The sequence below is a fragment of the Leucoraja erinacea genome, unplaced genomic scaffold (assembly GCF_028641065.1).
Source record: "Leucoraja erinacea ecotype New England unplaced genomic scaffold, Leri_hhj_1 Leri_161S, whole genome shotgun sequence".
Classification (NCBI taxonomy): domain Eukaryota; kingdom Metazoa; phylum Chordata; class Chondrichthyes; order Rajiformes; family Rajidae; genus Leucoraja; species Leucoraja erinaceus.
The window spans coordinates 47,490-191,668 of NW_026575913.1; the positions used below are offsets into that span (position 1 = coordinate 47,490).

The 144,179-nt window shown below is 43.8% G+C and overlaps 2 protein-coding genes across 7 annotated transcripts in view; one reads left to right on the top strand and one right to left on the bottom strand.

Annotated features, from left to right (window-relative positions):
* Window positions 1–2,218, top strand: part of LOC129716035 (probable G-protein coupled receptor 139) — an 11,353-nt gene extending 9,135 nt beyond the window's left edge. Inside the window, exon 3 of the mRNA XM_055665913.1 lies at window positions 458–2,218. Within this exon, the coding sequence (XP_055521888.1) occupies window positions 466–1,347 (882 nt within the window). The 5' untranslated portion in view covers window positions 458–465 and the 3' untranslated portion in view covers window positions 1,348–2,218. The remainder of the gene's footprint in view (window positions 1–457) is intronic.
* Window positions 2,219–14,046: 11,828 nt separating this feature from the next.
* LOC129716032 (class I histocompatibility antigen, F10 alpha chain-like) lies at window positions 14,047–116,160 on the bottom strand. 6 transcript variants are annotated; one of them, XM_055665906.1, is made up of 7 exons: window positions 103,708–104,623; window positions 93,194–93,454; window positions 74,560–74,835; window positions 65,745–66,011; window positions 56,137–56,244; window positions 22,520–22,642; window positions 16,267–17,690 (listed from the first exon to the last, which is right to left on the bottom strand). In XM_055665906.1, exons 1-7 carry the CDS (start codon window positions 103,760–103,762, stop codon window positions 16,807–16,809), a joined length of 1,974 nt encoding a protein of 657 aa, XP_055521881.1. In that variant the 5' UTR covers window positions 103,763–104,623; the 3' UTR covers window positions 16,267–16,806. The 6 variants fall into 6 exon arrangements, with proteins under 6 accessions (XP_055521883.1, XP_055521882.1, XP_055521881.1 ...); XM_055665905.1 differs by lacking the exon at window positions 103,708–104,623 and adding an exon at window positions 115,341–116,153 and having other exon boundaries at window positions 16,271–17,690; XM_055665909.1 differs by lacking the exons at window positions 16,267–17,690; window positions 103,708–104,623 and adding exons at window positions 17,932–18,063; window positions 115,341–116,142.
* Between the last annotated feature and the right edge of the window lie 28,019 nt (window positions 116,161–144,179).

The window sequence follows — 144,179 nt, forward strand, 5'->3', positions numbered from 1 at the left end:
ACAGGGCAGCGTCATTATTGGGTATGTTGTAGTTTACAGGTGAAGACTATTTTCACCCTGACATAATTTCTGCCTTGGATGCAGGTCACTCAAGACACATTATTCTGCAAATTGTTTTGTACACCTGTGAATCTTTGAGTTCCACTGGCTTAGGAATCGAAAAATACATCTAAGAGGGAGGAAGTAAAGGAGAATTGAAATGACAGTTAATAGGTATAACCGGTCACTTTTCGGTTCTAAATAGCTGCTTACTATCTACAAATGCCGACTTTCTACACTGTGAATTGCAGCGTAATAATATGATTGACAACGTAAAACCCAGTGAATAAAAACACCGCCGTCGGCTATCCACTCTTGCCATGTAATATAGTGAAAGGTAAATCATAAGATTGGAGATATCTCTGTCGACTGACCCTTGAAGAACCTGTGTAATTATACTTTTGTTGTCTTTTCGCAGCTAATCTGATGGCGATAGTGATTCTCTGCCGCAGAAATTGCGGTCTATCGAAATGCATCACGCGTTACTTGGTCTACATGGCAACTGCCGATCTAATGGTTCTGATATTTGAAGTGGTTTTGTATGAGATAAAAGATGTCTATTGGCCAAATTCATTTCTCAATTATACTCCTATTTGCAGCGTTAATCTGGCGCTGTTGTTCTTTTCTATTGATTGTTCGGTCTGGTTAACTGTGGCGTTCACCTTTGACCGACTTATAGCTATTATTTGCCAGTCGCTGCGAACAAAATACTGCACCGAGAAGATGGCGTCAATGGTCATTGCAATTGTATGTTTTGTGAGCGTGCTGGAAAACATTCCCATCTTCTTTATTTATGATCCTCGGGAAATACTTGATGGCCAGCCATGGTCCTGTTATGTAAAGTCAAGCTTCTACACCGCCCCAATGTGGATCGCATTCTTATGGTTGGAAACCATTTTATGCCCATTTGCACCTTTCGTTTTGATCATGCTCCTTAATTCTCTGACTATCAGGCATATCGTACGGGCTAATAGAGTGAGGAGCGCTCTCCGAGGAACCAATCACACAGATACAGAAATTGATAACCGGAGGAAGTCAATCATATTATTGTTGGCAATTTCAGGCAATTTTATACTCTTATGGATGGTGCTTTTCATTTGTTACCTGTTTGTACATTTTACCGACACTCAGTTTCTAGAAGCAAATTACAATGATCCTTTCACCATTGCGGAACAATCCGGATATATGCTGAGGTGCTTAAGTGCATGCACAAATACTTTTATTTATGCAGTGTCTCAGGGTAAATTCAGAGAGGAATTGAAGCATATAGTTAAGCGTCCACTAAGTATATTCATCGGTTTAAAATAAATCATTTATTTTAATCACCTGGAGTGAACTTGTTGTTCACGCAGCACATCAACATGAGCCCCCAAAGGAAAGTCGGACAGACAACGTCCCTCACATATCATTCGGCACCTCCAACACTAGACCATTTCACCTTGAATGAGAATGTTTGCGATGGTATTCCTACTTTCCTACATTCTACCGACATTTTGTCCAATTATGTGAAACATTATCGATTTTCAGGTCAAAATAAAATAAATTCGACAAGATTAATCGCAGTTTTGTATTGTTCTAATCGCTGTACCTCTAACAAATCCCTTCAATTCAATTTCTGTAAGTAACGTACTTTGAAAAGTTCTGAATAAAATATTTCTATCAATGGACCATTTGGGAGAATTGTTACACACGCGTTCAATACTTCAAAAGCTGAGATCATATATGATTTGAAGTGAATCGAGAATCACAACTTAATTGACAGAAGTACACGGTGACTCACAAATGCCATTTGATTCCATCGGGTGTTGTGGGATGTACAAATAAGGAACTGCAAATGCTGGTTTACACAAACTGACAAAAGAATGCTAGAGTAACTCAACGGGTCAGACAATATTTCTGGAGAACATGGATAGATGACGTTTCAGATCGAGACCCTGCTTCAACTGGTGTTGTGGGATGTTGAAATGCATGAATGTGCGGACAGTGGCGTATGTTTCTCATTAACGATTGTATATGGGATGTATAAAATATAATCTGTGTCCGAAACATATGACATTTTAATGTTGGAATCAACCTATCAATGACTACGGGCGAGATATGCTTGGATATCAACAAGGTAGGTGGGCTTTGGAGGCAACTGTGTGGATGATGGTGTATGAATTCATCGTGTACTGCCAACAATATCAGTGGACGGGCGAAACTGAGGGGACCTGTCTTCACGAAGATGCAGTACAGAACGCCACAGGAGATCTCTTCTCCCTGTGGCTGTCAAACTACAAACCCTCCCAAAGCAAAAACAAAAACAGATAGTCGATTTTATTTGTGAAAATTTAAAAAATACCATTAGTTTGAACAAGAATGAATAGAAATTTTGGAGGGAATGTATCTGGGTCTCCAGGTAGAATGTTAACACAGGGCATAATATAGATGAGACAATTAATGCGCATGTCAGAAAGATAGTCATGGCAATTTGACCAAAATAATTATTTCGCAAACTAAATTGATTCTTAAATATGATATTCGTGTGATGTAAATTAGTAGGTTTCTAGATGTGGAATTTGATCGCGAAAATTGTAATTAATGTTCTAACGGTAAGGATATTTTAACGGCTGCTTGTTCCACACACTTACCGCACTTTGTGTGAAAATGACATCCCTCAGGTTCATATTACACCTCCATCCCTCCCCCCCCCCCCCCTTCCCCCTCACATTAAATCGTTTTCCTCTGGTTCCCTATTCCCCTAACCTGGGCAGGAGATTAATTGCGTCTACCCGATCTATTCCTCTCATTATTTTGTACACCTCGAAAAAATCACAGCTCATCGTCCTCCAATCAAAGGAATAGAGTCGTAGCCTGCTCATCTTCTCCCTATACGTCAGGTCCTCGGGTCATAGTCTTATCCTCGTAAATCTTCTCTGCACCCTTTACAGCTTGACAACATATTTCCTGTAACTTGTGCTCAAAACGGAACACAATACTCTAAATGCTGCTCCACCAACGTCTCATACAACTGCAACATAACCTCACACTTCTATATTGAATTGTCAGACTGATGAAGGTCATGGTGCCAACAGCTAAAATCCTTTTTGACCACCTTATCTCGCTATGAATTATGTATAGTTACTTCTAGATCCCTCTGCTCACCCACGCTGCCCAGAGCTCTGCCGTTCAGTGTGCAGGTTCTGCCCACGTTAGTGCTCCCAAAACATCACAGCTCGCATCTCTCTCTATTAAATTCCACCAACCATTCCACAGTCCACCTTTCCAACCGATCAAGACCCTACTGCAATTTTTGACAATTATCTTTGCTATCTACAATACCATCTGCAAACATCTCATGCCATGTACGTTCTCATACAAATTATTGATATAGATGACAAACAGCAAAGGGCCCAGCACCACAGCACTAGTTCAGGTCTCCAGTCACGAAAAGCAACCTTCCGCCATCACCATCTGTCTCCGCCCATGGTTTACTTTCTATCCATGCTGCTATCTCTCATTGAATCCGATGGGATCTAACCTTCAAACAATATGGAACGTTTCACAAATATGCGCAGGGCCTTGCGAGACAACGTTTCGTGTCTAAACCTTTCTTCAGACTGAAACATGGAGAAAGACAGAACCCATTTAGCCTATCTTCAGCTGTTGAAGGGTTCCGACCCGAAACGTCACCCATTGCTTTTTATCCCGATGTTCTACCTGACCCGCAAAGTTACTCCTGAATAGTGTTCCTGTTCTCTGCTATTTTCATAATTCGTGTTCTGAATCTGTTTGGGCCTTAAACATTGCTATTTGAGTTTCCGCTGATTTTGCTTGCTCCAGCTTTCGAAGACAGAGATTAGCATAGAAATATTAATGGCGTGTCAGTCTTTCATTCAAAACATAACTCTCTTCCGACTGCACTCATGCCCCTCGGAGGATGTAGTTTTCCGTCGGTGCAAAACAGGAGAATATTCAGGTAAAGCTGTCTGGTTCACGTATTAACCAGCGCCTTCATCAGCTTATCAAAATGTTCAAATCACTGGCGGTTCCAAATCATTCTTAATGAGCCGAAGCTGCTGGTTACGCGTCCCATTCCAGTTAAAATGTTTCTAACAATATGGTACGAGGTTGATTGATATCCAGAAAGATGTCAGGATGAAGAATCCCGTAATTTCCATTCCACCTGGAATCATTTTAATACAGTTACATTAAATGTAACACAATTTAAAAAAAAATCAACTGCGAAGCGCCGACGAGGTGAATGGCATGCTCGTAAAAGCAAGTTCCGAAAACGATTTAATCTGCTTGCATCAGCCGTGTGGCGCAATGGGGAAGGTGATTGATTTTTGTAGCAAGAGTTGCGGCGATAGCTGCACGGCCAGTTGCAATTCCGTGTACTTGATATTATTGTAGATTGTGTTTTTCACAGTGAATTGTAGAACCATTATGAATGTTGTCGAGCAATGGTATATCGGAGTACAGGTACATAGTTCCCCAAAATTGGCGTCAGAGTTAGATAGGTTGGTCAAAGAGACCTTCGGTACTTTGGCCTTCGTCAGACAAGGTGTTGAATGTACCGTAATCCTTAACCCCATGAGCTTCCCTCTACTAACACTTCCGTCCGGTGGGACATATGCTCATCCTCCAATTCTTCTCTTTCGACTCCTCTCACTTTCTTCAATTGAAAGGTGTAGCCATGGGCACTCGCTTGGGTTCCAGCTATGCCAAGGTTTTTTCTTGGTTACGACAAGCAGTTGGTTACGACCTACGTTTTCATGAGGATCTCGCCCCTGTTCTTTGCCAATATTATGTTGCACGGGGTCTTCTGCATTCATAGATTTAACCTCCATTTTAACGAAAATTGAAGCATCAACACAGGATCGAATTAACCACTTTATAAACTACAAAACAAAGAGGCTCCGATCTCAAAAGCAGGTGAACGGCATCGCCAAAGCAACTGTCCGAGCAGAAGTGAACAGATGTCATGGAAACGCCATTTGCGAACATGACCAGTAGGTGACTTTGGCGTACAGGTATAGACTATGAAACAAATGCAAAAAACTCAAATGGACGAAACGGACGAAGGCGTCACATTCTGGAGTATCCGAATCCCATACAATTAGATAAAGTGAAAATGATTATGCTGTTCTCCAATAACTGAAGGTACCCATCCGAGGATGAGAGAGATAAGGAAATGATAAGAATGGTAGGGAATTGAAGAATACAGTTGAACAGAGGGATCTGGGAATAACCGTGCATAGTTCCTTGAAGGTGGAATCTCATATAGATAAGGTGCCGAACAACTTTTTTTCCCTTAGTCCCACCTGCCTGCACTCATACCATAACCCTCCATTCCCTTCTCATCCATATGCCTATCCAATTTATTTTTAAATGATACCAACGAACCTGCCTCCACCACTTCCACTGGAAGCTCATTCCACACCGCTACCACTCTCTGAGTAAAGAAGTTCCCCCTCATGTTACCCCTAAACGTCTGTCCCTTAATTCTGAAGTCATGTCCTCTTGTTTGAATCTCCCCTATTCTCAAAGGGAAAAGCTTGTCCACATCAACTCTGTCTATCCCTCTCATCATTTTAAAGTCCTCTATCAAGTCCCCCTTAACCTTCTGTGTTCCAGAGAATAAAGACCTAACTTATTCAACCTATCTCTGTAACTTAGTTGTTGAAACTTATACACAACAGACACCCATGACTGTACACCAATACACAGCACAAACCGGATCATTAAGTTTGCGGATGACACAACTGTGGTGGGGCTGATAAATAAAAACGACGAGTCTGCCTAACGAGATGAAGTCCAAAAACTGACTGTCTGGTGCACTAAAAATAACCTGGTACTCAACCCAACAAAAACAAAAGAACTGGTTATTGACTTCAGGAGGAGGAGAGAGGAACCTGCTCCTCTCTACATCAAAGGAGACATGGAAACATAGAAACATAGAAATTAGGTGCAGGAGTAGGCCATTCGGCCCTTCGAGCCTGCACCGTCATTCAATATGATCATGGCTGATCATCCAACTCAGTATCCCGTACCTGCCTTCTCTCCATACCCTCTGATCCCCTTAGCCACAAGGGCCACATCTAACTCCCTCTTAAATATAGCCAATGAACTGGCCTCGACTACCCTCTGTGGCAGAGAGTTCCAGAGATTCACCACTCTCTGTGTGAAAAAAGTTCTTCTCATCTCGGTTTTAAAGGATTTCCCCCTTATCCTTAAGCTGTGACCCCTTGTCCTGGACTTCCCCAACATCGGGAGCAATCTTCCTGCATCTAGCCTGTCCAACCCCTTAAGAATTTTGTAAGTTTCTATAAGATCCCCTCTCAATCTCCTAAATTCTAGAGAGTATAAACCAAGTCTATCCAGTCTTTCTTCATAAGACAGTCCTGACATCCCAGGAATCAGTCTGGTGAACCTTCTCTGCACTCCCTCTATGGCAATAATGTCCTTCCTCAGATTTGGAGACCAAAACTGTACTAAATACTCCAGGTGTGGTCTCACCAAGACCCTGTACAACTGCAGTAGAACCTCCCTGCTCCTATACTCAAATCCTTTTGCTATGAAAACTAACATACCATTCGCTTTCTTCACTGCCTGCTGCACCTGCATGCCTACTTTCAATGACTGGTGTACCATGACACACAGGTCTCGCTGCATCTCGCCTTTTCCTAGTCGGCCACCATTTAGATAATAGTCTGCTTTCCTGCTTTTGCCACCAAAATGGATAACCTCACATTTATCCACATTATACTGCATCTGCCAAACATTTGCCCACTCACCCAGCCTATCCAAGTCACCTTGCAGTCTCCTAGCATCCTCCTCACAGCTAACACTGCCCCCCAGCTTAGTGTCATCCGCAAACTTATTGCCTTCAATTCCCTCATCCAGATCATTAATATATATTGTAAATAGCTGGGGTCCCAGCACTGAGCCTTGCGGTACCCCACTAGTCACTGCCTGCCATTGTGAAAAGGACCCGTTTACTCCTACTCTTTGCTTCCTGTTTGCCAGCCAGTTCTCTATCCACATCAATACTGAACCCGCAATGCCATGTGCTTTAAGTTTGTGTACTAATCTCTTATGTGGGACCTTGTCGAAAGCCTTCTGGAAGTCCAGATACACCACATCCACTGGTTCTCCCCTATCCACGCTACTAGTTACATCCTCGAAATATTCTATAAGATTCGTCAGACATGATTTACCTTTCGTAAATCCATGCTGACCTTGTCCAATGATTTCACCACTTTCCAAATGTGCTGCTATCCCATCTTTAATTACTGACTCTAGCAGTTTCCCCACTACCAATGTTAGACTAACTGGTCTGTAATTCCCCGTTTTCTCTCTCTCTCCCTTCTTAAAAAGTGGGGTAATGTTTGCTACCCGCCAATCCTCAGGAACTACTCCAGAATCTAAAGAGTTTTGAAAGATTATTACTAATGCATCCACTATTTCTGGAGCTACGTCCTTAAGTACTCTGGGATGCAGCCTATCTGGCCCTGGGGATTTATCGGCCTTTAATCCATTCAATTTACCCAACACCACTTCCCGGCTAACCTGGATTTCACTCAATTCCTCCAACACCTTTGACCCGCCGTCTCCTGCTATTTCAGGCAAATTATTTATGTCTTCCTTATGGCGGAGAGAGTCACTGACTTTAAGTTCCTGGGAATATACATCTCCAAGGACCTCAAATTGCAAATGAACACCGTCACTCTCGTGAAGAATTCACAGCAGCGGCTGTATTTGCTGAGGTCTCTGCGGAGACACATCAAGCAGGCCACATCCCACCCTGCCAATCACCTTTTCACTCTGCTACCCTCTGGGAGGCGATACAGGTCTCTGAATGCTCGCACCGGTAGACTAAAAAATAGTTTCTACCCATGTGCGACAAAATAACGTAATTCTAACAGGGAACACTGGGGAAGCACAATATAATTCGGGGTGCAAGATAATGCGCAATACCCTTTTAAAATATTTTTAATACCTATTTATTATGTGGATTTTGTGTCAATGGCTGTTGTGTTTTGTTCTTTTCAAACGAAAGAGATGCAATGGAATTTCGTTGCCTCCTTTTGGGAATGGAGGAGGCCCTGGTCGGAAAAGTCAGCATGGGCACGGGAAGGTTAATGAAAATGATTAACAACCGGAAGATCCAGCAGGTCTTACAGACCGTGTGCAACAAAACGGACGCCTGGTCTAGGTTTACACTTGGCGATGTAAACCAGGCCACAGCCAGCGGGAGCACAGAATGCAGTACCATGAAATTAGAATAGGTGCACGTGAACCTCTGTCTCACAGAGAAGGGATGCTCGGGTCCATGAATAGATCGGTGATATAGTCAAGTCAAGTCACATTTATTTATATAGCACATTTAAAAACAACTCTCGTTGGCCAAAGTGCTATATTACTAATAGTCTGATCTTGACAGCTTTTGGCTTGCTGTGGTGTGATTTCCGAGAGAACGCCACCACCTACGGCCGTCATTCTTGGCCACCTCGCTCAGAGCTCCCCTCCGCCTTCCGGGACTAGAGGATTTTTCCCATCGATGAAAAATCAGAGAGATATTAATGTTTTTTTTTAAATTGCCAATCTCTCTGCTGCCCCTGCTGGTGGGATGGACTATAAAACCAGGAAGTGGTGTGCCTCACTCAGTCTCTGCAAGGTGGAGGTAGCCAGAGGGTCATGACTCTCTGAGCTCTGAATTAACACATGTCTACTCAACTGTGAGTCCCCTTAATGTGGTTTGAAAATGAAAATATGGTTGGTTTGAAGTAAAAAGGCACTGCCTGCGAATGGTTGTTTGAGTGCTTTGGGTTGAAGTTAAAAGGCACTACTGCAAATGGTTTTGGTGCTTGGGCTTGAAGTTAAAAGGGTACCAGCCCTCCCGTGTGAACATGGTACCCAACGGATCCCACTTAGTCTAGTTTGTTATAAAAAATAGTATAGACAAACAAACGACATACATATATACATATAACCCTCGCTCAGTGGACGGCAGGAAAGGCTTGGGAGTATAGATAGGGGAATGTACCTGAAAAGAGGGCAGATTGGGTAGGAAATTGTAAGGCGGAAAGTGGTAGGGAAGTAAATACGTGACTCGTGTTGGGATAGAATACGTTTATTGTCATGGTACTGCATTCTGTGCTCCCGCTGGATGTGGCCTGGTTTACAGCGCCAAGTGTAAACCTAGACCAGGCGTCCGTTGCCAGGGCTTGAGTGCTTATCAAGAGATAGGGCAGGAGAGGTAGTTATTCGGAGCGCAAGATATTGAAGGGTGATCATACAGAGCTATATAAAGTCACGAGGGGAATAGATAGGGTGAATGCACTAATTATTTCACCCAGACTAAATGAATGAATAACCAGAGTATTCCGATTTAATAGCGGGAAAGATTTAATTGGAGCCCGAGAGGCAACCGTATCACGTCGGCGGCGGTGAATATATTTTGCAACCTGCCAGAGGAGGTAGTTCACAGGAATAATTAAAATTAAAATATTTAAATAAAACATTTGGAGAGGTACATGGATAGGGGGCGTTGGGAGGGATATGGACAAAAGGCGGCCATGTGAGACAAGTGTAGTTAGGGTAATCTTGGACGTTAGATCGAATGGCCTGTTCCCTGCTGTATGTTTCCATGTCTCCATGTTCATAGCGGGTGTTTGCTGAATGGCGACAATGTGACGCAGGGCTAGTTTTCAAGGCAGTAGATAACGGAGCGCAGTGGCAACATTCTGGCCACCAACAGAGCGAGAGAGAGGGGAGGGGGGGGGGGGGGGGGGGGGGGGACGGACGGTGTGTGGGGGGGAGTTGTTTTTTGTTCTAGCTCTGACGTTAGCCCAACAAAGGTCGACCTAATCCTTGCTTTGCAGGCGGATTTGAATCTTCTAATTCAATAGTTCTCTACCTGAGGTAAATGTCCCCCGGGGGTAAATGTCGTCTACCCGGGTGTAAATCTGTCGATTCTGGATTTGTACATATTGTTTCTCACTGACTGACTGTGTTTGGTTCTGGTATACCGGTTTATGTTCTTCATTAGTTGTTCATTAATATGTGTATAAATAATGTATATAAATAAGACAGAGTTGATGTGGATCAGCTTTGAGAATAGGGAAGATTCAAACAAGAGGACATGACTTCAGAATTAAGGGACAGAAGTTTAGGGGTAACATGAGGTGGAACTTCTTTACGCAGAGAATGGTAGCGGTGTGGAATGAGCTTCCAGTGGAAGTGGTGGAGGCAGGTTCGTTGGTATCATTTAAAAATAAATTGGATAGGCATATGGATGAGAAGGGAATGGAGGGTTATGGTATGAGTGCAGGCAGGTGGGACTAAGGGAAAAAAAGTTGTTCGGCACGGACTTGTAGGGTCGAAGGTACACAAAATTGCTGGAGAAACTCAGCGGGTGCAGCAGCAACTATGGAGCGAAGGAAATAGGCGACGTTTCGGGCCGAAACCCTTCTTCAGACCGAGATGGCCTGTTTCCGTGCTGTGATTGTTATATGGTTATATGGTTGTTATATGGTTATGTGAAATAACATTGTTATGTGATGTTACAGTTGCCAGGGATAAACGGGTCGAACAAGGTTACGATCCCTTGGTAGTTTAACCCGTGAAACTGTTGAAAAACAATATTCTAATGATTACGCAACATTAAAGTGTCACCAGAAATTTCGCTGGGATATAAATACGATCCTATTCTGAAAGACATTGCCAAACACAACCGTAGCAACATCACGTTAATTCTCGGATCCGCAATGAATCAGCCGTTAATAACGCAGATTAAACACGTGTATTATGCCAGTTGGAAGAGTGGGCTGAAAGATGGCAGATGGAGTTTAATGCTGATAAGTGTGAGGTGCTACATCTTGGCAGGACAAATCAAAATAGGACGTACATGGTAAATGATAGGGAATTGAAGAATGTAGGTGAACAGAGGGGTCTGGGAATAACTGTGCACAGTTCCCTGAAAGTGGAATCTCATGTAGATAGGGTGGTAAAGAAAGCTTTTGGTGTGCTGGCCTTTATAAATCAGAGCATTGAGTATAGAAGTTGGGATGTAATGTTAAAATTGTACAAGGCATTGGTGAGGCCAATTCTGGAGTATGGTGTACAATTTTGGTCGCCTAATTATAGGAAGGATGTCAACAAAATAGAGAGAGTACAGAGGAGATTTACTAGAATGTTGCCTGGGTTTCAGCAACTAAGTTACAGAGAAAGGTTGAACAAGTTAGGGCTTTATTCTTTGGAGCGCAGAAGGTTAAGGGGGGACTTGATAGAGGTTTTTTTAAATGATGAGAGGGATAGACAGAGTTGACGTGGAAAAGCTTTTCCCACTGAGAGTAGGGAAGATTCAAACAAGGGGACATGACATAAGAATTAAGGGACTGAAGTTTAAGGGTAACATGAGGGGGAACTTCTTTACTCAGAGTGGTAGCTGTGTGGAATGAGCTTCCAGTGAAGGTGGTGGAGGCAGGTTCGTTTTTATCATTTAAAAATAAATTGGATAGTTATATGGATGGGAAGGGAATGGAGGGTTATGGTCTGAGCGCAGGTATATGGGACTAGGGGAGATTATGTGTTCGGCACGGACTAGAAGGGTCGAGATGGCCTGTTTCCGTGCTGTAATTGTTATATGGTTATATGGTTATATGGTTATTATTCGATCCTTGCAATAATCGGTGTACCTGGTAAGTGATTTCCCTGCTTTATTGAAGTTTTGTTACTGTTGACATTGTCATTGCTGTGGGTATATCCCTCTCTCTTTCTCTCCCCCACACTCTCTCTCTTACACGCAGACACACACTATATATCTCTCTCTCTCACACACACGCACACACACACACACTCTCTCTCTCTCTCTCTCACACACACACACACACACTCTCTCTCTCTCTCTCTCTCTCTCACACTCCCTCTCTCTCTCTCTCTCTCTCTCTCTCTCTCTCTCTCTCTCACTCACACACACACACACACACACACACACACACACCTTATCTCTCTCTCTCTCTCTATCCCCTCTCTCCCTCTCTCGCTCTCTTTCAATATAACCATATAACAATTACAGCACGGAAACAGGCCATCTCGGCCCTACAAGTCCGTGCCGAACAACATTTTTCCCTTAGTCCCACCTGCCTGCATTCATACCATAACCCTCCATTCCCTTCTCATCCATATGCCTATCCAATTTATTTTTAAATGATACCAACGAACCTGCCTCCACCATTTCCACTGGAAGCTCATTCCACACCGCTACCACTCTCTGAGTAAAGAAGTTCCCCCTCATATTACCCCTAAACTTCTGTCCCTTAATTCTGAAGTCATGTCCTCTTGTTTGAATCTTCCCTATTCTCAAAGGGAAAAGCTTGTCCACATCAACTCTGTCTATCCCTCTCATCATTTTAAAGATCTCTATCAAGTTCCCCCTTAACCTTCTGCGCTCCAGAGAATAAAGACCAAACTTATTCAACCTTTCTCTGTAACTTAGTTGTTGAAACCCAGGCAACATTCTAGTAAATCTCCTCTGTACTCTCTCTATTTTGTTGACATCCTTCCTATAATTGGGTGATCAAAATTGTACACCATACTCCAGATTTGGTCTCACCAATGCTTTGTATAATTTTAACATTACATCCCAGCTTCTATACTCAATGCTCTGATTTATAAAGGCTAGCATACCGAAAGCTTTCTTTACCACCTTATCTATATGAGATTCCACCTTCAAGGAACTATGCACGGTTATTCCCAGATCCCTCTGTTCAACTGTATTCTTCAATTCCCTACCATTCTTATCATTTCCTTATCTCTCTCATCCTCGGATGGCTATCTTCAGTTATTGGAGAACAGCATAATCATTTTCACTTTATCTAATTGTATGGGATTCGGATACTCCAGAATGTGACGCCTTCGTCCGTTTCGTCCATTTGAGTTTTTTGCATTTGCTTCATAGTCTATACCTGTACGCCAAAGTCACCTACTGGTCATGTTCGCAAATGGCGTTTCCATGACATCTGTTCACTTCTGCTCGGACAGTTGCTTTGGCGATGACGTTCACCTGCTTTTGAGATCGGAGCCTCTTTGTTTTGTAGTTTATAAAGTGGTTAATTCGATCCTGTGTTGATGCTTCAATTTTCGTTAAAATGGAGGTTAAATCTATGAATGCAGAAGACCCCGTGCAACATAATATTGGCAAAGAACAGGGGCGAGATCCTCATGAAAACGTAGGTCGTAACCAACTGCTTGTCGTAACCAAGAAAAAACCTTGGCATAGCTGGAACCCAAGCGAGTGCCCATGGCTACACCTTTCAATTGAAGAAAGTGAGAGGAGTCGAAAGAGAAGAATTGGAGGATGAGCATATGTCCCACCGGACGGAAGTGTTAGTAGAGGGAAGCTCATGGGGTTAAGGATTACGGTACATTCAACACCTTGTCTGACGAAGGCCAAAGAGATGCGAGCTGTGATGTTTTGGGAGCACTAACGTGGGCAGAACCTGCACACTGAACGGCAGAGCTCTGGGCAGTGTGGGAGAGCAGAGGGATCTAGAAGTAACTATACATAATTCATAGCGAGATAAGGTGGCCAAAAGGGCTTTTAGCTGTTGGCACCTTGACCTTCATCAGTCTGACAATTCAATATAGAAGTGTGAGGTTATGTTGCAGTTGTATGAGACGTTGGTGGAGCAGCATTTAGAGTATTGTGTTCCGTTTTAAGCACAAATTACAGGAAATATGTTGTCAAGCTGGAAAGGGTGCTGAGAAGATTTACGAGGATAAGACTATGACCCGAGGACCTGACGTATAGGGAGAAGATGAGCAGGCTACGACTCTATTCCTTTGATTGGAGGACGATGAGCTGTGATTTTTTCGAGGTGTACAAAATAATGAGAGGAATAGATCGGGTAGACGCAATTAATCTCCTGCCCAGATTAGGGGAATAGGGAACCAGATGAAAACGATTTAAAGTGAGGGGGGGGGGGGGGGGGGGGGGGGGGTAACATGAACCTGAGGGATGTCATTTTCACACAAAGTGCGGTAAGTGTGTGGAACAAGCAGCCGTTAAAATATCCTTACCGTTAGAACATTAATTACAATTTTCGCGATCAAATTCCACATCTAGAAACCTACTAATTTACATCACACGAATATCATATTTAAGGATCAATTTAGTTTGCGAAATAATTATTTTGGTCAAATTGCCATGACTATCTTTCTGACATGCGCATTAATTGTCTCATCTATATTATGCCCTGTGTTAACATTCTACCTGGAGACCCAGATACATTCCCTCCAAAATTTCTATTCATTCTTGTTCAAACTAATGGTATTTTTTAAATTTTCACAAATAAAATCGACTATCTGTTTTTGTTTTTGCTTTTCCCTTTATGATCAACCACACTTCCTCCATTTTCAGTTGCCCGTTCTTCTATATATTTAGTTTCAATAACTTGTCAAAGAACTCTTACTCAGTATCTTGTGAGATATCCGAGTGTCCCTTTGCTTTTGCACTTGTACTCTAGCTCTCCATACACATTCGGCCTGTATCCGTGCTGTATCTCTAAACGTAACTAAACTAAGCTAAACTCCATCCGCAGTTCCTTCCGACACATCGGATATTGTAATACAGGCCGAGGACAATAAAACTGATCATAAGATTATATCTCATGTCTACCCATGTGTCACACGGGTGGGAGAATGGATTTGCAAGCTACTGAGAATATAAAGTTGGAAGTAACTCTAAGAAAAGGAAGCAACGATGAAATACTGCAAATACACTTTAATAACTGATCAATTAGTTTAAACATGCACGTGAATCAGTGAATCGCAGACTGGCTGCCAAGGCTGTGAAATAGTGAAAGGACATTGGGTCCTCGTAGAATGTTTCCCAGCATTCTCAGGCTTTGAATAAAGCAAGTGTTTGAGAAATACACATCTGCTCTATGAGATTTTGTTATGTGCTCCCCCGATCTGAGCAGTAATTAAGTGGGAGACTGGGTCCCACGTGAAAGAAAGCTTCAGGGTACCGGTCCAACACCCAAGTCCCTTCCACACTATCCTCTCTCGCCATTGTTCCATTAATTCCTCCAAACATGTGTGGGCCTTCGTGACAAGGTGCCATGAATAATTCGCTCATCCTGTTATCTTGCAAACCACGATACGATAGAACTTTATTTATCCCAGGAGGGAAATTGGTCTGCCAACTGTCATAAACTAGAGATTTACTAGAAGGTTGCCTGGGTTTCAACAACTAAGTTACAGAGATAGGTTGAATAAGTTAGGTCTTTATTCTCCGGAGCGCAGAAGGTTAAGGGGGGACTTGATAGAGGTCTTTAAAATGATGAGAGGGATAGACAGAGTTGACGTGGATAAGCTTTTCCCTTTGAGAATAGGGAAGATTCAAACAAGAGGACATGACTTCAGAATTAAGGGACAGAAGTTTAGGGGTAACATGAGGGGGAACTTCTTTACTCAGAGAGTGGTAGCGTTGTGGAATGAGCTTCCAGTGGAAGTGGTGGAGGCAGGTTCATTGGTATCATTTAAAAATAAATTGGATAGGCATATGGATGAGAAGGGAATGGAGGGTTATGGTATGAATGCAGGCAGGTGGGACTAAGGGAAACAAAGTTGTTCGGCACGGACTTGTATGGCCGAGATGGCCTGTTTCCGTGCTGTAATTGTTATATGGTTATATGGTTAAAACACGAGATACATCAAACATGAAATTTAAGTGACGAGTGGAAAGGATTGTAGATGTGCAAAGATTACGGAGGGGGTGTCATTCTACCCCGCGACAGAAGGGGAGGGTTTGTAGTTTGACAGCCGTAGGGAGAAGAGATCTCCTGTGGCGTTCTGTACTGCATCTTCGTGAAGACAGGTCCCCTCAGTTTCGCCCGTCCACTGATATTGTTGGCAGTACACGATGAATTTATACACCATCATCCACACAGTTACCTCCAAAGCCCACCTACCTTGTTGATATCCAAGCATATCTCACCCGTAGTCATTGATAGGTTGATTCCAACATTAAAATGTCATATGTTTCGGACACAGATTATATTTTATACATCCCATATACAATCGTTAATGAGAAACATACGCCACTGTCCGCACATTCATGCATTTCAACATCCCATAACACCAGTTGAAGCAGGGTCTCGATCTGAAACGTCATCTATCCATGTTCTCCAGAAATATTGTCTGACCCGTTGAGTTACTCTAGCATTCTTTTGTCAGTTTGTGTAAACCAGCATTTGCAGTTCCTTATTTGTACATCCCACAACACCCGATGGAATCAAATGGCATTTGTGAGTCACCGTGTACTTCTGTCAATTAAGTTGTGATTCTCGATTCACTTCAAATCATATATGATCTCAGCTTTTGAAGTATTGAACGCGTGTGTAACAATTCTCCCAAATGGTCCATTGATAGAAATATTTTATTCAGAACTTTTCAAAGTACGTTACTTACAGAAATTGAATTGAAGGGATTTGTTAGAGGTATAGCGATTAGAACAATACAAAACTGCGATTAATCTTGTCGAATTTATTTTATTTTGACCTGAAAATCGATAATGTTTCACATAATTGGACAAAATGTCGGTAGAATGTAGGAAAGTAGGAATACCATCGCAAACATTCTCATTCAAGGTGAAATGGTCTAGTGTTGGAGGTGCCGAATGATATGTGAGGGACGTTGTCTGTCCGACTTTCCTTTGGGGGCTCATGTTGATGTGCTGCGTGAACAAGTTCACTCCAGGTGATTAAAATAAATGATTTATTTTAAACCGATGAATATACTTAGTGGACGCTTAACTATATGCTTCAATTCCTCTCTGAATTTACCCTGAGACACTGCATAAATAAAAGTATTTGTGCATGCACTTAAGCACCTCAGCATATATCCGGATTGTTCCGCAATGGTGAAAGGGTCATTGTAATTTGCTTCTAGAAACTGAGTGTCGGTAAAATGTACAAACAGGTAACAAATGAAAAGCACCATCCATAAGAGTATAAAATTGCCTGAAATTGCCAACAATAATATGATTGACTTCCTCCGGTTATCAATTTCTGTATCTGTGTGATTGGTTCCTCGGAGAGCGCTCCTCACTCTATTAGCCCGTACGATATGCCTGATAGTCAGAGAATTAAGGAGCATGATCAAAACGAAAGGTGCAAATGGGCATAAAATGGTTTCCAACCATAAGAATGCGATCCACATTGGGGCGGTGTAGAAGCTTGACTTTACATAACAGGACCATGGCTGGCCATCAAGTATTTCCCGAGGATCATAAATAAAGAAGATGGGAATGTTTTCCAGCACGCTCACAAAACATACAATTGCAATGACCATTGACGCCATCTTCTCGGTGCAGTATTTTGTTCGCAGCGACTGGCAACTAATAGCTATAAGTCGGTCAAAGGTGAACGCCACAGTTAACCAGACCGAACAATCAATAGAAAAGAACAACAGCGCCAGATTAACGCTGCAAATAGGAGTATAATTGAGAAATGAATTTGGCCAATCTTTTATCTCATACAAAACCACTTCAAATATCAGAACCATTAGATCGGCAGTTGCCATGTAGACCAAGTAACGCGTGATGCATTTCGATAGACCGCAATTTCTGCGGCAGAGAATCACTATCGCCATCAGATTAGCTGCGAAAAGACAACAAAAGTATAATTACACAGGTTCTTCAAGGGTCAGTCGACAGAGATATCTCCAATCTTATGATTTACCTTTCACTATATTACATGGCAAGAGTGGATAGCCGACGGCGGTGTTTTTATTCACTGGGTTTTACGTTGTCAATCATATTATTACGCTGCAATTCACAGTGTAGAAAGTCGGCATTTGTAGATAGTAAGCAGCTATTTAGAACCGAAAAGTGACCGGTTATACCTGTTAACTGTCATTTCAATTCCCCTTTACTTCCACCCTCTTAGATGTATTTTTCGATTCCTAAGCCAGTGGAACTCAAAGATTCACAGGTGTACAAAACAATTTGCAGAATAATGTGTCTTGAGTGACCTGCATCCAAGGCAGAAATTATGTCAGGGTGAAAATAGTCTTCACCTGTAAACTACAACATACCCAATAATGACGCTGCCCTGTACCTTGTCCACCAATGGATGTGCAATATATCTGGACATTCAGAAGGCTTTCGACAAGGTTCCACATAAGAGATTAGAATGCAAACTTAAACCACACGGTATTGGGGTTCAGTATTGATGTGGATAGAGAACTGGCTGGCAGACAGGAAGCAAAGAGTAGGAGTAAACGGGTCATTTTCAGAATGGCAGCCAGTGACTAGTGGGGTACCGCAAGGCTCAGTGATGGGATCCCAGCTATTTACAATATATATTAATGATTGAGACGAGGGAATTTAATGCAACATCTCCAAGTTTGCGGATGACACAAAGCTGGAGGAAGTGTAAGCTGTGAGGAGGATGGTAGGAGGCTGCAAGGTGACTTGGATAGGCTGGGTGAGTGGGAAAATGCATGGCAGATGCAGTATAATGTGGATAAATGTGAGTTTATCCACTTTGGTGGCAAGAACAGGAAAGTAGACTATTATCTGAATGATGGCCGATTAGGAAAAGGGGAGATGCAACGAGACCTGGGTGTCATGGTACACCAGTCATTGAAATTAGGCATGCAGGTGCAGCAGGCAGTGAAGAAAGCGAATGGTATGTTAGCATTCATAGCAAAATGATTTGAGTATAGGAGCAGGGAGGATCTACTGCAGTTGTACAGGGCCTTGGTGAGACCACACCTGGCGTATTGCGTACAGTTTTGGTCTCCTAATCTGAGGAAAGACATTCTTGCCATAGAGGAAGTATTGTACTTCCGGTGGCGCTGGTGCCAGCAGCCTCCACCTTCAGCCGGGTATCTTTTTTTTATATTTTATTTATTTATGTTGATGTGTGTTTTTTATGATTTTTTTAATGTCTTTATGTGGGGGAAGAGGGCACGGTGCGGGGGATACTGTCCTTCAGCCGCTTCCTGGTGAGGACGCGACTATTATCCGAGTCGCGTCCCCCCCCCCCCCCCCCCCCCCCCCCCCCCCCCCCACACAGCGGCCTACCTACCTGGATTGGCGCGGCCTTTCCTGCCGGGATCAACCAGAGCTCCAGCAGCGGCGGGACAGTGCTGAAACATCGCGGGGCTGGCGATGCCTTACCGGGGGTCGCCGTCTGGAGCCCGGAGTGCTGGACCTGATGGACAGCGCGGGGTCCTGCGACTCTGCCCGGCTCGGCCTGTGGACTCAGGAGCTGCAGACTCCGGCTGCGGGAGGCGGCTGATCTGGGGGTCCGGGCCGCTGAGGAGGAGGATGTTCATCGTCGGGGATCGGCACCGGCGTTCCACCAGCCCGGCGTGAGGGCCTGAACATCGGGCCACCCGGGGCGGCGACTGCGGGTGCTCGGAAGGCCCCGGCCACGGATGAACATCTGGGAAGATCGGAGGGGAGGCTGGCTGGACAATGGTGCCTTCCTCACCTTGGTGAAACTGTGTTATGTTGTGTCGGGGACTTTCTGTGTTTGTGCTTTTTTAAATTCTATTTTATTTTTTTAATATGTTTTAATATTTATTATTTATTTATTTTTATGATACTGACTGTAAAGGGAAATTCATTTCGTTGTCTCTAATTGAGACAATGACAATAAATTTGAATACAATACAATACAATACAAAGTACAGAGAAGGTTCACCAGACTGATTCTTGGGATGTCAGGACTTTCATATGAAGAAAGATTGGATAGACTCGGCTTGTACTCGCTAGAATTTAGAAGTTTGAGGGGTGATCAAATAGAAACATACAAAACTCTTAAGGGGTTGGACAGACTAGATGCAGGAAGATTGTTCCCAAGGAAGTCCAGAACAAGGGGTCGCAGTTTAAGGATAAGGGGGAAGTGTTTTAGGACCGAGATGAGAAAAAAAAATTCACACAGAGAGTGGAGAATCTGTGGAATTATCTGCCACAAAAGGTAGTTGAGGCCAGCTCATTGGCTATATTTAAGAGGGAGTTAGATGTGGCTCTTGTGGTAAAGGGGTCAGGGGGTATGGAGAGAAGGCAGGTACAGGATACTGAGTTGGATGATCGGCCATGATCATATGGAATGGCGGTGCAGACTCGAAGGGCCGAATGTCCTACTCCTGCACCTATTTTCTATGTTTCTATGTTTGTCCTATTCTGTTGATCTCAGACTTAACTTAGGGACATTTTATTTCTCAAAACGTGTGATACAATGTAAAACGAACGGCTAGTTAGCTCAACATATTGCCGGCCTCACCTCCTACAGCTACTTTCAGGCTTGTTCGCGTGCTACTAGCCAGCAGAGTTACAAAGTGGAAGCAGTAAACAGCGTCGTTTTGACAAGGGAAAGCAATCAGACCACTTCAACTTCAACTTCGAAATAAGAAATATTGAACTTAAATTACTATTAAAGCACAAAGCTATAACACCAGGATAAGCGTTTAAGCGATATGAAATCCAAGCCCAATTCCATAGTAATATTTAAACTGTTTGTAAGCACTTATATTGAAGGACACAAACTAACTCCATATTAAGTAATAAGCAATGTCTACATATTAACACGCACACAACATCTAAGCTTGTAGATTCTAGTATATAATCGGGATATCAAATGGGCACGTCACTTCACTGGTGTTTCGCTGAGTTCAGACCCCGACATGTCGGGAATGTTGAACAGTTAGTTCTAGCGTGCCAGTACGCCCCAGTCATAACATGCGCTCGCCGCCTATGCTACAAGTATGCACTACTAAGCAGCTAACTATGTTAAACCTACATAGTAACGGAAACTACAGAATATTATTTCAGCACTCAAACAGTTGCTAAGCACTCGCATCCTTTCAAACACTTATCCTAACCCTCCGGCAAATAATCGTCGGGGTGGAAGATTGCAACCTTCACGTGGTCCGCCCTCTGTCGCCGAATGCAATCAACCTGGTGTGCACAATCAAATAAGATCAAATAGAACAAGTTGTCCCACAACTTTAGGCTGTGTACACCATACGCAAGAAGAAGAAACAATCGTCGCGCCACAAATATCAAGCCTAAATATAAAACCGGGATACACCTGCACGGAATGCACTTGTAAAGAAATACGATTACCGCGTGTTATACATATCATTTCTGCCTCAAATGCCATTGTTTCTTCTCCACCAAATCCGCCTCCTGCCTTGTTCTGCTGCCTCTGACATTCCGTTTACGGCCTGAAATATACTCTGTCCGCGAATTCCCAGCTCTCCAAATGGCGACAGGATCGACCGGGCTATGAAATCCCTACAACCCGCCCCCGACCAGATATACTCTTGCTTTCCATCCTCGCTGTTCAACTTCTGCCACCAAATCTACATCTCTAAGCTTTTTCCTTTCATAAGTCTCATTAACTTTATCCCGAGTACTACCAGTTCTATAAAAACACTATCCGCTAACTAATGGAACACAATATAAACACATTACAGTCATAACAAGCGGACTAATCTGATCATAGAGGGAGAGGTTTTGATTAGTTACCTTGTGGTCGGAAAATACCGCGTAATCCCAAGTAGAAGAGGCCGAAAACCGTGGTCACCAGGTGCACGAACCGCTTCTTCCCAACAAACATCAAGTCCCTGAACAGACTATACAACATTAACCACTACCTCGGCAAGAAAGATCTTCTCTTGACTTCGATTTTGTTTGCACTTTTGAAACATAGAAACATAGAAAACAGGTGCAATGGGAGGCCATTCGGCCCTTCGAGCCAGCACCGCAATTCATTGATCGTCCCCAATCAATAACCCGTGCCTGTCTTCTCCCCATATCCCTTGATTCCACAAGTCATTAGAGCTCCATCTAACTCTCTCTGAAATCCATCCAGTGATTTGGTCTCCACTGCCCTCTGGAGCAGGGAATTCCATAAATTCACAACTCTTTGGGTGAACAAGTTTTTCTCACCTCAGTCCTCCAATTTATTCTAAAACTTTGAATTATTTGAATTCGACTTTGCACTATTGCGGCTATCTTGTACGACTGGTAATTAATTCCTTGTACTAGTTATTATTGTATGTTTATTTTTTGTGGTATTTTTGTTAATGGTCCTGTTTGACCGCTAGAATGTTCGTGTTACAGACATGTTTTCCTGCTGCAATTAAGAATTTCACTGGTCCGCTCCCGGTGCATATGATACACACGCACTTCGCTCTTGAATAGTTGCCTTTTTGACCAGCTTCGAAAAAATCTCATGCTGATCGTTGGCCAAGTCCCCATAAGGTTTTACGATACATCAAAACCATAAATTTAATGTGATAAATAGACAATCAATATTGCTGCATCCCAGACTTCTCGGCAATGTGTACTTCTGTAATTTTACTTCCTTTATGACCACTAATTATATCGACATGTACTGCAATTACTCCGACTGCAGAAATAAGTAAACAGGTAAACATTTTTAAATGATTGACTTTTTCACAGACTTACCAGGAACTCCAATTATTGCGAGAATGGGGTAGTAGATATTCTCTATCTGTATGATGACCGGCTGCCCCATAATCTGCATCAGTAAACTGTTCTTGGCGTGGGTGTGAACATCGAACTCTCCGGCTAGGGTCGTATTTAAACAGAAAAACAGACACAGATCAGTACGTTTTGTTTAATGATCCGAATTAGTCACACCAAGTTAAACAAACACATTCAGCAGCGTCAAAGAATCAAAATATGACGTACATGGTAAATGGTAGGGAATTGAAGAGTGCATGTGAACAGAGGGATCTGGGAATAACTGTGCACAGTTCCCTGAAAGTGGAATCTCATGTAGATAGGGTGGTAAAGAAAGCTTTTGATGTGCTGGCCTTTATAAATCAGAGCATTGAGTGTAGAAGTTGGGATGTAATGTTAAAATTGTACAAGGCATTGGTGAGGCCAATTCTGGAGTATGGGGTACAATTTTGGTCGCCTAATTATAGGAAGGATGGCACCAAAATAGAGAGAGTACAGAGGAGATTTACTAGAATGTTGCCTGGGTTTCAGCAACTAAGTTACAGAGAAAGGTTGAACAAGTTAGGGCTTTATTCTTTGGAGCGCAGAAGGTTAAGGGGGGACTTGATAGAGGTCTTTAAAATGATGAGAGGGATAGACAGAGTTGACGTGGATAAGCTTTTCCCACTGAGAGGAGGGAAGATGCAAACAAGGGGACATGACTTGAGATTTAAGGGACAGAAGTTTAGGGGTAACATGAGGGGGAACTTCTTTACTCAGAGAGTGGTGGCTGTGTGGAATGAGCTTCCAGTGAAGGTGGTGGAGGCAGGTTCGTTTTTATCATTTAAAAATAAATTGGTTAGTTATATGTTGAGAAAGGAATGGAGGGTTATGGTCTGAGCGCAGGTATATGGGACTAGGGGAGAACACGTGTTCGGCACGGACTAGAAGCGTCGATATGGCCTGTTTCCGTGCTGTAATTGTTATATGGTTATATGGTTGCAGCAAGAATAACCAGGGCATAAGGCTCTCCAACAAGAACTTTATCTAACCAACTTCCATTGATATTCGGTGATGTTATGCTTGCTTATCTATCTGGACTCACTATTAACCAACAACTCAAATGGTCCGATGGCATTAAGTACTGCACCGAAAAGGTCGGGAACTAGACATCCCGCGTGAATCTTGACTCTCCACATTCTTTACCACATGTGCAGGACACAATATTTAGATTCATATTAATTAATTTGTATTCACCAGGACTCAATGAAAATCTGATAATCTATGTATTTCCGTTTATACGTTTATGTACATTTAAAACCAACTGGAAACTTTAAAAAGCGGGCACATGACGTCACATCGGTTTCTGACCACAATGTTCACTCACGCATTCCAGTGTATTCCACAATTTTTTTGAATATATATTTTTATTAGAAGCAAGCACATATCACAATAAAAACTTTTCATGTATATCAATCGGACATTAATAATATTATCAGTTTTGTATTGATTCTGCTTCTAGTTTTTTTATATAGGAGAGTAAGAGAGAAAGAAAAAAAAAGGCATGAAAAAGAAGAGTGGAATAATTTACTAATAATATATAATTGGAGATAAGTTCGTAAATTATAAAGTATAACTTTTCATCTAATCCTGAGTTCAAACTACAGTTAGGTCCCCGTGCTGAACCAATCTACCCCTTCAAATAGTCAACGAATGGAGACCATATTCTGACAAAAAGTTCTTGTTTGTCCATTGACAAGTCTAATTTTTTCCAGGTGTAGGGTCTCCGACATTTCCATAATCCACTATCCAAAATGTTAATATTAATTTTTCCCCAGTTAGTTATTATACTATAATCGAGAGCGTATATTTGGCTAGTTGTCAGTGTTAGGCATTGTTCTGATATTTCTAGTATTATTAGTGTTGAGTCGGGATCCAATTGAGTATTGCCAAGTTCAGAAATTATTCAAAAAATACCAATCCTGATTTTTTTTGATTTTTATACAATTTACAAAAGTATGCATTAAGTTAACCTCTAGATTCTGACATTTATCATAAATAGGAGCGACATGTGGGAAGATTCTATTTAGTTTTGTTTTAGAATAATGTAATCTATGTAGTACTTTAAATTGTATTGAGGCATGTCTGGTATTTAACGAACATTGATGAATATATTGTAGACTTTATTGTGATGTATATATTGTATTCCACAAATTGATGAAGGTACTGGTACAATGAAAATCTTGCGTGCAGCAGGATCGCAGGTAAATAGACAGAGACAAACAGACAAACGCATAATACATACATGTGGTGCATATTAATAATAATAATAATAATAATAATAATAATAATAATAATAATAATAAATAATAATATAATAATAATAATAATAATAATAATATTATTATTATAATAATAATAATAATAATAATAATAATACATTTTATTTCTTGGGCGCCTTTCAGAATAAGACACCTTACATAAATAATAAACATATAATCAATAAAATAAATAATAATCACAGACACAAACTAAATAATAATAATAACAGAAAATCAAAAACACAATAAGAATCAAGCGCGCGCCAGCGTTTTTATTTCTTGGGCGCCTTACAGACATCTCTGTGGGGGAAGGCACAATGAGTCCCCATCCCCAAGTTTCAGGCCTATTGAGGCCAAATTGCCTCTACGGAGGCCCATGTTCCTGGCCGTTCTCATTATGACCCGGCGTCGGCTGGGCCACCTGGAATAAATTCTGGTTGGAGACCGCGGCTTCCGAAGCCGGTTTGGAGCTCCCAGACACCAATGATGAAGTCACGCCCGCTCAGCTCGCAGACCCGCAGCCCGGAGGTGTTGAAAACGGCGGTCTCAATTACACATAGATTCCGCAAGAAGAGACTACAAAACGGAACACATAAATGGAAAGAAGAAATCCAGTCAAAAGTGACGGCGGGTCAGGCAGCATCCCTGAAGAACCAATGTCTCATTCTTCAGCCAATGTCCGTGATAGTGAATGGTGTAGATCGTTGTGCTCTCAGGGGAGGCAGAAACATAGATAAGGAAATGTAAGGTATGAAAACAGGACACAGGGAATGGAATCAAGGACATTGTAGAATATATAATTGTTAGCAGGGTGAAGGTAACATCAAAACAAACAGAGATAATATTTGGTAAGAATGGTCGGAGAACTGGGAAGGGGGAGATGGAGATAGAGGGAGAGCAAGGGTTACTTGAAGTTACATAATTCTATGTTCATATCGCTGTGGTAAGCTGCCCAAGCACAATGGGGGGGGGGGGCACTGGGGGGGGGAGGAGACCCAGGACAGAGAGGTCGGGTGGGAATGGGAGGAGGAGTTTAAGTATCCAGCAAACCGGAGATCAGGTATGGCGGTAGAGGTCAGTGAAATGATTCGCGAGCTGGCGCGGAGATAGTTGGAAGAGGGGCAAGTGAACCTCTGCCTCACCTGAAAAAAAAGTCTGGGGGACAGAAGTATGTCGCGTTTCTTGCGGTTGCAGGGAAAGTACCTGGGGGCGGTTGGGGCGGGGAGGGGACGGGGGGAGGAGGGGAGGGAGGAGGAGGGACGAGTTGATCTGGGATTTACGGAGGGAACGTTCTCTGCCGAAAGCGGAATGAAGTGGAGATGGGAAGATTCGGCGAGCTGTGGGATCCCGTTGGAGATGGCGAGAGCGGAGCGAAGCTGCGGGATATCGAGGAGACCCTAGTGAGGGCCTCGTCATTGATGGTGCCACTTGCATTTGTGCGGGTTGGTTCACAAAACTGATACTTGTAGATTGCAGTACGTCCTCATATTCAAATCCAAATGAAATACAAACGTATTTGACTGCGCTATAACTACCCATTTATCCGTTCTTCCACAAAGATTGAAGACGAAAGTACCCAGAACAGTTTGCAAGTGGAGATAATGTAAAGATGAGCCCAATTGTACATATTTCGCCTCATTTTCCCCATATAATAAATATCATCTCACCCACGAAGCGTCTGGATGTCAAACGTCATTGAGGACTGACGCGTTCGACTATTTTATATAACTATTAGGTTGAGTTTCAACCCACACCATGTCTGTGAAAATAGGCAATAAAATAATTGTAACTTGGAAGCATACGAATCCATCATTCCTCCTTCGCTGAAGCATTTTATATGAGATGAACGGCCCTTCAATTCAAATTGATTGCTACAGAAATCAATGTTCTATGTTAAACCTGTGGTCTACCGAGTAACTCGCGTGGTCCATCTATTTAGATAACCTTCATAAAAAGGCTCATCTCTTGGTAAAACTCATAGCTGTGTATCTCCGAATCTAAATGAAACCAATTCCATCAAAGAGACATAGGGTCATACAGCGTGGAAACAGGCCCATCGGCCCATCTTGCCCGCTCCAACCAACATGACCCATCTACACCCGTCCATATGCCACTAACCCTATCCTATTCAGCACCTCTTTCATTATTCCTTAGAGGTTGATCAGTAAGCATATATTGTGTCAATTTGACAGTTATTACGGCGGAAATAAGTAAAAGTTAGATTTGTATCTTTGCCCGACTCAATAATTTCACTTTATGAAGGAAAAAAGGCGAGTTACTATGACTACATGAGATGTGCGAAACAGGGTTATTTTTTCCCTCTGAGGAATGGAGTAAAAATAGGTGTTTCGGCAACGTGTTCAAGCAGGCCTGCTGAAGGTATAATTTGCAACAGCTGCTTCAGCAAATTAATGAAACAGCTCTGACCTCATGTACAACTGCTCAAATATATAAATGGTGTTCATTGCAAAGATCTCATCATATGTCATCATATCGTAAAGTTCAGCCCTAATCGAAATGGAGCTACCTATAATCCCACAGATTGAAGATATTTACTATCCCATTCTCGCACTGATTGGCATTCCAGGTGAGTTAGAAACTGATATTCGTTGATTTCGTCCTTTTACCAAAGAGAATGCAAATGGAAACAAGGAACTTGCCATCTAGGAGCTAACAATCTCGCGAGGTTTGCGATGCGAGTGGAACGATCAGAAATATTGAAATCCTGGAATGATCGATTTGAAGTGCAGGAAGGAAATGCAGTTGTTGAAACCGAAGATAGACACAACAAGCTGGTGTTATTCCGCGAATTAGATGTTGCCTGACTCGCTTAGTTACTCCAGCTTGTGTCTATGATAGCTTTGAAGTTTCATTGTAAAATACGTTTCAAGTATGCACGAAGAAGAAATATGATTTCCTCTATGAGAATGTTTTATAAGATGCTTTTCTTATTAAATCGCTCCAGCACCGGAACGATGAGATGCAGGCAAAACGGATATACAAATATTGGCGATTTGTATTTATTAAGAAAAATTAGGTTAGTGCAGAAAACAAGAATAAAATTCAGGCATGATCATTGAAAAACGTGTCAGGTGCAAGTGACAACATGGTGAACGCTGTTTTTATTCACAAAGTCATAAGGTTATGGATGATTGAAGTAGAATTAGTCCATTCGGCCCATCAATCCATTCAGCCATTCAATTATGTCTGATCCATCTCTCCCTCCTACCCCATTCGCCTGCCTTCTCCCTATAACCTCTGCAACGTGTACTAATCATATATCTATATACAGTATCTCTGCCTTAAAAATGTCCACTGACTTGGCCTCTCCAGCCTTCTGTGGCACATATTCCACAGATTTACCACCCTCTGACAAAATGCATTTCTCATTACCTTCATAAAAGAACGTCATTCAATTCTGGGGCTATAACCTCTAGTCCCAGGGTCTCCCACTCGTGGAAACATCCTCTATATCCAAGCCTTTCACTATTATGTATGTTTCAATTAAGCTCCCCTCATTCTTCTAAACTCCAGCGAGTACAGGCCCAGTGTTGTCAAACGCTCCTCATTGGTGAACCTGCTCATTCCTGGGTTCCTTCTCGTAAACCTCCTCTGGAGCCACTCCTGAGCCAGCACATCCTTCCTCAAATATGGTGCCCAAAATTGCTCACAATATTCCAAATGCGACCTCATCAGTGCCCTATAGGGCCTCAGCATTACATCCCTGTTTGTGTATACAAGTCCTCTTGAAATAAATGATAACATTGAACATGCTTTCTTTACTACCGATTCGACTTGCAGATTAACCTTTTGGGAATCCTGCAACAACACTCTCGTGTCCCTTTGCACCTCTGATTATTGGATCTCCCCCTTTCAGACAATAGTCTATGTCTTTATTCCTACTACCAAAAAACACGAAGCGACACTTTGTTACACTTTTTGGCATGTGCTACTTTTCTGCCCACTCTCGCAACCAAGTACGGACACTTTTGAAAATGGATAAGTCTCCAGGTCCTGACAGGATATTCCAAAGGACATTGAGGGAAGTTAGTGTGGAAATAGCAGGGGCTATGACATAAATATTTCAAATGTCATTAGAAACGGGAATAGTGCCGGAGGATTGGCGTACTGCGCATGTTGTTCCATTGTGTAAAAAAGGGTTCTAAGTGTAAACCTAGCAATTATAGACCTGTTAGTTTGACGTCCATGGTGGGCAAATTAATGGAAGGATACTTAGAGATAATATATAAAAGCACCTGGATAAACAGGGTCTGATTGGGAACAGGCAACATGGATTTGTGCCTGGAAGGTCATGTTTGACTAATCTTCTTGAATTTTTTGAAGAGGTTACTCGGGAAATTGATGAGCGTAAAGTGGTGGATGTTGTGTATATGGACTTCAGTAAGGCCTTTGACAAGGTTCCTCATGGAAGGTTGGTTAAGAAGGTTCAATTGTTGCATATTAATGGTGGACTAGCAAGATGGATTCAACAGTGTCTGAATGGGAGATGCCACAGAGTAATGGTGGATGGCTGTTTGTCAGGTTGGAGGCCGGTGACTATTGGGGTGCCTTAGTGATCTGTGTTGGGTCCACTGTTGTTTGTCATGTACATGAATGATCTGGATGATGGTGTGGTAAATTGGATTAGTAAGTATGCAGATGAGACCAAGATAGGTGGGGTTGTGGATAATTGTTGTGGTTGTTGAAGTAGATTTTCAAAGTCTACAGAGAGGTTTAGGCCATTTGGAAGAGTGGGCTGAAAGATGGCAGATGGAGTTTAATGCTGATAAGTGTGAGGTGCTACATCTTGGCAGGGCAAATCAAAATAGGACTTACATGGTAAATGGTAGGGAATTGAAGAATGCAGTTGAACAGAGGGATCTAGGAATAACTGTGCATAGTTCCCTGAAGGTGGAATCTCGTGTAGATAGGGTGGTAAAGAAAGCTTGTGGTGTGCTGGCCTTTATAAATCAGAGCATTGAGTATAGAAGTTGAGATTTAATGTTAAAATTGTACAAGGCATTGGTGAGGCCTATTCTGGAGTATGGTGTACAATTTTGGTCGCCTAATTATAGGAAGGATGTTAACAAAATAGAATGAGTACAGAGGAGATTTACTAGAATGTTGCCTGGGTTTCAGCAACTTACAGAGAAAGATTGAACAAGTTAGGTCTTTATTCTTTAGAGCGCAGAAGGTTAAGGGGGGACTTGATAGAGGTCTTTAAAATGATGAGAGGGGTAGACAGAGTTGACGTTGATTAGCTTTTCCCATTGACAGTACGGAAGATTCAAACAAGAGGACATGATCTGAGATTTAAGGGACATAAGTTTAGGGGTAACATGGGGGGGACGGACGTTTACTCAGAGAGTGGTAGCTGTGTGGAATGAGCTTCCAGTGGAAGTGGTGGAGGCAGGTTCGATTTTATTATTGATAAATAAATTGGATAGGTATATGGACGGGAAAGGACTGGAGGGTTATAGTCTGAGTGCAGGTAGATGGGACTAGGGGAACATAAGTGTTCGGCACGGACTTGAAGGGCCGAGATGGCCTGTTTCCGTGCTGTAATTTTTACATGGTTATCTGGTTATATGGTTATCGGTCGGGCCGCTTCTTAAATCCGGAGAAGGGTTCTGACCCTCCGGTAATGTCGCAAATCCACAGCGGGCCGGGCCAGGCAGCAGCTCTCGAGAGAAGGAATAGGTGATGTTTTGGGTCGAGACCCTTCTTATCCTTTTCTCCAAAGATGCTGTCTGTTCCGCTGAGTTACTCCGGCTTTTTCTCTCTCCTCGTGGGTTTAAACCAGCATCTACAGTTCCTTCCCACACGCTTCAACACTACAGGAGAGCCCGGTGTGGGGACTCGACCCAGTCGAGGGACGGCCGCTTCTTGCTCAGGCTTCAGGAAGCCGGTACAATGTAGAGGTACAGGGCTGCCATGGTCCTTGGAGCTCTCGGGAATGCCATGGGCTATTATAACGTTACGGGTCACGGGTGCAACAAAGCTGGATTCAAGCTGACCGAGTCTGATTTATCAGCAGATGGTTTTAAAACCATTTCAGTGGAGGGCTCCATTCGCTCATGCACATGGCGACCGCCGAAGCTTTGGTTAGTGGTGAGTTTTCTATTCTCGAATCCTATTCTTTATTGTTTATGTATGACTCCAGTTTGTCCCATGGTATTGTTATCCATCTTACACTCTGCCCGCCCACCAACACGCTTCATTCACACGAATACATGACACACGTAATCCTCGCATGTTGTGAACTTAATGCTGCCTGCCCGCTGAGTTAAAGAGTTCCCACGGCAGATTCACGATACACTAAGTTAAACGTACGGGCCACTACGTTCTTACAACGAGTTAAAATGTTTCAATTCTTAACCACAAGAGTAAATTTGACGTGGAAAACTTTAAATATGTTTGATTTTTTTCAAGAGTTGACAAGTTTCGCGGGTACCTGCCGTTAGCGCCACGAGTCTCTAAGTTGCGTCCACGAATTCCGACTTACAGCTACGTTAATCGTACGTTATTACCACGAGTTTTAACTCGGGGTACCTCGTGTGTCAACTCGCACCGTAGGTAAGACAGGGGTTTTATTTACTCCAACGCGCTGTGTTTTATTTATGAAAGATTTGGAGTTAATCGCCAAGTGACGATTTGTCCAAAGCGGTTAATCTTTGTGACTGCGCATCTTTTTATTGTTGCAGGTAATCTTATGGCGATTCTGGTTCTATCTCGTGGGAACTGTGGTCTTTCCAAATGCATCACACGTTACATGGTGGCCATGGCAGTTGCAGACCTACTGGTGATAATATTTGATGTGGTATTATATGAGATTAATGACATGTATTTTCCGCTTTCCTTCTTGCATTATACTCCCGTTTGCAGCCTCATCATTGCCCTGGTGTTCGCAGCCATTGATTATTCGGTCTGGCTAACCGTTGCCTTCACATTTGACCGATACATCGCCATTTGTTGTCAGAAGCTGAGATTAAAATATTGCACCGAAAGAACTGCCGTCACAGTTATTGTGGCAGTTGGTGGATTAAGCTTTGTAGAAAATATCCCAATTTATTTTGAAAACGAGCACCTGGAGATCATTGACAACGTGCCATGGTTCCGCAAAGTGAAGTCAAGCCTCTCCAGTTTACCAATATGGGTTGCATACTTCTTCGACGACATTAACTTAACACAGTTTGCACCTTTCCTTTTGATTGTGCTGCTTAATGCCCTGATTTTACACGCAAATCGGATAAGGAAGGGACTCCGGGTGGACGGGAAAAGCGATGATTGCACTGGTCCGGAGATAGTAAACCGCAGAAAATCGATCATTTTACGGCTCTCCATCTCAAGCTGTTTTATAATGCTATGGATGGTAACCTTTGTACATTACATATGCACACAATTTGCAGGCGTTGAGTTCATGCTCACAGATTACAACGATCCTTTCGCCATAATGGAGCACACTGGGTATATGCTGCAGTGCCTGAGTTCGTTCACCAACACATTTATTTATGCAGTGGCTCAGGCAAAGTTCAGAGAATCATTGACGAATACGCTGAAATATCCTTTTACTTTATTGAATAAATTAGTTCTAACCTCGGACCAGAGCTCACGTAGCGTTTTTAAATAATCCATTATCAAAATCAAATTACCTGTTGTCCCATAATAAAAAAATGTTTCAACGTAGATGGCATGCCGTTTGTGTTTGGAACATGAGCAACTCCACGAAAGCATCTCTGAAGTATTTATCAACTAACTTGAAATAGCCAAGACACGTAAAACAACCAATCTTCATAAGTTCATAAAATGACAAATTGCAAAGACACGATTAGGCCCTTCTGCCCATCATGACTACGCTCCCGTTCAATTATGACAGATCCATCTATCATTCTTTACCCCCATTCTCCTGCCTTCTCCCCTTAATCACTGACACCCGTACTAATCAAGAATCTATCCATCTACACCTGAAAAAATATCAATCGGCTTGGCCTCCACAGCCTTCTGTGGCAACTAATTCCACATAATCACCACCCTCCAACTGGCCTGAGGTTGTGGCCTCTGGTCCTAGACTTTCCTAATAGTGGAAACATTTCTTCCACATACATTCTATCCAGGCCTTTCATTATTCAATATGTCTTGCAAATGGAGACACGATGTGGCATTAGCTTGAATCTTGAGCAAAAAAAAAACACATTTCTGAAGGAAGCCAAGGGGAAACATTATCTGTCCCTCCCCACCACAGATGCTGCCTGATCCACAGAGATCCTCCGATAGATTGTTCTTTGTTCATATCTTGTAATTCTATTCGTCATTTTCATTGCGACGTCTCCATGGAACAGCTTTAAATATTCTCCATTACTATCCGTATTTCTTTGTGATGTCACAAAATCGAAATTTTCTCATCCCGAAGTATCACAGAAACTCACTAAAACGCACAAAACTTCTCACCACACAGCTCCCTCTCAGTCCCATTATGAATTCATGCAGCGCATTCCTATATCCGCTTCATGCAACCGCGGGAAAATCATCTTTAATAGAAGCCTTTTATGCACCGTTGCAAATGGCCGAGCGTCTACGTTAGGCAATGTACACTTGTACATGTATTTCATCTGCACAGCGGTAAGCGCAGCGTCAGAACGCTGTAACACTATATTCTGCACGCTGATTTTAAAAAAAATCTTTACATTACTTATGTATGGCTTAATTTTATTCATGTATTGTATGATTTAGCTGAATACCACGTAAAGGGGTTTTCACTGTATCTCGTTACCCGTGTCAATAATAAACCAATACGTTGTATCTATCGATTGCAGCACACCTAGTGTTTATTTTAAGCAGGTAACAAAGTTTTATTAAATGGTCCTTTTTGCCTTTGACTTCGTAGTGAAGAGCCATCCTTTTTTTCCACCGCTGAAGACCTCTATGCACTAGTACAATAACCATATAACCATATAACCATATAACAATTAGAGCACGGAAACAGACCATCTCGGCCCTACAATTCCGTGCGGAACAATTATTTTCCTCTAGTCTCATCTACCTGCACTCAGACCATAACCCTCCATTCCTTTCCCATCCATATACCTATCCAATTTATTTTTAAATGATAAAATCGAATCTGCCTCCACCACTTCCACTGGAAGCTCATTCCACACAGCTACCACTCTCAGAGTAAAGAAGTTCCTCCTCATGTTACCCCTAAACTTTTGTCCCTTTATTCTGAAGTCATGTCCTCTTGTTTGAATCTTCCCTACTCTCAATGGGAAAAGCTTGTCCACGTCAACTCTGTCTATCCCTCTCATCATTTTAAAGACCTCTATCAGGTCCCCCCTTAACCTTCTGCACTCCAGAGAATAAAGACCTAACTTATTCAACCTTTCTCTGTAACTTAGTTGCTGAAACCCAGGCAACATTCTAGTAAATCTCCTCTGTACTCTCTCTCTCTTTTGTTGACATCCTTCCTATAATTGGGCGACCAAAATTGTACATCATACTCCAGAATTGGTCTCACCAATGCCTTGTACAATTTTAACATTACATGCCAACTTCTATACTCAATGCTCTGATTTATAAAGGCTAGCATACCAAAAGCTTTCTTTACCACCCTATCTACATGAGATTCCACCTTCAGGGAACTATGCACAGTTATTCCTACATCCCTCTGTTCAACTGCATTCCTCAATTAACCATATAATATAACCATATAACAATTACAGCACGGAAACAGGCCATCTCGACCCTTCTAGTCCGTGCCGAACACATAATCTCCCCTAGTCCCATATACCTGCGCTCAGACCATAACCCTCCATTCCCTTCCCATCCATATGACTATCCAATTTATTTTTAAATGATAAAAACGAACCTGCCTCCACCACCTTCACTGGAAGCTCATTCCACACAGCTACCACTCTCTGAGTAAAGAAGTTCCCCCTCATGTTACCCCTAAACTTCAGTCCCTTAATTCTCAAGTCATGTCCCCTTGTTTGAATCTTCCTACTCTCAGTGGGAAAAGCTTTTCCACGTCAACTCTGTCTATCCCTCTCATCATTTTAAAAAGTCCCCCCTTAACCTTCTGCGCTCCAAAGAATAAAGCCCTAACTTGTTCAACCTTTCTCTGTAACTTAGATGCTGAAACCCAGGCAACATTCTAGTAAATCTCCTCTGTACTCTCTCTATTTTGTTGACATCCTTCCTATAATTAGGCAACCAAAATTGTACACCATACTCCAGAATTGGCCTCACCAATGCCTTGTACAATTTCAACATTACATCCCAACTTCTATACTCAATGCTCTGATTTATAAAGGCCAGCACACCAAAAGCTTTCTTTACCACCCTATCTACATGAGATTCCACTTTCAGGGAACTGTGCACAGTTATTCCCAGATCCCTCTGTTCACCTACATTCTTCAATTCCCTACCATTTACCATGTACGTCCTATTTTGATTTGTCCTGCCAAGATGTAGCACCTCACACTTATCAGCATTAAACTCCATCTGCCATCTTTCAGCCCACTCTTCCAACTGGCATAAATCTCTCTGTAGACTTTGAAACTCTACTTCATTACCCGCAACCCCACCTATCTTAGTATCATCTGCATACTTACTAATCCAATTTACCACACCATCATCCAGATCATTGATGTACATGGCAAACAACAGTGGACCCAACACAGATCCCTGTGGCACCTCACTCGTCACTGGCCTCCAACCTGACAAACAACCATCCACCATTACTCTCTGGCATCTCCCATTCAGCCACTGTTGAATCCATCTTGCTACTCCACCATTAATACCCAACCATTGATCCTTCTTAACCAACCTTCCATGAGGAACCTTGTCAAAGGCCTTACTGAAGTCCATATACACAACATCCACTGCTTTACCCTCATCAATTTCCCGAGTAACATCTTCAAAAAATTCAAGAAGATTAGTCAAACATGACCTTCCAGGCACAAATCCATGTTGACTGTTCCTAATCAGACCCTGTTTATCCAGATGCTTATATATATTATCTCTAAGTATTCTTTCCATTAATTTGCCCACCACTGACGTCAAACTAACAGGTCTATAATTGCTAGGTTTACTCTCAGACCCCTTTTTAAACAATGGAACGACATGCGCAGTACGCCAATCCTCCGGCACTATTCCCGTTTCTAATGACATTTGAAATATTTCTGTCATAGCCCCTGCTATTTCTACACTAACTTCCCTCAATGTCCTAGGGAATATCCTGTCCAGACCTGGAGACTTATCCACTTTTATATTTCTCAAAAGTGTCAGTATTTCCTCTTCTTTGATCCTCATAGTTTCCATAGCTACTCTACTTGTTTCCCTTACCTCACATAATTCAATATCCTTCTCCTTGGTGAATACCGAAGAAAAGAAACTGTTCAATATCTCCCCCATCTCTTTTGGCTCTGCAGACAGTTGTCCACTCTGACTCTCTAATGGACCAATTTTATCCCTCGTTATCCTTTTTCTATTAATATAGCGGTAGAAACCCTTCGGATTTACTTTTACCTTACTTGCCAAAGCAACCTCATATCTTCTTTTAGCTTTTCCAATTTCTTTCTTAAGATTCTTTTTACATTCTTTATACTCATCAAGCACCTCATTTACTCTTTTTCACCCTCTTTTTCCGAACCAAGTGTCCAATTTCCCTTGAAAACCATGGCTCTTTACAATTTTTACGATTTCCTTTCAACCGAACAGGGACATAAAGATTCTGTACTCTTAAAATTTCACCTTTAAATGTACTCCATTTCTCTTCCACATCTTTCCCATAAAACAAACTGTCCCAATTTACTCCTTTTAAATCCTTTCGCATCTCCTCAAAGTTAGCCTTTCTCCAATCAAAAATCTCAACCCTAGGTCCAGTTTTGTCCCTCTCCATAATTATATTGAAACTAATGGTATTGTGATCACTGGACCCGAACTGTTCCCCAACGCATACCTCTGCCACCTGACCCATCTCATTTCCTAACAGGAGGTCCAGTACTGCCCGTTCTCTAGTAGGTACTTCTATGTATTGTTGCAAAAAACTATCCTGCACACATTTTACAAACTCCAAACCATCCAGCCCATTTACAGAATGTGTTTCCCAGTCTATGTGTGGAAAATTGAAATCTCCCACAATCACTACCTTGTGCTTACTACTAATATCTGCAATCTCCTTACATATTTGCTCTTCCAATTCTCGCTCCCCATTTAGCGGTCTATAAACACACCCCTATAAGTGTTGCTGCCCCTTTCCCATTTCTCAGTTCCACTCAAATAGCCTCCCTAGACGAGCCCTCTAATCTATCCTGTCAAAGCACTGCAGTAATATTTTCCCTGATAAGCAATGCAACACCTCCACCTCTTTCCCCTCCAATTCTATCACACCTGAAGCAACGAAATCCTGGAATATTTAGTTTCCAATCACAGCCGTCCTGCAACCATGTTTCACTGATCGCCACAACATCATGCTTCCAGGTGTCAATCCAGGCTCTAAGTTCATCCACTTTTCTTACAATGCTCCTAGCATTAAAATATACTCATGTAAGAAACCCACCCTCTTTTATTCTCTGATTATTTTCTTTTTCTTCTCTCTCCCCTACATTTTGGGTCAGAGTGCTACCATTCTCTGCCCCCTGCTTCACACACTGACTGCTAGCTTTCCCAATTTGAATCCTCCCCCCAACCATACTAGTTTAAATTCTCCCCAGTAGCCTTTGCAAATCTCCCCGCCAGGATATTGGTCCCCCTCGGGTTCAAGTGCAACCCGTCCTTTCTGTACAGGTCGCACCTTCCCCAAAAGAGGTCCTAATGATCCAGAAACTTGAATCCATACCCACTGCACCAGTCCCTCATCCACACATTTATCCTCCACCTCGCTCCATTCCTACTCTCACTGTCGCGTGACACAGGCAGTAATCCTGAGATTGTTACCTTTCCAGTCCTTCTCCTTAACTCTCTACCTAACTCCCTAAATTCTTCTTTCAGGACCTCTTCTCTTTTTTTACCTATGTCGTTGGTACCTATATGCACCACAACCTCAGGCTCCTCTCCCTCCCATTTCAGGATTTCTTGGACAAGTTCAGACACATCCCTGACCCTGGCACCAGGGAGGCAAACTACCATCCGGGACTCCTGTCTGCGTCCACAGAATCGCCTATTCGACCCCCTGACTATAGAGTCCCCTATTACAATTGCCCTCCTCTTCTTTTCATTACCCTTCTGAGCAACCGGACCGGTCTTTGTGCCAGAGGCCTGGCCGCTGTCGCTGCCCCCAGGTAGGCTGTCCCCCCCACCCTTACTCAAGCATGAGTACTTATTTTCAAGGTGTACAGCCACCGGGGTACTCACCAGTCCCTGCCTCTGCCCGTTGCCCTTCCTAACTGTGACCCAGTTTTCTGTCTCCCGTGGTCTTGGTGTGACCACCTCCCTGTAACTCCTTTCTATGACCACCTCGCTCTCCCTGAGCAGACAGAGGTCATCGAGTTGCTGTTCCAGGTTCCTGACACGGTCCCTTAGGAGCCCCATCTCGACGCACCTTGCGCAGATGTGGACGTATGGAGGGCACTCAGACTCTATGACCTCCCACATCTGACATCCAGAACAGTAAACTGCCCTGGCCTTCATTGCCCCCCTTATCCAAATACAATTACAATACAAATACAATACAAGCCAATCAGCTGCTTCCGCTGGTCCTCTTCCACCAATCAGAGGCTTCCACCAGAATCAGAATCCTTCTCTGGAAGTGAGATGGAACGTTGCAGATTTGGGTAACTCACAGCTCCAGGTAAGTCCTCCTCTCACCAACGGCTCCCCGGGCCTCTGTAGAAGCAAACCCCGCGCTGTTTTTATACTCACAGCTCCAGGTAAGTCCTCCTCTCGCTACCATTTACTACCATTTACTCCTCTCGCTACCATTTACCATGTACGTCCTATTTTGATTTGTCCTGCCAAGATGTAGCACCTCACACTTATCAGCAATAAACTCCATCTGCCATCTTTCAGCCCATTCTTCCAAATGGCCTAAATCTCTCTGTTGACTTTGGAAATCTACTTCATTATCCACAACACCGCCTATCTTAGTATAATCTGCATATTTACTAATCCACACCTTCATCCAGATCATTGATGTACATGACAAACAACAGTGGACGCAACACAGATCCCTGAGGCACCCCACTAGTCACTGGCCTCCAACCCGACAAACAGTCATCCACCATTACTCTCTGGCATCTCCCATTCAGCCACAGTTGAATCCATCTTGCTACTCCTGCTTTTATACCCAACAATTGAACCTTCTTAACCAACCTTCCACGAGGAACGTTGTCAAAGGCCTAACTAAAGTTCATATAGACAACATCCACTGCTTTACCCTCATCAATTTCCCTAGTACTTTCTTCAAAAAATTCAAGAAGATTAGTCAAACATGACCTTCCAGGCACAAATCCATGTTGACTGTTCCTAATCAGACCCTGTTTATCCAGATGCTTATACATAGTATCTCTAAGTATCTTGTTAGGTTTACTCTTAGAACCTTTTTAAACAATGGAACAACATGCGCAGTACGCCAATCCTCAGGGACTATTCCCATTCCTAATGACATTTGAAATGTTTCTGTCATAGCCCCTGCTATTTCTACACTAACATCCCTCAATATCCTAGGGAATATCATGTACGGACCTGGAGACTTATCCACTTTTATATTTTTCAAAAGTATCAGTACTTCTTTTTCATTGAATCTCATAGTATCCAAGGCTATTCTACTTGTTTCCCTCACCTCACATAATTCAATATCCTTCTCCTTGGTGAATACCGAAGAAAATAAATTGTTCAATATCTCCCCCATCTCTTTTGGCTCTGCAGATAGCTGTCCACTCTGGCTCCCTAATGGACACATTTTATCCCTCGTTATCCTTTTGCTGTTAATATAGTTGTAAAACCCCATTGGATTTATTTTCCCCTTACTTGCCAAAACAACCTCATATCTTCTTTTAGCTTTTCTAATTTCTTTCTTAAGATTCTTTTTACATTCTTTATACTCTTCCAGTACATCATTCACTCTATGCTGCCTATAATTATTGTAGATCTCCCTCTTTTTCCGAACCAAGTGTCCAATTTCCCTTGAAAACCACGGCTCTTTCCAACTTTTACTATTTCCTTTCAACCGAACAGGGACATAAAGATTCTGTACTATTAAAATTTCCCCTTTAAATGTCCTCCATTTCTCTTCTACATCCTTCCCATAAAACAAAATGTCCCAGTTCACTCCTTTTAAATCCTTTCGCATCTCATCAAAGTTAGCCTTTCTCCAATCAAAAATCTCAACCCTAGGTCCAGTTCTGACCCTCTCCATAATTATATTGAAACTAATGGTATAGTGATCACTGGACCCGAAGTGCTCCCCAACGCATACCTCTGCCACCTGACCCGTCTCATTTCCTAACACGATGACCAGCACTGCCCCTTCTCTAGTAGGCACCTCTATGTATTGTTGCAAAAAACTATCCTGCACACATTTTGCATACTCCAAACCATCCAGCCCATTTACAGAATGTGTTTCCCAGTCTATGTGGGGAAATTTGAAATCTTCCACAATCACTACCTTGTGCTTACTATTAATATCTGCTAGCTCCTTACATATTTGCTGTTCCAATTCTCGCTCCCCATTTGGCGTATACTACACCCCTATAAGTGTTGCTACACCTTTCCCACTCCACAGTTCCACCCAAATAGCCCCCCTAGACGAGCCCTCTAATCTATCCTGCCAAAGCACTGCTGTAATATCTTCCCTGACAAGCAATGCAACACCTCCACCTCTTGCTCCTCCAACTCTATCACACCTGAAGCAACGAAATCTTGGAATATTTAGTTTCCAATCACAGCCCTCCTGCAACCATGTTTCACTGATCGCCACAACATCATACTTCCAGGTGTCAATCCAAGCTCATCCACCTTTCTTACAATGCTCCTAGCATTAAAATATGCACATTTAAGAAACCCACCGCCTCTTATTCTTTATTTTCTTTTTCTTCTTTCTCCCCTAAATTTTGGGTCCGAGTGCTTCCTTCCCTGCCTCCTGCCTCACACTCTGTCTACTGGCTTTAGAGAATACGATATTCTGTCGGCTTGGGGCGTTTCGGCCTTTGCAATGCTGAGGACCGTTTGCTATGTCGCTCTTCAAGGGAGATGCTAAATGCATTTCGTTGTCTCTGTGCTGTACACTGACAATGACAATTAAAATTGAATCTGAATCTGAATCTGATCAGCGACATATTTCCAAATCAGAATGATGGTCAATTTGGATCTTGATCGGCAGGTGCTATTTTTACACCGCAGATTTCTAAGGGAGAATAACACTAATTGCCCGCTTGGAAAGCGAAAACGGTTGATTCCACCGGCCAGAGGAAAATTATTATAATCTTCCATTCAGTGGTCAAAAGTAATACCAGTCTAAATGAGTCGTTTTTTCCCCAGGACATAAGGACTTGAAGCTTCCAAGTTCGCGCCAGTCCCACTGTCTGGTTAAAACGATGGTGATTCAATTATTATGTGCACAGAGATTGATGGCGGAGGAGTTAGCTGGAATGTCAAGGCAGTTTACCTCTTGCCTGATACTACACCTGCAAACAACATTGCTGCCATTCACACATTTCCTAAACATGGAACTCATATCTATACCAAAATCAGAACTTAAAAACAAAAACTAAGTGCAGCTTCGCAGCAGTCGAACGGATGGCTCTCAGCGTCGGAGACCTGGGTTTGATTCCGACTACGGAAGCTGTCAACGTCGTACGTTCAACATTGACTGCGTGGGTTTTATCCCGGTGCTTGTCTCCATCCACAATCCAAACTCGTATAAACATAGGTTAATTGCCCCCTGTAAATTGCTCCTAGTAAGATGTGTAAGGTGCCAAAGTGGGATTGCGTCATCACACTGCGTTGAAACGGGCTTTTCGGCACAGCATGCCCTATATATATTAGTCCCAACTCCCCACGCTTGACTCATAACCCTCTGAACCTATCCTATGCATGTACCTGTTCGATTGTCTGTTTATTGTTATGATAGTACCGGTCTCAACCTCCTCCTCTGGCAGCTCGTTCCATATACCCACCATTCTTTGTGTAAAAATGATACCCCTCCAGGTTTCTATTAAATCTCCCCATTCACCCACTCTTTCCGTAAATCTATATCCTCGGTTAAAGAAGGAACTGCAGATGCTGGAAAATCAAAGGTAGACAAAAGTGCTGGAGAAATTCAGCGGGTGCAGCAGCATCTATGGAGCGAAGGAAATAGGCAACGTTTCGGTCTGAAACCTTTCTTCCGTTTTGGCCCGAAACGTTTCCTATTTCCTTCACTCCATAGATGCTGCCGCACCCGCTAAGTTTCTCCAGCACTTTTGTCTACCATCTCTATCCCCTGGTTCTCGAGTCCCCCATTATGGCAAAAATACTCATGCGCATTTACGTGATTGATTGCTCTCATAATTTTGTAAACCTCTTTCAAATCTTCCCATCCTCCTGCACTCTAAGGAATGAAATCAGAGCCTTCTCACCCTCACCTTCCCTGAACATAAACTCACTGACTTGCAGAACAGTTCAGCGTAGGAACAGGCCCTTTGGTCCACACCACGTGTTCCGAACGTGATGCCAAGTTGAACTAATCTCCCCTACCAACACATGTTCCATATCCCACCTTTCCCTGCATATCTATGCCGTTCTAAATAATTCAAATGCCACTATCAAGTCTCCTTGTAAATCTTCTCTGGACACTTTCCAGCTGGTGTGTCACCTCTCTACTGGAGAAGAGCACTTGTTCAACCCCAGCCCTTCGACTGTAGTTTTGCATGTTTTTGTTCACAATAAGTTTATCCAATTCTCTCTTTGTAATGAAACATAAATAGGATTCGGATCAATGAACGGAGAAAGAAATTTCAGTGGTACAAATGACTATCTTTATTACATCAAATTACAAGACAAAGCATTAAAAAAGCAACAAATCTCATGGCTTTCAGCTCAATGTGTTAAATGATAGAAGCAGCGGCAAATACCATCAAATCTCACAGTCTTCTGCCCATTGGAGATTCCTATTTATGATGGCTGGTATAGAGATCTTGCGGGACTGTCCTTCAAAGGTTCTGCATTAAATCAAGCGCCAAGCTATTCTTGCATGTCTCAGATAAAAAAAAGGTTTAACTTATCCTTTAGCTACACTGTAAATATCCTTGTAGGCTGCTCCATAATTTCCCAGTTATTCTAAGCGAGCCCTCAATCATCTAATTGTTTCCCAAGGCCAGCCTACTTCCTTACCATAAATTGCTGTTTGCAGAAAATGTCATCTTAGGTGAAAACCCTGTTTACCTTTTCCACTGCATTAAGGGCATAATGGACTCAACTACACATCATCCACGTGCCATACACTTGAAATTCCAAACGCACGTTGCATATAATTCCTTGTCCTCTCTCAAACCCTTCAGCAAAATGAACACCTTCTCCATCCATTCTTCCCATCAAAGATTGATAATTTTCCAGAGCTCCAAGAACTTAATATGTGACTCACCACCCTCTGACAGAAGAGATTCCTCCTCATCCCTTTCTAAAGATACATCATGTTATTCTGAGAAATGTACTTGCCAAGACCACGGCATCTGCAGTTTTAGTCTCCTGATCTTAGGAAGAATGTTCTTGTTATGGAGGGAGTGCTGTGAAAGTTCATCAGATTTCATGGATGGGAGGACTAATGTATGAAGGGCTATTAGGGCAATTATTATTACATCTCTGATTAGGACCATTCAAAATCAACTACAAAATTCTTATGGGTCTGTCCAGATCCAAGAGAGTCAAGAGTGTTTTTGTTATTGTCATATGTCCGAGATAGTCGAATGAAATTCTTACTAGCGGCAGCACAACGGAATATGTAAACATAGTACACGGTAAACAATATGAAAAACAAGAGAAAAAAAATCAGTGTGCATATATATATATACGCACATACTCGCAGGTATACACACATATATGCGAATATATATTTACATATCCATATATTCAAGAGGGAAATCAGGTCAGTTCAGGACCCAGTGGTCACAATCTGAAGATCAGGCATCAGATCTGATGAATGTGTGGAATGTTATACCACTGGAAGCAGTTGAACACAGATCATTAAATGTATTCAAGGAGTTATATGTTATTCGTATAGTCAAAGAATCAGATGTGTTGGGGAGAAATAAAAGGATCAAGGTACATAATTTAGGTCACAATTGATCACATTGAATAATAGTTAAGGCTAAACTTTAATATTCTGCATTTCAACATGTTTGTATTTATCCTGGCCACATTTCCTCTGCATCGAAGAACATAATAACTGGATGCTTAAAAGGAACAGAGATCCTGGTGCCTATGCCTTTCTTGCAGATAAGACAGATGCTTACATTGGTTTGGTGTTCACAAAGAGAGGACATAGAAACATAGAAATTAGATGCATGAGTAGGCCATTCGGCCCTTCGAGCCTGCACCACCATTCAATATGATCATGGCTGATCATCCAACTCAGTATCCCGTACCTGCCTTCTCTCCATAACCTCTGATCCCCTTAGCCACAAGGGCCACATCAAACTCCCTCTTAAATATAGCCAATGAACTGGCCTCAACTACCCTCTGTGGCAGAGAGTTCCAGAGATTCACCACTCTGTGTGAAAAAAGTTCTTCTCATCTCGGTTTTAAAGGATTTCCCCCTTATCCTTAAGCTGTGATCCCTTGTCCTGGACTTCCCCAACATCGGGAACAATCTTCCTGCATCTAGCCTGTCCAACCCCTTAAGAATTTTGTAAGTTTCTAAAAGATCCCCTCTCAATCTCCCTAAATTCTAGAGAGTATAAACCAAGTCTATCCAGTCTTTCTTCATAAAACAGTCCTGACATCCCAGGAATCAGTCTGGTGAACCTTCTCTGTACTCCCTCTATGGCAAGAATGTCTTTCCTCAGATTAGGAGACCAAAACTGTACGCAATACTCCAGGTGTGGTCTCACCAAGACCCTGTACAACTGCAGTAGAACCTCCCTGCTCCTATACTCAAATCCTTTTGCTATGAAAGCTAATATACCATTCGCTTTCTTCACTGCCTGCTGCACCTGCATGCCTACTTTCAATCACTGGTGTACCATGACACCCAGGTCTCGCTGCATCTCCCCTTTTCCTAATCGGCCACCATTTACATAATAATGCTTTCCTGTTTTTGCCACCAAAATGGATAACCTCACATTTATCCACATTATACTGCATCTGCCAAACATTTGCCCACTCACCCAGCCTATCCAAGTCACCTTGCAGTCTCTTAGCATCCTCCTCGCAGCTAACACTGCCCCCCAGCTTCGTGTCATCCGCAAACTTAGAGATATTGCCTTCAATTCTCTCATCCAGATCATTAATATATATTGTAAATAGCTGGGGTCCCAGCACGGAGCCTTGCTGTACCCCACTAGTCACTGCCCGCCATTGTGAAAAGGACCCGTTTACTCCTACTCTTTGCTTCCTGTTTGCCAGCCAGTTCTCTATCCACATCAATACTGAACCCCCAATGCCTTGTGCTTTAAGTTTGTATACTAATCTCTTATGTGGGACCTTGTCGAAAGCCTTCTGGAAGTCCAGATACACCACATCCACTGGTTCTCCCCTATCCACGCTTCTAGTTACATCCTAGAAAAATTCTATAAGATTCGTCAGACATGATTTACCTTTCGTAAATCCATGCTGACTTTGTCCAATGTCAAATCAAATCAGGACAAATCAGAAATAATTTTCTGAGCACACCATCCAATGCTATTTCAATGTTTACTCAAGATGCAAAAAACGAACACTACTGTGTTGATAAGCACTGCTTATACTAAGTACTATATATGCAAGTACTAACCTATATTAAAAAAATGTTTGGATGTCGGGAATAGTCCCCGAGGATTGGCGTACTGCGCATGTTGTTCCATTGTTTAAAAAGGGTTCTAAGAGTAAACCTAGCAATTATAGACCTGTTAGTTTGACTTCAGTGGTGGGCAAATTAATGGAAAAGATACTTAGAGATAATATATATAAGCATCTAGATAAACAGGGTCTGATTAGGAACAGTCAACATGGATTTGTGCCTGGAAGGTCATGTTTGACTAATCTTCTTGAATTTTTTGAAGAGGTTACTAGGGAAATTGACGAGGGTAAAGCAGTGGATGTTGTCTATATGGACTTTAGTAAGGCCTTTGACAAGGTTCCTCATGGAAGGTTGGTTAAGAAGGTTCAACTGTTGGGTATAAATGCAGGAATAGCAAGATGGATTCAACAGTGGCTGAATGGGAGAAGCCAGAGGGTAATGGTGGATGGCTGTTTATCGGGTTGGAGGCAGGTGACTAGTGGGGTGCCTCAGGGATCTGTGTTGGGTCCTTTGTTGTTTGTCATGTACATCAATGATCTGGATGAAGGTGTGGTAAATTGGATTAGTAAGTATGCAGATGATACCAAGATAGGGGGTGTTGTGGATAATGAAGAGGATTTCCAAAGTCTACAGAGTGATTTAGGCCATTCGGAAAAATGGGCTGAAAGATGGCAGATGGAGTTTAATGCTGATAAATGTGAGGTGCTACACCTTGGCAGGACAAATCAAAATAGGACGTACATGGTAAATGGTAGGGAATTGAAGAATACAGTTGAACAGAGGGATCTGGGTATAACCGTGCATAGTTCCTTGAAGGTGGAATCTCATATAGATAGGGTGGTAAAGAAAGCTTTTGGTATGCTAGCCTTTATAAATCAGAGCATTGAGTATAGAAGCTGGGATGTAATGTTAAAATTGTACAAGGCATTGGTGAGACCAAATCTAGAGTATGGTGTACAATTTTGGTCGCCCAATTATAGGAAGGATGTCAACAAAATAGAGAGAGTACAGAGGAGATTTACTAGAATGTTGCCTGGGTTTCAACAACTAAGTTACAGAGATAGGTTGAATAAGTTAGGTCTTTATTCTCTGGAGCGCAGAAGGTTAAGGGGGGGACCTGATAGAGGTCTTTAAAATGATGAGAGGGATAGACAGAGTTGATGTGGACAAGCTTTTCCCTTTGAGAATAGGGAAGATTCAAACAAGAGGACATGACTTCAGAATTAAGGGACAGAAGTTTAGGGGTAATATGAGGGGGAACTTCTTTACGCAGAGAGTGGTGGCGGTGTGGAATGAGCTCCCAGTGGAAGTGGTGGAGGCAGGTTCATTGGTATCATTTAAAAATAAATTGGATAGGCATATGGATGAGAAGGGAATGGAGGGTTATGGTACGAGTGCAGGTAGGTGGGACTAAGGGGAAAAAAATTTGTTCGGCATGGACTTGTAGGGCCGAGATGGCCTGTTTCCGTGCTGTAATTGTTATATGGTTATATGGTTAATATAAACAAAACATGGTCATTGAATCTCCCTGTGCAAGTCCTGCACCCCTTTGAGAAGTGGCTGAAGGGTGATATTAAAATACATAAATGTTTTAAATGAATCACTATGGTGAAACCATTTCCACCCTAAAATCCAGCAGGGAATTCTACAGATAATGCTCCCTCTCCTCCCCTCCCACCCAACACTGGTGAGAATGAGGATCCAGATCAATGAAATGCATTTAGGGGAAGGCTGGGCAAACACAAAAGAGAATCCAGCATGGACTTGCCAACCATGTTGCAGATCACGTAAGGTGGAAAGAGGCTGATGATTATGCACCAGTATTGGCAGGATAGGCAGAGTGGCCTGTTCCTACACACTTGTCTCCACTACAACCTTGTATCACTTTGACTGCCAATTCATTTTTGATCATTTTGTTCCATTCTTTCTTCAGAAAATACAAAATCAACTTTGACGGATTAAAACTGTGATTGATGCTCCTGCAAATAAATGGAGCCATTACATTTTTTAACAACAATGTAATGTTGTGCCTTGCATATTAATTGGCGATATGTCTTGGCTTTACTTTACAAAATGAAGCCACTATCATACAAGGTGCAATCCAATGTGTATACTTGGATTTAATCCAATCCAACTTTATTTGTTAAGCACTTTAAGACAACCAATGTTGACCAAAGTGCTGTACAGAAGAATAAACAAGACATCATAAACAGACAACATAACAGCTCACATAAAGCGCAAAAATTACATGTGAAATACAACAATAAATTAAAAGACATAAAACATGAGTAAAAATAATAACCACGCAATAAAGCAATCAAAAAAGAAATTAAATCAAGTAAATAAAGTCGACATCTTACTGGGTATCAAAGGCCACGGAGAAGAGATGGGTTTTAAGAAGTGATTTAAAAATAGACAGAGAAGAGGCCTGTTTAATGTGGAGAGGCGGATCGTTCCATAATTTGGGTGCCGACACAGCAAAGGCACGGTCCCCTCTGAGCTTCTACTTAGTTTTAGGCCCACTCAGGAGCAGCTGATTATCTGACCTGAGAGAGCGGGCGGGTGTATAAGGGTGTAGAAGCTCAGATAGGTTGGGCGGGGCAAGACCATTCAGGGATTTAAAAGCAAATAAAATAATTTTAAAATGGATCCTAAACTGAATAGGCAACCAGTGGAGTGAGGCTAAAATGTGCGAAATGTGCTCATGTTTACGTGTGCCAGTTAAAAGACGTACAGCTGCATTCTGTACCATCTGGAGACGGGCGATGGAGGACCCACTAACCCCCACATACAGTGCATTGCAGTAATCCAGCCGAGTGGTAACAAAGGCGTGGATTGCCGTCTCAAAGTTCTGCCTTGACAGATTTGGCTTTATTTTGGCCAGCTGCCTCAAATGGAAAAAGCTTGATTGAACAACAGCCTTGATCTGACTGTCAAATTTTAGCTCAGGGTCCACTTTAACCCCTAGGTTTGTGATGCTTGGTTTAATATACTGGGCCAGGGAGCCCAGATCTACAGGGGGGGCCCCAGTGGTGCCACCAAAAACCATTACTTCCATCTTTTATTGCCCATTTATTTCCAAAAATCTTATACTCAATAATCTATTCATCAAGCACATTCTTCAGGGAACTATAATCAGGCAAAATCTCAAGAGCAGCACTTGTACCAAACCAGCCACATAAAATGAACTTGATCTCTGTGCCACCAGTCACCGTGGATAATTTTATATACTTATGGATGATAAATTCTTTGCATTTAGATTAGAAATGTACAAAGTACAAACAATCAAGACTTTTTGACATCATCAAATAACCAAGCATTATGTAACAACATTTATTGGTGCTGAGTCTCAAACTAAATGCAGTGTTAAATCAAAATATATTCTATCCAATAATGACTATAGCTACTGTAATCCGCAACTAAAAACAGAAGACTTAAATCATTAGGTACACCAAAATGCTGGAGAAACTCAGCGGGTTTCATTGAAAGCATTCAATGGCTCAAGAAAAATTATTGGGACAAATTGTTTATGTCACAAATAGGGACAAGAACCTGCACCTGGCCTGTTAGGGAAGAGGATGGATTGCCAATATATAGCAATCAGGGAGGGATAGGACAGAGGCTGGTAGATCAAACATAGAACCAGGTGGGGAGAGGATCATGGATAGATGGAAACAGGTAGGAGAGGAGGAGGAGAGGTGAACAAAAGGAGAATAAACTTGCACCTCTTTCAACTTTCTCTACTGCATTCAGTATTCACATTGTTGTCTTCTCTACTTTGGAGAAACTAGCTTAGACGTCGACCATTTTGTAGAGCACAAACACTTTGAAGCAAAGATCATACTGAGATCTGTTGTATGGTATTTTAACACCCCGTCCCACTCTCACATTGACCCGTCTGTCGTTAACCTTGTGCACTGTAAATTGTAAGCAAAATACCTGATACTCCACCTGGGTATCTTCATGGGATATTAACTTGTCATATTTCAGCTTATCGACACCACTGGTGTTCATCTGCCCATCATCCCCCCACCACCAGATTTGACTTGCCACTTACCAGCCTCTGACCCATTCCTCCTTCAAACTGGTAGAACCTTCCCATCCTCTTTCAATTCTAATGTAGTGCCTTGACTTGAAATGCTGGTTATTGCCGTTTGCCTCCACAGATTCTGTTTGACCAAGTACCTCTACTGGCCTTTCTTTAGTCTATAATTCGATGGAAATAACCACAAAATCTCACTCTATCTATAATTGAAACCTTTTAATTGGTGATCTTATAGCGCTATCTAAAACCATGAGGGCGATTGATCAGGGGAATGCACTGATGCATTTACCCAGGGTAGGGTAATCAAGAACCAGCAAAAACAGGTTTAAGGTGAAGAGGAAGATTTAGTAGGAACCTGAGAGGGAACCTTTTCCACTCAGAGATTACTGGGTGTATGAAATGATTATGAAATGAGCTGACAGAGAAGGTAGAATAACAACATTGAAAAGACACTTGGACAGGTACATCGATAGAACATGCTGAGAGAAATGTTGGCCAAACGCTAGCAAATGCGACTAACAGATGTAGTATCTAGTTCAGCTTGGAGCATTAGGCTGAAGTACCTGTTTTATTGCTATATGGCTCCATGACTCTTTGTTAGGAGAACATAAAACTGGCAAATAGAGTTTAATAATGGAAATTATGTGCTCACATACTTTGGTAAGAGCAATTCAAAGGAAGCTATTATCTAAATGGAGCGAGATTGCAAATGAGTGGAGTACAAGAGATTCAAATGCTTAAGGTGAAAAAACAAAAGCCAACAGGTAGATGCAGCACACAATGCAGAAGGTGATTAGCATATTGCCGTTTAAAGTAGGTTACAATTGTAATTATGGTACATGACGTTGTTAAGGACATATCAGGAGCACTGTGTACAGTTTCGTTCTCAGATTTAAGAAAGGACATATTAATATTGGATATCAGCTAGAAGAGATTCTTGGAATAAGCAAGTGTTGCCTTACCATGAATGGCTGAAATCATTGGCTCCGTATTCCTTGGAGTTAACAAAAATCAAAGTTAACCTTATGAAGGTATTAAAGAGGCATGATGGGGTGGTGAATTGGTGGATAATGTGTGGTGGAAAATGGAAACAAAGGGAGAAGACAGTTCCATGTAAAACAGATATTCAGCTGCACCGCGTCCAACCATATCCACTGCATTCAGTGTACACAATGTGGCCTCTTCTACATTGGAGAACATAGCATAGACAAGTCAATCATTTTGCAGAAAAGCTGCATTTTGACACATAGGAGGTTAGAACATTGGAGATATTTAAAGAGAAATAGGTTATATTATAAAATTACAGGGGATTGTATCCTATGTGGAAGTACAGTAAAGGACTTGAGGCCTAAGTCAGATCAGCTGTGATCAGCAAAAATTGCAACATAGCGCTCGCTATCTTGTACAAATGCAGGATAGTTTATTAAGAAATACTGTCATGTTTAGTAAATTTAATTTAACTCTTTCCATATAGTTCTGATCCTGCATTTCAATCACATCAATGAAATCTTCTATTCAGCGATAGGTTAGCAGGGAACGTTCTGGTTTGGTTGAATATTTTGATAATCTGAGGAGGGAAATTAAATATTAGACAACCGTGAAATAGACAATGGACAAAAGATGCAGGAATAGGCCATTCGCAGAGCCGAAGACAGAGCTTAAAATGATGCTTCAACTGTTGATTCATCCCACATAACATCTTCCTTCCAGATATAATGGTACAGCACCAGACATCTGGGTTGATCCTGTCTACGGATGCTGTCTCTGCGGAGTTTGTACCTTCTCCCTGTGACTGCACAGGTTTTCTCCAGGTACTCCAGTTTCCTCCCACATTCCAAAAAGAGACATGCAGGTTTGTAGGTGAATTGTCTTGTGTCCCTAGCATGTGTGAGTGATTGGTGGTTGGTGCGCACTCAATGGGTTGAAGTGTCTGTTTCAATGCTATGTCTCTGAACTAAACTAAGCAAAAAACATAATATTCTTCCAATTAGTTTAGTTCATACAAGTTCTGTGTTATCCAACTTTCGCATCCACACTAGGGTTAAATTACAGAGACCAATTAACCCATAAACCCTGGCATCTTTGGCATGTGTGTGGAAACTGGAGCACAGTGGAAACACATGCGGTCACAGGGAAAATATGCAAACTTTACACAGCCAAAAACCGAGATTAGGATTAAACCCATGTCTCTGACGGTCTGAGGCAGCAGCTCTCTCTGCTGCACCACTCTGCCTTAATATGCATCATGTTCAGCACAAACATTGGTGGCTCAGCATAATATTGTCACTGGAAGTACTCCATGCCTCACCATCAGAGCCCATTCAAATTCCTCCCAATCAGTCGGACAGACACCAGTTAGGCAGCACCTGCCTGCAAATGATTCATGTCCCTCCAGCCCCTGCATCCACAAAGCTGTACCCCAAACGCCACCATCCCTGGCAGTCCATTCCAGGCACACACCACACAGTGTGTAATAAAAACTGCAGCTACTACCCTGCACAGAAAATTATCCTACTTAACTAAATGCCTAATGTGGCATTTAACATATAGGCATTTAATATAGGCATTTAACATATAGGCATTTAGGATAATTGAGTCAATTGGGAGGTGTGATTACAAATCTTGTACAATATCATACACAAAGTAAAATGGGGCAAAGTCAAAATGGCCAGGCACAAAGAACGGAATAATCAGGAACATCAATAACATGAAATGTCCTCCTCACAGCACAACCTTCTCTGGCCGTCAAGGTACTGGATACAAAAGTTGTGATGTTCTGCTACAGTTGTACAAGATGTTGGTGAGGCCACATTTGGAGTATTGTGTTAAGTTTTGGTCACTCCACTATGGGAAGGATGTCATTAACAGGGCCTGCGATTCAGGGAGAGGATGATAATGCCTGGACTTTATTCCTTGGCATCCAAGAGGCTGAGGGGTGATCTTATAGAGGTTTATAAAATCAAGGAGCATAGATAGATTGAATGCACAGAATCTTTTAACCAGCCGTGTAATCAATATCCAGAGGACTTAGGTTTAAGGTGAAGGGAAATGAGTTACTCAAAACCAGAGGAAGTGGAAATATGGAACAACATTTGAGGGGAAGTAGTTGAGGCAGGGACTTAAAAATATTTAGAACACACTTGGCCAGGTACATACGGTAGATAGAAAAGGTTCAGGGAGATATGGGTCAATTGCAGGTAAAGGGGTCTAGTTTAAACTTGGCATCTTGGTTGGCATGGCCAAGTTGAGGCAAAGGACTTGTTTCCACGCCGTATGACTCTGGCTCCGTGGGCTTGTAAAGCCAATTATTTCCCGTTTCACTGCTAAATGTTAGTTAATCACCCTCACTAATAGTGACCACAATGGCAGACCTCTATAACCATGGCTGGTTTACAGTGATAATAAGCTCAAACCTTTGCCTCTATTCAAATGTGCATGTTGTTGGTGTTCAATGACTAAATTGGTGCTGCATTCTTCGTTTTGGCAAAGTGAGAAATGGCTTGGTTCTGATCAGCGTGCTGGAGCTGCTAGACATCTTGATACCATGAAAGCAGCACCTCAGTTTCAGGAAATATACTTGCTGAGTGGTGTCTCAGACCTGCAGTGGCTGGGAACATTGTATTTTGAAGAGGAAATATTACACAACCAAGGCCAAGTGCTCGAGAAAGCTGCATGTCTGTTATTTCAATGAAAACTCTGCTCTTCAGCCATCTTGTCATTTTGATCACCCAGTTTTGTTTATAATATTGTATCACATTTGCAATCAATTCTCACAATTTATGACATTTACAGCTGGCTTGAAGATGCATCAGGCAATACCTTCTGACTTCCAATTTAGTTTATTTAATAGAAAGATAGAAACATAAAAAATAGGTGCAGGAATAGGCTATTCGGCCCTTCGAGCCAGCACCGCCATTCAACACAATCATGGCTGATCGTCCAAAATCAGTACTCCATTCCGGCTTTTTCCCCATATCCCTTGATTCCCTTAGCCCTAAGAGCTAAATCTAACTCTCTCTTGAAAACAGTGATACAGTGTGTAAACAGGCCATTTGTGCCACCAAATCCATACTAACCAGCGATCGCCTATTCATAATAGATTCCCACCCACTCCATACACTGCCTGGCTGATTACCTACACACCTGCTCATCTTTGGGATATGGGAGGAAACCGGAGCTCCCTGAGGATGCCAACATAGTCACAAGGAGAACGTGCAAACTCTACGTAGACAGTACCCGAGGTCCAGATTGAACCTGGGTCTCTGGCGTTGTGAGGCAGCAGTTCTACCAGCTGCACTACCATGCTGCATTACGTACAAACTCTAAATCCTACACTGACTTTCTCTTCCACTTGTTATATTCAACACAATAACTTCTTTACACAAGGGGAAAGTGAACTGCAATTCATCTCCAGAATAATTCTTACAACAGTGTGATCACAGGCAAGAAACCAGTGATATAGATTACTGAATTTACACTAAATCCCTGATCATCCAGCTATCTTGGGATTTGGGAAATGGTACATTTTAAGGACTGCTGCATGTTACTCCAAACATACTTTAATTCAACTCGTTGGGGCATTTGTAGAGCAAGTCAGTGGTTGAGGTGCATCTGTACACTACTATCAGGCTTAAGCGGAGATTACCCATTGTAATTTGCCTGGAGAGTCTCGAACCAGATTGTCACCTATCCATGGTCTCCAGGGATGTTGCCTGACCTGCTGAGCTACTCAAGCACCGTTCCTCACAGTCTTTTCCAATCTTATAATTCAAAAATAGTCAGCATCTTTCTACATCATAAAGAATCATGGAAATATACAAACATGGCCTTTGTCCCACTGACTTTGCACCAACCATTCATGTACACTAATCCTACATTTGCCCCACATTCTCATCAGCTATCCCCACATTGTATCATGCACAATCTAGGGGACAACTAACCTACCAAATCATGTTTTGGGGATGTGGGAGGAAACCAGAGCACCTGGGGAAACCCACTTGGTCACAGGAACAACATGCATACTCTACAGATACAACAGCCAATGTCGGTATTTAATTCTGGTCTCTGTCTCGGTGCTGCCCTGTTTCACATTGTTGTCCACCTGTCACGTTGTTGCTCATTCATTCGGCTTTCCACCTTGAACAATTACTCCCACTACTCACATTCCCACGTCATTTTGAGTCTTCCAGCAACAGGAGCCACAGAGGCGGCTTCTGTGCACTGCGGTAGAGTTGCTGCCTTATGCCCCTGTCCCACTTAGCAAACCTGAACGGAAACCTCTGGAGACTTTGCGCCCCACCCAATGTTTCCGTGCGGTTCCAGGAGGTTTTTGTCAGTCTCCCTTCCTGCTTCCACTACCTGCAACCTCCGGCAATCACCTGCAACCTCCGGGAACCGCACGGAAACCTTGGGTGGGGCGCAAAGTTTCCAGAGGTTTCCGTTCAGGTTTCCTAAGTCGGACAGGGGCATTACAGTGCTTGCAGCACCGGAGACCTAGGTTCGATCCCGACTACTGATGCTGTCTGTACAGAGTTTGTACGTTCTCCCCGTGACCGCGTGTGTTTTCTCGAAGATCTAAGGTTTCCTCCCACACTCCAAAGACGTACAGGTATGTAGGTTAATTGGCATGGTGTGTGTGTGTGTGTGTGTGTAGGATAGTGTTAATATGCGGGGATCGCTGGTCAGCGCAGACTCGATGGGCCAAAGGGCCTATTTCGTCACTGTATCTCTAAATTAAACTAAACAAAACTAGTAAATGTAAAACTGCAACCAATCTGCCTCGTAGCTGACTTTGATTATGAACAGTGCGAGCCCCCAACAGAGCAGCACAGTGTCACAACTCGGCTTCAATTTTGACCTCGAGTGCCATCTATGTGGAGTTTGCACGTTCTCCGTGTAACCGCATTGGATCGCTCCAGGGGCTCCGGCTTCCTCATACATCCCAAGACGTGTCAGTTGATAGTTTAATTGGCCATTGTAAATTGCCCCTCGTGGGTGTGTGACTGGATGAGAAGGTGCAATGAGATAGAATTCATGAAAGCAGGTGGTTGGTGGTTGGCATGGACTCGGTGGGCCGAATGGACTGCTTGCATGCTGTACTTTTCAATGATATCTCTAGGATTTGGTGCAGTGAATCCATAATGTCTACCTATTTATTTTACACTGAATTCACAATTTCAAATATCTGAATATCAGAAACATTTAGCAACAGCAAAAAGGCTAGTTGACAGTGGTGACAATTGTGGCATTTCATGTGTAGCTGCTGCCTTATCCTACTTGAGATTGATCATTTCTTCAATTCCAATACCTTTACTAGCAACAGTTTGTCACAATGTTTCCATCTTACCTCTCCTGTTTTTTCTCCACCAAACAATTACTGCCAAGCCAATAGCCAGCGATATCAGCACACACACGGCAATAAGGCCAATGTGCCTGTCTTTCTTCCCATTTCCTTCTGAAAAATAAGAATGCATAATTTTACAAATCAATTGTTAAGCTGTGCAGCTAAATAGATTGGCACTGTCTGAAGACTTCAGGGTGAAGAAGGGTCTCGACCCAAAATGCCACCTATTCCTTTTCTCCAGAGATGCTACCTGACCAATGAGTTACTCCAGCATTTTGTGTCTATCTTTGGCGCATTTCAAGGTATATAAAATGATATGGTGTTTTGAATGACAGAGTTCTGCAGCATAGCAAAGGGACAATATATGTTCTGTACAACTCTATGATCTATGGCACCATCACAGCCACATCTTAATTCAAGAAAGAAGGCGAATTGAAAGCAGATAGATACTGGCTTTAGCCCTATATAATCTAACATCTGTTTTGGGGAAAATGCTGGATTTCTTTCAATAATGGCAGAACATTTAAGTAATAACAAAACAATAAAGTGCATTAACAGGAAAATTGTAGAACAAGATGCAGGTACTGATTTACACAAAAGGTTTAGTTTAGTTTATTGTCACGTGTACTGAGGTACAGTGAAACGCTTTTGTTACGTGCCAACCAGTCAGTAGAAAGACAATACATGATAGATACAAAATGCTGGAATAATTCAGCGGCACAGGCAGCATCTCTGGCGAACATGGACTCAGTCAGAAGGAGCGTGACCCGAAACATCACGTATTCCTTTTCTCCAGAGATGCTGCCTGACCAGCTGAGTTATTCCAGAAATTTGTGTCCATCTTCGGTGTAAACCAGCATTTGCAGTTTCTTTTTACATATGGACAGGTTACGTTTCGTTTTGGGGCCCTTCTTCAAACTTTGTTTATGAAATTGATTATGAACTTTATGCAACAGGAACCTGTAGACAATGTATATTCAAGCAGCAGTAGTTTGCAGGTGTGCACAGCCTAAAATTCAAAAACAAAATGATGGAAAAGCAGAATAGATAACAAAATTGGAATGAGAAACAACAGAAATACAATATATTGTAGAGATCCAAACGTCATGAACAAATCAATTTTTTTTAAAGAAATATAGTTTTGGCACACGCGTGTTTAGTAAGGACTTGAGCAAAGTTCCTGCCGTTGTAATCGGGCACACCAGTTGACTGACGACTGACTCATCACCAACTCCCACCAAAACCCTGTCATGTGATAGTCCCAGCTCCCCTGACGAGGATTCTACCAATAAGTGACCTGACCACCAGATATCGCCACAATATCAGGATTTTCATAAGATATCTGATCAAGTGATGCAAAGGCTTTTGACATTTGGGGTAATAATTAGCATGAAAGGAAAAAACAATTCAGAGCAAGCAGAGAGTTGTCTTAATGTTGGCCTTCATAACAATAGTATTTCAGTATAGGAGTAAAGAGGTTCTTCTGCAGTTGTATAGTGCTCTGGTGAGACCACATCTGGAGTAGTGTGTGCAGTTTTGGTCTCCTAATTTGAGGAAGGACATCCTTGCGATTGAAGCAGTGCAGCGTAGGTTCACGAGATTGATCCCTGGAATGGCAGGACTGTCATATGAGGAAAGATTAAAAAGACTATGCTTGTATTCACTGGAGTTTAGAAGGATGAGGGGGATCTTATAGAAACATATAAAATTATAAAAAGGACTGGACAAGCTAGATGCAGGAAAAATGTTCCCAATGTTGGGCGAATCCAGAACCAGGGGTCACAGTCTTGGAATAAAGGGGAGGTCATTTAAGACTGAGGTGAGAAAAAACTTTTTCACCCAGAGAGTTGTGAATTTGTGGAATTCCCTGCCACAGAGGGCAGTGGAGGCCAAGTCACTGGATGGTTTTAAGAGTGAGTTAGATAGAGCTCTAGGGGCTAGTGGAGTCAAGGGATATGGGGAGAAGGCAGGCACGGGTTATTGATAGCCATGATCACTATGAATGAGAAACAAAAGAAATACAATATATTGTAGAGACCCAAACGTCATGAACAATCATGAACAAATCATATATTTAAGAGGGAGTTAGATGTGGCCCTTGCGGCTAAAGGGATCAGGGGATATGGAGAGAAGGCAGGTACGGGATACTGAGTTGGTTGATCAGCCATGATCATATTGAATGGCGGTGCAGGCTCAAAGGGCCGAATGGCCTACTCCTGCACCTATTTTCTATGTATCTATGAATGGTGGTGCTGGCTCGAAGGGCCGAATGGCCTCCTCCTCAACCTATTTTCTATGTCTCTATATTTCTAAAAGAGTGTTCAGGTTGGGAAACTGTAACTGCAGGTTGGGAATCAATGCAACTACTTATTGTTGGTATTAAGAGCAGATGAAGGGACAGATGGCGCTGTAGCCTAGATTGCTCATAATACATAGATAGGTTGGAAATTAAGTTCTGGAGTATGTCAACAGTCTTCAGAGTGAAACATCAGATTCCTTAGTTGTGCATTGTTCGAGGGGATCTTCAAAAGTGAGCATTTGTGTAGGTTAGTGCAGCATACCTGGAATCAAACTAGTACAGTCGCTGTTTGTCAGGCAGTTATATTTTTCGTTGCAGAAACTGTAACTTGCGTCACAGAACTTACTTTCTTAGGTTTTGTTTTATTAATGCCAGATGTTTCAAGATACAGTGTAAAGGTTTGTTTTAAATGCTGTCCAAACTAATTAGATAATACTATACATTAATACAAACTCAAAAACAATAGAGCAAAGAGGAGGATACAGAGTACAGAATATAGTTCTCAACATTGTAACATATCAGTCCCATAGACAATGTTTGATGTGCAATGAGGTTGAGGTGAATTAAACTAAATTTTACTTCGGAGTCACGTGAGTGACTACGTGAAGAACCCCGCCAGGACGCATGCGTGTCATATCGCTACACGTATTGCAACGAGTCACAGCAGGGGGAACGACGTTCCCTTAGCGGCAAAATTTGAAAACCGGGAACAGCAGGTGAGAAGACTCTGCGTTCCTTCCACTTACCTTTCAGGTGGAGACATGGACCAGATCCACGACGGCTGCGGAAAAGCTGGCGGGGGAGAATCATGGAGTTGCGGGCAGCCAGCGGCAGCAGCCAAAGGCACGCCAATCTCCCGTAATGGGAACAGCTGTGCCCGACTTTGCTCCCAACTTCACTCCCACACCGGCCAAGCCGGGCGGGAGAGCGAAGCAAAAACTAACAGGGTCGTTGACTCCGAGGAGTCCGACTCTGAATAGCCGCGAGCGGCCAGTGCCCGTGAGCATTGGAACAGTTGGAGCGGCTGCAGGAACTGGAGCAGGAGCAGCCTCAGGAGTAGCGGCTTCAGGAGCAGCACCGACAGCCAGTGACCATGTGCATTGGAGCCGGTTGGGTGCCCAAGAGCATCGGAGCCAGCTGGAGCAGCTGTGGGAGCAGGTAAGTGGCAGGCTCCAGGAGATGGAGACTAGTCACAGGGGGCAGCTAGTAAGTCCTACAGCAGTACCTCTTGTAGGGCTGCACAGTGTCTCCCTCATCAGAGGGGAGTATAGGGGGTGAATTCTGGGCTGAACCTGAACAGGGGTGCAGAACATACCCCTAGTGCACATGGGGTGCAGAAAACCTATTGGAAGACACTTACCATCAGGGAACTGCAAAACACTGAATGTTCCCAGTATAAACCAGTGTATTTGAAAACATGGCAGGGCAGGTACTTGAAATGAAAGAAAGTTCCAAAAGTCCTAACAGCGGGTATTACGGGTTTCGCCCGCACAATAAACAAAAAAGACATGACACTGGATCACGAGGATGCACTGGCCTTATTTTGCAAATTACCAATACGGGTAAACAGCATTAGGAAGAAGTACCATCCAACCGGCTTTAGACCCTAATTTGCAGGCCTATGCAAACCTGGAACCTCCATACCACCAATATTAAAATTTGGAGGCAACTTATCTAAACAGGTAAAGAACTTGACATAGAGGGAAACCCTGGGGCTCATTAAAGCAACGTCTAAAAACTACTTCCTGGGGAATGCGCTAACCCTCAACACAGACCCAACTACAGAAACCTACTTATAGTAACCATGGAGGAAGAAGTATAGGGTTATACCATAGAATTATTCAAAACATAACCTTCCAGTTCAGCATGTACCGAACTGAATGTTCATGCTTACAGGCAAAGAAATAATCAAAAGCGTTTACTGAACTACAGTGCCCAAATATAACCATATAATAACCATATAACAATTACAGCACGGAAACAGGCCATCTCGACGCTTCTAGTCCGTGCCGAACACATAATCTCCCCTAGTCCCATATACCTGCGCTCAGACCATAACCCTCCATTCCCTTCCCATCCATATAACTATCCAATTTATTTTTAAATGATAAAAACGAACCTGCCTCCACCACCTTCACTGGAAGCTCATTCCACACAGCTACCACTCTCTGAGTAAAGAAGTTCCCCCTCATGTTACCCCTAAACTTCAGTCCCTTAATTCTCATGTCATGTCCCCTTGTTTGCATCTTCCCTACTCTCAGTGGGAAAAGCTTTTCCACGTCAACTCTGTCTATCCCTCTCATCATTTTAAAAACCTCTATCAAGTCCCCCCTTAACCTTCTGCGCTCCAAAGAATAAAGCCCTAACTTGTTCGAATAAAAGGACTAATGCAGGACATCCAACACGAATCACAGGATTTGTGTCCAAAATCTTTATCATAAAATAGATGGTGGTTGCCACATCATCATAGAGTTGACTAATTTGAATACTTTCGTACTTTATATTCATTACTAGATGGGAACCTTTGTTACTGCAAAGGTATTGATCCTAGGTTACTACATGGCAAGCATCGTATTAAAAAATGCTTACTATACAGTACCCATTAGAGGTGACCACAGATGTATTTAACACAATGGATCATCTGCGGTTTCACTCTTAACTCAGCTCACATGTCAGTGACTTTGCCGTAAGAAAAGGTTACAGCCTTAATGAAGGCTTGCAGTAAACTAAACCATCCATCAGACTGGTAGTAGAATGATTGGCATTATAGTGGCTGTGTTCCAGCCACATAAATCGGACCTTTACATTATCAAATTACTGAGCGCAAACATGCGTGCACTCAAAAATTATGGGGGTCATTCTGACAGACCAAAGAAGCTACCAACAGAGGCCACCATGGTACTAAAATGGTGGAAACATAACATTAGGCATTGTTCCAATCCAAACATTAACAGCTACCCGTCTATGGAACTACATACTGATGGGCACTTGGATGGGATGCTACCAATTCCATCTCCAGCTGTGGGGAAGATGGAATGCACAGGAGGCATCATCACAAAAGTTGGGCATAACTCCCTGGGAAAGTTGAGTGCATTCCATGGCTTTAAGTCATATTGTTCTGGGTTATATCACCAGTATGTTAGACTACTAATTGACTACACCACCGTGGTAGCATATGTCAACCATATGGGTGGAAACATATCGACATCATGTGACTATCAGGTCAACACAATTTGGCAATAATATATCCAGAAAGATATTTGGATATCAGCTACCAAATTACCAGGTAAACTGAATTTAGTGGCAGACAACAGGTCACGCTAAGTCTATGAAAACACTGTATGGATGTTGGGGAAAGTATTGCTGGAATTACAGCATGGTATGGAACACCAGATAACGACCTATTCACATCCATGCTCACACCAGTTATCAAATTAGGTTCTTGGGAACCAGAACCTGGGGCAGTGGCTACTGATGCATTTTCGCTGAATTGGGGGATTATTTATGCATTCCCTCCTTTTTGCCTCATCAGTCGGGTATTTAGGAATAAACAGTAGACTGGTATTTTGATAGTACCCGATTGACCTACTCAACCATGGGTCCCGGTGATATCGACATGGTTTTAGAACCATGCATCACCATCCATCATAGACCTAATTTACTGGTTCTTCCCACAACAAGGGGAGTTACCCATATCACAATTATATAAACATATTAATTTATAGAGTTGAAAGCACCTCTACTACACCTGGGACTGACGGACCAAACAGTGGGATTTCAACGGGCCACAGACAGTCCACCAAAACAAACAATACTTGGTGTCATCAAGAAATGGGAAGTACTGTCACAACAATAAACATCACCCACAGATCTATGAACATCCCGTCTCTTCTGGAATTCCTGGCAAGCCTCCATTACGATGAGAGGCTCAGTCATAGTGCCATCAACTGCGCCAGAAGTGCTCTGTCAACATACCCGTGGCAAGGAACAGAGCGGCATTCTGTTGGGACACACCCTGGTAACCAAACACATGAGGGGCATTTTAATATTAATCCCCCAAGAACCAGGTACTCCCAAATATGGGATGTGAGCATTGTACTGACCATGTTAAGAAACTGGTCTCCAGCTACAGCTCTGTCCCTACAGAAAATGACTATGAAAGCAGTCATGCTGATGGCCTTGGCCACGGCACAAAGGGTCCGGTCACTACAGAAACAAAGGTTGGACAACATGATTATTTCATCTGGAAATTTAACTTTTCACATTAATGAAATAGTCAAACAGAACAGACAGGGGTCAGCAGGCCTAAAATCAGAATTCAGGTCCTACCCGACAGATGGTCGTCTCTGTATTGTAACACACTTGCTATTATATATGGAATATACTAAGATCATCAGAGGGAAGAAATGTCACTTTAATCAGCTACAAACAGCCACTCAAAACAGTGACAATCCAGACCATCTCTAGATGGCTAAAACAGGTCCTAATAAAGGCTGGAGTAGACACTAGCATTTTTAAATCTCACTCCACCAGGGCTGCAGCTACATTGGCAGCTATGACGTTGGGCGTTCCTATGGACCAAATCCACAAGACAGCAGGATGGTCAACGGAGGAAACTTTCCAATGACTTGGAATTGGAATCTCATGTAGATAGGGTGGTAAAGAAAGCTTTTGGTGTGCTGCCCTTTATAAATCAGAGCATTGAGTATAGAAGTTGGGATGTAATGTTAAAATAGTACAAGGCATTGGTGAGGCCAATTTTGGAGTATGGTGTACAATTTTGGTCGCCTAGTTATAGGAAGGATGTCAACAAAATAGAGAGTACAGAGGAGATTTACTAGAATGTTGCCTGGGTTTCAGCAACTAAGTTACAGAGAAAGGTTGAACAAGTTAGGGCTTTATTCTTTGGAGCGCAGAAGGTTAAGGGGGGACTTGATAGAGGTATTTAAAATGATGAGAGGGATAGACAGAGTTGAGTAGGGAAGATTCAAACAAGGGGACATGACTTGTGAATTAAGGGATAGAAGGTTAGGGGTAACATGAGGGGGAACTTCTTTACTCAGAGAGTGGTGGCTGTGTGGAATGAGCTTCCAGTGAAAGTGGTGGAGGCAGGTTCGTTTTTATCATTTAAAAATAAATTGGATAGTTATATGGACGGGAAAGGTATGGAGGGTTATGGTCTGAACGCAGGTGTATGGGACTAGGGGAGAATACATGTTCGGCACAGACTTGAAGGGTCGAGATGGCCTGTTTCCGTGCTGTAAATGTTATATGGTTGTATGGTTATATGGTTTATAACAATCCAGTCATTGAACCTGGAATATTTGCAGAAACAAATTTAAGTTCTGTAATATAATTTACCCCATAAATAGGGGCAATAATTGGTGTTAATATTTTTATCGTTGGGTTTCAATATCGTATTGATGTCTAATGATGTTAACTCTATTCTCCCCATAATCAAGGCAGATGTGATGCTTGGACTCGTTTCCACGGCATGAAATCACAGAGCTTTAAAATCTTCACGTAGTCACTCACGTGACTCCGAAGTAAAATAATAAGATTAAATGAGAACTTACCAGTGTGAAGTTTGATCGTTATTTTATGAGGAGTAAAGTTGAGGGAATACGTGCCCTCCGCTCCCACCCTTGATCATATACTCAACTGGTATCTCTTCTCTAATCTTACTATGTTTAGTCATTACAGTTATCTGTGATTTCACACCGCTGCTTTGAAGAATGACATGCATGCGTCCTGGCGGGGTTCTTCACGTATTCCCTCAACGTTACTCCTCATAAAAAACGATTAAACTTCAAACTGGTAAGTTCTTGTTTAATCTTACTATTAAACCTACATTATGGAAGGACCCTTCCGAAGCCTGATAACAGAAGGGTGTCCCCGAGTCTGGCAGTGCGTATTTTCAACTTTCTGTACCTATTGCCTGATGGGAGCAGGAAGGAGGAATGACCAGGGTGGGATAAGTCTTGTTTTCCAAGGCAACCTGGTGTAGATTGAGTCAATAGTAGGAAGTCTGGGCTGTGTGATGATCCTTAACTCTTCGTTTATTCTTGCAGTCTTGGGCAGTGCAGTTCCTAAATCAAGATATGATGCAACCCAACAACATGCATTCTCTAGCGGCATCTATAGATGTTTGCAAGAGTCATGATGAATATTCTCAGTCTCCTGAGGAAGTAGAGGTGTTGGTGTGCCTCCTTGTCTATGTGGTCAGTCCATGACAGTATATTGGATATATTCATGCCAAGGAACACAAATCTCTCAACCATTTCCACTTTGGACCATTGATTCGGATTGGGGCATTGGGGCAATAAAACATTCCTCCACTTTGATGACCTCGAAAAGATCATCCACATTTATCTCCTCCCGCCTAGATTACTGCAACTCTTACACTGGCATCAGCCAATCTTCCCTGTCCCGCCTGCAACTGGTCCAAAACGCTGCAGCGAGACTCCTGACGGGCACCCGAAAAAGGGACCACATCACCCCGATCTGGCCTCTCTCCACTGGCTCCCTGTGTGGTTCTGTATACATTTCAAGACCCTCCTCTATGTCAACAAAGCTATCAATGGGCTTGCCCCCTCCTACATTAAAAGTCTTCTCACCCACCACTCCACCTCCAGGTCCCTCAGATCAGCCGACTTGGGCTGCTGAATATCCCGCGGTCTAGGCATAAGCTCAGGGGCGACCGCGCCTTTGTGGTTGCAGCTCCTAGACTGTGGAACAGCATCCCTCTTCCCATTAGAACTGCCCCCTCCATCGACTCCTTTAAGTCAAGACTAAAAACCTATCTATACTACCAAGCCTTTCCTGACGTCCACTAAGCGAGGGCTATATGTATATTTGTATGTAGTTTGTTTTTGTTTATACTATTCTTATAACAAATGTAAAGCACTTTGGCCAACGAGATTTGTTTTTTAAATGTGCCAAATAAATAAATGTGACTTGATTTGACACTTGACATGTACTCCCCCAGTGCCTTGCTGTTAATCACATCATGAGGAAAGATTCATTTTTTTTATTTAAACATACCTTTCATGGATTTCAGTTTCACCACTGAGAACCCCAAATACTCCTTCCTTGTATATTAGTTATTTATTTATTTACTTTTGATACATTTTCTGTTGACAAAGTCTTCTGCTCATGTGGAGAGTGGGAGTCTGATTACGTGATTGCTTAGAGCAACACCACGAAACAAAGACAGTTTACGCATCTTGGAACATGGGATGTAGTCACAATTATTAAAATGGAAACAACAGAAGATAATGATTATCTATGAAAGAATATTTAACATTCTCACCCCAGATGATAGTCTTCCCACCGGGCAGGCTGCTGTGATCAACATGACAGGAATACTGTTTCCCATCATACGGATCATACACAAGGACAGACTTGAGATGATATGTTCCATCGTTGTTGGGTATGACCCCAGAAGATTTGGTCTCAAAGACATGGTGACCATTCTGCAACCAGCTGACATTGATGGCCGGTGGGTAAAATGCAAACACAGTGCAGTACAGGGTTGAATGATCATCAGTGCGGGCAGCGAGTGTGACCTCAGGTGAAACTGCAAGACAGTGAGATGGTTATTTTCACCTTCAGTAAAACTTGCACAGTCACCCACCTCAAACTATTCTTCAGTCTACTACAACAACCAGGTTACTGTCTACATCTGCCCCATTTTGTCTCTTTCGTCACCATCAACTAACCACGTGGTTTAAAAGGGATCGCACGCTCCCTGTTAAGATAGTACACAAGAGTTTGAAAGCTCGTACCATTAAATTCAGGAACAGCTTCTTCCCCACTTTATTTGGACTACTGAATGATTCTCATGTAAGATAAGGTGTTGTCCTGATCTTCCAACCAATCTCATTGTGATCCTTGCAACTCATTTTGATCTGCACTATCTCTGTAACTGTAATGCTATGATATTGTAATTCTGCTCTCTGAATAGTTTTCTCTTTGCCCTGTTCTACTTGTGGATTGCTTGATTGCACATGTGTAGTATGATCTGATTGGATAACACAGACAAACTTTAGACTATATCTCAGTTCACGTAACAATAATATACTAATACCAACGGCAAATCTTTTCACATCGGGCAAATAATTGACAAGTTACGAAATGAGGGTCAATTGGGGAGGGGACAAGCATAAAATTGACAATATTTCACTCCTCGTCAATAAGAGATAAAAGGGGCCAGTCATTTGTTTACAAAATCTATTTTTGCAGAGTGTGGTCATTCTCTGGCACTCTTGACCCCAGAGATTTGTGAAGACAAAATCATTGGAAGTATTTAATGTGGCAGTAGTTAAACTTTTGAAAGATTTGAGAATTTAGTTCAATGAGGAACTGACACCGAACAGGAGTTGATGCCTGAGGAACATCAGCCATGGTCATACTGAATGGTGGGCAGGTTTGAGGACCAAATGGCTTACTCGGAAACTTGATAATCAAGGAGAAAATCAGGCTTCTGAATGATCATTCCATAAGCTAGGGTTCTGTCCAATTGACCACTACCCCATTGCAGACAGTGGACTTTGTTTATGGAACTATGTAGGAAGTAACTGTAGATGCTGGTTTAAACCGCAGATAGACACAACATGCTAGAGTAACTCAACGTGTCAGGCAGCATCTCTGGAGAGAAGGAATGTGTCACGTTTCATGTCAAAACCCTTCTCTAATGGGCTGCATTGCTGAGAACTATATGCTGCACTCTGTAACTTCCCTTTTGCTCTACCTACAGTACCTGAGTTTGACTTGATTATATATATGTATGTTGTTATCTCATCCAATTGGATAGCATGCAAAACAAAGTGTTACACTGTAGCTCAGTACATGGGCAGCACAGTAGCGCAGCGGGAAAGTTGCTGCCTTACAGTACCACAGACCCAAGTTCAATCTTGACAATGGGTGCTGTCTATATTGAGTTCACACATTCTACCTGTGACCATGTGAGTTATCTCCGGCTGCTCCACTTCCGTCACATTCAAAGACGCCCAGGTTTGTACATTTTTTGGCTTCATTGTCCCTAGTGTGTAGGATAGAACTAATGTTTGGGTGGTCGTTAGTCAGCACAGATTCAGTGGGCCAAAAGGCCTGTTTCCATGCTGTACCTCTAAACTAAAGGTGACAATAATAAATCTACACTTTACCCTGTGCCTATCTGTAGATTAGTGTCACTCATACTGTGGTTCCGCCCACATGCTTATTAGAGCGCTCTCTCTCTCTCTCTGTCTCTCTCTCTCTGGTAGACTGAGAAGAAAGCACCTTGTGTTTCTCTGCATAGTTACTAATAATAGACTATGGATTCTACCCACTATGTGTGAGTTTGGTCATTCTTCCAACACTATCTCTTGTGTTGTTATGTCTCTGGAACTAAGTGGTAGCTGCGCTTAACTGTTGTAGCATAACTGTTTATGTTGAACAATTCATGAAAAAAGTCTAAAAAGGATAAAAAAACAAGTGATTCCAGAATGTTGTAAGATAATTGGGGCTGATACGTAATGGGGTGGCACTGCGGCACAGTTCCAGTGACGAGGGTTTGATCGCAATCTTGAAAGAAAAACTTAAACTGAGGCAGGCTCCTCTACTTCATCAATCCAGTTATGACACTCAAGTCAAGTCAAATCACATTTATTTATATAGCACATATAAAACCAACTCTTGTTGGCCAAAGTGCTTCACATTTGTTATAAGAATAGTATAAACAAACAAACTACATACATCTTATATATTACTAAAAGTCTGATCTTGACCGCTTTTGACCCACTGTGCTGCGATTCTCTGAGAGAACGCCGCAACCTACGCCCGTCATTTATGGCCACCTCGCCTTCTAGGAGCAGAGGATTTTTCCCATCGATGAAAAATGGGAGAGATATTAATGTTTTTACAAAATTCTCCATTCTCTCTGCTGCCCCTGCTGGCGGCAGGTGGAGGGACTATAAAACCCGGAAGTGTCGCACCTCACTCTGTGTCTGCCACACCCAGGATGGCAGAGGGTCACGGCTCTCTGAGCTGCGAATCTACCCCACGGTGAGTCCCCACGATGTGCTTTTCAGCAAACGGATGTGTTTTTAGCGGCTTGCTTGCTTGCTCAGTGTTTTTTTTACCTAATTGCTGGGCATTTTTTATATTGCTTTTCAGCCAACGGATGTGTTATTTGTCGGCTTGCTTGCTTGCTCAGTCTTTTTTTTCCCCAATTGCTTGGCATTTTTTAAATTGCTCTTCAGCGAACGGATGTGTTTTTTGTCGGCTTGCTTGCTTGCTCAGTCTTTTTTGCCCCCAATTGCTTGGATTTTTTAAAATTACTTTTCAGCGAGGGGATGTGTTTTTGGTCGGGTTGCTTGCTTGCTTGCTCAGTGTATTTTTTCACCAATTGCCTGGCATTTTATAAATTGCTTTTCAGCGAACGGATGTGTTTTTTGTCGATTTGCTTGCTTGCTCAGTGTTTTTTTTCCCCAATTCCTTCGCATTTTTTTAATTGCTTTTCAGCGACGGATGAGTTTTTTGTTGGCTTGCCTGTTTGCTCAGTTTTTTTTTCCGTGGGGGGAGGGACTATAAAACCTGGAAGTGCCGTGCCTCACTCAGTCTCTGCCAGACATAGGAAGCGAGAGGGTCACGGCTCTCTGAGCTGCGAAGCACATCTACACGGTGAGTCCCCTCGATGTACTTTTCAGCGAACGGATGTGTTTTTGTCGTCTTGCTTGCTTGCTCAGTGTTTTTTTTCCCGCAATTGCTTGGCATTTTTTAAATTGCTTTTCAGCGAGTGGATGTGGTCTTTGTCGGCTTGCCTGATTGCTCAGTGTTTTTTTCCCCCAATTGCTTGGCTTTTTAAAGGGCTTGCGTACAACAGTTTTCGGATGGATAAAGTGAATAAACATTGTATTAGATCAGAACTGTGTTTAATTTCAAAATTGGCACGTATTCTTTGATTTTCGCTAGGTTGCAAGATGGCATAATTTCCAGTTAGCGGCATGTTGGCGATTAGTGCATAATTTCCGCTTCGTGGCGAGCAGCGAGAGTGTGACGTCAAGATGGCGGCAAGTGCAGGTGCTGTTAAATAATTCATTAATTTACTGCTCTGTCTATGGTGAGTGTGTTTGTTTGACGCTATTAAAAGCATGATTTTGCTTCAGCAGCAGCCTCCACAGCAGGCTTTAAAGATTTGTTTTACACACTGTATATTCAACACGTTCTGAATGTACTTGTCATTTTAGAATTGGAGTTTGTGTGTATTAATGCGTGTGTGAATGAGTCTGTGTGTGTGTGAATGTGTGTGTGAATGAGTCTGTGTGTGTGTGTGAGAATGTGTGAATGAGTCTCTGTGTGTGTGTGAATGTGTGTGTGTGTGCAAATGAGTGTCTGTGTGTGCGTGTGTGTGAATGAGTGTGTGTGTGAATGTGTGTGTGTGTGTGTGTGTGTGTGTGTATGTGTGTGTGTGTGTATATGTGTGTGTGTGTGTGTGTGTGTGTGTGTGTGTGTGAATGAGTCTGTGCGTGTGTGAATGTGTGTGTGAATGAGTCTGTGTGTGTGTGTGAATGAGTCTGTGTGTGCGTGTGATCAACAAATAGCACAGATAATATAGTCTTTCATAGTTCAGAGCTTATTTGTTATGTTCAATAGCTTGATGGCTGTCAGGAAGAAGCTTTTCTTCAATGTAGATGTTACAGTTTTCAGTTTACAAAAGTCAGTCGTGACTCCAGAAGTCGGGCATCAGTCAGTCCACAAGCCGTGAGAGTCAGTCAGTCCAAAGGCCATGAGTTCATCCCAAGGCAGTGAGTGAGTCCAGAGGTCATGAGTAAGTCGTTCACTGCCCACCCCCCCCCCCCTCTCCACTGACACCCCCCACCTCAAGACTCTGCCCTCCGCCTGGCTATAGGATGCGCACTCCCCTGCACCCTACTGAAGCCGCCCACATCCCCTGCTGGGTCACCTAGCTGTACTGCCAGGCCTCAGTGACTGAGCTGCCAGCCCAAGAATCCATCCGGCCCACAATGTCAATACTAGCCCTCTGGTAACCAGTCACATCAGCGCACCACCCCCATAATTGTGCTTCAGAAAGCCCCACCCCCCACTGACACTGGCGAGCAATATTGGAATTGGTGGAGAGGTGGAATATTGCATTGGGTGACCAGCCCTCCCGTGTGATGCTGGGACCCAATGAGTCCCACTTAGTCTAGTATATGCATATAGCCCTCGCCTAGTGGACGTCAGGAAAGGCTTGGGAGTATAGATAAGATTTTAGTCTTGACTTAAAGGAGTCGATGGAGGGGGCAGTTCTGATGGGAAGGGGGATGCTGTTCCACAGCTAGGAGCTGCAACCGCAAAGGTGCGGTCGCCCCTAAGCTTATGCCAAGACCCGGGGCAGGGCCTTACATCGCCCGACGTGGCTTTAAATGGTTGCAGACTTGCTAGCGCCCACTGGAGGCTTTGACCTTGGGAGAGGAATGGAGAGCAGGAGAGAGACAAGACTTTGCCTTCCATCACATTGAGGAGGAGATTCACTGTGACGGATTTTGTGTAAATTGTGTTGGTGTGTGCCTTGGTTCTTTTCTTGTATGGCTGCAGAAACCAAATTTCATTTGAACTTCATGTGAGGTTCAAATGACAAATAAACGGTATTGTATTGTGTTGTATTGTATTGTATATTCAGCAGTCCCAAGTCGGCCGATCTGACGGACCTGGAGGTGGAGTGGTGAGCGAGAAGACTTTTAATGTAGGAGGGAGCAAGCCCATTGCGGGCTTTGTAGACATAGAGGAGGGTCTTGAAATGTATACGGAACCGCACAGGGAGCCAGTGGAGAGAGGCCAGGATCGGGGTGATGTGGTCCCTTTTTCGGAGGCGGGACAGGGAAGATTGGCTGATGCCAGTGTAAAGAGAGTTGCAGTAATCTAGGCGGGAGGAGATAAATGTGTGGATGATCTTTTCGAGGTCATCAAAGTGGAGGAATTGTTTTATTTTAGCTATCGTCCGAAGCTGGAATAAGCTAGCTTTTACCACGGCATTGACTTGTTTGTCAAATTTCAATGCGGAGTCAAATATCACGCCAAGGTTTTTGACGTGAGGTTAGAGTAGTGGGGTAAGGCTTCCAAGGCTACCTACTATCATTTTGATTTAGTCCGAGGGGCCGAGAAGGATGACCTCAGACTTACTCTCATTTAGTTGGAGGAAGTTCTGGGCCACCCAGCACTTTTTATCCTCGAGGCAGCGGGTAAGGTTAAGCAGATTTGATTGGTTTTTGGCTTCAGGGGGAGATAGAGTTGTGTATCGTCTGCGTAGCAATGGAAGGAAATGCCGTGCCTTTGAATAACTTGGCCTAAGGGGAGAATATACAGGGAAAAGAGAATGGGGCCAAGGATGAAACCTTGTAGAACCCCACAGCAGAAACTAGCTGGGCCTGAACATGAGAAAATGAGAAATTGGGTATTTCCTTGGGGCAAAATCAGACTTTTCAGAGACTTGGAAGCTGCAAGACAGTCCTGGAATATGGTGGATCTCTGCAAGCTGTTCCAGAAGAGGATGTATTGTACTTATGTACAGTGTGACTTGACTGGAGAGAATGCAGAACAACCATTTCACTGCAGATAGACACAAAAAGCTGAAGTGACACAGCGGGACGGGCAGCATCTCTGGAGAGAAGGGATGGGGTGTCCAGTATCTGCTGTTACATCCAAACCATTTCACTGCGTCTCTGCATGCACAAAACAGTTATATAAAATGCAGCACATACTGCAGTACTCATGTATGTCAGGCTGTCGTGATTTTGCAGGTGGATAACTTAACTGTAATTTTTTTTTAAAACACAAAAAATCATGTAGGTGTAACTCAGTGGCTTTGGCAGCATCTGGAAGACATGGTTACGTAATGTTTCAGCTTGGGATCCTGCTTCATACTTCTTGCATCTGTTCTTTCTGACTTAACACTTGAAATGACCAGTTCATTTATCGACCGGGAATGCAACTTGTTGAATGTGAAATTGAGTTTGAAAGGCTGCAACATGTCCAGACAGAAGCTGATTTGTTGCTCCTCAAGGTTACTTTCACCCTTGTTATTATAGTGTAAGAGATACAGATGGATGGATCATGGTGGGGGTCGAATTGAGAATTAAAGTGGCAGGAATTAGGAATTTTAGAAATTCCCATGGATTGAATGCAGGTTCTCCAGAAAACAGCCACTCACTTTGTTTCATTGATGCAATGTGGAAGATTACATCATGAAAACCAAGTGCAGTAGATTTGAATGGAAGTGCAAGTGTTTCACGCTGTTTAGCTTTGAAGAAGTACCTGGGTCTATGGACAGTGGGAAGGGAAGAGGTAAATGGATAGATGTTGCATGCACCAAGACAGGAAAGTAGAGGAAAGTAGTGGGGATAGTAGACAGACCAGGGAGTGAAAAGGGAATGACTAGTTCAAAATATAGAATGGGGAGCAGAGCAGGAGGGGAGGGAGAAATGGATTGACTAATTGAATCAGATTTAAACTGGGATGAAGTACTCAACATGGAGGCTGGAAGAGTGGAAAAACGTATCCCTGCCCGGTCCAATGAGAATATATAGAACATAGACCAGTACAGCACAAGAACAGGACTTTCAGCCAGGTTAAACTAAGGCAACACATTGGCACAGTGATAGAGTGGATGTCTAACAGCATTATAGATCCGGGTACGATCCTGACTAGAGTGCTGTCTGGACGGAGTTTTTACGTTCTCTCTCTGTCACTCTGTGGGTTTTCTCTGGGGGCTCCGGTTTCCTCCCAAATACAAAAGACATGCAGGTTAATTGGCTTCTGTAAATTGTCCCTAGCTTGTAGGACGGAAATAGTGAATGGGCAATTGCTGGTCAGTGCAGACTCAGTGGCCCAAAGGTCCTGTTTCCATACTCTATCTCTAAACTAAACCAAAACTAATCTCCACAGCCTGCATGTGGTCCATATCATTGTATTTGCTGCATATCCACAAGCCTGTCCAAAACTTTCTTAAGCACCAGTATCATGTCCCTCTCTACCACCACTCCTGGTTGCACATTCTAAGTATCAAGCACACTGTGCAAAAAAACACTTGATGCGCACATCTCGTGTAAATGTTGCCCTTCGAAGCTTAACGCAGTGCTCTATAGATCTGTGTGATAGACATGCAATCCCATTAGGGGCTGTCAACTGTGGTCAAGTAAGTCCATGGTTAACTAATATGAAAGACATCAATGACACTTTCTCCCTGTCAGACAGGGATGAGGTGCCGGTCAAGCCACATTTGGAGCATTGTGAGCAATTGTGGGCACCATATCTGAGGAAGGATGTGCTGGCCCTGGAGAGGGTCCAGAGGAGGTGTACAAGAATGATCCCAGGAATGAGTGGGTTAACATATGATGAGCATTTGATGGTAGTGGACATGTACTCGCTGGAGTTTAGAAGAATAAGGGTGAACCTCATTGAATCATACCAAATGGTGAAAAGGTTTGGATAGAGTGGATGTGGAGAGGATGTTTCCAATGGTGGGATAGTCTACGACTAGACGTCACAGTCTCAATATTAAAGGACAATCCTTGAGGAAGGAGTTAATGAGGAATTAATTTTGTTTGAGGGTGGTGAGTCTGTGGAATTATTTGCCACAGAAGGCTTTATAGTCTATCAATGGATATTTCTAAGGCATAGAAAGATTCTTGATTAGTATGCACGTCAGGGGTTATGGGGAGAAGGCAAGAGAATGGGGTTAGGAGGGAGAGATAGATCAGCCACGATTGAATGGCGAAGTAGACTTGATGGGCCGAATGTTCTAATACTGCACCCATCACTAGTGACCTTATGACTCAGTTGGCTTCCTCCATGTGCTCCAGTTTCATCCCATATACCAAAGACGTGCCAGTGAATTAGTTGGACATTGCAAATTATCCGTAGTGGAGCTGAATGAAAGGAGAATCCGAGGGAGCAGAGTGCAAGGTGTGAGAGAGAGCTGTGGAGCAGTTTGTCGACATTTCATTGAAAATTAGCATCGACTCAATGGGCCGAATTACCTTTCACTCTGTCATGATTGGGTCAGAGATAATATTACTCATTGCCTCAGAGTGATATATTACTCATTGCTTACCATCGCAAAACAACACTTTTTCAGAACTCACCTTTTCTGGTCAGGTATGTCTTTCCAATTGCATAGTATGTACGCCAATAATCCACACAGTCATGTTCTAACAAGCTCTTGAAATAACGGTTCATTTTTTCATTCTTGTCCCATTTCTCTTTGAAGGGTTCAGCTATTGGATCATGCACCGTCCACTTTAGTTTGTCCTTGTCGAAACTAAATGCATATCTTCCGTCAAAAGCCAACTTCAATATCCCTACATTGGGACTGTGATCGTTCACCTGACAACCAAACTGACCTTGAGTATAGTGATATTCTGAAAGAAAAACAAAATCATTATTTGATTTATTGTTAAGACTGGGTAATTTCTGATCTCCAGGGTCCAAGTCATTTCTATATGTCACAAGTAGCAAGGGTCACAGCACAGGTCCCTGCAGAACTCTACTTGTCACTGAACTACAGCCTGAATATTTGACCTTCCGTGCAACTGTAGAGACCATATTATTGTACGGGTGTGAGGCATGGACTCTCACTCCAGCACTGTCCAAGTCTCTCGATGGTACCTACACCCGAATGCTCAGAAAAACTCAAATTGACAGTTGCAGGCACGGCAAGGCAAGGCAAGTTTATTTGTATAGCACCTTTCAACAAGGTAATTCAAAGTGCTTTACATAAAACATTAAAACCACATCATCAACTCTATGGCGAGACTCCACCTCTGACCGAGAAGATCACGTTGAGAAGGATGATGTGGTTCCGCCACCTTGAAATGGCAGTAAAAAAGGTTGTGCTGTGGGAACCCACCCATGGAAGACTTGACCCAGGACGGCCAATCAAGATGATGTTTGATGGAAGACGCATGTGTATAGTAGATAAGAGGAGCTTGCCAGCTGCATGGAGGACAGAGGAGGGATGTGACCTTCACCATGCCGGTTGTAAACCAGCACCACTGCCTCACTAATGTTTTCAACAATTATTATTATTATTATTATTATCTACTACATCCCTCCGTCCTGGGATTTATCCACCTTAATGCTCATCAAGTGACCCATCATTTCCTTCTTATTTACCTTCAAAGAGCCCCTGCATGTTCGTATTCTCCACACTGATCTTACTATTCTCCAAGGAGTAAGACATTTAGAACGGAGACGAGGAAGCACTTTTTCTCACAGAGAGTGGTGTCTGTGGTATTATCCGCCTCAGGAAGGGCAGTGAGGGCCAGTTCTCTGGATACTTTCAAGAGAGAGCTAGATAGGGCTTGTAAAGATAGTGGAGTCAGGGGATATGCAGAGAAGGCAGGAACGGGGTACTGATTGTGGATGATCAGCCATGATCACATTGAATGGCGGTGCTGGCTCGAAGGGCCAAATGACCTACTCCTGCACCTATTGTCTATTCTCTTGGTTAAAACCGAAGGTAGACACAAAATGCTGCAGGACAAGCAGCATCTCTGGAGAGAAGGAATGTGCGACGTTTCTGGTCGAGACACTTTCTCAGATTGATGTCAAGGGAGAGACAAAGATAGAATATAGGCAGAGACAGTAAGACTGGTGGGAGAACTGGGAAGGGGAGGGGATGGAAAGAGAAAGCAAGGGCTATCGAATGTTAGAGAAGTCAATGTTCATACTGCTGGAGGGTATACTAAATTGTTCATAACTATGGACTATAAACTAAACCAAGCAAAATATGAGGTGCTGTTCCTCCAATTTGCACTGGGCCTCACTCACACAATGGAGGAAGCCCAGGACAGAAAGTTCATATTGGGAATCGGAGGGGAAGTTGAAGTGCTGAGCCACCGGGAGATCAGGTAGGTTAAGACGGACTGAGCGGACGTGTTCAGTGAAATGATCGCCGAGCCTGCGCTTGGTCTCGCCGATGCAGAGAAGTTGACAACTGGAACAGTGGATACAGTAGATGAGGTTGGGGGAGGAGCAAGTGAACCTCTGCTTCACCTGGAAAGACTTTGGGGCCTTGGATGGAGTAGAGCGGGAAGGTGAAGGCGGAGGTAAAGGGACAGGCGTTGCATCTCCTGCAGTTGCAGGGGAAAGTACCCGGGGTGGGGGTGGTTTGTGTGTGAAGGGATGAGTTGACCAGGGAGTTTTCCTTGGGAACGGTCTCTGCACAAAGCAGAAAGTGGTGAGATGGGAAGTGGCTAGTAATGGGATCCTGCTGGAGGTGGCGATAATGATGGAGGGTTATATGCTGTACTTACTAATAATCTATCTATCTATCTATACATATGTACAACTCTCATCTTGTTATATTCCGGTTTGGCGGTCTTTTTATTTGTGCAAAAATGGATTGCGATAGTGCAACGATATTTCACCAGTTCACTCACCGTTCTCCTGTGCTGCGAGTGCACCAAGTTTCGTTCCGATCGGTTGAATGCCGTAAATGTTAGCGAGGTTTCAAAATCTTTAAAAACGCGCATGCGCAGATCGATCTCTTCTCCTGCCAGTCGGCGTCGCGCAGATTAGTCTCATCCCCATCACTCCCCGGAACGGTCTACCCCTTCCTGCGCCATCGCGTCTTTACAGGAGCTGAAGGTGGCCGGCGTAGGTTTCCAACCAGTCTTTCAGAGAGATCCGACCCAGCCCAGCCCCTCCCCAAGCAGCAGCCCAGCGTCGGAGACCTGACCCAGCCCAGTCCAACGTGGGAGACCCAGCCCGGAGTCGGTGACCCAGCCCAGTCGGAGATGTCGCCGATGTCTCCACAAGCCCCTCCCCACCACAAGCCCCCCTGCCCACACCCAGTCCCCCACGCACACCCAGCCCCCCACGCACAACCCCCACCCCCCATTATCCCACACACACTAGGGGCAATTTACATTTATACAAAGCCAATTAGCCGACAAACCTGTATGTCTTTGGAGTGTGGGAGGAAACCAAGATCTCTGAGAAAACTCAAGCGGTCACGGGGAAAACGTACAAACTCCATACAGACAGCAGTCTTGTACCTTGGTCTATGGCACTGTGAGGCAGCAATATGTTTGGAGAAGTTGGAAGAATTCTGCCTTTGGCAGAAACATCACTACAGAATGCCGACCTGATCCTATATTAACGATGGCTCTTCCTTTGAGCGGAATTAAGATGAAAGGAAAGAAACCCTGGATATATGCCCCAGGTGTGAAATAAGCTCATATTTGTTACAATTACTTTAGTTTAGGTTAGAGATAAAGCATGAAAACAGGCCCTTCAGCCCACTGTGCCCTCATCGCCCAGCAATATCTGTACATCAGTACTATCCCACATACGAGGTACAATCTACAATTTTTACCGAAGCCAATTAACCTACAAACATGTGAGTCTTTGGATTGTTGGATGAAACTGGAACAATTAGAGAAAACCCTCACAGTCACGAGGTCAATGTACAAACTACGTACCGACAACACCCGGAGTCAGGATCGAACCCAGGTCTCTGTAGCTGTGAGGCAGCAACTCTACCGCTGTGCCACCATGCTACCCTGTGTCATTAGTATTGTGTGTTGAAATGTTTCCATCAGTGATTATAGCAACTCTCTCTCTAAACCTCTGTACTTTTTCAGTTGACCAAGCAGTTCCTCCTTCCACCTTATGAGGCTAAGTTATTGGATGGCTGAACTTTTGGGGGAAACTCCTCACTGCAAGCTTGGTTTAGTTTATTTTAGTTTAGAGATACAGTGCAGAAACAGGCCATTCGGCCCACCGAGTCCACACCAAGCAGTGATCCCCACACATTAACACTATTTTACACGCACTAGGCACATTTATACCGAGCCAATTAACCTACAAACCTGTACGTCTTTGGAGTGTGGATGGAAACCGAAGATAATGGAGAAAACCCACACAGGTCACGGTGAGAACGTACAAACTCTGTACAGACACCACTCGTAGTCAGGATCAAACCCACGTCTCTGGCGCTGCAAGTGCTGTAAGGCAGCAACTCTACCACCGTGCCACTGTGCCGCATGATCTATTGGCTTTGCTGATAATTATGATCATTTTTTATCTTATATTGTGTTCTCTTTGCTTATTGCATATAAACAAATATAAAGCTGCAAAGGTTGGATCCTTTCGAGACCCGAGCTGACCCTTCTTTCACCACAAAAGTGCTTCCTATGGTTAGAGAAATATATATATAAGGCTCACCCCTCATGGCCATTGAAGGATTTCTCTAAACTATGGAGATCATGAAGCTGTTCCCTGCCAAGTTTAATTTTACTAGTGGCCATGACCCGAGTGTACTCGGGGGTGGCATTGAACAGGTTAAACATAGAAACATAGAACATAGGTGCAGGAGTAGGCCATTCGGCCCTTCGAGCCTGCACCATTCGCCATTCAATATGATCATGGCTGATCATCCAACTCAGTATCCTGTACCTGCCTTCCCTCCATACCCCCTGATCCCTTTAGCCACAAGGACCACATCCAACTCCCTTTTAAATATAGTCAATGAACTGGCCTCAACTACCCTCTGCGGGAGAGAATTCCAGAGATTCACCACTCTGTGTGAAAAATGTTTTCCTCATTTCAGTCCATCTCTATCCACATCAATACTGAACCCGCCAATACCGTGTGCTTTAAGTTTGTATACTAACCTCTTATGTGGGACCTTGTCGAAAGCCTTCTGAAAGTCCAGATATAACACATCCACTGGTTCTCCCTTATCCACTCTACTAGTTACATCCTCGAAAAATTCTATAAGATTCGTCAGGCATGATTTACCTTTCGTAAATCCATGCTGACTTTGTCCAATGATTTCACCACTTTCCAAATGTTTAAGATGTTAAAGATATCCAGTGATGTGTGACTGCTCTACCTTTCCTTGGTATTCTTAGGTGATTCATTCCCTCTGGCACAAAAAAGCTTATGCCAACCAGTAGCAATAAGGAAGGGACAAAACTTGGATGATGTTTTAATTCCAATAAGAAACATCACAAACATTGATAGCTGAATAATAAGTAATGATGTTGTCTAGGTAACGGGTCTTCATTTCAAGTTGCTTGCTGCAGTCATTTATTTGTGTTCTGCAGGTCTTTCAGTGTCTCTCATCTTCGTCTTTTCAAGAAACACCACAAGTAGCTGACTATATACTAATTATAGAAACTTGGAAATATAGGTGCAGGAGTAGGCCATTCGGCCCTTCGAGCCAGCACCACCATTCAATATGATCATGGCTGATCATCTAAAATCAGTATCCCGGTCCTGCCTTCTCCCCATATCCCTTGATTCCTTTAGCCTTAAGAGCTAAATCTAAATCACTCTTGAAAGTACATTGTTTAGATAAGAGCCTTCTTCTCACGCTTCTTTCTGCAGTCTTTTAGTTGAATTTTACAGGTGCTTTAGTTTGTCTCGTCTTCTCTCTGCTAAATATGTAACAACTACAAGCTATGAATAACAAACATCCTTGAAAACTAACACTGGACTGAGTGTGAGTACAATGCATGTTCTAACGTGACATGACTTCAGTCTGAAATCGGATCCCCACCCGAAATGTCACTGATCCATGTTCTCCAGACGCTGCTTGACCCGCTGATTTCCTCCCGCACTTTGAGTTTTTTGTATAAACCAGCATCTGCACTTCCTTTAATCTAGAATTTTTAAATAGTTCAATCTAGCCAATTAGTTCAATTTTACAGTTGACTAAAATAAGAAGGCAATTCAAGGGTAAATAACTGCCTATGATTCCGTGTGACAGAGAAAGAGGCCTTTCCATATAACCATATAACAACCATATAACAATTACAGCACGGAAACAGGCCATCTCGACCCTTCTAGTCCGTGCCGAACACATAATCTCCCCTAGTCCCATATACCTGCGCTCAGACCATAACCCTCCATTCCCATCCATATAACTACCCAATTTATTTTTAAATGATAAAAACGAACCTGCCTCCACCACCTTCACTGGAAGCTCATACCACACAGCTACCACTCTCTGAGTAAAGAAGTTCCCCCTCATGTTACCCCTAAACTTCAGTCCCTTAATTCTCATGTCATGTCCCCTTGTTTGAATCTTCCCTACTCTCAGTGGGAAAAGCTTTTCCACGTCAACTCTATCTATCCCTCTCATCATTTTAAAAACCTCTATCAAGTCCCCCCTTAACCTTCTGCGCTCCAAAGAATAAAGCCCTAACTTGTTCAACCTTTCTCTGTAACTTAGTTGCTGAAACCCAGGCAACATTCTAGTAAATCTCCTCTGTACTCTCTCTATTTTGTTGACATCCTTCCTATAATTAGTCGACCAAAATTGTACACCATACTCCAGAATTGGCCTCACCAATGCCTTGTACAATTTTAACATTACATCCCAACTTCTATACTCAATGCTCTGATTTATAAAGGCCAGCACACCAAAAGCTTTCTTTACCACCCTATCTACATGAGATTCCACTTTCAGGGAACTGTGCACAGTTATTCCCAGATCCCTCTGTTCACCTACATTCTTCAATTCCCTACCATTTACCATGTACGTCCTATTTTGATTTGTCCTGCCAAGATGTAGCACCTCACACATTAAACTCCATCTGCCATCTTTCAGCCCACTCTTCCAACTGGCATAAATCTCTCTGTAGACTTTGAAACTCTACTTCATTACCCGCAACCCCACCTATCTTAGTATCATCTGCATACTTACTAATCCAAGCCTCCTGAGCCCACTCTAGCCCAGAGAACAAAATTATTCCATCACTAATTTTCCCCAAAACAGATCTTCCTCATTTCTATCAATGCCACAAATCCACCTTTACAAGAGACATATGCAGTAGTCGATTAATCTACTAAACTCACCAGTCCCTGCCTCTGCCCGTTGCCCTTCCTAACTGTGACCCAGTTTTCTGTCTCCCGTGGTCTTGGAGTGACCACCTCCCTGTAACTCCTTTCTATGACCTCCTCGCTCTCCCTGAGCAGACAGAGGTCATCGAGTTGCTGTTCCAGGTTCCTGACACGGTCCCTTAGGAGCTCCATCTCGACGCACCTTGCGCAGATGTGGACGTCTGGAGGGCACTCCGACTCCATGACCTCCCACATCTGACATCCAGAACAGTAAACTGCCCTGGCCTTCATTCTCCCCCTTATCCAAATACAATAAAGCCTTACAATTACAATACAAATACAATACAAGCCAATCAGCCAATCAGCTGCTTCTGCTGGTCCTCTTCCACCAATCAGAGGCTTCCACCAGAATCAGAATCTTTCTCTGGAAGTGAGATGGAACGTTGGTGATTTGGGTAACTCACAGCTCCAGGTAACTCCTCCTCTCACCAACAGCTCCCCGGGCCTCTGTAGAAGCAAGCCCCGCGCTGTTTTTATACTCACAGCTCCAGGTAAGTCCTCCTCGCACCAACGGCTCCCCGGGCCTCTGTAGAAAGCAAGCCCCGCGCTGTTTTTATACTCACAGCTCCAGGTAAGTCCACCCTTAGTATGACCACATATTCATGATTCATGATTAATTACTTTTTAAAACATTGCTTTTTGTTACCTCTTTGGTTACACATTAAACAAATTATATTTAATCTTTAACCCTGGGACACCCTTACACCCTGGTACACCCTTAGTATTACCCTTAGTAATATGATCACCCTTAGCCTCCTGTGCTCCATGGAATAAAGCCCTGGCTTGCCCAATCTCTCCCTCTTGTTCACACCCTGGAGCCCCGGCAATATGCTCATAAATCTCATAAACATAACAATGTTGCAGATAATATGAGCACCATGATTAATGCAAATAAAATAATCTTATTTTTGAAGGCAATATGATTCAATAAACATGGTTCAATGAATCTGACGATAATCCCATCAATGTCATTCACGTTAATTCACATGTAATTTGAAAATAATAATAAATATTGCAAGAAAATATAATAATAAATATTGCATGGAAAATTGATAGAAATTATGCCCAGCGCATAATATTTTGAGGTATTGTACACACCTTAACCTGTCCCAGGGTTAAAGATTAAATATAATTTGTTTAATGTGTAACCAAAGAGGTAACAAAAAGCAATGTTTTAAAAAGTAATTAATCATGAATCATGAATATGTGGTCCTAATGAATACCCAAGGTATGACAATAGACAATAGGTGCAGGAGTAGGCCATTCGGCCCTTCGAGCCAGCACCGCCATTCAATGTGATCATGGCTGATCGTCCCCAATCAGTACCCCGTTTTTGCCTTGAGAAAAAGTGTTTCCTTGTTTCCCTTCTAAACGGCTTACTCCTTATTCTTAAACTGTGGCCCCTGGTTTTGGACTCCCCCAACATCGGGATCATGTTTCCTGTCTCAAGCATGTCCAAACCCTTAACAACCTTATATGTTTCAATGAGATGCCCTCTCATCCTTCTAAACTCCAGAGTGCACAAGCCCAGCTGCTCCATTCCCTCAGCATATGACAGTCCCGCCATCCCAGGAAATAACCATGTAAACCTACGCTGCACTCCCTCAATAGCAAGAATGTCCTTCCTCAAATTAGGGGACCAAAACTGCACACAATACTCCAGGTGTGGTCTCACTAGGGATCTGTGCAACTGCAGATCCCTTTGCTCCTATTATCGACTCCTCTTGTTATAATGGCCATTCACTTTCTTCACTGCCTGCTGTAACTGCATGCTTACTTTCATAGACTGATGTACAAGAACCCCCAGATCCCGTTGTACTTCCCCTTTTCCCATCTTGACGCCATTTAGATAATAAACTGCCTTCCTGTTTCTGCTACCAAAGTGCATAACCTCACATTTATCCGCATTAAACTTCATATGCCATGCATCTGCCCACTCCCCTAACCTGTCCAAGTCACCCTGCATTCTCATAGCATCCTCCTCACAGTACACATTGCCACCCAGATTTGTGTCATCTGCAACTTTGCTAATGTTACTTTGAATCCCTTCATCCAAATCATTGATGTATATTGTAAATAGCTGCGGTCCCAGCACCGAGCCTTGCTGTACCCCACTAGTCACTGCCTGCCATTCTGAAAGGGACCCGTTAATCCCTACTCTTTGTTTCCTGTCGGCCAACCGTTTGCCTATTCATGTCAGCACTCTACCTCCAATACCATGTGCCCTAATTTTGCCCACTAATCTCCTATGTGGGACCATATAATAACCATTTAACAATTACAGCACGGAAACAGGCCATCTCGACCCTTCTAGTCCGTGCCGAAAACAAATTCTCCCCTAGTCCCATACACCTACATTCAGACCATAACCCTCCATACCTTTCCCGTCCATATAACTATCCAATTTATTTTTAAATAATAAAAACGAAACTGCCTCCACCACCTTCACTGGAAGCTCATTCCACACCGCCACCACTCTCTGAGTAAAGAAGTTCCCCCTCATGTTACCCCTAAATTTCTGTCCCTTAATTCTCAAGTCATGTCCCCTTCTTTGAATCTTCCCTACTCTCAGTGGGAAAAGCTTATCCACTTCAACTCTGTCTATACCTCTCATCATTTTAAAGACCTCTATCAAGTTCCCCCTTAACCTTCTGCGCTCCAAAGAATAAAGCCCTAACTTGTTCAACCTTTGCCTTGTACAATTTTAACATTACATCCCAACTTCTATACTCAATGCTCTGATTTATAAAGGCCAGCACACCAAAAGCTTTCTTTACCACCCTATCTACATGAGATTCCACTTTCAGGGAACTGTGCACAGTTATTCCCAGATCCCTCTGTTCACCTGCATTCTTCAATTCCCTACCATTTACCATGTACGTCCTATTTTGATTTGTCCTGCCAAGATGTAGCACCTCACACTTATCAGCATTAAACTCCACCTGCCATCTTTCAGCCCACTCTTCCAACTGGCATAAATCTCTCTGTAGACTTTGAAAATCTACTTCATTATCCACAACCCCACCTATCTTAGTATCATCTGCATACTTACTAATCCAATTTACCACACCATCATCCAGATCATTGATGTACATGACAAACAACAGTGGACCCAACACAGATCCCTGTGACACCCCACCAGTCACTGGCCTCCAACCTGACAAACAACCATCCACCATTACTCTCTGGCATCTCCCATTCAGCCACTGTTGAATCCATCTTGCTACTCCTCCATTAATCCCCAACCATTGAACCTTCTTAACCAACCTCCCGTGAGGAACCTTGTCAAAGGCCTTACTGAAGTCCATGTATACAACATCCACTGCTTTACCCTCATCAATTTCCTGAGTAACCTTTTAAAAAAATTCAAGAAGATTAGTCAAACATGATCTTCCAGGCACAAATCCATGTTGACTGTTCCTAATCAGACCCTGTTTATCCAGATGCTTATATATATATTATCTCTAAGTATCCTTTCCATTAATTTGACCACCACTGACGTCAAACTAACAGGTCTATAATTGCTAGGTTTACTCTTAGACCCCTTTTTAAACAATGGAACAACATGCGCAGTACGCCAATCCTCTGGCACTATTCCCGTTTCTAATGACATTTGAAATATTTCTGTCATAGCCCCTGCTATTTCTATACTAACTTCCCACAATGTCCTAGGGAATATCCTGTCCGGACCTGGAGACTTATTCACTTTTATATTTCTCAAAAGTGTCAGTACTTCCTCTTCTTTGATCCTCATAGTTTCCCTAGCTACTCTACTTGTTTCCCTTACCTCACATAATTCAATATCCTTCTCCTTGGTGAATACCAAAGAAAATAAATTGTTCAATATCTCCCCCATCTCTTTTGACTCTGCAGATAGCTGTCCACTCTGACTCTCTAAGGACCAATTTTATCCCTCGTTATCCTTTTGCTATTAATATAGCTGTAGAAACCCTTTCGATTTAATTTCACCTTACTTGTCAAAGCAACCTCATATCTTCTTTTCTTATTTCTTATTTCTTTCTTGAGATTCTTTTTTCATTCTTTATACTCCTCAAGCACCACATTTACTTCATGCTGCCTATAATTATTGTAGAGCTCCCTCTTTTTCCGAACCAAGTGTCCAATTTCCCTTGAAAACCATGGCTCTTTCCAATTTTTACTATTTCCTTTCAACTGAACAGGGACATAAAGATTCTGTACTCTTAAAATTTCACCTTGAAATGTATTCCATTTCTCTTCCACATCTTTCCCATAAAACAAACTGTCCCAATTTACTCCTTTTAAATCCTTTCGCATCTCATCAAAGTTAGCCTTTCTCCAATCAAAAATCTCAACCCTATGTCCAGTTCTGACCCTCTCTATAATTATATTGAAACTAATGGTATTGTGATCACTGGTCCCGAACTGTTCCCCAACGCATACCTCTGCCACCTGACCCGTCTCATTTCCTAACAGGAGGTCCAGCACTGCCCCTTCTCTAGTAGGTACTTCTATGTATTGCTGCAAAAAGCTATCCTGCACACATTTTACAAACTCCAACCCATCCAGCCCATTTACAGAATGTGTTTCCCAGTCTATGTGTGGAAAATTGAAATCTCCCACAATCACTACCTTGTGCTTACTACAAATATCTGCAATCTCCTTACATATTTGCTCTTCCAATTCTCGCTCCCCATTTGGCGGTCTATAATACACCCCTATAAGTGTTGCTACCCCTTTCCCATTTCTCAGTTCCACCCAAATAGCCTCCCTAGACGAGCCCTCTAATCTATCCTGCCAAAGCACTGCTGTAATATCTTCCCTGATAAGTAATGCAACACCTCCACCTCTTGCCCCACCAATTCTATCACACCTGAAGCAACAAAATCCTGGAATATTTAGTTTCCAATCACAGCCCTCCTGCAACCATGTTTCACTGATCGCCACAACATCATACTTCCAGGTGTCAATCCAGGCTCTAAGTTCATTCACCTTTCTTACAATGCTCCTAGCATTAAAATATACACATTTAAGAAACGCACCATCTCTTATTCTCTGTTTATTTTCTTTTTCTGATCTCTCCCCTACATTTTGGGTCAGAGTGCTACCATTCTCTGCCTCCTGCCTCACACACTGACTGCTAGCTTTCCCAATTCGAGTCCCTCCCCCCAACCATACTAGTTTAAAGTCTCCCCAGTAGCCTTTGCAAATCTCCCCACCAGGATATTGGTCCCTCTCGAGTTCAAGTGCAACCTGTCTTTTCTGTACAGGTCGCACCTTCCCCAAAAGAGGTCCCAATGATCCAGAAACTTAAATCCATACCCACTGCACCAGTCCCTCATCCACGCATTTATTCTCCACCTCACTCCATTCCTACTCTCACTGTCGCGTGGCACAGGCAGTAATCCTGAGATTGTTACCTTTCCAGTCCTTCTCCTTAACTCTCTACCTAACTTCCTAAATTCTTCTTTCAGGACCTCTTCTCTTTTTTTACCTATGTCGTTGGTACCTATATGCACCACAACCTCAGGCTCCTCTCCCTCCCATTTCAGGATTTCTTGGACACGTTCAGACACATCCCTGACCCTGGCACCAGGGAGGCAAACTACCATCCGGGTCTTCTGTCTACGCCCACAGAATCGCCTATCCGACCCCCTAACTATAGAGTCCCCTATTACAATTGCCCTCCTCTTCTTTTCCTTACCCTTCTGAGCAACAGGGCCGGACCTTGTGCCAGAGGCCCGGCCGCTGCCGCTGCCCCCAGGTAGGCTGTCTCCCCCACCCTTACTCAAACATGAGTACTTATTTTCAAGGTGTCCAGCCACCGGGGTACTCACCAGTTCCTGCCTCTGCCCATTGCCCTTCCTAACTGTGACCCAGTTTTCTGTCTCCCGTGGTCTTGGAGTGGCCACCTCCCTGTAACTCCTATCTATGACCTCCTCGCTCTCCCTGAGCAGACAGAGGTCATCGAGTTGCTGTTCCAGGTTCCTGACACGGTCCCTTAGGAGCCCCATCTCGACGCACCTTGCGCAGATGTGGACGTCTGGAGGGCACTCCGACTCCATAACCTCCCACATCTGACATCCAGAACAGTAAACTGCCCCGGCCCTCATTCTCCCCCTTATCCAAATACAATAAAGCCTTACCTGGGATACAAGCCAATCAGCTGCTTCCTCTGGTCCGTTCGACCAATCAGAGGCTTCCACCAGAATCCTTCTCTGGAAGTGAGATGGAACGTTGCAGATTTGGGTAACTCACAGCTCCAGGTAGGTATGTTACAAAACCTACCTGAATCGCCATTGGGAATCTGCCCTCAGCCAGGCCCGCGATTTTGGCGCTGTTTGGAGGGGGCGGGTTTAAAACGCGATTTTTACTAGGCTGTACTAATCGCACATGTTCAGCCTAGTAAATCATTAACGAAAAATCGCTGCAAGACCCGGTCGCAAAAGGTATTATTAGTTTTATAGGCCTCGATAATATAGTTCTAATAGATTTAAAATTACTGTTTCATCTCGCAACCTCTCGCAGCCCCAGGGTTTTATAGAGCAAACAATTAAAGGTATGTACCTTATTTTTACATTAAATGGGGCATATATATAACCCTATATATCAAATTATCTATAACGAATAGCTCATTTTGGGCTTTTTATATCCCGCAGTATTTTTCTCGGCACTTGAGGGCACTGATCCAGCGCTATGTCAACGTTCTAAACCGGCGCGTTCCACATGAACCCACTAGAAAGCCGATTTAAATGGGCATTTATTTACAGCAATTGAACACTAAATTCCTTCCATTTGGCCTGTAAATTAATGTAAATTAGATATAAAAATCATGTTATATTGTGAATTATTTGTGAATAATCTTTGGACACTTAGGCTATTTAAAAATGTTAATCTTTCCTTAAGAAATGGGCTTTTGACTATCCAAGATCACAGCTTTTTTGTAATGTCCATTGAAAATCAATAGGGAACAAGATGCTAATTTCCGAGTATGAAAATGGTCATAACTTTTTTAATACTTGAGATATGAAAGTGAATTTGGTGTCAAATTAAACTTATTGTTATGCTTTATCTGATGGGATAAATTGCAGACTTGATTTTTTAAATCTCAAAATTTTGTAACATTGCTACTCCAGGTACCTTATCAAATGCTTTCTGAAAGTCCAGGTACACTACATCCACTAGCTCTCCCTTGTCCATTTTCTTAGTTACATCTTCAAAAAATTCCCAAAGATTAATCAAGCATGATTTCCCCTTCGTAAATTCATGCTGACTCGGACCGATCCTGTTACTGCTATCCAAATGTGCGGCTATCTCATCTTTTATAATTGACTCTTCCCCACCACGGACGTCAGGCTAACGGGTCTATAATTCCCTGTTTTCTCTCGCCCGCCTTTCTTAAAAAGTGGGATAACATTAGCTACCCTCCAATCCACAGGAACTGATCCCGAGTCAAAAATTATCAACAATGCATCCATGATTTCTAGAGCCACTTCCTTAAGTATCCTGGGATGCAGACCATTAGCCCCTGGGGATTTATCAGCCTTCAGTCCCATCAGTCCATCCAACACCATTTCCTGCCCAATGTGGATTTCCTTCAGTTCCTCTGTCACCCCAGATCCTCTGGCCACTACTATATCAGGAATATTCTTTGTGTCCTCCTGACACTTTTGAGAAATATAAAAGTGGATAAGTCCCCAGGTCCGGACAGGATATTCCCTAGGACATTGAGGGAAGTTAGTGTAGAAATAGCAGGGGCTATGGCAGAAATCTTTCAAGCGTCATTAGAAACGGGAATAGTGCCGGGGGATTGGCGTACTGCGCATGTTGTTCCATTGTTTAAAAAGGGGTCTAAGAGTAAACCTAGCAATTATAGACCTGTTAGTTTGACGTCAGTGGTGGGCAAATTAGTGGAAAGAATACTTAGAGATAATATATATAAGCATCTGGATAAACAGGGTCTGATTAGGAACAGTCAACATGGATTTGTGCCTGGAAGGTCATGTTTGACTAATCTTCTTGAATTTTTTGAAGATGTTACTTGGGAAATTGATGAGGGTAAAGCAGTGGATGTTGTGTATATGGACTTCAGTAAGCCCTTTGTCAAGGTTCCTCATGGAAGGTTGGTTAAGAAGGTTCAATGGTTGGGTATTAATGGTGGAGTAGCAAGATGGATTCAACAGTGGCGGAATGGGAGATGCCAGAGAGTAATGGTGGATGGTTGTTTGTCAGGTTGGAGGCCAGTGACGAGTGGGGTGCCACAGGGATCTGTGTTGGGTCCACTGTTGTTTGTCATGTACATCAATGATCTGGATGATGGTGTGGTAAATTGGATTAGTAAGTATGCAGATGATACTAAGATAGGTGGGGTTGCGGGTAATGAAGTAGAGTTTCAAAGTCTACAGAGAGATTTATGCCAGTTGGAAGAGTGGGCTGAAAGATGGCAGATGGAGTTTAATGCTTATAAGTGTGAGGTGCTCATCTTGGCAGGACAAATCAAAATAGGATGTACATGGTAAATGGAATCTCATGTAGATAGGGTGGTAAATAAAGCTTTTGGTTTGCTGGCCTTTATAAATCAGAGCATTGAGTATAGATGTTGGGATGTGATGTTAAAATTGTACAAGGCATTGGTGAGACCAATTCTGGAGTATGGTGTACAATTTTGGTCGCCTAATTATAGGAAGGATGTCAACAAAATAGAGAGAGTGCAGAGGAGATTTACTAGAATGTTGCCTGGGTTTCAGCAACTAAGTTACAGAGAAAGGTTGAACAAGTTACGGGTTTTATTCTTTGGAGCGCAGAAGGTTAAGGGGGGACTTGATAGAGGTTTTTAAAATGATGAGAGGGATAGACAGAGTTGACGTGGAAAAGCTTTTCCCACTGAGAGTAGGGAAGATTCAAACAAGGGGACATGACTTGAGAATTAAGGGACTGAAGTTTAGGGGTAACATGAGGGGGAACTTCTTTACTCAGAGAGTGGTGGCTGTGTGGAATGAGCTTCCAGTGAAGGTGGTGGAGGCAGGTTCATTTTTATCATTTAAAAATAAATTGGATAGTTATATGGACGGGAAGGGAATGGAAGGTTATGGTCTGAGCGCAGGTATATGGGACTAGGGGAGAATATGTGTTCAGCACGGACTAGAAGGGTCGAGATGGCATGTTTCCGTGCTGTAATTGTTATATGGTTAGTGAAGGCAGATCTAAAGTACCTGTTCAACTCATCTGTCATTTCCTTGTTCCCCATAATAAATTCACCTTTTTCGGTCTTCAAGGGTCCAACTTTGGTCTTCGTCGTTTTAGTTTTTATACTGTCCCTTACATCCCTTGTGAGTCATGGTCATCCCTTCCTCTCCTTGGAATCTTTCTTCCTCCTAGGAATGAACTGATCCTGCACCTTCTGTATTATTCCTGGAAACACCTGCCATTTTTGTTCCACTGGCATCTCTGCTAGTGTATCTTTCCAGTCAACTTTGGCCAGCTTCTCCCTCATGGCCCAATAGTCCCCTTTACTCAACGGCAACACTGACACCTCCGATCTACTCTTCTCCCTCTCCAATTGTAGATTAAACCTGACCATGTTATGGTCCCTGCCTCCTAATGGCTTGATTAATTAACCTCAAGGTCCTTTATCAAATCCGGTTCATTACATACCACTAAATCCAGAATTGCCTTCTCCCTGGTAGGGTCCAATACAAGCTGCTCTATGAATCCATCACAAAGGCACTCTACAAAGTCCTTTTCTTGGGGTCCTATACCAACCTGATTTTCCCAGTCTACCTGCATGTTGAAATCTCCCATAACAACCACAGCATTACTTTTACTACATGCCAATTGTAATTCCTGATTCAACTTGCACCCTATTTCCAGGCTACTGTTTGGGGGCATGTAGATTAGTCCCATTAGGGTCTTTTTACACTTACAGTTCCTTAGTTCTATCCATACTGACTCCACGTCTCCTGTTTCAATGTCACCCCTTGCAAGGGACTGAATTTAATTCCTCACCAACAGGGCAACCCCACCCCCTCTGCCCACCTGTCTGTCTTTTCAATAACCATATAACAATTACAGCACGGAAACAGGCCATCTCGGCCTTACAAGTCCGTGCCGAACAACCTTTTTTCCCTTAGTCCCACCTGCCTGCACTCATACCATAACCCTCCATTCCCTTCTCATCTATATGCCTATCCAATTTATTTTTAAATGATACCAACGAACCTGCCTCCACCACTTCCACTGGAAGCTCATTCCACACCGCTACCACTCTCTGAGTAAAGAAGTTCCCCCTCATATTACCCCTAAACTTCTGTCCCTTAATTCTGAAGTCATGTCCTCTTGTTTGAATCTTCCCTATTCTCAAAGGGAAAAGCTTGTCCACATCAACTCTGTCTATCCCTCTCATCATTTTAAAGACCTCTATCAAGTCCCCCCTTAACCTTCTGCGCTCCAGAGAATAAAGACCTAACTTATTCAACCTTTCTCTGTAACTAGTTGTTGAAACCCACGCAACATTCTAGTAAATCTCCTCTGTACTCTCTCTATTTTGTTGACATCCTTCCTATAATTGGGCGACCAAAATTGTACACCATTCTCCAGATTTGGTCTCACCAATGCCTTGTACAATTTTAACATTACATCCCAGCTTCTATACTCAATGCTCTGATTTATAAAGGCTAGCATACCAAAAGCTTTCTTTACCACCCTATCTATATGAGATTCCACCTTCAAGGAACTATGCATGGTTATACCCATATCCCTCTGTTCAACTGTATTCTTCAATTCCCTACCATTTACCATGTATGTCCTATTTTTGATTTGTCCTGCCAAGGTGTAGCACCTCACATTTATCAGCATTAAACTCCATCTGCCATCTTTCAGCCCATTCTTCCAAATGGCCAAAATAACTCTGTAGACTTTGGAAATCCTCTTCATTATCCACAACACCCCCTATCTTGGTATCATCTGCATACTTACTAATCCAATTTACCACACCAATAGGAGGTATATCCTTGAATATTCAGTTCCCAGCTCTGGCCCTCATGCAGCCATGACTCAGTAATTCCCACAACATCATACTTGGCAGTTTCTAACTGAGCCTCAAGCTCATCCACTTTATTCCTTATACGTCGCGCATTCATATACAGTACTTTGACTCTGCAAAGAATCTTCACATAAAGGGCACCAATAAAGTTATAAAGTATCACACACACCAGTTGCTCCTTTGATCTTCCACCTCCCGCCACCCCCCCTCCCCCATCCGCCCCCACACTATCTATCCCCCTCCACCACCTCCCCTTCCCTCACACCACACCCCCTCCCCTCCTCCACTGACATTTTGTTTTTTATTTCACATTTCCTGCATTTGCAGTTATTAATTAGGTTGGACACAGCATGGAAACGGTCCATGCCGACCATCGATCATCAATTCATTAATCTGAGGTCACTCAGTGGAACAGGCAGCATCTCTGGATAGAAGGTATGGGTGATGTCTGAGGAAGGGTCTCGACCCAAAACTATACCTTCTATCCAGAGATGCTGCCTGTCCCGCTGAGTTACTCCAGCATTTTGTGTCTATCTTTGCTGTAAACCAGCATCTGCAGTTCATTCCTACACATCTACAGTATGTTATCCACATTCTCACCCAAGCTCCGCACTACAACGAGAGTAATTTACAGAGCCCAATTAACCTACAAACCTGCACGTTTACAAGATATAGGACAAAACTGGAGCACCTGGAGGAAATATGTGTGGTCACAGGGAGAATGTGTAAACTTGCTCGAGATCAGGATCAAACCTGGATCTCTGCTACAGCGAGGTATTTCTTTGAGATTTGTTTTATTTACATTGATCACTATCCAAATTTATTGAAATGAATGAACTAACTTGCTGTTTCATTGTGCCTCCGCATCCATTCATCCACTTGCCCTTTGATGATTCCATGGAAACCAGTTTCAGTGAACGTATCTGTTACCCAGTACTTCCGGTCAAATGCAGCCGCCATCCATTTCTGTCTTGGGACTGCAATGTCCATGTTGTTGTCATAATACTGTATCTCACAACCGTCCAGAACACCCACAAAACTATATTCTTCTAGATGAGTACTCCTGTGGTTCAGGGTGTAGTAATAGATCAGTGTGTGAGGCCCTAGACACAAATAAAATACAATTATTGTCTAGTAATGGAAATATCTATGGATAGGAAAGGTTTGGAGGGAAATCGGCAAAACACCAATCAGATTTACATTGCACTAAACATGACACCCTTTACCCTCTATCTATCGATTGTGAACGGCTTCATTGCAATGTAGTCTTTTCACTGACTGGATAGCACACAAGAAACATTTTCACTGCAAAACAGTACGTGTCACATTAATATTAAATTAAATTAAGCTAAAATGTAGGTAGGTGGGTCAAGAATATTTGGGGCATCTTGGCCAGCATAGATAAGCTGGGCTGAAGGGCCTGTTTATATGTTGTATATAATTCTAAATGTCAAGATTACTTAGATTATTTTAGTTTAGAGATACAGAGTGGAAACAGGCCCTTCGGCACAACGAGTCGGCACAAATCCAGCACATTAACACTATCCTACACACGAAGGACAATTTACATTTATTTCAAGCCTATTAACCAACAAACCTGAACGTCGTTGGAGTGTGGGAGGAAACTGGACATCTTGGAGAAAACCCACACTGGTCATGGGGAGAACGTACAAACTCCCTACAAACAGCACCCTTAGTCAGGATCGGACCCGGGGCTCTGGCACTTTAAGGCAGCAACTCTATCACTGCCCCATCATGCCGCCCGCCCTAACCAATCAACATGTGGAAATAATATGATATTCAGATATTCCACCCACAAAGGTAAGTCATGGCAGTTATTTGGTTCACAGGCTACCATACATTACTCCGTGTGTCGTTAAAGAGTAACATTTAGGGGTAGGTATTGGAAATATCAGGAAGATAAAAAGAGATCAGGTACCAAAAGGGTTAGCATGGACTTGGTGGGTCAAAGGGCTTGTTTCTGTGCTGCACTCTCTATGCTGCACATTCAACTATTTGCATCACATCGTAACCTTCATAAGTCGTAACCTTCAGTTGATTAGTCTAACAAGGATTCATCCACTGGTGTGTCAGACGGTGTGTATATATGGTTAACTGGTCGCCCGACGCGTCACAGAGTGCATCGTGTCGTCGGTTCCGGGGATCGCCACGAGGAGGCTTCTGTCATGATCCCTCCTATTTCAGTATAGGAGCAGGGAGGTTCTACTGCAGTTGTAAAGGGGGTTAGTGAGACCACACCTGGAGTATTGCGTACAGTTTTGGTCTCCTAATCTGAGGAAAGACATTCTTGCCATAAAGGGAGTACAGAGAAGGTTCACCAGACTGATTCCTGGGATGTCAGGACTTTCATATGAAGAAAGACTGGACAGACGCGGCTTGTACTCGCTAGAATTTGGAAGATTGAGGGGTATCTTAAAGAAACTTACAAAATTCTTAAGGGGTTGGACAGGCTAGATGCAGGAAGATTGTTCCTGGTGTTGGGGAAGTCCAGAACAAGAGGTCACAGTTTAAGGATAAGGGGGAAATCTGTTAGGACCGAGATGAGAAAAACATTTTTCACACAGAGAGTGGTGAATCTCTGGAATTCTCTGGCACAGAGGTAGTTGAGGCCAGTTCATTGGCTACATCTAAGAGGGAGTTAGATGTGGCCCTTGTGGCTAAAGGGATCAGGGGGTATGGAGAGAAGGCAGGTACAGGATGTTGAGTTGGATGATCAGCCATGATCATATTGAATGGCGGTGCAAGCTCGAAGGGCCGAATGGCCTACTCCTGAACCTATTTTCTATGTTTCTATGTTTCTAAACAAGGGTGATAGTCGAACAGAGGTAGAGTTACTGCCTTAGAGTTCAAAAGACAGCCAGGTTCAATCCTGACCATGGGTGCTGTCTGCATGCAGTCTTTACATTCTACCTGTGGGTTTTCCCTGGGTGCTCCAGTTTCCTCCCACACTCCAAAGCCGAGTTTGTAGTTTAATAGGCTTTGGTAAAGATTGTAAATTGTTGCTGGTCTATAGGATATTGCTACTGTACAGGTATCGCTGTTCAGCATGGTGGGTTGAAGAGCCTGTTCGCATGCTATATCTCTATGTCATCTTGAGCTGCAATATACAGTAGACTGTTGAAATCGGCTTGCACCATGGCAGTACATCAAGAGCAGACTCTAAAAATATCAATGTAACATTTAACTTCTGTTTTGATATGACCTCCTGGTGACTTTCTGATAGTTCACCACATCACCACATCCTCCTTTGTTCCCCTATCATCTCACTGGAGAGGCCCCACATTCACACTTCCTCAAATACCACAGATTTCCTGCTAGACTAGTTATTCAACTATTTATTCCCACAGTCTGCTCTGTGAACATGCAGAAATTAACATCACAAACAATCAGGATTGAACAGCTCATTATCAACCTTAGACACAAAGTGCTAAAGTAACTCAGCGAGACCGGCAGCATCTCTGGAAAAAAAGGCTGGATGACACTTCGGGTCAAGACCCTACTTCAGTCTCAAGCAGGGTTAGTCTGAAGAAGGGTCCCAACCCGACACATCAGACTGAAGAAGGTTTCCAACCTGAAGCTTCACCCAGCATCACCTATCCCTTTTCTACAGAGATGCTGTTTGACCCGTTGAGTTACTCCAGCATTTTGTGACTCTCTTTGGTACTAGCAGCATCTGCAATTTGTTGTTTCTACATCATTATCTATCTCTTTGAGAAAGCTTTCCCATAGAACTTGCCCCCTAACAAAATAAGATCACACAAAGTTACCAATTAGGGAGGCACGGTGCACAGCGGTAGAGTTGCTGCCTCCCAGTGTTTGCAGTGCCAGAGTCCCAGTTTCAATCCTGACTATGGGTGCTCTCAGTACGGAGTTAGTACGCTCTCCCCGTGACCTGCGTGGATTTTCGCCGAGATCTTTAATTTACTCCTACACTCCAAAGACGTGCAGGAATATAGGTTAATTCACTTGATGCATGTGTAAAATTGCCCCTCATGTGCATAGGACAGTGTTGGTGTGCGGGGTAGTCGCTGGTCGGTGCAGACTCGGTGGGCCGAAGGGCCTGTTTCCGTGCTGTATAGCTAAACTAAAACAAATGAAAGAACCTATTTTACATATGTCACTTCCTTTGGTTCAGGCAGTGTTCTCTCTGGTGTAGACTGCCTGATAGTAATTTTCAGCTTATTCTGGTGAATAGAGATAGCAACATGAAAACCACAGAAATAATCTTAAAATAAACGGAATCATGCAGCATATGAACAGGCCCATTTGCCTAAGCTTGTTTATGCTGACCGAGATGTTTATCTACAATTACATGAATTACGCCCTTATCCCTCCCTGACTTTCCTACCAAAAGTCCAAATGCTTTAAACATTGTGATTATCTCTGCCTCTATCATCTCCCCTGCAGCTCATTCCAGATAACTACTGTGGTGAGAAACATCTGCTCAAATCCCCTTGACATTTCTCTCCCATCACCTTAAACCTTCAGTTCTAGTCTCCACTGTAATAGAAAGCTGAAAAAGAGAGGTGGGGCTGGGACAAAGCCTGGCAAGTGATACAGGTGATAAGACCATAAAATGCTGGAGTAACTCAGTGGGTCAGGCAGCATCTCTGGAGAGAAGGAATGGGTGCCTTTTCAGGTCGAGATTCTTCTTCAGACTACTTGAGGATAAGGGAAACAAGAGGTACAGGTGCACAACCTTTTTTATCCGGTGTTCCAGAAACCGAAAAGCTCCGAAAACCGGCCATTTTTTCCAGATGTCGTCTGCGCACCAAAGCTCGCGTTTGGCGCCAAACTTGACCTAAAACGACCCACGGTCAACCCAGGTCTGTACTACTGTAGCGGCTGCCTCCTCCCTGGAGACCGGGAGACGCTTAAACATCTGTAAATCATTGCTTAAATGTTAGTCAGTTAGTTTGGAGGGCTTTTATGTGAAGGGGGGTGAAGGGGTAAACTTTAAATAACCGGCAGCGGTGGGCGGCGCTGGTTGTAGCTCCGCTACCCCTGGCTGCGAGGCGCTCCAAATCCAGCGCGGCCCGCGGCCAGACGCCCCAGCTCCGCGAATGTCGGGTGCAGCGGCAAGCTCCGAAGCAAGAAGCCAGGGGTAGAGTTGCCGGGGTCGGAGCCGACGTTTCCCGCGGCGGCCGGACGGAGAGCTCCGCGGCTCCAAAACAGATTTTGCCCGCTCCCCGCTGGTATCCCAGCGCTGCGAAGTCCGGCCGCGGGCGGCGCTGGATTTGGAGCGCCTCGCAGCCAGGGGTAGAGTTGCCGGGGTCGGAGCTACAACCGGCGCCGCCCGCGGCCGGACGGAGGCTCCGCGAGGTTGGGAGTCGCCGACCAGGACTAAGAATTAAAAGACTCCACCACCACCACATAAAATCCCTCCAAACTAACTAACTAACATTTGCAATGATTCTCCCGGTCAACGCGCTACCTACCTAATCTACAAGAGGTCCCAAGGCTTTCGGATAAAAGGTTGTGCACCTGTATAGACAATGATGTTGAGAGATAAAGAAGAATGAATGAAAGATATGCAAAAATGTAACAATAATAAGGGAAACAGGCCATTGTAAGCTATTTGTTGGGTGGAAGCAAGAAGCTGGTCCGACTTGAGAACAGATTTTGATAAGTAGATGGGTGGAGTAAGTGGCAACGGCAAGAGGTGAAAAGGTTACAAAGGGTCTGAAGAAGGGTCTCGACCAGAAACGTCCCATTCCTTCTATCCAGAGATACTGCCTGTATCTCTGGATAGAAGGAGTTACTCCAGCTTTTTGTGTCTATCTTTGGTTTAAACCGCATCTGCAGTTCCTCCTTACACAAGAGACAAATGGGGTCAGGTAAGGAGTTAGATGTGGCCCTTGTGGCTAAGGGGATCAGGGGGTATGGAGAGAAGGCAGGTACGGGATACTGAGTTGGATGATCAGCCATGATCATATTGAATGGCGGTGCAGGCTCGAAGGGCCGAATGGCCTACTCCTGCACCTAATTTCTATGTTTCTATGTTTCTATGAGATAAGAGGAGTGAAATCTAAAGCCAGATGAAGGCCATAGGTGGGAACGAGGGGGGGGGGGGGGGGGGGGGGGGGGGGGGGGGGGGGGAGGAGAAAGATTGGGGATAAAAGTGCAATGAGAGAATTGAGGAAGGTAGATGCATAAACAAAGGGGAAAGGAACTGAGTGATTGGGAGGGTGGGTGTTAGTGGGAGAAATAGGCGCACATCAGGGTGGACAGGAAAGAATGGGTGTTGGGGGGGGGGTGGGGGGGGACGGGGAGGAAGGGGAGGGTATTGCCTCAAGTTGAACAATTCAATGTCCATAACATTGGACTGTAAGCTATCCAAGTAGAACATGAAGTGCTGTTCCTCCAGATTGCATGTGTCCTCACTCTGGCAATGGAAGAAGCTAAAGACAGAAAGGTGGGTCTGGTACTGGGAAGGGGGGGGGGGGGGGGGGGGGTTGAAAGGGTTAGAGTTGGGAGATCCAGCAGGTGTTGGCAGAAAGAATGCAAGTGCTTTATAAAATGGTGGTCCCGTCTATGCTGATGCAAAAGAGGCTACTTAGGGACACAGAAAGTGGTAGGTGCTTGGAACACACTCTCAGGAGAGGTGGATGCAGATACTACAGCACAATATATGTGGATATGCAGACACACACATGAACAGGCAGGAAATAGAGGGCTATAGACCACATGGTAACGTGGAATTAATTTAAATAGGCATCACGGTCAGCCTAGATCTCACGGGCGGAAAATACTGTATGAAAAAGGGTCTCGACCAGAAACATCACCCATTCCTTCCCTCCAGAGAAGCTGCCTGTCCCACCGAGTTACTCCAGCTTTATGTGTCTATCTACTGATTTAACCAGTTTCAGCAGTTCCTTCCTGTACATCCTGCCTGTGCAGCATTGTTCTGTGTTTACACATAGAGTGTAAATAAAACCTGCCATCCAGTGTGCCATTTAAATCAATTATGAGTGATGTATATTTTTATTCCATGTCATCCTACAAAATACCCCACAAATATACCACTCAGTGGCAGCATTCAGTGGATGGTGGCTGAGGCAAGGCAGCTATCAACTAGTTCATAGATTACATTTGTTTTCTTTTGACATTGTCAAGTTACTGAACGTTTTCCACAGGAAGTACTTTTTATGGCCCATTCTAGTGAGAATATTGATGAATGAAAAACAAGAAAACTGTTCTTTTGGACAGCACTATTATGGGGGTCACGGTGCAGTAGAGGTAGAGCTACTGCCTTACAGCGCCAACAACCCGGGTTCGATCCTGACTACAGGTGCTGTCTGTACGGAGTTTGTACGTTCTCCCCGTGACCTGCATGGGTTTTCTCCAAGACCTTTGATTTCCTCCCACACTCCAAAGACGTACAGGTTTGTAGGTTAATGGGCTTTGTGTAAATATTAGATTGTGTGTCGTGTGTGTGCGTGCGTGCCTGCGTGTGGTAGCGATAGTGCGGTAATCGCTGGCCGGTGCGGACTCGGTGGGCTGAAGGGCCTGTTTCTGCTCTGTATCTCTGAACTAAACTAGTACCAAAACAAATAAAGAGGAAAATAAAGTCATCGAACACAGAAACTTGTGTCTGTGCGAGTGGTCAAGCACTAATCCCACACTAAACTGTTCCAAATGTTGCAGGAGTCCAGAACCAGGGGTCAGTTTAAAACTAAGGGGTAGGTTATTGAGAACTGAGATCAGGAAGAACTTTTTCAACCAGATAGTTGTGAATCTGTGGTATTCTCTGCCACAGAGGGCAGTGGAGACCAATTCATGGGATGTTTTCAAGACAGTTAGATTTAGCTCTTAGGGCTATTGGAATCAAATCATATGGGGGGAAAAGCAGGAACGAGGTAATGATTTTGGATGATCAGCCATGATCATATTGCATAATATGATTCGAAGGACCGAATGGCCTCTTCCTGCACCTAAAGTATTTTCATTGTTTCTTTGTAAATCACATTCCCATTAACTTCCCTCCCTTCTCAATTTTCCCACCACCCACATTCACTCAGGGAAGATGACCTTCCAGTCAAATAACCTGATCCTACCTCACAAATGTTTATAAATGCTTTAAATGTAACCTTGTTAAATGTTTTCTGAACTGGTGATTAATCTATATCTCCCATTTCCCCTCCCTTCTCATAAATGTACTGTACACTGCACAATGACAATAGAGATCTGATGTACTGTACATACTTCAGCCGGCATAACTTCACTTTTACACACTCTTCTCTCTGATACATGCACAGCAGGTGAAGAGCACAATTGCTCGAGCCGTGAGGAATGTATTGCTGGAGTCGACTATCAATATTAATCAGCAAAAGACCCATGTTCTAGGGTATGATTACATTACAAAAACTACCAAATAACCTTTCCGTTTTCAGTAGAAAATAGGATAAAATAATGGCGTGGTGCTATAAACTTGACACAGAAATAAGACGATGGAAATAATCCAACAGCGTCTGTGGAGATAAATAGAGTTGCAACATTTTACATTCCAAATTAAATGATGAAGGTCCAGAATGTGAATTCAGATTTCCTCTCCTTAAGCTTAACATTTTCCAAGGTTTCTGGGTATTTAGTTTGATTTAGAGATACAGTGCAGAAACAGCCCGCCATTTTCTTGCTGACCAGCGATCCCTGCAAACTATCACATTTCTATGCACACACTTGAGACAATTTAGAATTTTACTAAGGCAATTGGTATGTCATTGGCGTGTGGGAGGAAACCGGAGTGCCCGGAGGAAACCTGCACCTGTCATGGGATGGGAAGTACATACATAGAAACATAGAAATTAGGTGCAGGAGTAGGCCATTCGGCCCTTCGAGCCTGCACCGCCATTCAATATGATCATGGCTGATCATCGAACTCAGTATCCCGTACCTGCCTTCTCTCCATACCCCCTGATCCCCTTAGCCACAAGGGCCACATCTAACTCCCTCTTAAATATAGCCATACGCCATACAGTACAAAAACGTATGGCGTTTGTACATATAGTACAAACGCCATACAGACAAAAACCGTAGTCAGGATTGAACCCGGGCCCCTTGCGCTGTAAAGCAGCAACTCTACCGCTGCACCACAGTGCCAAACCATATTTTTAGCATTTCCTGCCGAATCCTAAACTGTAAGGTGTATTATAGACCGCTAAATGGGGATCGAGAATTGGAAGAGCAAATATGTAAGGAGATAGCAGATATTAGTAGTAATCACAAGGTAGTGATTGTGGGAGATTTCAACTTTACACACATAGACTGGGAAACACATTCTGTAAATGGGCTGGATGGTTTGGAGTTTGTAAAATGTATGCAGGATAGTTTTTTGCAGCAATACATAGAGGTACCTACTAGAGGAGGGGCAGTGCTGGACCTCCTGTTAGGAAATGAGACGGGCCAGGTGGCGGAGGTATGCGTTGGGGAGCACTTCGGGTCCAGTGATCACAATACCATTAGTTTCAATATAATTATGGAGAGGGTCAGAACTGGACCTAGGGTTGAGATTTTTGATTGGAGAAAGGCTAACTTTGATGCGATGCGAAATGATTTAAAAGGAGTGAACTGGGACATTTTGTTTTATGGGAAGGATGTGGAAGAGAAATGGAGGACATTTAAAGGGGAAATTTTAAGAGTACAGAATCTTTATGTTCCTGTTCGGTTGAAAGGAAACAGTAAAAATTGGAAAGAGCCCTGGTTTTCAAGGGAAATTGGACACCTTGTTCATAAAAAGAGGGAGATCTACAATAATTATAGGCAGCATGGAGTAAATGAGGTGCTTGAGGAGTATAGAGAATGTTAAAAGAATCTTAAGAAAGAAATTAGAAAAGCTAAAAGACACGAGGTTGCTTTGGCAAGTAAGGTGAAAGTACATCCAAAGGGTTTCTACAGCTATATTAATAGCAAAAGGATAATGAGGGATAAAATTGGTCCATTGGAGAGACATCTGGATAAACAGGGTCTGATTAGGAACAGTCAACATGGATTTGTGCCTGGAAGGTCATGTTTGACTAATTTTCATGAATTTTTTGAAGATGTTACTAGGGAAATTGACGAGGGTAAAGCAGTGGATGTTGTCTATATGGACTTTAGTAAGGCCTTTGACAAGGTTCCTCATGGAAGGTTGGTTAAGAAGGTTCAACTGTTGGGTATAAATGCAGGAGTAGCAAGATGGATTCAACAGTGGCTGAATGGGAGACGCCAGAGGGTAATGGTGGATGGCTGTTTGTCGGGTTGGAGGCAGGTGACTAGTGGGGTGCCTCAGGGATCTGTGTTGGGTCCTTTGTTGTTTGTCATGTACATCAATGATCTGGATGAAGGTGTGGTAAATTGGATTAGTAAGTATGCAGATGATACCAAGATAGGGGGTGTTGTGGATAATGAAGAGGATTTCCAAAGTCTACAGAGTGATTTAGGCCATTTGGATGAATGGGCTGAAAGATGGCAGATGGAGTTTAATGCTGATAAATGTGAGGTGCTACACCTTGGCAGGACAAATCAAAATAGGACGTACATGGTAAATGGTCGGGAATTGAAGAATGCAGTTGAACAGAGGGATCTGGGAATAACCGTGCATAGTTCCTTTGTCCTGCCCCCCCCCCCACCCCACTTCTAGCTCTATTTACCCTCACAATCAGTCTGAAGAATGGTCCCAGCCCGAATCATCACCATCCCACGTTCTCAAGTAATGCTGCCCGTCCCACTGAGTTATTCCAACACTGTGTTTTTTTTTGTTAACCAGCTTCTTCAGTTCCTCGTTTCTTCTTTCTCCTCCTTCCTGGTCCTGAAGGGTCACTGGCCTGAAGCATTAGCTCTGCTTTCCTTCCCACATATGACCCACTGCATATTGCCAGTGTTTTCTGTATTTTACTAATGTAAATTTTAACATTACTATTCCTGCATGCATTATTGAACTGCTATCCTTTCCAACAATGTTCAACATAGCTGTGTTTACAGATACAGCACGGAGACAGGCCCTTTGGCCCACCGGGTCCGTGCCGACCAGTGATCCCCGTACATTAACATCCACTAGGGACTATTTTCACATTTACCAAGCCAATTAACCTCTAAACCTACACGTCTTTAGAATGTGGGAGGAAACCGAAGATTTCGGAGAAAATCCACGCAGGTCACAGGGAGAATATACGAACTCCGTACAGACATGGGGATCGAACCCGGGTCTCTGGCACTGCACTCACTGTCTCGTGCTGCACCACCTTTGTGACTGCCCTTTGTTCAAGGTACGAACATTTCAGCATGCAATTCTAATGCAGAAATATCACATAAAATACCAAACAACAGTGTTATTCAAACAAGTAGATTATATACAGACATGTTGGAATCTTCAGCAATGAAATACTGGAGGAACTCAGCGAGTCAGGCAGCATCTGTGGATGGATAGGACAGGTAACGTTTTCAGTCAGAACCTGTCTTTAGTAGTTTAAATAGGTTGAATCCAGCCACTTGCAATACATCAGTAATTTTATTGTTCTTTAGGTTAGTTTAGAGTTACAGCATGGAAATGGGCCCTTTGGCCCACTGAGCCCATGCTGACCATTGATCTCCCATTCACTCAGTTAATCCACTTTCTCGTCCACTCCTTCCACTCGGGGCAATTTACATCGGCAAATTAACTCACAAACCTGCATGCCTTTGGGGTGTGGGATGAAACCGGAGCACCTGGAGGAAGCCCACGTGGTCACAGCGAAAACGTGCAAACTCCGCATAGACAGACCCGAGGTCAGGATTGAACCTGGGTCTCTGGCACTACGAGGCAGCAGCTCTCTACCATTGTACCACTGTGCCGTATTTCACAAAATCCATTAACCAGCTCAACACAGGTTAATGGCATTGGCGGCCATGGATGTCTGTGTTCCATGGAAAATAAAGTTGGGAGGAACAGAACTAATGAATGATGGAAAGAATGAATTGTCAATGAATTGAATACTGTATTGTCACATGTACCTAGGGGACCTGGGCTTAGTGAAATGCTTTGTTTTCCATACAACCTCAGTCTATCCTTGACAGGACTTTGCTGGCTTCACCTCACCCTAAATATTATTCCCTTATCATGTATCTCTACACTGTAAATGCATTGAATTTAACCATGTATTGTCTTTCTACTGACTGGTTAGCAAGCGACAAAAAGCTTTTCACTGTACCTCGGTACACATGACAATAAACTAAACTGAACCTAGGTAGTACAAAAGTGTTGCCATGTGTTTGCGCAGACAAAGCTACAAAAGTTACAAAAGTACCAAGCAGTCCTTTCCACTGCCTGTTGCCGCACGTGGCAGCAGACCCCACCCCCACAGCTCCCCCTTTGTTCTCGTCCCCTCCAATGGGACAGCCTCCCTGTGCTGAATGCTCTACGTCTACAATGTTCTAAGTATAAGATTAGATTAAGCAATGCTCACTGTTGGACTTTGTACCTGCAAACCTTTATTACTTTGTTGTTCTCTTTGAATAAAACTTTATTGAGTGTTCTTGTCTGTACAAACTAAAATGTGTTGGTTTTTCCGTGACGTTTGAATTCGGGTATCATGCTCACCAATCTTATTTAACAGATGCAGCATGGAAACAGGCCTTTCTGCCCACTGAGTCTGTGCTCACCATCAATCACCCAAACACTAGTTCTATGGTTTCCCTGTTTCACATCCTACAAACTCAGGACAATTTACAGAGGCCAATAAACCTACAAACCCACACGTCTTTGGAATGTGGGAGGAAACCGGAACATCCACAGGAAACCCGAGCAGTCACAGGAAGATCGTACAAACTCCATACAAACAGAACCCATTGTTTGGATCCTTCCTGTATTTGTGTAGGAAGGAACTGCAGATGCTGGTTTACACCAAAGATAGAGACAAAATGCTGGAGTAACGCAGTGGAACAGGCAGCATCCCTGGATAGAAGGATTTAGCATTTTAAAGATCAATAATTTGAGGGCCCCCTTCACAATGATATGTGCACATATATAGTCACAGAGACACACAAACAGAACCTTCAGCCGACAGAGTCCATTCTGACCACAAAGTACTAATTCCATACCATAACTTCCCACCATTGAATGGATCTACAGGAGGTGCTGCCTCAGAATGACAGCTAATATCATCAGAGACCCACACCACCCTGGCCATACTCTCAGGGCCGGCCACCCTGGACCAGGAATTCACCCGGAAGATCTGACCCATCCATCATGGATGGAGTTCTTGCTCGCTGTGGACCGAGGATGGAGGACCCACCTGGAAGGCCCAGCTCGCCCGGCCAGAGTTGAACGAGTCAGTTGGATGGCTTATAGGCAGTCTGGCTGCGGGAGGGAATGCACTGCCTCAACGGTGGAGTGGGAGCTGGAGGCCCAGCAGCAGCCAGGGGCTTGGCTGTTCCAGGCGCCGCTCCAAGAGGCCAGGAACATATACCAGTTGAGCCCTGCAGCAGTAGAGGACACCACAGCTTCACATGGCCAGTCCAAACCTGCAACAATGCCAGGACAATGGGCCTCATGGTCAGGCCTAGAACCCTTACTTACAACTTGAGGGCCGTGAAAATGGCACCAAAAACTGGCGACACTGTATACTGTCTCAGCGTACTACTGCTATACACTTGTACTGTATCTGACATGCTTATCTAAGACGTATCTAAGGGCTTATATACAGTGATACCTTTACTAAACTGTATACAAAAATGAATTTCACTGTACCTCGGTACATGCCACAAATAAAATACCATTAAAACAATGAACTACCTTTGAGGTTAGAAAGCCTGAGAACTGTTAGCTCCAGGTTTAAGAGCAGCTTTTTTCTCACGGGCAGCAGGCTTTTAAACACTGCACAACACTAATCACAACCTTACCTCAACAACTCTGATCTATGATGGACTTTATTTTGGTTGCAGTTTTGTATTTCCACTGTTATGGTCTGGTTACCTAGTATATAACCATATAACAATTACAGCACGGAAACAGGCCATCTCAACCATTCTAGTCCGCGCCGAACACTTATTCTCCTCTAGTCCCATCTACCTGCACTCAGACCATAACCCTCCATTCCCTTCGCATCTATATGCCTATCCAATTTATTCTTAAATGATACCAACGAACCTGCCTCCACCACTTCCACTGGGAGCTCATTCCACACAGCTACCACTCTCCGAGTAAAGAAGTTCCCCCTCATGTTACCCCTAAACTTCTGTCCTTTAATTCTCAAATCATGTCCTCTTGTTTGAATCTTCCCTACTGTCAATGGAAAAAGCTAATCCACATCAATTCTGTCTATCCCTCTCATCATTTTAAAGACCTCTATCAAGTCCCCCCTTAACCTTCTGCGCTCCAAAAAATAAAGACCTAACTTGTTCAACCTTTCTCTGTAACTTAGGTGCTGAAAATAAGGCAACATTCTAGTAAATCTAATATTAAATTATTGTGTCATTGATTGTTTTATATTTAATATGTGTATAAGAATGTCATTGTTCCATTGCCAGTACAGATGACAATTAAACTCTTGCTCTTGTCCAACCCATTCTTATTCTCTGTAAATTACCATCATCTCTCTCCAGATTCTATCACTTACCTACAAATGACAGTCAACTTACATGGTACAAACAAGGAACTACAAATGTTGGTTCACAAAGAAATAGACGCAAAGTTCTGGAGCACCTTGGTGGGTCAGGTAGCATCCCTGGAGAACGGATATGTGTCGATGGATAGATGTTTTGGGTCAAGACCCCTTCTTCACTCTGTGGAAGGGTGTTGACCCTAAATGTCATCTCTCCATGTTCTCCGGAGATGCTGCCTGACCAGCTGAGTTACTCCAGCACTTAAGAGTTAGACAAAAAATGCTGGAGTAACTCAGTGGGACAGGCAGCATCTCTGGAGAGAAGGTCTCAAACTGAAATGCCACCTATTCCCTTTCTACAGAGTCGCTGTCTGACCCGCTGAATTACTCAAGCTTTTTGTGTCTATCTTTGGTTTAAACCAGCATCTGCAGTTGTTGGGAGGAACCTATTCCTCAACCTGGAAGTCATGGTTTTCAAGCACCTATACTTTCTTCCCCATGGTGGGAGGTATTAAAAGTGTGGCCAGGGGGATGATGTTGGCTGCCTTTTTGAGTCAGGGTGTCGTGTGGATCCCTTCGATGGTGGTGAGGTCAGTATAGCATCCTGATTATTCACAAATCTAAGTACTTCATCTGAAGAGCAGGCCTAAGTTGTAGAATTGCTCTCTAAATATCCCTTCCTAACCATATAACAATTACAGCACGGAAACAGGCCATCTCGGCCCTACAAGTCCGTGCCAAACAACTTTTTTTCCCCTTAGTCCCACCTGCCTGCACTCATACCATAACCCTCCATTCCCTTCTCATCCATATGCCTATCCAATTTATTTTTAAATAATACCAATGAACCTGCCTCCACCACTTCCACTGGAAGCTCATTCCACACCGCTACCACTCTCTGAGTAAAGAAGTTCCCCCTCATATTACCCCTAAACCTCTGTCCCTTAATTCTGAAGTCATGTCCTCTTGTTTGAATCTTCCCTATTCTCAAGGGGAAAAGCATGTCCACATCAACTCTGTCTATCCCTCTCATCATTTTAAAGACCTCTATCAAGTCCCCCGTTAACCTTCTGCGCTGCAGGGAATAAAGACCTAACTTATTCAACCTATCTCTGTAACTATTATACTTCCTCTTATACTTCCTTTAAGATGCACCTTAACTGTTCATTTTGCTAATTGTCATGTAATGCCATTATACTGCTCGAAGTAAAATGTTACAGAATATATTCTTACGAATCTCATTGAAGCATTTTCCTACATTGAAACTGCTATAAATATGTTATTCGTTATATCTATTCCTGTTTCCCCTTTCACTAAACTAGATTATTACCATCAAACGAGAATGTCATTGTTTTGTTTGGCTCTGGAGATGTGTGCTGGAATGTGATCATTAAAATCTTCCCGTATATTGAACCCTGAACTACGCTACACTCAACTATGAATAATCAACAAAATAAATACAAAGTGTTGGAGTAACTCAGCAGATCAGGCAGCGTCGCTGGTGAGAATGGATAGGTAATGTGTCGAATCGGCCCCTGTAGACCGATGGACTGTCTTTGGTTAAACTAAGCATTCGAGGTGTTTTTGCACAAATATTGGGATTATCAATTTACTGAATTTTTAGCATGTTATCTATTTGTATTGTCTTACAGGTCTGCTAAGCTGCTGCAAGAATGTCATTATTTGGTAGTCAGCACATATGACTATTGAACATTCTATACTCTTCTGGACTCTCTTTTGGAGTGAGAACAAACCTAACATAAGCAAAATGGTGCCATTCATCCTTTGTCCCCAATCTCTGATATTCTATAAGATCCTCTAGCAGACCACCATTTTTCCAAACAATCCCACAATTCCTTTTGTATCCAAGCATCTTCCTATCCGTGCCTCAAGCATCTGATTGACTGAATGCCCGCACCCTTCTTGGACAGAGAATTAGAAAGACTAATTACCCTCTAGGTGAAAAGGTTTCATCTCTTTACTGCACTGAATTCAATGATTCAATGATATTTTATTGTCACATGCACCTAGGTACAGTGAAATGCTCTGTTCCGCATACAACTCGGTAAAATCATATAGCAGACCTAACCGCGGCAATACACAAGTGTCACCATGTTTTGCTGCCATAAGAATGTCTGAACCCTTATTTCTAAACTGTGAATTTTGGTTCCAGACACATCAGTCTGGGGAGAAATAAAAAGATCATCCCTCATGACCCTTATAACATATAACATTATAACCATAGGTTACACCTACATTTCTGTACCTTAATTCTGAAGTCATGTCCTCTTGTTTGAATCTTCCCTATTCTAAAAGGGAAAAGCTTGACCACATCAACTCTGTCAATCCCTCTCATCATTTTAAAGACCTCTATCAAGTCCCCCCTTAACCTTCTGCGCTCCAGAGAATAAAGACCTAACTTATTCAACCTTTCTCTGTAACTTAGTTGCTGAAACCCAGGCAACATTCTAGTAAATCTCCTCTGTACTCTCTCTATTTTGTTGACATCCTTCCAATAATTGGGCGACCAAAATTGTACACCGTACTCCAGATTTGGTCTCACCAATGCCTTGTACAATTTTAACATTACATCCCAGCTTCTATACTCAATGCTCCGATTTATAAAGGCTAGCATAACAAAAGCTTTCTTTACCACCCTATCTATATGAGATTCCACCTTCAAGGAACTATGCACGGTTATTCCAGATCCCTCTGTTCAACTGCATTCTTCAATTCCCTACCATTTACCATGTACGTCCTATTTTGATTTGTCCTGCCAAGGTGTAGCACCTCACATTTATCAGCATTAAACTCCATCTGCCATCTTTCAGCCCATTCTTCCAAATGGCCTAAACCACTCTATAGACTTTGGAAATCCTCTTCATTATCCACAACACCCGCTATCTTGGTATCATCTGCATACTTACTAATCCAATTTACCACACCTTCATCCAGATCATTGATGTACATGACAAACAACAAAGGGTCCAACAGATCCCTGAGGCACCTCACTATTCACCTGCCTCCAACCCGACAAACAGCCATCCACCATTACCCTCTGGCGTCTCTCATTCAGCCACTGTTGAATCCATCTTGCTATTCCTGCATTTATACCCAACAGTTGAACCTTCTTAACCAACCTTCCATGAGGAACCTTGTTAAAGGCCTTACTAAAGTCCATATAGACAACATCCACTGCTTTACCCTCGTCAATTTCCCTAGTAACCTCTTCAAAAAATTCAAGAAGATTAGTCAAACATGACCTTCCAGGCACAAATCCATGTTGACTGTTCCTAATCAGATCCTGTCTATCCAGATGCTTATATATAGTATATTTTCCATTAATTTGCCCACCACTGAAGTCAAACTAACAGGTCTATAATTGCTAGGTTTACTCTTAGTACCCTTTTTAAACAATGGAACAACATGCGCAGTACGCCAATCCTCGGGGACTATTCCCGTTTCTAATGACATTTGAAATATTTCTGTCATAGCCCCGGCTATTTCTACACTAACTTCCCTCAATGTGCTAGGGAATATCCTGTCAGGACCTGGAGACTTGTCCACTTTTATATTTTTCAAAAATGTCAGTACTTCTTTTACTTTGAAACTCATAGTATCCATGGAACTCTACTAGTTTTCCTTACCTCACATAATTTAATATCCTTCTCCTTGGTGAATACCGAAGAAAATAAATTGATCAACAGCTCCCCCATCTCTTTTGGCTCTGCAGATAGCTGTCCACTCTGTCTCTCCAATGGACCAATTTTATCCCTCGTTATCCTTTTGCTATTAATATAGCTGTAGAAACCCTTTGGATTTACTTTCACCTTACTTGCCAAAGCAACCTCATGTCTTCTTTTAGCTTTTCTAATTTCTTTCTTAAGATTCTTTTTACATTCCTTATACTCCTCAAGCACCTCATTTACTTCATGCTGCCCATATTTATTGTAGATCTCCCTCTTTTTCCCAAACAAGATGTCCAATTTCCCTTGAAAACCAGGGCTCTTTCCAATTTTTACTGTTTCCTTTCAACCGAACAGGAACATAAAGATTCTGTACTCTTAAAATTTCCCTTTTAAATGTCCTCCATTTCTCTTCTACATCCTTCCCATAGAACAAAATGTCCCAGTTCACTTCTTTTTAAATCATTTCGCATCTCATCAAAATTAGCCTTTCTCGAATCAAATATCTCAACCTTAGGTCCAGTTCTGATCCTATCCATAATTATATTGAAACTAATGGTATTGTGATCACTGGACCCCAAGTGCTCCCCAACGCATACCTCCGCCACCTATCCCGTCTCATTTCCTAACAGGACGTCCAGCAATGTCCCTCCTCTAGTAGGTACCTCTATGTATTGCTGCAAAAAACTATCCTGCACACATTTTACAAACTCCAACCCATCCTGCCCATTTACAGAATGTGTTTCCAAGTCTATGTGTGGAAGGTTGAAATCTCCCACAATCACTATCTTGTGCTTACTACTAATATCTGCAATCTCCTTACATATTTGCTCTTCCAATTCTCGTTCCCCATTTGGGGGTCTATAATACCCCCCTATAAGTGTTGCTACACCTTTCCCACTTCTCAATTCCACCCAAATAGCCTCCCTAGATGAGCCCTCCAATCTATCCTGCCAAAGCACTGCTGTAATATCTTCCCTGACTAGCAATGCAACACCTCCACCTCTTGCCCCTCCAATTCTATCACACCTGAAGCAACGAAATCCTGGAATATTTAGTTTCCAATCACAGCCCTCCTGCAACCACGTTTCACTGATCGCCACAACATCATACTTCCAGGTGTCAATCCAGGCTCTAAGTTCATCCACCTTTCTTACAATGCTCCTAGCATTAAAATATGCACATTTAAGAAACCCCCGTCTCTTATTCTCTGTTTATTTCCTTTTTTTTCTTTCTCCTCTTGTGTCCGAGTGCTTCCCTTTTCTGCTTCCTGCCTCCCATTCTGTCTACTAGCTTTCGCTATTTGAGTCCCTCGCCCCAACCATTCTAGTTTAAAGTCTCCCCAGTAACCTTTGCAAATTTCCCCGCTAGGATATTGGTCCCCCTCGGGTTCAAGTGCAACCCATCCTTTCTGTACAGGTCCCACCTTCCCCAAAAGAAGTCCGAATGATCCAGAAACTTGAATCCCTGCCCTCTGCACCAGTCTTTCAGCCACGCATTTATCCTCCACCTCGCTCCATTCCTACTCTCACTGTCGCGTGGCACAGGCAGTAATCCTGATATGGTTACCTTTTTGGTCCTTTTTCTTAACTCTCCTCCCAACTCCCTAAATCCTCCCTTCAGGACCTCTTCCCTTTTTTTACCTATGTCATTGGTACCTATATGTACCACGACCTCAGGCTCCTCTCCCTCTGATTTAAGGATATCTTGGATGCGTTGAGACACGTCCGAGACCTTGGCACCAGGGAGGCAGACCACCATCCTGGTCTCCCGACTGCGTCCACAGAATCGCCTATCTGACCCCCTAACAATAGAGTCCCCAATTACCATTGCCCTCTTTTTTTCCCTACCTTTTGGAGCAAATGGGCCTGTCTCTGTGCTGGAGGCCCGTCCGCTGTCGCTACCCCCGGGTAGGCTGTCACCCCCATCCGTACTCAAACAGGAGTACTTATTTGCGAGGTGTACTGACATTGGAGTACTCACTCGTTCCTGCCTCTGCCCTTTGCCCTTCCTTAGCGTGACCCACATGTCTCTCTCCCGTGGTTTTGGAGTGACCACCTCCCTATAATTCCCCTCTATGACCTCCTCACTCTCCCTGATCAGACAGAGGTCATCGAGCTGCTGCTCCAGGATCCTAATACGGTCCCTTAGGAGCCCCATCTCGCTGCACCTGGTGCAGATGTGGACGTCTGGAGGGCCATCCGACACCATGACCTCCCACATCTGACATCCAGAACAGTACACTGCTCTGACTGTCATTCTCCCGCCTTACCCTGGATCTGATACAAGTACAATACAATAGAAACTGCTGGGAGAAAAATTTCCTAACAGGAGTTCCAGCACTGCCCCTCCTCTAGTAGGTACCTCAATGTATTGCTGCAAAAAAACTATCCTGCACACATTTTAGAAACTCCAAACCAAACCATCCATTGGAACAAGGATATGGCGGACCAATTGAATAACTACTTTGGTTCCGTCTTCACTAAGGAAGACATAAATAATTTGCCGGAAATAGCAGGGGACCGCGGGTCAAAGGAGTTGGATGAATTGAGTGAAATCCAGGTTAGCCGGGAAGTGGTGTTGGGTAAATTGAATGGATTAAAGGCCGATAAATCCCCAGGGCCAGATAGGCTGCATACCAGAGTACTTAAGGAAGTAGCTCCAGAAATAGTGGATGCATTAGTAATAATCTTTCAAAACTCTTTAGATTCTGGAGTAGTTCCTGAAGATTGGCGGGTAGCAAACGTAACCCCACTTTTTAAGAAGGGAGGGAGAGAGAAAATGGGGAATTACAGACCAGTTAGTCTAACATCGGTAGTGGGGAAACTGCTAGAGTCAGTTATTAAAGATGGGATAGCAGCACATTTGGAAAGTGGTGAAATCATTGGACAAAGTCAGCATGGATTTACGAAAGGTAAATCATGTCTGACGAATCTTATAGAATTTTTCGAGGATGTAACTAGTAGCGTGGATAGGGGAGAACCAGTGGATGTGGTGTATCTGGACTTCCAGAAGGCTTTCGACAAGATCCCACATAAAAAATTAGTATACAAACTTAAAGCACAAGGCATTGGGGGTTCAGTATTGATGTGGATAGAGAACTGGCTGGCAAACAGGAAGCAAAGAGTAGGAGTAAACGGGTCCTTTTCACAATGGCAGGCAGTGACTAGTGGGGTACCCCAAGGCTCAGTACTGGGACCCCAGCTATTTACAATATATATTAATGATCTGGATGAAGGAATTGAAGGCAATATCTCCAAGTTTGCGGATGACACTAAGCTGGGGGGCAGTGTTAGCTGTGAGGAGGATGCTAGGAGACTGCAGGGTGACTTGGATAGGCTGGGTGAGTGGGCAAATGTTTGGCAGATGCAGTATAATGTGGATAAATGTGAGGTTATCCATTTTGGTGGCAAAAACAGGAAAGCAGACTATTATCTAAATGGTGGCCGATTGGGAAAGGGGGAGATGCAGCGAGACCTGGGTGTCATGGTACACCAGTCATTGAAGGTAGGCATGCAGGTGCAGCAGGCAGTAAAGAAAGCGAATGGTATGTTAGCTTTCATTGCAAAAGGATTTGAGTATAGGAGCAGAGAGGTTCTACTGCAGTTGTACAGGGTCTTGGTGAGACCACACCTGGAGTATTGCGTACAGTTTTGGTCTCCAAATCTGAGGAAGGACATTATTGCCATAGAGGGAGTGCAGAGACGGTTCACCAGACTGATTCCTGGGATGTCAGGACTGTCTTATGAAGAAAGACTGGATAGACTGGTTTATACTCTCTAGAATTTAGAAGATTGAGAGGGGATCTTATAGAAACTTACAAAATTCTTAAGGGGTTGGACAGGCTAGATGCAGGAAGATTGTTCCCGATGTTAGGGAGTCCAGGACAAGGGGTCACAGCTTAAGGATAAAGGGGAAATCCTTTAAAACCGAGATGAGAAGAACTTTTTTCACACAGAGAGTGGTGAATCTCTGGAATTCTCTGCCACAGAGGGTAGTTGAGGCCACTTCATTGGCTATATTTAAGAGGGAGTTAGATGTGGCCCTTGTGGCTAAGGGGATCAGAGGGTATGGAGAGAAGGCAGGTACGGGATACTGAGTTGGATGATCAGCCATGATCATATTGAATGGCGGTGCAGGCTCGAAGGGCCGAATGGCCTACTCCTGCACCTATGTTTCTATGTTTCTATGTTTCTATCCAGCCCATTTACAGAATGTGTTTCACAGTCTATGTGTGGAAATTGGTGGTGAAGTTGATGGAGTCAGTGAGTTTTGCATGGGTGCAGGAAGTAGCACCAATGCAGTCGTCAATGTAGCGGTGGTAGAGTTCAGGGATCGGGCCAGTGTACGCCTGGAACAGTAACTGTTCGACATTCCCTACAAAGAGGCAAGCACAGCCCTTTCCCGCCTCTCCCACATATTCCCATTCTTACAATAAGAACTTGAAATCAAAGATGTTTTTGCTTCAAACCGCGTCGCTCCCGTTTGTTTTACACGAGTTAAAATGCAGTTTAAACCAATACCTGCAGTTCCTTCTCTCACAAAGGAAACGGTGCATGGTACAAATCAAAGCAGAAATTCCAGTCTGTATTGTACCGAAACAGGGGAGATTGAACCGTTTTAACGTCTACATGAACCTCAGACTGAATGTGTATTGCGCGCTTTTTTTAAACTAAATAGAGATAAAGCCAAGCCAGTAACGAATAAAATGAGAATCATTAACTTACCTGCAAGAGCCCCTTGTACGTGGAAGAAACTCAGCAAGATGAACAGAATCATTTCGCGTACAACCTCTCGCATCAACAGCAGCAACTGAGCCAAACTTCACCAACAACAAAGCAGGATAATCTCATCATACAATCAGAATAAAAATACTACGGTCGTCACCAGTTGTCGAGCGGTGTCATTGGACCAGCAGGAAACCATTGACTGCAATGGAGACACGAGGAGGTGCTGAGGTGTAACTCAGGTCGCAAGTCCGGAGAGCATAGATGGTGACGATAGACACAAAGCGCTGGAATAACTCAACGGGTCGAGCAGCATCTTTGGAGAAAAAGGATAGGTGACTATTGTCAATCTGAAGTAGGGTCCCAATCTGAAATAGCGCCTGTCAATGTCTTCCAGAGATGTTGCCCGACCTGCTGAGTCACTACAACACTTTGTTTTTTCGCACTATATAGCAAATGGAATGGAATGGCAGGGCGTAGTTGCCTGGAAATGTAATTATGTTTCAGATAACGCACCATTCTTGTGCTGCTAACTGCTCCTAATGTTCCTTTATGATTCAGCAGACCCATAAATCCAATCGCCTATCCTGACTTGAATCATTACAATGCAGAACAAAAGGAGGAAACCAAACACTGTCCACAGCTGGTAGAGCTGCTGCCTCACAGTACTAGCGACCAGCGTTAGATCATCACCTCTGGTATTATCTGTAGATATTCTTTAAGAAAGAACTGCAGATGCTGAAAAATCGAATGTAGACACAAATGCTGGAGAAACTCAGTGGGTGAGGCAGCATCTATGGAGTGAAGGAATAGGCGATGTTTCGGGTCGGGGCCCTCCAAGAAGGGTCTTCTTCATTCTTTCTGTGACCACTGTGTTCTTCCCGGGTACTCTGGTTTTCTCCCACATTCCTCAGATGTGTGGGTTTGTCAGTTAATTGACCTCTGTAAATTGTCCCTAGCGTGTGTGGGGATTGGACAACATTGAAATAGTGTGAAGGGGTGACTGATGGTCATCATGATGGGCTGAAGGGCCTGTGTCCATATTGTATCTTTCAACTCAAAATGGAATTATGTAAAGAAGTTATATTGGAAGCTTGGTTGGACATTGAAACTGTGCAGCGCATGGTGGTGAATATAGACGGCAATGGTGTCTAAGAGTTTATCAAGGTCCTATCTATCAGGTATGGGGAGAACTTACACAACAGCATTGGTATTTGTTTATAATTGTCACTTTTATTGAGATATAGTGAAAAGCTTTTGTTAGCGTCATAATCAACTCAGATCAGGAATGACTGAGGGATTGTATTGAACGACAGCGCAGGCTTGTGGGCCTGTTTCAATGCAATAAACTCCATATTAACGTATCATATAAAGAATGCAGGTGCTTGTACGTTTGGTGATGAGCCCAAAATATTGCTTTGGTAATTCAAGATATTCTCAGTGTCGCAACGGTAGAGTTGCTGCCTATAGCAGCAGAAACTCAGGTCCATTCCGACTAATGGTGCTGTCTGTACGGTGTTTGTACGTTCTCCCTGTGTGTGGTGTTTTTCTCTGGGTGCTCCAGTTTTCTTCCACATCTCAAAGAAGTACAGGTTTTTAGGTTAATTCGCTTTGGTAAAATTGTAAATTGTCACTTGTCGTGGTATAGTACTAGTGTACGGGGAGTCAGCGAGGACTCAGTGGGCCGGAGGACCTGCTTCCGTGCTGCACCTCTGACGTCTAAACTCAAAATGTTAATTTCTATTCATTTTAATTTTCATCTCTTAACTAAAATCATTTCAATCAACCCAAACATGACTGTTTCTCCCTCACGACACCAGATTTAAATCTGCACTTTTAAAAAGGTTTATAATTTTGCTCGGATAGTGCTGAACTAATTCACTTTTTTAACAGAAGTTGCAACTCATAGCAGTGACCAGAGTAAGCAAGAGACATCAAATACATGAACACAAGAAACGAGAAGCAGGAATAGGCCCACAAGTCACTGGCGGACCTAGTCCAAACCAACGTTTTAGTCCATATTACTCATCCACTGATTGAGGCCACATTATTCTGCTCCCTTCTCCATCAAGTTTAGTTTAGTTTATTATTGTAATGTGTATACAAATACAGTGAAATACTATGTTTTGCATGCCATCCAGTCATAATACACCATACATGAGTGCAATGATAGACAAGTAAGTGCAATGATTGCAGTGGGTCATTGTAGAGATCACAAGAACAATGATGTATTTGTTGGCCATGAGAAAAGTCTGTTCTACAGCTCAATTGGGTCATGACTGATCTACTCCTGACCAGAAGAGTCTGTAACCAATAACCCACAACTTCCCAAAGAAACAAATCCATCCTTCTCAGTAACATAATGAATCTACACTCTGCAGTTGAAGATTCCCACCATTCGTTATCATCTGGGAGAAAATAAAACAATTTTCTCCTCAGTTTGAAACCTTGGCCTCCAAGGTCAAGTTTCCTTCATGAGGGGGAATATCAAGAACAGGAAGAAATAGAAGAGTGGTAGGCTATCAGCCCCATAGATAGTCACCAAACTTGTCCCACCATTCAATAAAATGATCACTGATCAGTTGGCCTCGGCTCCTTAGTTTAGTTAGATTTAGAGGCACAGCATGGAAACAGGCGCTTAGGCCTGTCCTGGCCAGTGATCCCCACAAACCAACACTGCCCTACATACACTTGGGGCTAATTAACCTGCAAACCTGTACGTCTTTGGTGTGTGGGAGGAAGCTGGAGCCCCCAGAGATAACCCACGCATGTCAAGGGGAGAACGTATAAACACCATACATACAACCCCCGTGGTCAGGCACTGTAGTAACTCTACTGCTGCACCTCCGTGCCACCTACACAGTTCTATCCTCTACACATGGGACAATTTACAGATGCCAATTAACCTACAAACCTGCAGGCCTTTGTAACTGGGAGGAAACCAAAGCACCATGGGAAAACCAATGTGGTCACAGATAGAACATACAAAGTTGGTACAGTCAGCACCCTTAGTCAGGATCAAACCTGTCACAGGTACTGCAAGGAAGTAACTCTACTGCTGTGCCACCGTGAGGCCCTTCTGTTTAAAATGTTGGTTGCAAGTTCTAACTTTATTCATGAGGTTAATCGTCAAGAACACGAGAAAAAATAACAGGAGTAGACTAAGAAGTAGTTACATTACCCCTTAACTCTCAATTGCTTGAATCTTTCAAAGATTTCTCTATCTGTTCTTAAACATATTTAATGCCTTGGTCACCACAACCTCTGGGCAGAGAATTCCAGCGATTCATTCCCTCCTGAAAGAAGTAATTTTTATGTACCTCAGTTTTAAACAGCTGGTCCCTTATTCTGTAGTTGTTTCCCATTGACTTTAGACTTTCCCACCAGTGAAACATCTCAACTTCTATCATGAAAAGCCCCTTAAGATATTGCATGTGTGAATAAGGTCACTCATCACTTTCAACACTCCTAGGAATGCAGACCTGTCTTGATGGGACAACCTTTTCATCTCTTGACTTAGTTTGGTGAATTTCATCTGGTCTGCATCCAATGCTCCTATACCCTTTTAATGTTAAAACTGTGTGGGGTATTCCAGTTATTGACTCGCTATCATCCTGCATAATTCCAATATAACCTCTATTTCTTAAATTTCATCCCCTTTGCAGTAAAGACTGCATTTATTCCATTGGTTATTGGGCCTGCTGCTAACTTATTTTGATGCATGCACTTGAATACCAAGATCCCAACTGAACCACTCATTTACAGTCTCACTCCATTTAGACAATAATCCACCATTTAAGGTTTAGCTTGAGGTTTGTTATTATGATGTGTACCAAGGTACGGTGAAAAGCACTGTTTTTACTGCTGTATACATAAATACAACCAAGGCAAACGCAAGTACAATATGCAGACTGAAGGATAAGGTACAGAGTGAAGAAAATAGCTCTCAACATTATTGTTCAACAATTCCAGAGAAAAAATCCAAAGGTCATATTCTTAAAAGGAGAATCTATAGCAAATGGAATGGCAGGGCGTAGTTGCCTGGAAATGTAATTATGTTTCAGATAACGCACCATTCTTGTGCTGCTAACTGCTCCTAATGTTCTTTTATGATTCAGGAGACCCATAAATCCAATCGCCTATCCTGACTTGAATCATTACAATGCAGAACAAAAGCAAGAAACCAAACACTGTCCACAGCTGGTAGAGCTGCTGCCTCACAGTACCAGCGACCAGCGTTAGATCATCACCTCTGGTATTATCTGTAGATTCTCTTTAAGAAAGAACTGCAGATGCTGAAAAATCGAATGTAGACACAAATGCTGGAGAAACTCAGTGGGTGAGGCAGCATCTATGGAGTGAAGGAATAGGCGACGTTTCGGGTCGGGGCCCTCCAAGAAGGGTCTTCTTCGTTCTTTCTGTGACCACTGTGTTCTTCCCGAGTACTCTGGTTTTCTCCCACATTCCTCAGATGTGTGGGTTTGTCAGTTAATTGACCTCTGTAAATTTTCCCTAGCGTATGCGGGGATTGGACAACATTGAACTAGTGTGAAGGGGTGACTGATGGTCAGCATGATGGGCTGAAGGGCCTGTGTCCATGTTGTATCTTTCAACTCAAAATGGAATGATGTAAAGAAGTTATATTGGAAGCTAGGTTGGACATTGAAACTGTGCAGCGCATGGTGGTGAATATAGACGGCAATGGTGTCTACGAGTTTATCAAGGAAATTAAATGGAGTAATACTGCTCAGATGAAGGAGGCGTCCCGGATGCAATCGTAGATGAGGCGGTGAAGATAAGTATGAGGAGATGACCGAGAGCTGATTTCTTACCTCAACTGGGTTGAAGTCAGCACACACGATTACAATGGAATCTCCCTTGTTGATGGATTTTATAACAATGTCGGCATTGTTGCTGAGAGAGTAGGCCTGTGCGTGCAGAAGTGACGAGATGCGTAAGTAGAGTAGAGAATTCTACACGGTTCATTTCGTGCCCGCATTTGGAAATAAAAAGGTGCAGGTAAGGCACACAGGACTGAACCGTTTCGGCTCAAAACAAAGAAACATAACGCTGAATAACTCGGGGGACGAGGCAGCATTCCTGGAGAACATGGTATGGCGATGTTTCGGGTCACAACAATTCTTTAGACTGAAGTTAAAAATTTGCTTATCCATGTTCTCCAGCGTCAATTTACTTCCGCATTTTGTCTCTCTCTTCGGTATAAACCGGGACAGACAGATCTTTACCATGAGATGCTGCTCGACCTGCTGATTTATTCCACCACATTTGTCCTTTTTCGAAAACCAATACCTGCTCGTCTTTGGGTTAAAGTACAGCAACCTAAACTAAACTAATTTTACTTCGGAGTCACGTGAGTGACTACGTGAGAACCCGCTCAGTGCGCAGGCGCGGCATTACGCCAGCAGTGCAACAGCGGCGGCAGCTGGAGTCAGGCTCCCCAGCTGCACTTTAAAAACGGACCGTCAGGTAAGTATACGGTGCGTGTGGAACTAACGTAGTTGGAGTTGTGTTTGCCTTACAGAATGTCGACACAACATAGAAAACTCTCAAAGAGAACTGCCCCGGTTTCAACTCCACCAGAGGAGCGTTCCATTCCAGCGGGGCAGCAACCGGCGGCAGCGTCACTCTCAGAGCGTTTCGCTATCCCCGAGACCGAGCCAAGCCCAGTCTCGCCAAAGCCTGCACGGCGGACTGGGAAAGCGGCGAGGAAGTCCAACCGGCCGGTCATCTCCGATTCGTCAAAGGGGGACATGTCTCCACCAAAGCGGAGGAGAGACAGCCGCCTGAGCTGCATTCAGCAGCTCCTGGAGCAGGTGCTCCACCGGGACACGCAGCAAGAGCACTCCCGGGGAGGAAGGACAGGTACCTCCTCCACAGTGTCTTGTGCACTGCCCTCTGCTCCCTCAGTACTGGAGGCTAGCATTGGTGACCAGGGCTGGACTGGTCTGGAACAGGGGCAGGCGGACGAATTCGGGAGTATGCCAGGGGTGCAGGAGCAGGAAGAGCTGTTGGGTGTGGTGGACCACTTTGTAGCAACCCCACGGGCTGGAGCACTGCTGGAACCAAGAATGGCGGCCAGCATCAACCATCTATCCAACAAACCATTACTGGAAAAGGTGCTCGCTGAGGTGCTAGAAAAACACACAGCACCAGAAAACTGTGAGGCTCTCAAAGTAAAAAGTGTCAACAGCCAAATCTGGGGGCATGTGGGGGTCACACATCGGACCCAAGAACTCAAGCTACAGCGGATCCTAAGGCTCCTGACGTCGGCCATCACAGCCTTTGCTCGTTCCATGGAGACCACGGAGATGAATACCTGCCAGCAGGATGTGCTGGCATTAATGTGTACCACACAATTTGAGATCAACAATCTCCGGAGGGAAATCATAAGACCTGCCCTCAATCCCAAATTTGCTGGCTTGTGTAAAGCCCCAGCTGCGGAGACGGACGCGCTGCTATTTGGGAAAGATCTCAATAAAAAACTGAAGGAGATGGAGGAAGCATCATAAACCTTCGGCCTAATGAGGGCAGGCCCTGGGACGAGCAAACCAAGACCTCCAATACCCAAGCGGCAGCACCCCATGGCATCCACCAGTCGACGTCCGCAATATGGTACTGGTGAACGCTTGGGGTCCGCACATTATCCCCAAAGATCTTTTTTAGATCAGGGCCCGCAGCGGACCCCCTTGAAAATGTGCCTCCCCCCAACATCGCCAGCACGTCAGAACAGAACCTTCAGGAAAATGAAGAAACATAATCGCCAATAACCATGGAGGTAGGTGGGTCTGGTTCCTACCAGCATATAGAGAATAAGGGTGCTTTACTAACAGGGGGGAGATTACACTTGTTTAAAGAAGCATGGGGTATGGTCATGAGTGACAAGTATATATTCAACAGCATTAGTGGATATAAAATTCAGTTTATATCTGAAAAAACGCCGCCAGTTCAACATTGGCCCCAAAGGGTATTTTCTCCCTCCGTCAAAGAGCAACGGGAGGGACAAGCTGAACTTGTGAGACATATCACAAAGGGGGTCATAGAAAAGACCAAACATGAACCCTTGGAATTTGTATCCAATATATTCACCAAAACCAAAAAAGATGGTGGATGTCGCATCATCATTGACTTAACATCACTAAACAAATTCGTTAAGTATATACATTTCAAAATGGAAACATTTGTTACTGCTAGACAACTGATTTCCATAGGATACTACATGGCAAGCATTGATCTCAAAGATGCTTACTATCTAATACCCATACACAAGGATCATAGCAGATACCTAAAAATTATCTGGATGGGGCAGCTGTGGCAGTACAAAGCATTGCCTAATGGGCTCACTTCACCCCCAAGATTATTCACAAAAATATTGAAGCCAGCCATGGCAAAACTAAGGAAACAAAAACATATTGTCATGGCATATTTGGATGACATCCTCGTAGTGGGGAAAACAATGGAACTGGCTGTGGCAGCAGTCTCAGCTACAAAACAGCTCCTTGAAACTCTGGGGTTCGTCCTACATCCAGATAAATCCAAGTTAAATCCATCCACTATCATGGACTAGCTGGGTTTCACAATTAACTCAGTCAATATGACTGTTACCCTGCCAAGGGAGAAAATGATTGGATTAGCACAATCATGCAATAATTTAATGGTCAACAAAAGACCAACTATTCGACAAGTAGCAACAGTGATTGGTAAAATGGTAGCAGCATTTCGAGCTACACAATTTGAACCTTTGCACTATCAAAATTTACAAAGAGCAAAGGTACAGGCACTAAAACGACATAGAGGTCACTATGATCGTGTCATGATATTACCCACGGAAGCAATATCAGAGCTACAGTGGTGGACACAAAATGTTTGGCATAGTTTCAGTCCTATTATCATCACTAACCCTAATTTAGTTCTTCAGACAGATTCCAGTGCTCAAGGCTGGGGAGCAACTAACTCCATATCCAGCACAGGTGGTAGATGGACTAACCCAGAGTCATCATTACTATCTACACTGGGCATTAACTGTTTAGAAATGTTGGGCGCCTTTTATGGTTTAAAAGCATATGCATGCAATATGCAGCACTTGCATGTTCGGTTACAAATTGATAATACTTATGGCTTATATTAACCATATGGGTGGCATAAAATCTTTATCATGTGACAAATTGGTCAATATGATTTGGCAATGGTGTGTCGAAAGACATATTTGGTTTTCAGCTACCTATCTACCAGGTAAGCTAAACACAGTGGCAGACACCAGGTCACGCAGATTCAATGACAACATCGAATGGATGTTAAACCCTAAAGTATTTGCTAAAGTTATCAAGCAATATGGAATGCCAGATATCGATTTATTTGCATCAAGACTAAATCACCAGTTACCTATGTATGTCGCTTGGGAAGCAGACCCAGAGGCAGCAGCGGTAGATGCGTTGAGGAACATAATGAATAAAATGGGTACAACTGGGGTTAAAATGGTTTCGATCACCGAAAGTGCTGCCCATATCGGTGTGGTGTAGACGTCTGATGTTATCCAACAGTACCAAGCCACTTTGTCAATATTGTATAACGGTAACTAGGAAAATATACACTGGAATATTTTGAATAATACTTAAGATAAATGTTACTGCTATCACCACAGATGCAGTTTTCTCATTGCAATACTTTGCTCGTAAACTCTGATTACAAATAGTGATAAATCGATCGAAGGTGAAAGTCACCGTTAGCCAGACAGAGCAATCAATGGTATTACAATTAAACAAAATACGCAGCCTACAAATGTGATATAGGTTGAGGAATGAAAACGGAAAATAGGCACCTGACATCTCAGAGAGAATTACCTCGAAGATCAGAACCATTAAATCAGCCACGGCCATGGATACCAGATAGCGAGTGATACATTTGGAGAGACCACAATTTCTTCGGGAGAGAATAACGATTGCCAACAGGTTAGCTGAAGAAGAGACGAAATTAAAATCGTCGTCTTTTATTGTTCCAGACAATGTTAGTTTAACACTTCTTCGAACGCAAATGAGTGGATTATTTGATTCTGTATCTCGCATCGAGATGATAGGCATATATGTGTCCGGTAAGAGGAATGCCCACCCTCATATTCCTCGGTATCGGTCGCAGATTAATTTCAGGTTCGCAGATGAATGCAGATTTAGCATCCAAATAACGCCCATTCCCGACCCCATTTGCTTTATAAGGATTACAATTTTGATTACCATTTTCCCTAAAAACAAATGGAAAGCAGTAACCTTTTCCTGATAGCTCCATCGTCGGAGATTCGATACTTATTACTGGAGTTGGTTATGTGGAGTTTGTACCTTTACCACGTGGTCAAGTTGGTATGCCTGCGTGAATGATTGATTGGTGTAATGCCTTCCCTTACCTTCAATGCCTTGCCTTGCTTTCCATGCCCTGCCTTGCCACCGTTCAATGCCTTGCCGTGCCTTCAATTAATTGCATTCAATGTCATGCCACCAATGACTTGCCTTCCATTTAATGTATTGCCTTCAATACCTTTCCTTACGTTGTCGTCAACGCCTAGACATCAACGCCTGCCTTGTTTAGCGTTCAATGCCTTGCCTTACATTGCCCTGCCTTGTCTTGTCTTTGATAGATTGCCTGATTGAAACAGCATGGCAACAGCCCTGCGGCACACCGAGGCATGCTGATCATTTATCACCCATTCACACTAGTTCCATTTCTCCCAACAATCGCATCCACTGGTTGTTGGAGGACGCTGGAGCACCGGTGACTTATGGAGGATTAATCAACGTGGTTCCAAGCAGAAAGTACGAACCACCCAGGCACCCGCCGATGTCAGGATCAGATCCGGGTCGAAAACTAAGGGAGGGGGGGAGGAGGGCATAGAGCCAGAAGCACTGGACTCTTACCATCGGGTCCGTTGACCCTCGCCACTCCACCTCCCTCCAACAACCCACAGCCGCCGCCTTACCTGGAGCCTGGACTCTCCACTGGGCCTGAAGCCCTCACGCTGCTTACTCCCACTCTCCTGGGCTTGACTCCACTGGGTCCTAGTGCCAGTCGAACCAGCCTGGTCTACCTCAGTGGCAGTTCGACTGAGTCTCCTCCCCCCACCCCCTCTAACTGTGTGGCCCCTGCTCTTCCCCACCCACACCACAGCCCTCTCACCCCCCCACCCCCTGACCACCCACCACCCCCCCCACCACACACCGCCTCGTCCCCACCTGCCTTCCTCCGGCCCCAACCCCCATCCCTGTCGGGTGTTCACCATCCCCCCCCGACCTCCCCCTCTCCAACACCGAACGGTCTGTCCTCAACAGAGGTCTTACCTTTGTCCCCCTCCGTCCCCACCTCAATGAATTCCGCGCCCACCACGACTTGGAGCGCTTCTACCGTCGCCTCCGCCTCACAGCGTACTTCCATGGGAAGGAGTCCTCGCCCATCACTGATGACCCCTTTTCCCGTCTCCAACGCACCCCCTCCTCGTGGAACCCCCCTCGTGGCCAATTTCCGGCTTTAGAACTTTTTATCAATAACTGCCGTCGCGACATCAACCGCCTCAACTTCTCCACTCCCCTGTCTCACTCCAATCTCTCACCACATGAACGTTCTGCCATCGACTCACTCCGCAACAACCCAGATTTGGTTATCAAACCCGCTGACAAGGGAGGTGTCGTGGTAGTCTGGCGCGCCGATCTCTACAAAGCTGAGGCCACGCGCCAACTATCGGACACCTCCTCCTACTTACCTCTGGACCATGACCCCACTGACGAGCACCAGGCCACCATCTCCAGCACCATCACCAACTTCATCCACTCCAATGCCCTACCTGACCGAGCCTCCAACCTCATCGTTCCCCAGCCCCGCACAGCCCGATTTTACCTTCTCCCTAAAATCCACAAACCTGACTGTCCCGGAAGACCCATTGTCTCCGCCTGTTCGTGCCCCACCGAACTCATTTCCAAATACCTTGACTCCATCCTATCACCCTTGGTTAAATCCCTCCCTACCTATGTTCAAGACACCTCAGACACTCTCCGTCGTCTCCGCGCATTCAATTCTCTAGGCCCTCACCCCCTCATCTTCACCATGGACGTCCAATCACTCTACACCTCCATCCCCCACCACGATGGTCTCATAGCCCTCCGGTTCTTCCTCGACCAGAGAAGCAACCTATACCCAGCCACTGACACTCTCCTCCGCCTAGCGGAGCTGGTCCTTACCCTCAATAACTTCACGTTCGACTCCTCCCATTTCCTCCAATACAAGGCGTAGCTATGGGCACACGCATGGGCCCCAGCTGTGCCTGCCTATTTGTAGGTTACGTCGAGCAATCCCTGTTCAATACATACCAGGGCCCCATCCCCGACCTCTACCTCTGCTACATCGACGACTGCTTTGGTGCCACCTCCTGCACCCGCACACAACTGACTGACTTCATCCACTTCACCACTAACTTCCATCCGGCACTCAAATACACCTGGACCATTTCCGACACTTCCCTACCATTCCTTGACCTCACTATCTCCATTGCAGGTGATAGACTTCTGACCGACATACACTATAAACCCACTGACTCCCATGGCTATCTGGACTACACTTCTTCCCACCCTGCTTCCTGTAAGGACTCCATCCCCTACTCCCAATTCCTCCGTCTACGCCGCATCTGCTCCACGGATGAGGCGTTCCACACCAGGACATCTGAAATGTCCTCATTATTCAGGGAACGGGGGTTCCCCTCCTCCACCATAAATGAGGCTCGCACCAGGGTCTCTTCCATACCCCGCAACACTGCTCTCTCTCCCCATCCCCGCACTCGCAACAAGGGCCGAGTCCCCCTAGTCCTCACCTTTCACCCCACCAGCCGTCACATACAAAAAGTAATCCTCCGTCAGTTTCGCCACCTCCAACGTGACCCCACCACTCGCCACATCTTCCCATCTCCCCCCATATCTGCCTTCCGCAAAGACCGCTCCCTCCATAACTCCCTTGTCAATTCTTCCCTTCCCTCTCGGTCCACCCCCTCCCCGGGCACTTTCCCTTGCAACCGCAAGAGATGCAACACTTGTCCCTTTACCTCCCCCCTCGACTCCGTTCAAGGACCCAAGTAATCGTTCCAGGTGCGACAGAGGTTTACCTGCATCTCTTCCAACCTCATCTATTGCGTCCGCTGCTCTAGATGTCAGCAGATCTATATCGGTGAGACCAAGCGGAGGTTGGGCGATCGTTTTGCCGAACACCTCCGCTCGGTCCGCAATAACCAAGCTGACCTCCCGGTGGCTCAGCACTTCAACTCCCCCTCCCACTCCGTCTCCGACCTCTCTGTCCTGGGTCTCCTCCATGGCCACAGCGAGCAGCACCGGAAATTGGAGGAACAGCACCTCATATTCCGTTTGGGGAGTCTGCATCCCGGGGGCATGAACATCGAATTCTCCCAATTTTGTTAGTCCTTGCTGTCTCCTCCCCTTCCTCAGCCCCCCTGCTGTCTCCTCCCATCCCCCAGCCTTCGGGCTCCTCCTCCTTTTCCCTTTCTTGTCCCCACCCACCCCCGCCCCCGATCAGTCTGAAGAAGGGTTTCGGCCCGAAACGTTGCCTATTTCCTTCGCTCCATAGATGCTGCTGCACCCGCTGAGTTTCTCCAGCTTTTTTTGTGTAACCAGCGGTGTTTTATAACTTTGTCGGCGCCCTTTACTCTTTGATGCGTGAGTATACAAAACAAGCCCTCTCACTGTAACATGCGACACGTTTCTGAACTAACCTAATCTAATCCAATCTAATCTAATCTACATGGCACTGAATTTACCATAGATTTTATTGAGTATCTTGGATTTTCGGTGTCAAGAATAGGATTAGTAACTCAAGCAAACAGTAATAGCAAAAAGTAATTTGTAATTAAATTACTAATAAAGTCTTGACGGCGAAATATCGGCAGAGAATAATAAAGGATTTACCAGGAACACCAATGATGACTAGGAGAGGGTAGAAAATGGTTGCTACCTGGTTGACAACTGGCCTTTCCATGCCCAGAGATAATAGACCTATCCTGCCAGTGGCATCACCAGTCACTTGTTTTTAACGTTAGCTGCACAGTCTCTTGAGAGATCACATGACGACTCCTGACGGCAAATTAATTGGGATTAATATTAGACATTTAAACAAAATTATCCAGGCCACGTTTTCTACCGTTAATTATGAAATGGCGTAATGGCTGCCAGTAAATTTTGTTATTTGTTAAAATATAGATTATATGACTATGTATAATAGACAATAGAAATAATTCTAAGCAAGAACATTCACTACCTGTTCTATTTGCAATCTCAGTTCTAAGCAGCAAATTGATTTTGTATTATCTATTCATACCCATGAGCTTAACGAAAAGGCTCTTACGTGCTACTTTTACATTGGCTGTCACCTCCATCCAGGCACCCACCACTCTCTGTAAAACAAATTGCTCGCGAATCTCCTTTAAACTCCCTCTCACCTATTCCACGTGTCCTCCAATCCCCTCCACGCTGGACAACGTTTATTTGTTAATAAATCATCAATGGCTTTCATAACGTTGCGATATCAGGTAACCTTTCAACCATCGGCTTTCCAGAGGTTGCAAACCGTCTGTCCTGCTCTCGCTTGTAATGGTGCAGTCCAATCCAGGGATTAGTTTGTTAAATCCAAAGATCCTAGAGGAGCAAGATAGACCACTCCTCGAAAAACGCGTAGTATGACGTGTGTGATCGTCGACGCCATTTTTCGAGGCATTTATTGAGCTTCCCCCACACTGTCATCGCGCCCTTATCTAAATTTCATCTCACTGCTCTGCTATCAAGTATTCTAATCGTAAATCTAAATGACCCGACCTGTCAATCTTTAGGTTCCCCAATAAAAAAGAAAGGTGAGAAAATATTTTTATTATTTTCAGTCGCTATTCTGTCGTGAAAATGTTATTTTCTGTTCTCCCATCAACGGCCATTGGGAAACTGGGTTTGTCGGTACATTAGAAAGTTATTAGACTTATTTTTAATAGTTCTTTACTTACCATAATAATAAAGACAATTTTAACACTTCTGTACGTTTTTGGTCTTGTTCTTGTAAGGGATTGGTCTCCACAATATGTCCCGCGGACACATTAGACCCAGTGACCACGGGATTTTTCGAGCTCAGATTCGAGAATGGGCAGCTGTTACCCATTATATTCCTCGAATTGTCAAGACATCACAAGCAAAGATCACAAGCCCGCCGTGAAGAAGGGTGCAATCAAATATTATATAACTCTGCTCTATCATCTTTGGGTGCAATGGTGGGTCGGGGGGTTCGGTGGCGGCGGCCGCAATCAAAGATACTAGTGGAGCTCTGCTCTATAATCTTTGGTCGGAATGGGACGGCTGCGCGTTATAATGTGCTATCGTTCCACTCTCCCTCCCCCCCTTCTCCCTCCCCCCCTTCTCCCTGTCCCCCCCTTTCCCCTTCTCCCTCCCCCTTCTCCCTCTCCCCCTTCTCCCTCTCCCCCCTTCTCCCTCCCCCCTTCTCCCTCTCCCCCCCTTCTCCCTCTCTCTCTCTCGATCTCTCTCTCCCCTCCTCTCGATCTCTCGCTCCCCTCTCTTCTCTCTCTCTCTCTCTCTCTCTCCCCCTCTCTTCGCGATCTCCCTCCCTTCCCTCTCTCCCTCCCTTCCATCTCTCCCTCCCTTACCTCTTCGTGAGAGTTGGCAGCTCTGCTATGCCTTGGGTCCAAAAGAGGATAGAAAGAAAATACTTAATGGTCTTTGTAAGAAGATTTTAATAAGCTCTTCTACATTTAAGGTAAATTGACATATTAGAGGCAAAACGCATTTTCAATATACAGGTCTCTCCACACAACTGAAAACAATTGCATTTAAGTGATATGTCATCCATTGTTCAGGCAAGTAGCACTAGGTTACAATAAACTTCCTACATATTCCAGGAATGCATCTCATAAAAATGGGAGAGGCTTAAATGCATTGTGAAATCATAAATCCATGTTGACTTGGACTAATCATTTTACTGCTATCCAAATGCCCCATTATTACATCTTTAATAATTGACTCCAGCATCTTTCACACCACCAAAGTCAGGCTAACTGGTCTGTAATTCCCCGTTTTCTCTCTCGCTCCTTTCTTGAAAAGTGGGATAGCATTAGCTATCCTCCAATCCACAGGAACTGATCGTAAATCTATTGATCGTTGGAAAATAATAGAAACATAGAAACATAGAAATTAGGTGCAGGAGTAGGCCATTCGGCCCTTCGAGCCTGCACCGCCATTCAATATGATCATGGCTGATTATCCGACTCAGTATCCCGTACCTGCCTTCTCTCCATACCCTCTGATCCCCTTAGCCACAAGGGCCACATCTAACTCCCTCTTAAATATAGCCAATGAACTGGCCTCGACTACCCTCTGCGGCAGAGAGTTCCAGAGATTCACCACTCTCTGTGTGAAAAAGGTTCTTCTCATCTCGGTTTTAAAGGATTTCCCCCTTATCCTTAAGCTGTGACCCCTTGTCCTGGACTTCCCCAACATCGGGAGCAATCTTCCTGCATCTAGCCTGTCCAACCCCTTAAGAATTTTGTAAGTTTCTATAAGATCCCCTCGCAATCTCCTAAATTCTAGAGAGTATAAACCAAGTCTATCCAGTCTTTCTTCATAAGACAGTCCTGACATCCCAGGAATCAGTCTGGTGAACCTTCTCTGCACTCCCTCTATGGCAATAATGTCCTTCCTCAGATTTGGAGACCAAAACTGTACCCAATACTCCAGGTGTGGTCTCACCAAGACCCTGTACAACTGCAGTAGAACCTCCCTGCTCCTATACTCAAATCCTTTCGCTATGAAAGCTAACATACCATTCGCTTTCTTCACTGCCTGCTGCACCTGCATGCCTACTTTCAATGACTGGTGTACCATGACACCCAGGTCTCGCTGCATCTCCCCTTTTCCTAGTCGGCCGCCATTTAGATAATAGTCTGCTTTCCTGTTTTTGCCACCAAAATGGATAACCTCACATTTGTCCACATTATACTGCATCTGCCAAACATTTGCCCACTCACCCAGCCTATCCAAGTCACCTTGCAGTCTCCTAGCATCCTCCTCACAGCTAACATCCTCCTCACAGCTGGGGTGTGTGTGTGTGTGGGGGGGGGTGGGAGGGAGGGGGTAACTTTTAAATCTCTCCCTGCACGGTTGGGGCTGCAATGTGGAGCGGCCTCCAACAGGAGAAGACCGGGGACTCTGGTGCCGACTCACCTCGTCGCGGAGCTGGCTGAGTCCGGAGCGGGTGGAGCGGTGGTGGAGCGCTGCTGCTGCTACTGCTGCTGCGGCCCGACCTCCGGAGATTCGGAGGCTGCAACTGCGGGTCTGGCGGACGGCGACACCGGGAGCCCGCGGGTCCCTGGAGGGAGACCGCTTTTCAGGGCTCCTGCAACGGCGACTTCTCCCGCCCGAGTTGCGGGGTTGAAGAGCTCCTGGAGCGGGGCCTGACATCACCGCCCCGCACGGCTTGGAATGGCCGCGGGACTCTGCGAGCGCACGCCGGGGGCTCTAACACCAAGACCCGGTGTGCGACCTTGCATCACCCGGCGTGGCTTTAATGGCCGCGGGATAATCGCCATCGCCAGCCGGGGGCTTTGACTTTGACTCTGACATGGGGGGGGGAGAGAGTGCAGTGGAGAGATACGTTTTTTTGGCCTTCCATCACAGCGATGTGATGGATGTTTATGTAAAATGTAAATTATGTTGTGTCTTGGGTCTATTTGTTTGTAATGTATGGCTGCAGAAACGGCATTTCGTTTGGACCTCAAGGGGTCCAAATGACAATTAAATTGAATTAAATTAAATTAAATTAAATTAAACACTGCCCCCCAGCTTAGTGTCATCCGCAAACGTGGAGATATTGCCTTCAATTCCCTCATCCAGATCATTAATATATATTGTAAATAGCTGGGGTCCCAGCACTGAGCCTTGCGGTACCCCACTAGTCACTGCCTGCCTAATGAAGAACTCAACCATATTATGGTCACTCTTGCCCAAGGGGGCACGTACAATAAGATTGCTAACTAACCCTTCCTCATTACTCAATACCCAGTCTAAAATAGCCTGCTCTCTCGTTGGTTCCTCTACATGTTAATCATATGTATAAATATATATGTATGTGTATATATGCATGTATGTGTATATATGCATGTATATGTATATGTGTGTATATATATGTATATATATGTGTGTATGTGTATGCATATAAATGTATCCATATGCATGCGTGTATTTGTATGTGTGCATATGTATGTGTATACGTATGTATGTGTATGTATGTGTATATATGTGTGTGTGTATATATATTTGTGTATAAATATATATATATGCATATATATATTATTACTATATAATTATATATATAATTGCCTTTATGGTTTATGTATATCATCTTACAAGACAAATAAATTAATAGTGATTATTTAAATCAAAGTTGCTTCTGATCCATGAGAATAAACTTAATTATCTCTAACTTGCCTCTCACACACAGACACACATTCATATAAATATATAAAATATGTATACGTTAAATTTAATTTTGTGCAGTGTGTGTTAAAGCAATACAATGCAAGGGAAACTACGCAAAGGAGGGGGCTGTTCCCGCTACAAGAGGATCTTTGCTTTGGATCAAAGATTATAGCGGAGCTCTATAATCTTTGCTTTGGATCACAGCGGGTGGCATACCGGAAGTCGCGTGTCGCATTGAAAAATGGCGGCCGTGACGTTCCGTCACGTACTACATGCCAGTCCATTGGATTTCGGAGGAGTGGTCTATCTTGGTCCTCTAGGATCTTTGGCCAGACCCTGTGTGAAGCGCAGCGGCGTGGTCTCCCTGAACCTCCGCCCGCTGGCATGGGAGCCGCTACCGGCCCTCAACTCACCTGCAGTCCCTGCAAAAGTGGCCCTGATCAATGCGAGATCAGTGCTGAATAAAACCTTCGTTCTCAATGACTTCTTCACCGCACGTGGATTGGCCTCCCTACTTATCACTGAAACCTGGCTTAATCCTGGCGAGCTTGCTCCACTCGTGGAACTCTGCCCTGATACCTGTAACTTTTTCAGCTCGCCCAGGGCTCTCAGGTCGAGGTGGGAGCCTAGCCACTGTGTTTAAGAAGAATTTCAACTGCCGCCTTCTGAACACTGATCAGGTTTCCAGTTTTGAACATCAACTAATCATAGTTGGTCTAATCTGTCCGCTTTTAATTGTTCTTGTGTATCGCCCACCAAAGATGCATTAGGACTTTATCTCACAATTTGGTGATCTTATTGCTAGCTTGTTGCCCAAATTTGACCAGGTCCTGATTCTTGGTGACTTTAACATTCTCGTTTGTTTTCCTACGAAGCCTCTTGTGAGTGAATTTATGAACCTGGTTGAGTCCTTCAATCTGTCTCTACTCACCACTGGACCCATGCACAAGCTTGGCCACACACTAGACCTACTGCTTTCGTCTGGTCTCCTAACTTGTGACACAGATATTATTGATGCCTGCCTGTCTGATCATAATGCTATTATCTATATTACTAAAACTCTGTTCTTGACCGGTTTCGGCTTTCTGTGCTGCGGTTTCAGAGAGAACGCCGCCACCTACGGCCGTCATTTTTGGCCACCTCGCTCAGAGCCCCCCTCCGCCGCGTGTGATCCAAGGATTTTTCCCGTCGATGAAAATTGACAGAGATATTGTTTTTGACAGAGATAATGTTTTTACAACATTCCTCATTCTCTCTGCTGCCCCTGCTGGAGGGAGGGGGAGCGACTATAAAACCAGGAAGTGGTGTGCCTCAATCAGCTTTGAATGACAATGACAAATGTCTACAGCATTGTGAGTACCCTTAATTTGGTTTGAAAATGAAAATATGGTTAGAGGTAAAAAAGCACTGCTTGCAATTGGTTGTTTGGGTTAGGGTTGAAGTAAAAAAGCTCTCTCTCTCTCTCTCTCCTCTCTCTCCCGCCGCCCCCTCCCGTTCTGCTCTCTCTCTCTCCTCTCTCTCTCTCTCTCTCTCTCTCTCTCTCTCTCTCTCTCTCTCTCTCTCTCTCTCTCTCTCCCTCTCCTCTCTCTCTCTCTCTCTCCTCCCCCCCTCTCCTCCTCTCTCTCCCCCCTCTCCTCTCCACTTCTCCTCTCCCTCTCCTCCCCCCCTCCCCCCCTCTCCGCCCTCTCCTCCCCTCTCTCCTCCCCCCCTCCCTCCCCCTCTCTCTCCCCTCTCTCCCCCCTCCTCCTCCCCCCTCTCCTCCCCCCTCTCTCCCCCCCCCCTCCTCTCCTCCCTCCTCCCTCCCTCTCCCTCCTCCTCCCCCCTCTCCGCCCCCCTCTCCCCCCTCGTCACCGCTATGAAACCTACTACTTGTGCCCTCGACACTGTCCCCTCTGCCCTTCTAAAGGACGTCAATACTACAGCCGGTCTCAGCATCCTCGCCATCTTCAACAGCTCTCTGGCCACTGGCACTGTACCTACCTGCTTCAAGCATTCGGTGGTCCAGCCACTCCTGAAAAAACCTAACCTCGACCCCACCTTGCCAAGCAACTACAGACCCATTCTAAACTGCCTTTCCTCTCAAAAGCCCTTGAAAAGTTAATTTTAAATTAACTTTTGCCTTACCTTTGCCAAAACACTATCTTGGAAACTTTCCAATCAGGTTTCAGGGCCCACCATAGCACAGTCTGCCTTGTTGAAGGTACAAAATGACCTACTGCTCACCGTTGACTCCGGCGACTGTGCAATTCTGCTCCTTCTCGACCTCAGTGCAGCATTTGATACTGTCGACCACACCATCCTAATTGACCGTCTCCGGTACGGGGTTGGTATTGATGGCACTGCCCTGAGCTGGTTCATCTCCTACCTCAAAGGTAGGAGTTCCTCTACTAACATAGGAAACTCATTCTCCTCTCCAGCTAGCCTCTGCTGTGGGGTTCCACAAGGTTCCATCCTTGACCCCATTCTCTTCTCCCTGTATATGCTCCCCTTAGGCCGAGTCATTGAAAGGCACGGCATTTCCTTCCATTGCTACGCAGAAGATACCCAACTCTATCACCCCCTGAAGCCCAAAAACCAATCAAATCTACTTAACCTTACCCACTGCCTCGAGGATATAAAGTGGTGGATGGCCCAGAACTTCCTCCAACTAAACGAGAGTAGGTCCTATGTCATCCTTCTCGGCCCCTCGGACTCAATCAAAATGATAGTAGGCAGCCTTGGAAGCCTCACCCCACTAGTCAAACCTCACGTCAAAAACCTTGTCGTGATATTTGACTCAGCACTGAAATTTGACAAACAAGTCAATGCCGTGGTAAAAGCTAGCTTCTTTCAGCTTCGGACGATAGCTAAAATAAAACAATTCCTCCAGTTTGATGACGTCAAAAGATCATCCACACATTTATCTCCTCCCGCCTAGATTACTGCAACTCTCTTTACACTGGCATCAGCCAATCTTCCCTGTCCCGCGTGCAACTGGTCCAAAACGCGGCAGCGAGACTCCTGACGGGCACCCGAAAAAGGGACCACATCCCCCCCAGATCCTGGCCTCTCTCCATTGGCTCTGAATGGAGCGGTTCCGAATAAACTTCAAGATCCTCCTCCATGTCTACAAAGCCCTCAATGGGCTTGCCCCCACCTACATAAAAAGTCTTCTCACCCACCACTCCACCTCAAGGCTCCTCAGATCGGCCGACTTGGGATTGCTGAATATCCCACGGTCTAGGCATAAGCTCAGGGGCGACCGCGCCTTTGTGGTTGCAGCCCCTAGACTGTGGAACAGCATTCCCTTTCCCATCAGAACTGCCCCATCCATCGACTCTTTTAAGTCAAGACTAAAGACTTATCTATACTCCCAAGCCTTTACTGACGTCCTCTAAGTGAGGGCTACATGTATGTAGTTTGTTTTGTTGTGCTATTCTTATAACAAATGTAAACCATTTTGGCCAACGAGAGTTGTTTTTTTAAATGTGCTATATAAATAAATGTGACGTGACTTGACGAATAGATTCTTGGACTCGCAGTTCAATGAGTCATGGCTGGTGGACTGGCACTTCAGTCACTAACAGCTGATGGGCTGGCAGTTCACTTACCCATGGCTGGTGGGCTGGCATTCCAGTCACTCACGGCTTGTGTGGTGGTCCCCCTCCTCGCTTCCTCCCCAGTCTGCTCCTTGCCATCCCCCCCACGCATTCAGTACATCTCCACTCAAACTCCCCCCTGTGCACTATTAGTGCCACTCCGACAGCGCAGCCATTCCTGCCTATTAGGTTCCCATTGTGATGAAGATCACGCAGGCATGGCATGGAAAAATAATTTATTAAAGATTAAAATGTGAATGACTCTTAAAATATAACAACAATTTAAATGTTAAAGGTGAGATGTATTAAGTTCAGTTCTTTCTTGTAGTGTCTCTGGTTGTGTCCAGTTGCTCACTGCCTCTTGATGCCTGTTTGCTGTTGATAAAAAAAGAAACAATTTTAATATTGAGCGGTCATTTTTTAACAAAGAAAATCTGAGAATTTACATCAGAAGTCATCATTCAGCGCAGGCCAGCAAATCAAATCTCACAGCACTTCAAGCAGAGTGCAGGCCAGCAAACTCAAACTCACAGCACGTCAAACAGTGCCGGCCACCAAATTCACACACCCTCCACCTCACATACACACATACACTCACACACATATACACTCACTCACACACACACTCACGGCACTTCAAACAGAGTGCAGGCCAGCAAATCCAATCTCACATCACTTCAGGCAGAGTGCAGGCAACAAATCCAATCTCACAGCACTTCAAGGAGAGTGCATGCAGCAAATCCAATCTCATAGCACTTCTAGCAGAGTGGCAGCAGCAAATCCAATCTCACAGCACTTTGAGATGAGTGGAGACAGCAAATGGAATCGCACAGCACTTCTAGCAGATTTCAGGCAGCAAATCCAATCTCACAGAACTTCAAGCAGTGTGCAGGCAGCAAAACCAATCTCACCGCACTTCAAGCAAAGTGCAGGCAGCAATTCCAATTTCACAGCACTTCACATAGAATGCAGGCAGCAAACCCAATCTCACAGCACATCAAGCAGAGTGCCGGCCACCAAATTCGCACACCCTCCACCTCACACACACACATACACTCACACACATATACACTAACACACACACTTACACACACGTGCACAGACTCACACACATACACACACATACATAAACTCCCACACACACATACACTCAAACACACACACATACTCTCTCTCTCACACACTCTCACACACATATACACTCACACGAATACACTCGCATGTAACACATATACTCACACACTCCCACAAACACAGAGACAATGACACACACACTCACATATACCATATAACCATATAACATTTACAGCACGGAAACAGGCCATCTCGGCCCTACAAGTCCGTGCCGAACAACCTTTTTCCCTTAGTCCCACCTGCCTGCACTCATACCATAACCCTCCATTCCCTTCTCATCCATATGCCTATCCAATTTATTTTTAAATGATACCAACGACCCTACCTCCACCACTTCCACTGGAAGCTCATTCCACACCGCCACCACTCTCTGAATAAAGAAGTTCCCCCTCATGTTACCCCTAAACTTCTGTCCCTTCATTCTGAAGTCATGTCCTCTTGTTTGAATCTTCCCTATTCTCAAAGGGAAAGGCTGATCCACATCAACTCTGTCTATCCCTCTCATCATTTTAAAGACCTCTATCAAGTCCCCCCTTAACCTTCTGCGCTCCAGAGAATAAAGACCTAACTTATTCAACCTATCTCTGTAACTTGGTTGTTGAAACCCAGGCAACATTCTAGTAAATCTCCTCTGTACTCTTTCTATTTTGTTGACATCCTTCCTATAATTGGGCGACCAAAATTGTACACACACACACACACTCACACATACACTTACACTCACACATACACTCACAGATACACTTACACATATACCCACACATAGACTCACACACACAAACACATTCACACACACTCACACACACATACACATGACAGTAAAAATTCTTGAATGCTTACACGGCTAACCGCGGTCTCTGCATTGTGGGGCTTCAGAAATAACGTAATGAGCGGGACGTTTGGAGTACACACAGTCGGACCTAATAAAGCATTTATTCCTTCCAAACACAGTCGAATATAATAAAGCATTTATTCCTTCCAAACACAGTCGGACAAAATCGGACAAAATAAAACACGTATTCCTTCCAAACACAGTCGGACCTGATAAAACATGTATTCATTCAAAACACAGTCGGACCTGGTAAAGCATTGCAGTTTCAAGCACAGGCAGAGCAGCAGGCCAAACATAGAAACATAGAAACATAGAAATTAGGTGCAGGAGTAGGCCATTCGGCCCTTCGAGCCTGCACCGCCATTCAATATGATCATGGCTGATCATCCAACTCAGTATCCCGTACCTGCCTTCTCTCCATACCCCCTGATCCCCTTAGCCACAAGGGCCACATCTAACTCCCTCTTAAATATAGCCAAAGAAATGGCCTCAACTACCCTCTGTGGCAGAGAGTTCCAGAGATTCACCACTCTCTGTTGGAAAAAAGTTCTTCTCATCTCGGTTTTAAAGGATTTCCCCTTTATCCTTAAGCTGTGACCCCTTGTCCTGGACTTCCCCAACATCGGGAACAATCTTCCTGCATCTAGCCTGTCCAACCCCTTAAGAATTTTGTAAGTTTCTATAAGATCCCCTCTCAATCTTCTAAATTCTAGAGAGTATAAACCAAGTCTATCCAGTCTTTCTTCATAAGACAGTCCTGACATCCCAGGAATCAGTCTGATGAACCGTCTCTGCACTCCCTCTATGGCAATAATGTCCTTCCTCAGATTTGGAGACCAAAACTGTACGCAATACTCCAGGTGTGGTCTCACCAAGACCCTGTACGACTGCAGTAGAACCTCTCTGCTCCTATACTCAAATCCTTTTGCAATGAAAGCTAACATACCATTCGCTTTCTTTACTGCCTGCTGCACCTGCATGCCTACCTTCAATGACTGGTGTACCATGACACCCAGGTCTCGCTGCATCTCCCCCTTTCCCAATCGGCCACCATTTAGATAATAGTCTGCTTTCCTGTTTTTGCCGCCAAAATGGATAACCTCACATTTATCCACATTATACTGCATCTGCCAAACATTTGCCCACTCACCCAGCCTATCCAAGTCACCCTGCAGTCTCCTAGCATCCTCCTCACAGCTAACACTGCCCCCCAGCTTAGTGTCATCCGCAAAGTTGGAGATATTGCCTTCAATTCCCTCATCCAGATCATTAATATATATTGGAAATAGCTGGGGTCCCAGTACTGAGCCTTGGGGTACCCCACTAGTCACTGCCTGCCATTGTGAAAAGGACCTGTTTATTCCTACTCTTTGCTTCCTGTTTGCCAGCCAGTTCTCTATCCACATCAATACTGAACCCCCAATGCCTTGTGCTTTAAGTTTGTATACTAATCTCTTATGTGGGACCTTGTCGAAAGCCTTCTGGAAGTCCAGATACACCACATCCACTGGTTCTCCCCATCCACGCTACTAGTTACATCCTCGAAAAATTCTATAAGATTCGTCAGACATGATTTACCTTTCGTAAATCCATGCTGACTTTGTCCAATGATTTCACCACTTTCCAAATGTGCTGCTATCCCATCTTTAATAACTGACTCTAGCAGTTTCCCCACTGCCGATGTTAGACTAACTGGTCTGTAATTCCCCATTTTCTCTCTCCCTCCCTTCTTAAAAAGTGGGGTTACGTTTGCTACCCGCCAATCTTCAGGAACTACTCCAGAATCTAAAGAGTTTTGAAAGATTATTACTAATGCATCCACTATTTCTGGAGCTACTTCCTTAAATACTCTGGGATGCAGCCTATCTGGCACTGGGGATTTATCGGCCTTTAATCCATTCAATTTACCCAACACCACTTCCCGGCTAACCTGGATTTCACTCAATTCCTCCAACTCCTTTGACCCGTGGTCCCCTGCTATTTCCGGCAGATTATTTATGTCTTCCTTAGTGAAGATGGAACCAAAGTAGTTATTCAATTGGTCCACCATATCCTTGTTCCCCATGATCAACTCACCTGTTTCTGACTGCAAGGGACCTACATTTGTTTTAACTAATCTCTTTCTTTTCACATATCTATAAAAACTTTTGCAGTCAGTTTTTATGTTCCCTGCCAATTTTCTTTCATAATCTATTTTTCCTTTCCTAATTAAGCCCTTTGTCCTCCTCTGCTGGTCTTTCTCCCAGTCCTCCGGTATGCTGCTTTTTCTGGCTAATTTGTACGCATCATCCTTCGCTTTGATACTATCCCTGATTTCTCTTGTTATCCATGGATGTACTACCTTCCCTGATTTATTCTGCCTGCCAGAATGCTGGTCCCACACCTGTTAAGATGCAATCCATCCCTTTTGTACAGTTCCCCCTTACCCCAAAACAGATCCCAGCGATCTAAGAATCTAAATCCCTGCCCCGTGCACCAGTTCCTCAGCCACACGTTCAGGTCCCGTATCTCCCTGTTCCTCCTCTCGCCAGCACGGGGAACTGGAAGCAAACCGGAGATAACAACCCTGGAGGTCCTGCTTTTCAATATTTTTCCGAGCTCTCTAAAGTCACGCTGCAGAATATTCATCCCCTTCTTTCCGACATCGTTTGTGCCGACATGCACTACCACTTCCGGATGTTCACCTTCGCCCTTGAGGATTTTCTGCACTCTGTCCGTGACATCCGGGATCCTGGCACCGGGAAGGCAGCACACCATCCTCGCATCCCGTCTGTTGCCGCAGAAACCCCTGTCCGTACCTCTCACGATGGAGTCTCCAACTACAATGGCCTTGCCTGCCTTAGGCCTTTTTGGTTTTGGCTCAACAGCCCTATTCACATCACAGGCCAGTCCGCTGCTCACGTCTTCTGTCCCAACAGCTTCTAAGCGGATGAACCTGTTTACAAGAGGTACATCACCCGGGGACGTTGGCATTCCATGCTTCCCTCCCTTTCTCACTGTCTCCCACCTTCTCTCTTCCAGTACCTTAGGTGTAACAATCGTACTGTAGGACTTGTCGAGGAACGACTCCGTTTCTCGTACGAACCGGAGGTCATCCACTTGCTTCTCCAGTTCCCCAACACGGCCCTTCAGGAGCTCTACCTGGATGCATTTTTCGCATTTGTAGCAGCCAGAGGCACCAGTGGTGTCCTTGACCTCCCACATACTGCAAGCATCGCACTGAATCAGCTTGCCTGACATCTCCTTCTTTGGTCTCTACCTCTCAAGCGTATTGCGTGGTCTCCTCTCCTCAGCCTCCTCGCCGAAGACTCTCGATGGTATTATCATTAAGGGCGAACAAATCATTTATTGCAAGTACATAAAGTGTTAACAAATCACCATTCATTACTCGCACATTGCTGGCTAACAAATCATTTGTTGCATGCTCATAAAGGGTTAACCACATAAAGCACACAACCGCATAAAACACATAACGCACATTAAGGGGGACTCACATTTCAATAGACTCTCTGTAGACTCACAGCAGAATAAGAGTCGTGGCCTTTCCCTCGCGTGTTACCTTCATCGCACTGATTGACAGGTGGGAGGCTCTCAAGCTTTTTTAAATACTCATAACTTTTTTTATTTTTCATCGATGGGAAAATTCCTCGGGGCCTGCTCAACGGAGGCGGCCTGTGAGTAAGATGGACAAAAATCACAGCGATACAGGGTATAGCTTTTTTCTAAAATCACTATACAGAGCAGACAGGAATGGAACATTTAATTTTATAGATATCAGATCTCCCTTCAGCATTCGGCATTCCAGTGAAAAAAACCCAAGTTTATCCAGCTTTTGGTTGAAACTGATATACTCCAATTCAGGCAGCATTCTGATAAACATTTTCTGAATCCGCCTCCATGTCATTGCTCAAGGCGGCGAGCAGGACTGCAGACAATCCTCAAAACACGGCCTCCCCAAAGTGGTATAGAGATGTATCATGACTTGGAGCCAGTCTGGACGGATGCCCGGCCCACAAAAGCGCCCGAATTCCCCATTGTGGACGGCTATTCACCTATCGGGGACTCCTGCTTAGACATCAGGTCAGCGAACAGACTCATGGGGCCGAAATGCGGCCACTTGGTGAGGAAATTAGCAAAGATCGCTTTGCGCCGTGAGGCTGAAACAACGTGGTTTTAAGACCTCCGCACCCCAGCATACTGCTAGATTATGTGCAGTCTGTGGATGATATATGACGATTTGATCGACCATATGACGATTTCGGTCAAGGTTCAGAGCGTTGAGGTCTGCTTCCTAATCAATATATCTCGGTGCTCAGACAAGACATTTCTGCCGAGCAAATGCTTCCGGCACCTGATTGCCCTGGGGAGTCTTGTCATCTCAGCATCTTCCATTGTTTGTTGCCAATAGTCGTCAGCTTCCAACAAGCCTCTTTCTCTGCAGACGTCTTTGAAGGAAGGAAGAATTACTCCATTATGTGTCTTCAAAGACTCGAAAGACACTCGTCCTTTCACGTGATTTAGAAGCAGTCTCAAGTGGAAGAGGTCACAGTGTTTTGGAGAAATGACATGTATTCGTCCAAGAGTGTTGACTTCAAAAATACCTGGGAAGTTATCCACTCTCTTCCGAACCTTCCTTCTTCGCCATCTCTTGCTGCTCCATGTATAAAATCGAGGTACATCAACGTACAATAGTGTTCTGACAAACGGACCTTCAGAGTTCAATCGATCAGTCAAAGTCATCCCATCATTCATCCCTTGCTGAGCAGCATCAAAAAATACTTGTTGTTTGGTCTGGCATCAAGTCGAATGACAGGGAGGTGTCTCTCATGAGTAAGAAATCCAAGGACTGATGCCCATGCCTCTGAAGGACCAATGTATCTGCCAGTCTGGTACTGTTTAATCTTGTCATTTACGTTAATTCCAAATGCTGCCTGATCACATCCCTTCAAGGTGTACTTGATGACGTATTTGATTGACTGTACAGAGCAGCATATTTTGACGTTGAGGTGGCATTTGAACGCCTTCAATAGTTCAGTATTATAGGGCACAACCCAATTAGAAGTAATAGTCTGTAACGGACGTCCTTCTTGATGTCCCTGAAATCCTCCCATTGCTGGAGATCTTCTCCTGTACAGAGGATACGAATCATCGCCATACATTGTGCTTTCGACAAATGGCTTTGGGAATCTTTTGGTGCATCTTCCTTCCTTCCAACATGGAGATGTGGCCTTGCAGAACGGTCCATGGATCATGTGCTTGAGTATCAATTTATGCAGCTCAGGATCTGCTTGCGGGGCTGGAATTTCAGCTTGCACAAATATTTCATAATTTTGAGGTCTTGGCTTACTCGCTTCATCAAGCCAAAGCAGACAATGGAAATGAGGCAGGCCTCTCTTCTAATATTCCATAGTCAAGATGAAAGCAATACAGTTTCCTAAGAAGCCATCTGGTCCAGTGACGGTCTTCATGAATATTTTTTTTTTCCGCTCGAATACTCTTGCTATTAATTCCGGTCTATCAGACGGCTGCTGATTTGAAAAGAGGCACTGTTGGATCTCGCTCCAATTTGGATTGCAGGTCATTGTAATGAAGAATGCAGCAGTACCATACTTCCGAACATACATCGTGGCATCCTGGCATCGTCCCATCATATATCTGGGACCACCGACAAATGTTGAAGAGAGGATGATGCACCTTCCAATGTTTTCCAAGTCATCATCATCATGTAATGCATCCGTCAGTCCTTTGTACATCGTTGACCTCAACGATACCT

Bases quoted from the DNA above. Each gene is read 5' to 3' on its own strand.
- LOC129716032 (XM_055665905.1), bottom strand. From the start codon at position 115,413: ATGCGAGAGGTTGTACGCGAAATGATTCTGTTCATCTTGCTGAGTTTC. The intron at 74,836-93,193 runs GTTAGTTCATTC...TTTTTCTTTCAG, and splicing joins GAGGCACAATGAAACAGCAA to AATATCACTATACTCAAGGT. The intron at 66,012-74,559 runs GTGAGTTCTGAA...ACTGTCTTGCAG, and splicing joins GACATACCTGACCAGAAAAG to TTTCACCTGAGGTCACACTC.